This window comes from Colius striatus, chromosome Z (assembly GCF_028858725.1).
Source record: "Colius striatus isolate bColStr4 chromosome Z, bColStr4.1.hap1, whole genome shotgun sequence".
NCBI classification, from domain to species: domain Eukaryota; kingdom Metazoa; phylum Chordata; class Aves; order Coliiformes; family Coliidae; genus Colius; species Colius striatus.
Window position 1 is genome coordinate 25,289,041 of NC_084790.1, and position 144,179 is coordinate 25,433,219.

Sequence of the window (144,179 nt, forward strand, 5' to 3'; positions counted from 1 at the left end):
CCTTGTTTTTCTTATCTGATGAGGTCACACCAAAGAATGCAGGTCACGCATACCGGATGGGACAAAAGCAGAGGGTAATTCCGGACAGCCAGCTACATGTGTACTACCACTATAAAACCGTAGCTGAGTAATCCCACAAGCAAGCTATAATGCCGTAAGATAACACAGGAACTGGGGAGGAGCTCAGCTGCTTGGCAGGATCTGCTTCAGTGCACGTTCTCACCTTCTGGCTTGCCCCTTAACATAAGCACATTACCTTAGCCAGTAATCTGACTTCGGCATGGGAGGGAGAAGGATGTACACCAGAGAAGTAATGTAATCTGCAATTTCAAAGTGTAACTTATTTATGTGACCATATCCGAAGATGTACCTGTAGCAGAGAAATAACAATAAAATAACAGATGTGTTACCATCTGTAATTTATTTTGAGGACTGCGCTTAAAACCTTTCCAATTTGCCAACATTAATTTTCAGAATGAAAATTCATGATGTCAAATATTCACAAATTCAGATGCAGCAAATTCATTAATCTAAAATGGTAGACTCATTCGTTAGCACATGTATGGTACTGTTTGTTATAATCAAAGCAGAACAGTAAGTCAGTACTTCTAACTAGCCTATGCAATGTTGTCGTTCTTTCAGCCTAACAGAACTATGCATTTTTTGCTATATTTTTACACACTTTTTAGAATTTTCTTCCAAATTGAGTAAAATATTTGATGTATTGCAGGGCAAAACTAAGAAGAAATTTTGTGAAAGTTGGATGCAAAGTTTAATTGATCTACACCAATTTATCTTCACTCAGAATCTGAGAGTGAAGAGAGAAGCGACACACCTAGTTTAGTCTCACTCTTTTGAAACACAGACACAAATTCTGTTGTGCTCTGAAAATGGTAGTTATTCTTACTGGTCTTCACAGCTGCACATGATTTGTTAATTTTTTTTTTTTTTAAGAACATCTTAGTGCTCCGTTGATTGATTTGAATGACTCTGAGTCATCATGGATCATCATATGACTGAGTTAAACTTGCTCTTTGTTATTTCAGGAGATACACTTACTCAGTAATTGCTAGGTTTCACTTAATATGATACTGTTGGTGATGTTCCTTGGTGGAGATATCACATATCACACGGTCCTAGGTCACCACCTGTAAGTTTACAGGCTGCCTTTATATATTAAGTACTTTAAAAACCCTGCAGTGTTACCAGATGTTTAAGTTACCTGTCTGGAAGAACACTGATTCCAAACCTTGCTGCTCTGAAAAAAAAAAAAAAGGCAACATACTAAGCCTTACTGGCTTAAACTGGCTAAATCTCTTCTAGGATTCTGCTGCCTCCTTTCTCTTTCTGCCCAGCTTTTTCACCATGGGACTGCTGGACATTTCCAGGAATAAGTATACGGGCACCAGAGTTGGTCCTGCCCAGAAAAGTTTTTGCAGGACATAACACTATGAGCTAAATGTATACACATCTTCATGAGCATGTTATCAAACACTGATAATCCACCTCAAGATCACCTTTTAGAGAAGTCTCAAAACTAATAGAGGGTTTTTTCTTGTGTTCATTAACACAGACTGATATGATTGCTGATGGCTGCTGTGATTGCTGTTCACTGCCATGGGCCCTTGATGGGGGCCACAGAATTCAGTTTTTCCAGTGCTGCTAGTCCACAGATGATCTGTCTCTTTCCACATGCATCCAACCAATCACTTCTCAGCTCTGATGCAAATACCAGCCTTAGCTTTAGCGAGGAGGAATACTGAGGTTCAATATACCATTAAATTATCCTGGAGAAACAGTAAAAAAATCATTTTGCAGCACATTTTTGAACTCTTTTACTCCATTGGGAACAGGATCACGAATGAGAAGTTGTTTTTATTTCAGCAAAATTTTGTATTTGTGCATACAGTAGGATGAGAGCAAGTGTTCTGTGACCTTTTTTTGGGCAAAAAAATAATGATGGTGCCACATAACTGGGAGTAAAAATTCATCCTGAAATTTTTACAATAACCAAAGTGGTATGTTATAATTTAGGTTTTGTACAGCCCTGTAGCCAAATCAGCACTTCTTATTCAAACAATATTTCTATCAATGAGTTCAAGTAGAGTAGTTCCCAGCTCTAATTGAGATATTATCATACATAACACATGCAAAGACTGTTGGCAAGCTCTTATCTTACGAGCTGTATTTGTGTAGAGATGGATGGTATTTATAGTCTCTAAATTAAAATAAGATTTTTTTTTGTTTGGTTTTCCACCAATGCTGTTCATCAAGCAGGCCGTACTCCTATATGACATTGTGTCCTGGAGCTAACCTGCATTCCTTTCAAACCATTTAATCACATACAGCTGACCAACATTCCTGTATAAAACCACCTAACCTAATCAAATGCATTACAAATACTCCAAATGGTTACTTAATCTCCATATATGTACAAGTGTGAAACATGCAGGGCCTAAATATGCTTTTTCATAGAAGTGAATTACATAAAAGCAAAAGGCATTTCCAAAGCAAACCTTCCCCCTCATACACTCTCAAACAGAGACATTTTTAAGGTGGTTAAGATAGTATTGGCCTTGAAAACAAGGATTAGGATTCACTGTAATTCGTATTCAAGATTGTTTTCCACATATATTAAAAATGCTATTTAAGATGAAAGAAATATTACAGTGTTCCACTTCTGGGCAGTTATGTCACATGAGCTGCAAAATATTTGATAATGCACCTTGCAAGATCATCTAGTCCAACCCCACTGCCAGAGAGGGACCTCCTAGTGTAGGTCACACATGAACTCATTCAGGCACTTTTTAATGTCTCCAGAGAAGATTCAACAACCCATCTGCGCAGCCTGTTCCAGTGCTCTGTCACCCTCACAGTGAAGAAGTTTTTCCTTATGTTTCTTTGGAACATCTTATGTTCCATCTTGAACACACTGCCCCTTGTAATGTCACTGGACATCATTAAGAACAGCCTGGCTCCATCCTCCTGACACCTGCTCTTTACATATTTGTAAACATTAATGAAATCACCCTTCAGTCTCCACTTCTCCAAGCTGAAGCGCCCCAGGTCCCTCAGCCTTTCATCAGAAGGGAGATGCTCCACTCCCTTCATCATCTTGGTAGCCCTGTGCTGAACTCTCTCCAGCAGCTCCCTGTCCTTCTTGACCTGAGGGGCCGGGAACTGGACATAATATTCCAGATGTGGTCTTACTAGGGCAGAGGAGAAGGGGAGGAGAACCTCTCTTAACCTACTGCCCACAGCCCTTCTGATACACCCCAGGATGCCATTGGCCTTCTTGGCCACAAGGGCACATTGCTGGCTCATGCTCATCCTGCTGCCCATCAAGATCCCCAGGTCCCTTTCCCCTACACTACTCTGAAGTCCGAATGAATGAAGAGTTTTTTCTCCAACCTGTACATGTGGTTATTCTTTCCCAGATGCAAGACTCTACACTTGCACTTGTTGATCTTCATTAGATTTCTCCCTGCCTGTCTCTCCAGCCTGTCCAGGTCTGGTTGAATGGCAGCACAGCCTTCTGGTGTGTGAGCCACTTGCTCCAGTTTAGTATGGTCAGCAAACTTGCTGACAGTGCCCTCTGTTCCCTCATCAAGATCATTAATGAATATATTGAACCGTACCGGTCCCAGCACTGACCCCTGAGACTCCACTAGACACAGGCTGCCAACTAGACTCTGTCCAGTCCCATCTCCAAGTTCCAGAGTTCAGATGAAAAGCTTCTCATGGATGTTATTCTTTGCTGACTGTGCCTGAGGATTAAGCAGAGTGAGTGATTTTTTTTTTTTAGTGCCCAGCAGCCACACTTTGATTTGCACTTTCACTAGAAATCCCTGTAAGAAGGAGAGACCCAGTGAGCTGGAGACAGAACTTTTTTCCCCATTTCCAGAGATACCTATCCAAAGCAGTGCTATGAGCTGACTGATGTGGGAGTAACTGAGATGCTGCCAAGTATGCTCTATGTGTTCTGTGGGAAATACTTGTCCAAAATGCCAAACTAGCGTGAATTCATTTTCATATCCTACTTGCATATTTTGTACTTTTGCAGTGTTTCCTCATCAGAGAAAATGAAATCTAAGGCATTCTGTGTTTGAAATGTAAAAGCACATAACAACAGAGATGGAAGCATACACATTTAAGGGATACACGACAAGAGTATATACAGAGATACATTTAAGAGATGGGATGGACAATGTGTCTATGAACAATAACGGGAAAAAAAACCCTTAGAATCCCGTGTTCGTACTGGAAAAGCACGGCACCAAACACGCTACATCACAAAGAAAAGCAGCCAGAGCTTCGCTTTTCTGCTTTTTACCCTTTGCCACCAGGTGACCCCGTGTCAGGGTGTAAATGGGGTCGACCCGTGCTGAGAACTCGCCACAGCCCTCGCAGCTTCTGAGGCAGAGCTCGCGAATTTAGCGCAGGCGGTTGAAGCCGTCGGACGAGGGCGAGAGCCCGTGCGCAGATTTGCTTACCCTCGGCACCCTCAAGGATACCGGCTCCACCCACGTCAACCAGAGGAAAGCTGCGACGTTTTCCGGCTTTATAGCAGACCGAAAAAAAATAACCCTCTCCCTCAAACTCAACCGCCCTCCTCAAAACCCCAAGCCCGAACCCGTCAAGTTTTTATTTTTAACAGATACGAGCGGCCTTAACTCAGCAGTTCAGGTGTTTTTCGATCAGCGTCGTGCCGCGCGCCCAGCCTTGGACACGACGGCGCGGCGGCCCCCGATGCGGCCGGTAGCGCCTTCCGCGGGCGCAACACCCGCGCGCCAGGCTGCCAGCGGCGGGAGGCACCCGCGCCGGCCACGGGGCGCCTTGGAGCTCCCGCGGGGACGCGGCCGCCGCTGACTCCGACGCCCCCGCGCACCCAGAAGACCGGGAAGAGCGGACTGCCGGTCACGTGGCAGCCACCCCGCGCCTCCAGAGCGCGGCCGCATCGCGGCGCGGCGGCTCGGCTGCGGCGCGCGCAGGCGCGGGAGCGCGCCACCCCGGGCGGGCGCGGAGCCCGGCGGGCAGGAGCGCCGGGACCACCCCCTCCCGCCCACTCGGGTGCGGGCCGGCGGCTGGGCAGGAGCGGGGGCGGGGGCAGAGGAGGTCCCGCCCACACTGGCGGGGAGGGCCGGGCGGCGGCGGCCGAGAGGCGGCACCTGGGCCCTTTACCCGTCTCCATCACACGTCTCCATCACCTCGCTGCTGCCGTGGAACTGTGCGGCCGAGCACAGAGGAGCGGTGAGTGAGGCGAGCGAAGCGGAGCGCTTTGTTGCCGCCGACAACGCTGCCCTCAACCTGGGGAGGCGGGGGGCGCGGAGCCGGGCCCAGTGTCCCCCTGTGGGGGGAAACGGGGGTGCAGCAGCGCTGGCCGGCGGCCGGCGCGGCTGAGGGCTCCCCGCGCCGGGCCGTCTCCGGGGCTCGAGAGCAGCGGGAGCGGGAGTGCGGCGGAGGGGGCGAGCCGCGGCCCCCGCCAGCCCATCCCGGGGAAGTACCTTCCGCAGGGCTGAACGCGGGGTCTTTATTGGGGCCGGGCACATTCGTGATGTCAGCTCTGCCAAGTGCCGCTGCAAAACCCCGCGGGGCGCGTGGAAACCCACGGACACCCGAGGCTGATGCGCGTCTGCCTGTGCTCGGCCGGAACCGGGCTTTCATGGCCGGGTCTCAGCCGTCAGCACCCTCCCGTCCCACCGGGGCATGCCAAAATCTGAAGCAAAATCAAGTAGGACTTACACGTTTGTCACTGCGTGGAGGCAAATGCAAAGTTGGTAGAAAAGCTGCGCCTGGGTTTATACATGGGTCAGTCCAAGATCGTGGTTTTGGGACTCTGGGAATCAAACGTTTTTCATACCAGTACCAGTGAGCATTTTAATGGGACCAAATACAGTTTATATGAAGAAGAGTTCGAGGATAAGGGCCTGATGTTACTAGATATAAACCAGGTCCTAAATAGTCTCAGTCTTCATTGTCAGTGTTATCACCTCATGGCGCTTTTAATGGTTGGCTTAAAGCCACAGTTCTTAGAGAGATATTAATCAGCCACAACTCTTTCTCAGAAAGACTCTCTGCCCCAAAACCCACCAAAAATCTGCTAGTGCCTGTAGTCCTGTAGAAAATCTTGGAAGCATTGACTTGTTCTACACCTCAGCAATCCAACCGCAAAAGGGTAACTAAAAATGTTTTTTAAAAACTGTCCTGAAGTAGAGCACTTGATTGTTGGACTTTTTTTGGTGGTATTTAAATGCCTGAAGAAAGGGATACAATTGTAACATAGGAAAAACAAAATTACTTTGCATCTTGTGCCAATAGCTCTGAGCAACGGCTAGGAATTACCTTGAATGATGTGCAGGTATTTAAGCGTTGTGCGGTGTGTGGTAGCAAACTTTCATGATGGCCTGCCCTTACTCAGTTTTGTAGGTCTATGTGCTGTGTGTGCTTCCATCAAGTCATGAATAATATGACTCATTGGCTTATACCACCCGTAAATATGAGCTTCTTCACCCTAAAATCCTCTGCAACTATCTCATAGGCTGCCTAGTGGAAGTGATAAGCCACTTCTCTCTTCCTACTACTAAGCCTGCAAGTGTGCCAGGTGCCATACTGAAGCCATGTTTTGAGCATTTTGCACCTAAGCTGGAAAGCAAGAGCAGGCTTGAGGGGTTGCTCAAGAGAGAGCTCAATCACAGTGAGAAGGGCTTTTCATGTGAATAAAACAATTGGATTTTGATCTGTCCAGTTGTGAAGAAGTGACTTGCCTCACTGCTGTACTTACACTTCCAAAATTGTATAGTAACTTCCAGAGTTTATGCAGAGGCATGATGCTTTTGCCTGGTGTGAAAAGGCATCCTTTGTAAGGTAGGCTATGTTTTATTCCTCTATCAATTCCTGTGTAAAAAATTTACTTATGCAAACTGACTGTACCACTTCACACAGTCACTGGCATGATCTTGAACCTGTTCAGCTATTTTTCAGGTCTTTGTGATTTCTGATCTGTGTCATTGACTCAATGTGCCGCAGAAAGCAAATGTATCTTGTAGCTAGTTGAAAATGTGGGTAAAATCGTATTATATCACAGGAAGGGGCCAGTGAAGAGGTGTCTCTGAATCTGAAGAGTCTGTAAGAGACCAGCCTGTTAAAAATACTTGTTTGAGCGAGGAGTCCAGTGTGGGCTACTCAGAATACTTGGAGTGACATGTGGCATAAGGAGATGGGCAGTCTTTCAGGTAAGGCAGTTCTACAGAAGACAGTAAATTACATTAGATAGAAAGTGCTGTTTTTAATGTTGGGTTTGGTGGTTTGGTTTGGTTTTGTTTTTTTTTTTTCCTTTGATTTCTTTTGGGCCAGCTTCTGAATTTGCAGAATTTTCAAAGAGCTGCATGTAAAAGGCAGACTGGTTGGACAAGGTGACTGTGGTACCTTTGAAGCTGCGATTCCTTTCCTGAGTGTTTTAAGTGAAAGGTCACTTTGCATTTATTTCTTTCATCATTGGAAAACCATAGTCCCAAATGCATATGCATTTTGTAAAAGTTTTTTGACAAAGCAGCAGCAGAGCTTCAAGGAACTAGGAAGTGTCTGTTACTTCCTTTCTACTTCCTAATTGTCAGCTCTTGCTGGGAGCTGAAACCTGTCCTATGTGTACTTCATAGGTGCAGGAAGCCTTCTTCTGACATGTATCAAGGTGAGATACCACCTGCACTGGTACAGCTCTCCTTCTCACACAGTTCCAGGATATCCCATGTCCCTATTGTCGTTTACCCCCACAGCATCTCCCTCCTTGTAAACCTTCCTGAGTAAAGCCAGGAAGGGGAAAATGTGACAGCCCTGCTGTAGCCACTTGCCACTTGAGTTTCTGTCCTCTGAAATGGAAACATGTAGGTAGTGCTCCCATGCTGTGAGGAAGTGCCAGGAAGAGGCAGCTCAGTGGGAGGTCTCAGTTGCGGACAGCAACACAAAAGTCATGTTGGAAATAGTGCAGAGGTGCTGGTACACGTAGTTTTGGCATTGTTTGGTGTCACGTATGTGTGAAGTAGTGATGCTGCGTCTCATAAGCACAAAGACCAGTAGTTTCAGCAGCCTTTGTGGGATGCAACATCCTATCACCTCTCACCCATTTTTTAAACATTTCAACTGACTAGATGAGATGTGAAGCAGAGCTTTATTTCCACCCTTATCTGTCTCTGATTACCTGCATGAAGCTTCAGAAGCAACCCGTGAACCACAAGCATGATTTCAGGAGCAAGGAGGCAAAGTGAAGGGAACAATTACCATTTTAATTTCAGTTTTTATTAGAGTAAACCGATGTCTATTTCAGGTTGCAGTTGAGGGTAAAGTGTCAGAAGGAAAAGATTCTCGTCCTTCCTTATGCAGCCATATGCAGATTAATACTAAGTGAGAGAAAGGAAAGATTTTTTTTTTTTTCCACGTGGAAAAAGTAAGGAACCCATTTTCCAATGCTGTACTGTACATTGCTTAGAAAAAACAGTGATTTTGTACAGTTGAAATATATATATTTGTAGTCAAGATAAAAAATATGTAAACGAGAAGTTGGATTTTGGAAGGGCAAGTAGTTGTTTGTTTCAACTGCTGTCAGAATAGGACTGTAACTAAAATAAAGGAAATAATGCCTAGATAACTGGCAGGAGGACTTGGAGGAGCATGATGTCTGTGCTCTTTTTCTGGCAGATCTGCCTGTTTCTCAAAGGAGACAGGCTTACATGGAGCAGGTGTACAGTAAACACAAGGGAATTTCTCTTTAAATGCAAATGTGGTTGTATGATAAATTCATATGCACAGTGGAACCATTGGAAACAAGAAAATAGAACATATGCATCAGATACCTTATTGACTTAAGGTCTCAAAGGAGTTTTTAGCTGAGGGGGAGGGAAAAAATGAATTATTGCGGTAGAAATATAATCTGCTGATTCCCTGTGTAAGCTAGGGCTGTAATTTCATCTTCTAAGATAAAACTCCAGGTGGTTCATAGGTCTGGAGGTACCAAGGAGAATCACAATTTGGCTGTTATCGTTTGGTAGTTGGGGAGACCTTTCATTAGGTATATTTTCTTGTATGTTAAGGAGCATTTACAAAAACTTGTGAATATGAATGTAGTTGAGTTTTACTTTATGAAAAATTACCAAGTAACACGTGAAAATGTATTTTTCTTTTTAAAACATAGTATTAGGCTTGTAAGGTTTGCTGTAGGCACTTCTTTTCCAGTTCCATCTCCTTCCCACATCTTATTTGCAGTCTGACTGCTGACATTATTTTTCTTTGTTTATACCAGACAAAAATGCATCACCTCACCTTTTAAACTCAATGCAGTGTATTACATGACCTCTCTTGTATATAAATAAATCCTTACCCCACTCCTTCCCCCATCTGTTTTATTGTTTCTATATCAATCCATAATTTACCATTTACAATTAAAATCTAATTAGGAACTTAATACTTCCCTTCGACACCCCCCCTTCCCCCCATTTTATCAAACTCACATCTGTGAGTAAAAAGTAGGCTGGGCTGTGCTGCATTGTTTTCACATGTGTGCCTGACAAAAGTATGTGCATTATTATGATTTGAAGCTATACTGCCCTGCAGATTATTCATCCCTGTAGTTCTGTGGCAGGATCTGACCATACTGCCTGATTTTTTGCTTAAGAAATAGGACATATCTTTAACTGTCCAGACAATCAACATACAATTGCTGTCATGTTTATATGTACATATACATATCTTGTGTTCTCTTTTATTAAAATACCACTCTAAATATTCTACTTTTTGTACTCTGTGCTCTCAGTTTCAGTTGAGTCACAGTAGTATATTTATGAAGAGCTCAAGAATTACTTTTGAATTGACTCAAGATTTTAAATATTGAACTTGTCAGCATAGTGAGAGATTTATTTGAATATTTGTACATACTGCATCCAAGATGTTTTTAAAAACAAAATAAAGCAAAATACCACTGCTAATATAGTGCACACGGAAACAGAAGAAAGCTAGCAAGATAAATAAGCTACATGTTGTGTTCCCTGACCTACATTTCTCATGTCACCAGCACTCAGTGTAAGTATACATATTTCTCCTCTTGTACGTTCAGTCCTAATTAGGTTAACAACTGGGGTATTATTGTTTTGCAAATTCATGTGTTGAACACTGGATAAAACTCAGTATTTGTGCTTGTTGCTAGGACATACGCAAAAACTTATCCTGAGTTACAGAGCAGAATCACCAGGAGATTGAGTTACATCATTAATTATTTGGTTTTCATTAACCTAAACAAGATTTTTAAATTAAAGGTAAAAGGAATTTATGGTATGTGAATGTAAGCAACTGAATAAATACTGTAATCTTAAATTTTGTTAGTGCTGTTCACTTAGTATCTGCAGAATTTTAGTTACCTGGGCCTCTTCACTAACATCATTCATGTTTTAGTTAATGGGCATCCTTGTGGTAGATGTGATTGGAGTGAGGCAGTGTACCCATGAAATAAGCAAGAGGTTAGTAAAAGGAAGAATCAATCTTTTCACCATCCTTTTGAATAAAAGACATTCTACAACATTTCTACATGATGTTTGCTGAGAGCAGTTTCCTAGAATAATTTTCAGGAGACTGAATTTGTTTGGATTCCTCTAACATACATCTAATCTTTGTATTAGTTCTTTTGTGTATGACATTTTAAGTTTTCTGTAGGAAAAGGAGAATTAGCTTATAAAGTTTAATTGTGATAATAATAGTTGCTGTTATGAGAGAACAGGCCAGATCTGGGAAAAAATGCTGTCAAAGCAATTAGTTGCAAGTTAAAAGAGAAGAAAATTTGCAATATGCTGTTACAGAGCACATGGTACGGTTCCAAAAATGAATGTTTGAAGGTCTTGTATGTAGTTCAATACATTTCTTCTAATGTTTGTTTGTGTTAGTGTACCACGTTATGTCTTTGATAAATGGTAAGGATACTTTTGCTTTTGCTGATAAGCTGAGTCTTAATTCTAGATTCAGGAAGCCTGTGTTTATGAATAGCTGAATACAGCATTTCTTGTAAACAGAGTTTTGGGAGCACCAATATCTAAGAGATTAATATAAAATTGTTACTTGTTGTTCAGCATTATCAATCTGCTTCTGGTGTATATGACACAAATTTAGCAGTTATCTCAGCTGTTCAGTAGTGTTTTCAAAAGCATTGATAATGTCAGTCTAATGGGTAGATTTTTCACACCATACTTGGCAACTTCAGCTGTCATTCTCTTAGACTGAACAGAGTGCAATTAAACCTCACAGTTTTTCTTGAGAGTCATAGATGGAGCACATTAGCAAATGGCTTAATGGAAATTGTATTTCTGCTCTTTGCTGTGATGCTCCCTATATGGAGGAGTTAACCATTGCCTCTCTGCACTTCCTAGTGAAGCACTTCATGTATCATTATCTGATGTGAAATGGCTGGAACAGCACTGCACAATGATTGGAGGCTTAGCTGGACTGAGAGCTGAGATGCCCAGATCTGGACAGCTAAGTGCAGCATGACTGTACATGTGCTCAGAGTTTCCACAGAGACAGGCTGCTGCATGCAGTTTTTGTCCCTGCATCCACAACTTGCTGTATTTCACTAGCTCACTTCTTCCCGTGTAAATTAGCCTATAGGTAATCCCTGCTGCTGTGATCCGATTCCTACTGGAACGTTAATTGTCTGAGTCAACACTAGCTTGTGAGTCTTTTTACTGTCCTCATAAGGCAGCTAAGTGTGCTAAAAGCTGCATTGCTTCTTAACTTGTCTTCTGGTTGTAATTTAACAAAATGTACACAAAATCTTCCTGAAGTGAGTCATTTGTTACACAATCTGTTTAAGAACATACATAAATCCCTTTGGTCACTTGCTGGACAAATGGTGGTAAGCCATCCTTGAGAGGATGTACTGTCTGTAGTTGGTGGCTAACAGAGGGTGCAGTGTTGCAGTTGTACAGCAAACCACCTTGGAGGGAAGGAAGTCCTGAATTTAAAGGGCTTTATCAGCTCCTGAGTTGTCACAGTAAGTTCTGTCCCTGATAGCAGCAGCAGTAGCTGATGAAGATGTAGGTATCTTGATGTTCTTCTGGAATAACTGGCCTTGAAACTACGTTAATTAATATGCCTGCTTAGATGAGGGCTTTGGCTTCTGGCAGTCCTACTTGATGAAGAGGAGAGTGCCGTTTACATGTGACATGGTTGCTTCCAGCTCTTTGTAGAGTGTAGAATGTCTCCTTATTAGCTAGGGAAGCTGAGTGAGTCACTGTACCTGAAGGATCAGGATAGTCTGCCCTGACTCTATGAAGCCCCACAGGAAAGACTAACCAGCATGTGTGACAGTGTCCTCCAGGAGTACAAAGGAAGCAGTTAGTGTGGGGAGAGGAATTAGCACAGCTAATACAATTTAGCAAAATGGATGCTCTCTCCAGCATGTGTTCCTCATCAGGTCCCATATGCTTTATAGTATGTTCCCAGGCTTTGCTTTCTGCAAATGCAGTTTTTCAAAGAACATATCCACAGTAGCACTATTTCTGGATGTGTCTACATTGCAGTTGAGTACTGTGATTGCAGAACATGCAGACAGATCTCTACTAGCTTTGATCTATATGTGGTGCAAAGATGTGCCAGCCTAGACTTAAGAGAGGCTGTTCAAGCCTTGTGGACAGATTGTTAAGCCATGCTGAAGTCTGCTTTCATCTGTCTTCACTGCTATTTTTAACTGTGCTATTTAGATTAGCACTACTGTGGGTACTCCTATGCTGACATAAATTCATGCGACTGCATGCCCACTGCTTCCCTGCAACATTGTCATTGGATGCTCTGCATCTGGTCCCTTATTCTTTGTATTGAGACAGCCTAGTGTTCTTTTCCACTAGTTTAGTTGGTTATTTCAGTATTTCATGCTGCTCTGTAAGGAATTACAGAAGGGGCAATGGAAGGTAGGAGAGACTTCTGGCAATTTTCCACTCTAAAAATTAATTTTATAATCTCTATTCCAAGGTTTTAAAGAAGCCTCCAGATTCAGGCTGCACATTTTTCTAAGTGTTACAATCCAGATGAGAGGCCAGGTTGACAGAGGAATGTTAGAAAGCATTTTTAAATGTTCTTCAGAAAAGCATTGAATTCAGAGCACAATTATGTGAAATTACATTTTAAAATAGCAACAATGACAGTAAGATAGTTATATAAATCACAGTCCCACTTTTCAAAAGGATTTCAATGTATTTTTAAGAGAAGCAATGTGCATGGTTTTTAAAAAAAATCGAGGAAGAGCACTGCACTACTCGCAGTCTCTTCTTGTCTTGGTTTGTTTTTTGTTTGTTTTGTTCGTCCAATGGATATGATAAGAGTTATATTTACTTTGTCAGTTAGATTAATTCTTAAGTTACTCCACCATCTTGTTAAGAAATGTGCTTCTGATTAAGGTACCATGTTGTAAGAGTAAAGTTTGACAACAAGAAGCATATTTGCACATCAGATTTTAGTATTACTCATTAATGGACTTACCCTTCTTTAAAAAACAACCAAAGAAACAAACAAACCCACAGAAAACAGCAAACTTGATCTCATCTAAAGATATAGTCTTAAAAGACCTGTATCTAATTCTCTTACTGTGCAATTTTTATTTAACAAAAAAAGGGAGAAAACACAGCTTGAAAATTGACATTAGGACATCAAAGATTAGTTCATGGAGGTTTCTTTCATGACACAAATATTTCGCATAAAAGTGAGTACTGTCAAACAAAGGGGAATACAAAATGGACTCTTAAGAAGACGTATCATTCTGTCGTGTGAGACATGCTGTAGAGGAGTAAGGTGAAGCTGTTTTTCAGCCTGGTGGAATGTTGCAGCTTACTTATCTGCAAAGAAAATATTTTCTTTCTAGATAAGGAGTTGAACTGAAATAAATAAAGTATTCCTTCATCTTTCTTATTAAAAAGTATTTCTTATGACCGTCCTTGACACCATTCTCAGGAAAAGGAACAGCTTTGGTTCACTGGATGGAGCACAAGAATGCAAGCACATACCAGCTTAAGCCTGGTTCTAGCACCACATGTTTTTTAATAAATTATGTCTTTTCACTTATTTACCTGTAAAAAAATGTATTAGGGAACAGTATGCAGTAGCAGAATTGTCAATTTTAACTTATTTTAATAATATGAAGTGCCTAATATTTTTCATTATTAAAAAGATTTCTCTTTATTCTTAAACAGCTGCAGCACCTTTGAAGGTCCTAGAGGTATGAGTGTATCTTTGTGGTGTTATTTGGTCTTCTTCAGCCATCTCAGCAGTCCTACATAATTCTAGGGCAGCCCCCTCACAAGACTGGGCTCTGCATAGGTAACTTGTGTGGTGCAAGTGGAGAGCTTATCTTCTTTTGATTGACACTCCTTGAGAAACAAAAAAAAAAGCCATCACTGGAAACTACATGGATAGTTACAAGATTTGTGATCTTTTATGAAGTCAAGTGCTTTGAAGTTAAAAAATGGGGGAGCCATTTCATGTTCCCTCACTCTTCTCCTTTTTGGGAATTTGTATGGTGATCAGGGATGTTTACCGGGTATCATTGGCTTATTTGCTAATGGAATGGGAAGGCATATAGATAACAAAGTAATGAAACGGTCTGGGAGACCTCATTACATGGGATGAGGAAAAGGTGAAGGTACAGAATGCCTTCTTTGCCTCAGTCTTGACTGGTATTGATCTTCCATTCACAGTAGGAGTTAGGCAAACTAAAATAAATAAGATTTAGACTCGTTAAATGCTGGATGGGGGAAAACAAAATAGAGAAATAATTACCTGATATTTCTGATTAGTTTTGGTTGTGCCCTGCATGAGGTAGAAATCCTTTTGTAAAACATTAAATTGTGACCCTTCAGTTAGACTCTATATGAAAATCAGAGAAAGCAAATGAGTGCATAAATTTTGTAACATCATAGTTTTTGATGTAGCGAGGTTTATTTCTTTAATGTAATTTTTAAAATGTAACTAAATTTTTAAAAGGGTTTTAGAAATATCTGAAAGGAGATATTACAAAGTTACAGCTTAAAATAATATGACTACTTCTGTAGTTGGCAATCATCTCATCCCACGCTTTTGTTAGAACACTAATATCTGTACAACTGAGCATTAATGTTGGGTCATATCTTGTGCTCATATTATTGAAAAAAACAAAATTGGGTAGCAGGCCACAATGTGTGCAGATACATGCTCTCTGTGACGTACCCTGCTGAAACGTACCAAATGGAAATGTAATGCCGATTACCAACTGGTGCCTCAGATCCTGACTGTGAGTGAAACCTTCTTTGCAGTGATGGAAAGATTCACTCCAGATTTGGAGTATTACAGTTGGTTAAAGTTTAGCCATTAAATATCATAGTGAATTTCAGGGGTGCAAAGGATGGGACAGTAGTATTGATTGTCCAGAAGTTAAAAAGGAGGAAAAAAAACCTGCAAGTGGAGTACAAAACAGGAAACCGGTTTGGCCCTTGTGGAGAAAACGGGCATAGACTGAACACAAATTGTTTATACGCTTGATATATTGCTATTCTTGCAGAGAGTAGGAGTTTTCCCTTAAATTTGTAATTAAAGCTCACATGAAGCAAAAAATCATAATGGGGCTAAATGCAGGATACATGTTTTGGCAGGCAAATGTAAGTGAGGCAAGTTCTAAATTTCTAAATTGAAATACAGCATTTGGATGTTACAAATTTGAGAGCACCACTTGGCATTAGTTCTTTCCCAGGATATTTCTAGAAGTAATTGAAAAGACTACTATGGGACTACAGGGTGTTGAAATTCTAATGGATGATTATTGAATTTGGGTTAAGAACTTAAATGAGAAAATGAAAGATGCAGGGGAGTGTTTGAAAAATGCCTTTTTCTTATCCTAAGAAGAATAAAGAAATTAAAAAAACCAAACCCCCCATGACCTAACAAATGATTTCAGTATTTGAAGTAGATGGAGCAAAGATTAAAACAACAGTTATAAATGAAATGTGTTCTTCGATTTTAAAAAAATATGTAATAAGAGTTATGGGGATGGTACACTGGTTAAAGGAGTTCCACATTTTTCTATGATCAGTGCCATTGTGGAAGATAAGGTGAATCACACAATCACAGAATCTTAAGAGGCGGAAAGGGCCTCTGGAAGTCATCTAGTCCACCCTCCCTGCCAGAGTAGGTCACACAGGAGCTTGCCCCAGGTGGATTTTCTCCAGGAGACTCCACAACCTATCTGGGCAGCCTGTTCCAGTGCTCCATCACCCTCACAGTGAAGAAATTTTTTCTTGTGTTTCTTTGGAACCTCTTATGTTCCAGCTTGTACCCATTGCACCTTGTCCTATAATTGGTCATCACTGAGAACAGCCTGGCTTCATCCTCCTGACACCCACCCTTTACATATTTGTAAACATTAATGAGGTCACTGTTCAGTCTCATCCAAGCTAAAGAACCCCAGCTACCTCAGACTTTCATCGTAAGGGAAATGCTCCACTCCGTCATCTTGGTGGCCCTGCCCTGAACTCTCTCCAGCAGCTCCCTGTCCTTCTTGACCTAAGAGGCCCAGAACTGGACACAATATTCCAGATGTGTTTTCACGAGGGCAGAGTATAGTGGGGAGGAGAACCTCTCTTGCCCTACTAACCATGTCCCTTCTAATGCCCCCCAGGATGCCATTGGCCTTCTTGGCCATGAGGACAGGGTGTTGCATGACATTAAGGACACAAACCAAAGCCAGGATTTGAGCACCATGTCACGAAACTTCAGTGTCAGATACTATGATTTAGTTGAACTGATTGTACTGAGAGCAGAAACAGGAAGGATCAATGCCTCTGCTACTGTCCCCAGTGCTGCTGCAGTTGATTCAGTGGAAAAAGGAGAAACCTCAGTTTTTGACTTTAAATAAGAGTGCAGTGAGTCACATCTCCTTGATAAAAGAAGTTGACACAGAATTCCTCACCTCCTCCCAAACCAGTGCATGATTTGGAAAGGCTGAGCTCTGCTGTGCTTGAATTCATCATAACATAAGGGCTGGAGCATATGTTAGCAGTGGCAGTTGCCATAAGCCCTTTGCCGCTCTGTCTTACTTCGAGGCCAAGTATCTGGTTCCTTGTGGATGCCGTTACTAGGGTGTATTATTTTTTGATTTTTACACAAGAACTAGGCTATGAAAAGAAGGCATCTTTTTTATTTCTGTAGTTCGTGAACTTGCAACAGCCCTGCAGATGTTGAACATTCATTACCTTTGCCAAAAGACTTTAGGAGTTCTGAACACTTTTACAGCACAGTACTTTTCAAATTGTACATGGAGTAAACTGTTAAAGCAAAATATAGTGTATATTTGTTTGTATCACTTTCTTATCAAGCTGATTTGGAATGACACAAAATGTTAATTGTCTCCATGTTATGTTTAATTCTCTGAAAAATGCATGTCTCAAGTCTTGCTCTAGCAATTACAAGGATAGTGTGTACACACAAACTTTCTCACGTGGCATTTCTTTAATTTGGTAAAGTTTTACATTACTATGGAGTGGGTTTAGATGTGTGTTTTCCATACAGAATGAAACATGGTTCTCTTGACTAACAGCTTGTGATATGTTACAAGGGAATGTGGAAATGCAAAGCAAGACATTGTTAGTATTCAAATAGTTATTTCCTTCTTATTTGGCAATGTTACTGAGTAGTTTCATAGGGCTCTGCACTTCTTTTCTTAACTTAGCTGTGTACTGATTGTGTCAAATAATCTAGGAGTCCTGTCAGTTGATCTCCCAATTGTCATTTAGTAATTACGTCCTGAAGTAAAGAAAAGGAATAAGCATTGACTTTAATGTGGAGTGCACTGTATTTCAGTCTCTAGCATCCTTTGAAATAATGAAGTGAAGTGCAAATAATCTTGACATGAAATACCACAGCATTTTATTTCTGTCTCTCAGTGTTCCAAGCAACCATGACTTGTTCCATCTAAGTCTTTGGTGCAGTCTCAAATCTAAGTTTAATGGAGAATTTACAGAAATGTTGAACAGCACTAGTACTTGTACATGATTGATGCAGTGTTCTATATATATTATACAGTTCTCCATTATAAGTTATTTGGTGTTTTAGTATTAAAAACAGATGACAACCTATAGCTTTAGCATTATGTATGCATTAGAAGATGGAGGTATACCCACACATACTGTCTGTATTTGTGATTATTGAATCTCTATACTATATTAAAATGTATTATTAATTTCTGCCAACAGTCATGAGTCAGTGGAAAATAATGGGCGCAATCATTTGAAAAATGCACATTCACGATTTGCTTGTATTCATCTCAAAAGTTCAGGCTGCAGATGTGTAACCATTCATTTTACTGTTCTCAGTGATGCATGTAAGCCTCCTGAGGATTCACATTTATGAACTTCCTGCATTGCCATTTGTATTTAAAGTAGAACAGATAGGTAACATGAAATAAAATTTATTTCTGCCATAGAATTTACTGATATAAGAGGTAGTTGTAAAAAAAAAAAAAAAACAACACTCAACCTGATTTTGTTAGTTCAGCTGCTGTATTTTCACTTGCAAAGTCGTAAATTCAATTTGGAGTGAGTTTCTTCTAGTAATTGCAAATACTGTACGTGCGTTTTCTCCAAGGACTCCCACTTTGGACTAGAAGTAGCTTTTTTCCCTTAAAATTATGCAGGAAGCAGAGAAATCAAGATTTGTATCTTTTCAGCTTACTTTGTTAAGCAAGCATTTTTGGTCTGATTTCACATTTCTAAAATAACTGAAGAACGAAATTGTTAATTCCTGATGTTTCTACTCAGTCATAATTTTCCATGGAAAGTTATGTCATATACAATCTCCTGATCTACACGTGAATGTGTTATTTTAACCTGAGGTTAGTGTTAGAGTTAAATTACTGATACCAAAACCAAACGTATTTGAAGACTTCTTTGGGTAGCTCTACTTAAGAAAACATTTTTAAAGCACAGAGCAGGTACAATGAACTAGTTATTAGCTGCACAATTTATACTTGAGCCTTTGTACATTCAGTGCTCCAAAACACATCAATGGCAGACTTCCTACTATTGGGCACATTCTGTTTTATTGCTGGTCATTCCACATTGTGCTTCTGTTCTAATTTAATCTTGTTCATAGCTTGATAGGATATGTAATTTTTTTTTCCTTTTTGTTTCAGTTGTTTTGGTTTTGGTTTAGTCCATTCATAGGTATTATATCATTTATGTTTTTCCACCATTTAAGCAAGCGAAGATAAAAGCCCTTACATAGACCTTCTTAATAGAGCTGCTTTTTACATATTGTTGAGATCTTGCAGTTTCAGAAGTTATTTTGATTTTCAGGATAGTGCAGTGTGATTTATCATAAATTCAATGTTGTTAGAACCTTCGTAAGAAAATACTGAAAATTTAATCTGAAAATAAGAAAATTCAATCCATTGCTGTGATTCTGGGTCTTTAAAATGTTTGGAATCGAAATTAAGAAAAGCATTATTTTCTTTTCTTTTTTTTTTTTTTTTTTTTTTTTAATTTTTAAAAACACATTGAGGGTGATTGCTGTGACAGGGGAGAAAGTGAAAGCAATGTTTTAACTATAGTATAGTGTAATATATTGTTACCTAGATTTCCAACTGCAATGTGGAAATGTGAGTTTCACCAGGACTAAAAGACATAAATTCTTTTCGCCTACATGGAATGGTTTAAACCAAACAGGATGCTTGAAAAATTCCAGCACTTACAAAAATATTTTTAAAATATTTGTAGATTACAATTTTTCTAGACATGTACCTCCAGGATGGCAACATAATAAATAACCTGCTTTGAGGGAAATAGCTTACATAAAATTGAGAAAGTGAAAAAAATCACTAATACTGTATTTACATCACCATAGTTCTGCAGAGTAAAGGAAGTTGTTCTCTTTCTTGCTTTGAAAACTATAGCTAGTGTACATTAAGAAAGAGAATTAAATCTTTTTTTTTTTTTTTGCATCGCTCACTCATAGTCTATGGAGTACTCGAAGGCATCCAGTCCTGTCTGAGAGAGGTGGCAATTTGGAGCCAGCACAGCTGATGCCAGCACTTTTAAGTCATTCGTTGGTGAAAGTGGGAGGATAACCAATGCTTGCTCTTTTCTAGAGTCAAAGGGAAATTTTCAGATTTCTGAACTGGAAAATGCACGTGACACTATTTGTGCAGGACAAAGTACCTTCCCATAATCTTTGGTTTTGGAGTCTGGATGATTCGCTAGCTCAGGTTTTCAAGTGGGTAGGTGAATCTTAGTTATGTTAGCAGAGAATCCTTCCTGGTTTTCAGTTTTCAATTTGAATTTTAGGTTTTGTAAGTATATTCCATAGAGCATGATAATCTTGTTATATGCACCTTTGGTTTCTCCGAACACAGAAGTACACAACAGTGTGTTTTCTCTCCTAGTCAGACTGCCAGATGATGATGAAAGGTCTTACTTAAATCTGACTTCACATGGAAATAACTGCTTAGAAGGTTCTGCTACATTTTTAGAGCATTTGTTCAAGCTTTTAACTTGGAGGCAAGTGGAAAGATGAGTCATACTGAAGGGAAGAATGTGGCTTCGTAAGTATTTTGGTAATGGGCTCTTGGAATCTGTCAGAGGAGAGATTATTGTCTTTATTAATTACGGTTCTACAGATATGTGTAATCTCCTGTCAAAGCTTTCCCATAATCTACCTAGTAGTTTGTTTGTGTGACTCTCCAGGACTTCTTAAATCTGCATACGTTTCTGCAATCCACAGAATAGTATGGCTACAAAACTCAATTGTTTATCTGCAGTTGTGACTGTGTTCGTTCTTTGAGTGTTTGAGCAGCCAAAGTGGGTTCTTCATAAACAGAACTTTGAGAACTTGGCTATGAGGGTTGGATTTCAGGTTGGATTTCTCCAGGATTTCAGGGAGATTCAGAATTCACTTGCCCTTATATCTCTGCCTTCTATAAAATCAGACATAAGATGTATTCATATCTTACATGAGCTTGAATCACTGGTTTGCACAGGGCTCTGAGAACCACAGATAATGCACTCTTTTCTTTGACCAGCCCAGGTTCTTCTGGAGTTGTAAGTCATCATCTCTCATCTTCTAAGAGCATTCATGAGAGTTACAGCTGACTTTTGAGTAGCAAGAATATACGTCCTGGAAGATAGATTTGCTGGTTAACAGGCAACCTAAGATCATATTCGTTGGTAGCAACTAAGTGCTGAACTGACATTGCAATCCAGAGTTCTTTTTCAGACTATATGGCTAAGATAAAGATCAGTGAGTCATCTATGTAACTGAAACACCATATGAACAACCTGGACCTAATTTTGACAGTATTCCACAATGCAAATTCTGGGATTGGCAACATTTTCTTCTGTGTGGTAGGAAATATGAACCAGGAAATCCTGGTTCCTCCCTGCTCACCAGATGTAATGCCCCTTTACCTTGCATCAAGTGAATGGAAAAAATTGACACTGGTTTAAAAGGAATAATCTCTTAAACAGTTGTAACTGATGGATATTTGTTCTGACCATTATTAAAGCTGTATTCTCTTCCTGGAATTGGGACAGATCCTACCTGGAGTGTTGTTGCTTGTTTCAGCATATATGTGTATGGGGAAAAAGAGGCATTAAAAAAATATTCATTTGTTAGAAAAATGGAATAATAGTCTTACAACACTGCCTAGCTAACAGCATTTATTCCCACTAAAGTGGTTACACTTGTACTTTGGTTGGATGCCAAGACTGATGATGTGCTTTGTAGATGCAGAAATTTATCTGAATAAAACTACAAATTATAGTGCCACGATCCACAAGCACAAGCTTTCCTATGACAATATTGTTTACTTAAAAGCTAAACATTATAACATTAACACTAAATTACTTGTGCTCATTTTAATCCAAATCTAGCCAATCACAATTTCTGCTTACTTGTCAGTTGCAGATAACTAAATATTTGCTTGTGAAGCTAAACTACTGTCTGCCAAATGTTCTCAGGTTTTGGGGTTTTTTTCCTCAGTTAATGGATGTATTCCCTGTTTCTGATTTTATTCTTTTACACCCTCCTAGAACTAGGACTAGAAATGTTGGTTGCTACAATTTTTAGAGAAAAAAAAAGAGACTGTGGTATTTGGCCATACATCCTTTCAATAATCCCTGTCAACAGATTGTACTATATGTAACAGCTGTTCCTGATGGGCCCAATAGTCATTACTAGAGAAAAGTTCAAGAGTGCAGTCTAGACTATCTCACTGGAGGTGGAGGAGTTGCAGGGACTGGAAATTAAGATTAAGCTCAATGGTGAGAGCTCGGTCCTTCTCTTTGTATGATAAGCAGCTCGGGCATACCGTTTCTGTATCTTAAGTTACAGTCCCTTTCAGAGGTCACTCTAAATGGTATTGTGGTGTAATTTTACTTCGGTAGTCTAGCAGCTAGGCATCAGAACTAGATATATGTTAATATTTACCAGAGCCATCTGTTTTTTGCATGCTTTCTTATCACCTTGAACAGAAATGTGGTTGGCGTGTAGCAAAAATGAAGCTACCACTGAGTTACAAATCAGTCAATACATAAGTGTATCTCATTTGTCTTCTTCTGGTTTATCACCAAATTCTATCCGATTATCTTTAGCTATTAAAAATTCCTAGTTCATCCCTATCTGTCTCACTACGTGGTTTGATGGCTTTATGCATGACTTCTTGTTCAGTGAAGTTTGTGTAGAATATGTAAAAATAAATTATTTTTTAACAGTTTTGGTAGGGTCATTCTTGTTAATATTTTTGCTTTTCCGTTACCTTTGAAACTTGGAGGATGATATTTGAGTCATTCAGCGTCTTCATATGCTTGAACAAGAGGCATTAGACTGTTTCTCTCAGCTGCAAACATTTCCTGTTCTCCAGCTTTGATTTTTCCTACTGTTGTCACCCATGTCCATGTATTCTGGTGTTTTTCCAGACAACAAGGCTTCTATTTGGCTCCTTCATTTCCTTTCCATATGTCCTTAATTAACAATGACACTCACAGAAGTAGCAAGAGTCATTTACACAGACCACTTAAAATCTTGGGCTTGAAGAGAGTTGCATGTAATGGAGCAGGGGAGTCTGAATAGTTGTCTGGAGATGTCCTGGATGGAGAGTAACAGAAGTGCAAATGAAAAGTTTTTCTTTTTTTTTTTAGTAATTTATAGTGTGGAGTCAAACCCAAGAGATAGATTTAAACTTCAGCAGTAGGACATCTGTGGTCTGGTTTCCAACTGTAGTAGCAACTCATTGTGGCCAACTGACATCCAAAAAGTTAAAAATAACTATTGCAGTGTTTTTACATGTGGTCGAGGAAAGCACACTGGTTTTAAAACTAATCTTACCATCGGTGATACTTCAACATTGAGGGCATTGGTTGTAAATTTCTGTAAAGGTCTGATTTTTTTTTCTTTCTGATACATTTTCTGCAGCTATTTCTACCAATACAGAGTAAATGAGAGTCAAGTACTGGTGAATCAGAATGGGGGAGTTCTAAATCCACTTTTTACAAATGTAGCAAACTACACAGGCAGAAGTGCATCCACTCCCTTTCTTTATTTATCCTGTCTTTTGAACACATAATTGAAACTTGCACAAATTGTAAAGGTCAGTATTGCTCCAGTGAGTGGAAGACAATGAGACATGGTTGTTCATCTACCTGCTAAACAATTCTGGAAGAAGTAGCAATTGGGAGAGTTGATAATGCATGCTTTCAGAGAGAACATACACCGTAATCCTGGCAGATTTCTGACTGCTGATGGTTCTGGTTTTTGTAAAAATAGCTAATTACAGTAGATGATGGTGGATCACAGAGCTCTGCAGTAAGACTTAATTGCTAGATGTCTGAATATGAAAGAACCATAATTAGAATAAAAAGTTCAAGGTGTTTCCTGCATTTTTCTCTGGCTGCATTCAGAATGTTTCGACATCTAGTGTGATCTCATTTTCTTTAACTGAATTGCTTCATTTGATGCAAGGGGACAAAAATTCAGAAGAGAAGTAGTTAAGAAAAAAATGCTGAGGAAATCAAGCTGTCCATTTTACACTGCAAACAGTGATCACCATTTTTTAAGTGGTGAAGTTTTAAAAAAAATTTTCATCAATGTTGGTGTTGCCAGAAATTTGTGACTTTTGTATTTCCCTAATGGCTCATAGATATTTAGCTGAATGACAATTAGTAAGGGAGCTGTGTTGATCTGTTTGTGTTCTTTTTGATGTTGAAGTCAATAGTAATGAATAAACTGTAAGATCAATTTCAAAACCTCTTAGCATCCACATAAAAAATAACAGCTATATTGATTTCTCTGATAATTGTCCTGGAATAATGGTAGGAGCTTAATGGTACGCATGTAATGAAATGCACTTATCAATAGACTATGTATTGGATATACTGCATGAGAAGCCTACAGTAAGATGCTGTCAGAGGGAGGCTTAGATGTAAACTTTCATGGCCTTTTTCACAGATTGGTGAAAGTGCAGGAATCATGAAAAAAAAGAGAGAAAACAAATGTTACAGAATACCTGTAGCAAAGACAAGGATTTGAAAGGAAATTCAGAAGTAATGTCCTCTTCATTAATCTAGCAAGTTCCTTAAAAGAACATGAAACATAGTCTGTTGTACATATGTTCTAGATTTTACAGAAGAGACTTTGTGAGAAATATTTTCAGAGCCTGCTGGGATACAGTCAGGATTATGGCAATTTCCCATAAGAACATGTGTTTACCAGTTCCAGCTTCCTTTTGAAACACTGTAAAGAATTGCTTTCATGAGTAGTTTGAGTTTTTTTCTGTTTGAACAGGCAGAACAAACAGGATATCTTGGTCATAATGAACAGCCTAATGAAATGATAAATACATCCTAATTGCAGCTCAAACAATTATTTTGATTGGTATTTCAGTTTCTACACACCCTAAAAAAATATTTAAACAATATTATCTCTTTTATCTTCTTTTCTCTGCTTCAACTTATAAGAAGGACACTGAAATGGAAAAGCATTGAAACTATGTCAACCTGGAAAAATGTATATAAAACGCAAAATCAATCTTAATCTCAAACTTGGGTTTAGTTCTCAATGTTTTATATCCTACATTCCTGGTATTATGATATGCAGGGTTTGAAATGTAGACTTCCTTTAGTGTGACATGAATTTGTAAGCCAGCACAACAGAAAATAAATGCTTAGAGAAAGAAGTAATTGCTAACAATTGCCAATAACAATGCTAGTCCATACATCTCTTCAGAGATCTGCTTGGAAGAAGCTTGTTCACAGCTCTGGAAGGAAAGGGAGTCTGAAAACACTTGTTGATATGCAAGGATCACATCCAAGCTCAAGAAAAGTCCATCCCAACAAGCAGGTAACCAAGCAAAGGTGGCAGGAGTCAGTCCTGCTTCCTGCAGGAGCTCCTGACTGAAGTCAGACATGAAATGTACAAAAGGTGGAAACAGGAGCAAGTGACCTAGGAGCAGTATAGAGTTGTCTGAGTGATCTGAAATTGAATTTGGCAAAGAATGTGACCGTTAACAGGAGAGGTTTCTACAAGTACATAAACAACAGAAAGAAGACTGGGGGAAACATGAATCCACCGCTAAATGAAGCAAAACTGGTGACAAATGACACAGAAAAGGCCAAAGTTCCAAATGTCTTGTGTCAGTCTTTACTGGTATGACAGGCTGCAGGAATCTCAGGCACCTGAGATCAGAGGTGTCATGGTTTAGCAAGGAGCAGCTTCTGCTTAGTAACAGGGGGAGCGGGTTGCAGTGAAGACCTGGTAAAGAGTTTTTGGACTCTTCCCCAGCTTCTGGGTTCACACCCACCTCTGGCCTGGCTGAGCCAATCTGGCGCCTCTGCCATCACTATTTAGGGATGGAAATTTGAAGTGCTGGTAGGAGGTGTAAGAGTGATACAAGATGGAAGTGACCACATGGACCCCACAGTCAGAGAGAGTGGAAGCACCAGACCAGAGACCCCTCTGCAAGCTGTGTCGAGAATGCAGGCCGTGCCTCTGCAACCTATGCAGGGCCATGGCAGGACTGAGAGCCACCAGCAGCTCTGTGTGAGTGAGCCCGGACGGGCGAGGGACTGTGTGGGGAGACGGCCATGGCCCAGGCCGTGCTGGAGAGCCTGCGCGCTGCAGAGCAGCCCCACACGAGAGGCAGAGAGGAGCTGCAGCCTTTGGAATGGGTGCACGTCGGAGCAGCCCGTGCAGGGCTGCCGTGTGTGTGTTACCCCACGGACTTGCAGGGAGGACTGGTGTGGAGCCCACTTGCCCTGAGGAGAGACAAGCAGCAGAAGCTATCAGGAATAGACTGACTGAAACCCCCACTCCCTGCGCACCTGGGCCATACAGGGGAGGAGGAGGTAAAAACACCAGGATCAGGGCTCTGAGCCCACAAAGAGGGGAGGAGTGTGGAGAAGGACTAGTCAGACTCTTCATTGTTGTACCACTCTGTGTTGTTTTATGTTTGTTATGTTTTGGGGTTTTAAGGTTATGTTTTAGTTGATGTTGCATTAAATTATTTTCTGTTTTCTTCCCCAAGCCCAGTAGCCTGCTCTGTTTTGTCCTGAACCTTAAGCAGCAATTAAGCTCTCCCTGCCCTTTGGCAATCCTCAGGTCTTTAGTACTTGAGGCTAATTGTGGTCTTTTGTTCCCTGATGGGTCTAAACCAGACAAGGGGGAAGGTCTGAAGCTGGAGAGGAGGAAGCAGCAGAGAAGGTAGCAGCAGAAGTGGAAAACAAAGTGAAGGACAGGTGCTTAAATTGGACACACACATGTCTTGACAGACTGTGCCAATGAGTGCTGAGTGATATGGCTGGTGTTATTGTGTGACCATTTTCAGTTCCCTCTGAACGGTCATGGTGACTGAAGACTGAAGGAGGCCAAATGTCACTCCTGTCTTCAAGAAAAGCAAGAAGGAAAAGCTGGAGAAAAAAGCACACTGATCAGCCTCACCTCAATCTCTAGTAAGGCATGGAGAGAATCTTCCTGGAAAGCACTTCCAAGCACACGAAGTACAAGAAAGTAATGTAGAATTTATGATTTATGAAGAAGAAACAATGCATAACCAACCTGACAGCATTCTGCAATTACATGACTAGCTTGGTGGATGATGGGAGAGCAGTGGATCAGCAGATCATCAGCAGACAGCAAAAAAGTGGGAGGAATTATGCAGCCATTCTGAGGGACTTGAATGTGTTACTGAACTGGGCAGAGGGAAATCACACAAAGTTCACCAAAGGGAAATGCAAAATCCTGCATCTGGGGGGGAATAACCTCATGCACCAGTACATGCTGAGGGCTAACCAGCTGGAAGCAAGCTCTGCAGAAAGGAGTCTGTGAGTCTTTATGGACACCAAGCTTACCATGAGCCAGAAATATACCCCTCTGGAAAAGGAAACCAGCAGGTTTCTGGGCTGTTTTAGACAGTTGTCAGCTAGTCAAGAAAAATGGTCCTTCCTCTCTATTCAGCCTTCATGAGGCCACACTTGGAGTAGTGTCCAGTTCTGGCTCACCGATACAAGACCGATACAGACTTACTGGAGTAAGTCTAGCTCAAAGAGACAAAGATGTTTAAGGGTCTGGAGCCTTTTTTGTATGAAAACCGCTGAGAGAGCTGGGACTGTTCAGTCTGGAAAAGATGGGGTTGGGAGAATCTTACCCATCTGTTTAAGTACCTGATGGGACAAAATGGAGAAGAGGGACAGAGGCTCTTCTCCACAATGCCTGCTGACAGAACATGAGGCAATGGGCACAAAGTGAAACACATAAAATTCCATCTGAATACAATCAAAGACTTTTTTTTTCTGTGAGACTTGTCAAGCACCGGCACAGGTTGCCTGTGACACTGTGAAGTCTCCATCCTTGGAGATACTCAGAATCTGACTGGGCACAGTTCTGGGCTTAATCTGCTTTAGCCGACCTTGCATGAGCAGAAGGATCGGACTAAAAGATCTCAGGAGGACTCTTCCAGCCTAAGACATTCTGTACTTTAACCTCAACAACTCTTGTGTTATTTTGGGGGATAATGTTGATCTATCTGTGAGTAATTTCTGAGGTATATAAAGCTGTTAAAAAGACCTTTGCTCTTTTTTTTTTTCTTCTTTTTTTCCCTTGAGAGAATGCATTTTTCTTTGAGAAAATGAATTTTTCTTTTATCTGACAGCATTTTTTTTTTTAAATTCAATCTCAACTCTTAAAATTTCAGCTTGTAAGTGCACTGTTTGCCTTAGGCACCCATTTTTTGGGGAAAACATTGGAACATTTCATATGAAAAAATAGTGATTAAGATGCTGATATTTTTTCTGAATGGCCTGAATACTAAGAATGTCATGCTTTAAGTAGCTTGTTTTTTTTTGGTGACTATTACATATACCTCTAAATAACTGAGTTTTAAATTTGCGAGTAGATAACTTTAAATGGACATTAGTATTTCTCCTGTAACAGATTTAAGAAGTATTATTCTCTACATTGAGCAGAAACACTTTGTCATTTTAGAGTCATGCTGTCATAAAATGTTTAGTGGGAAGACTGAATAAATTAATTTTGAGAGCTAGCCATAACTGAAGATGAAATGAGGTTAAATACCTATTCATAGAACAATTTAAAAGAAGAAGAAACTCATTACTGTTTAAAGACCCTTTTTAAACAAGGGATCAGCCATCATACCCAAAGAGGGTTAGCAGCTGGCAGAAGGTAGTATCCTACAGCTTAGGTGAGATGAAAAAAGTGGGAGGCCTGGCTGGTTCACCAGAGGCTGTGCTGCCATTCAGTGACATCTCAGCTGGCTTGAGAGTTGGACAGAGAAGAACCTCATGAGGTTCAACAAAAGCAAAAGCAGAATCCTGCACCTGGGAAGGAACAACCCCATGCACCAGTACAGGCTGGGCATTGACCTGCTGGAGAGCAGCTCTGTAGAGATAGACCTGGGAGTTCTGATTGATAACAAAGTAACCATCAGCCAGCAAAGTGCCCTTGTGTCTAAGAAGGCCAATGGCATCCTGGGATACATCAAGTGTAGCCCTCAGGTCAAGGGAGGTTCTCTTGTTCTGTGTCCAGTTCTGGGCTCCCCAGCTCAAGAGGGACAGAGAACATCAGGGAATTGTCACTTTTTTTTTTTTTTTTGTGAGGAAAGGCTGTAGGACCTGGGACTGTTCAGCCTAGAGAAGAGAAGACTGAGGGGGGATCCATTAACACTTAGAAGTATTTAAAAGGTGCTTGTCAAGAGGATGGGGTGGCACTTTTTTCTTTTGCCTCCAGTGACAGTGACAAGACTAGAGGTAATGGACAAAAGCTGAAGCACAAAAAGTTCAACTTATATTTAAGGAAGAGCTATTTTACTGTTCAGGTGAGGGAGCCCTGGCACAGGCTGCCCAGAGAAGTTGTGGAATCTCCTTCTCTGGAGGTTTTCAAAACCTGCCTGGACACGTACCTGTGCCACCTGATCAAGGTGGACCTGCTTTAGCGGGGAAGTTGAACTAGATGATTTCTAAAGGTCCCTTCCAACCTCTACCATTTTATGATTCTATGGAATTGGCAGTGGAGATAAGTGGAGATAAGTGTTTTCCACACTGCACTAGTTTAATGCCCTTCTAAAAAAAAATGGCTGAGTACCTTGTCTCATTTTGTCTTCCCTCAGAGGTAAACTCTTTTTTTATATGGAAAACTACTAAATAAGGAATAAGCTTACAGAAATTAATGATTAAAGGTACTTTGTGATCCCTGTATATAAGAAATATAACATCTTAGTGGAGAGGAAAGGACGCTGCTGCAGTACACTGTCAGTAGAAACTACATCTCTGTGCGTGGCATCTTGGTTAAAGCACTGCTTTTCTTACTAGCATTAGTTGGCAAGTGGGTAAGTGTCAGGGCCAGGCCAAGTTCCACTTCTTATACAAATATTAAGATGTTGGGAGTTGAAGTAAATCCCATCACCTGCTTTTTTTACATTGACTGTGGATTGCATTCAAGGTAACAACTGTATGTTCCTCTCCAAATGTACACAGAGCATCCAGTATGGTTACTGTCCTACTCTGGTCTCCGCTGTCTGATCACTACTAACAGTAGCCTTGTAGAAAGAAGTGATGGTAATGGAACGGCACGTACTCTTGCTGTGTGTTCCTTGTATGTGTATTCTTGCCTGTGTAGGTACATATGTCATTTACAGAGAGGAGTTGTTTGGTCTGCATGTCAGTGAGTCTTAAAGCCCATAGAAAGAATTAGCTGGTGTGAAATAACTGAAACAGTTGCCATATAAGCTGGAGTACAATGAAGTAAGCATATTACTTTTGTATGGCCATAGGGTATTTCACTTTAAGAGAAATCACTTTGTGGTAGTTCAAAGGCAATAAAAACAGAGATTAATCAAATAGAGACAATGAAATATCTCATTTTGAAAAGATAAATTGGTCTCTTACTTGTTTTAACCCCATCATTAAATTTAAGCAGATAGTGCATTGTGCATTAGCTATGGTACAGTGCTTGAATCATATGCAGTTTCAGTTTTAAAGTAACAACTATGAATTTCAAACTCCAAAGGTTTCTCCTTCGAGTCTAAGTGAAACAAAGAAGTTTATTTTTCTAGGCCTCATTCGAGAATGCTCAAGTGCTTGTATTCTATCTGAATGTGTAGAGCAGTTGTCCTTATGGTTGAATCTTGAAGGAAATATAAAACTGTAAGGATAGTTTTATTACAAAAAAAGACCAAAAAAACCTGTGATGGTTTGTGTTGAACCAGATACCTTTCAAGTTATGTTAGAGTGAAAACAGTTTCTCAGTTAGTCAGATCACTCAGTAGCCTGGATATTGATTTCTTTTTGTTAGATAGCTGTTTTCTTTTGGGAATGAAGAAGTAGACTCACTATATTTTAATATTAAATGTAATAGTTACTCATGAGAGCGTTAAATGGGATAGTGTTCAAAAAAGTGAGAAGGAAGTACTCCCTAACAGCCAAATAGACACTCCTTGCCTTATGGTGGGTGATGTCTTAGTCATATAGATATTAATGTCAAAGCTTGCTTGTACTTCACTGAGGTTCAGATGTTGTCCTTGGAGTAATGCTTTCCTTTTGCAGTAAGTTATGACTATTGAGTGTGCTAAAAAAACCTCAGCAGTTACAAAGAACCCTGTCTTAATAAGCATACTTTATCTTTGCTCTGTGCATCCTGACATATATATTACTTAGAAATTCAATAATGTCAGTTACTGTACATCTTGAAAATCCTTGATGTGAAAATGCCTTGAGTTATGATGAATTTTGCATGCAGTTCATGAGGGTAGAAGATAGATTAGGTGAACCATATGCTACTATCTACCTCCACATGACTTCTTCAAAATCACAGTCATACAATAGTTTGGATTAGAAGGGACATTTAAAGATAATATAATCCACTCACCTTGCAATGAGCAGGCACATCTTAAAGTAGATCAGGTTATTCAGAGCACTGTCTAACCTGACGTTGAGTGTATCAAGGGATGAGGCATCTACCACCTCTGGGCCACCTGTGCCAGTGTTTTACCACTCTCATTGTAAAGAATTTCTTCCTTATCTCTAGTCTATATCTACCCTCTTTTAGTTTGAAACCATCATCTCTTACCTTTCCACAACAGGCCCTACTAAAAAGGTCTATCTCCATCTTTCTTATAAGCTGCCTTTAAGTACTGAAAGGCCACAATTAGATCTCTCCAGCAGGTCCAGAGCTGGAGGGAGCACTCCAGGTGTGTTCTCACCAGAATCACTTCTATCAGCCTGCTGGGATGCGAGTATGTATTGCCAGCTCATCTCCCTTAAGATTGTATAGGACTGCTTTATATCCAAGCAATATGAAGGAGTATGTGATCTTGAGATCTAAGTAGTTGACTAGAAGTTTGGTTATTTTTGCCAGAAACAAATACATTTGCTCTGATCTAAAACGAGTGCTGAATGTACATCAACTTCTGTCACTCGCTCGTTTCTCCTCTCCATTATAGGATGGAGAAAAGGTAACAAAGGGCTTTGTGGATTGACATAAGCACAGAGAGGGATCACTCTCCAATTATGATCTCAGGCGAAACAAAGTTGACTTGGGGAAGAAAGCAATATCAATTTAATCCACTGCCAATCAAAGACAAAGCAGAAAAATAAGAAATACAACTAGATCTTAAAAAACAAACTTCTCTCCACCCCACCCCTCTTCCCAGCCTCAGCTCTGTTCCCAATTTCTCTACCTCCTCCCAGTCAGTGGTGCAGAGAATGAGGATTGTGGTGAGTTCATCACAGATTATCTCTGCCATTCTTCATGTTTTTCTCCTACCCTCCCACAGGAGACAGTCCTCCATGAACCTGTCCACTGTGAATCCTTCCCATGGGCTGCAGCTCCTGACATTATTCAGGCAGTGGTTCCTTTCGTGGAGTGCAGTCCTTCAGAAACAGACTGCTCCATTGTCAGCTTCCACAGAGTCACAGTCCTCTGGGCGCTGCAACCTTCTCCAGGCAGATCTCAGCTCTACCATTACCCTCCACAGGGGACAGGGGACAGCTACCATCTCATCATGGGATGCAGGGAGGTCTCTGCTCTGGCACAGCTTCTTCATTGACCTTAAGGCCCATATAGTTCTTTCTCTCCCATCCCAATTAACAGTTTTTGCTTCTTAAATAGTGATCGCAGAGCCACCCGAGTGGCCTGGCTGTGGCCAAAGGCAGGTCTGACTTGGAGCTGGGGAAGACTTTACAGCTTCTTACACAGGCCACCACTGCAGCCTCTCACCTGCTACCAAAAAAGCCTCTCACCTGCTACCAAAAAAACCATGACACAACCCTGACACAGCTCCATTAGGAACAGAAACGGGCTTGGCATTTGTGCCTCTTCAGGACTGTGGGTGGATTGTTTCTGTATGTCTGGAATGCAGAATTTTTCTTAAGTTAGATTTTTTTAAAGAAGCACCTTTTGGTCTTGAAAAATTGTTGTGCCTTTTTGCAGTCTTTCTTCCTGTCCTGTCAATGTGGCTTGTGCACTGATGGTCCTTGCATGGTGATTAAAAAGCAGTGCCTTTATTTTTACTTGCTTTAGAAGTATCATACTATTAAAAATTGTTGCTGTGAACTTTTAAACTCAGGAAAAGTCGTGAATAAATGTGCTAAGGTATAAGGTAATCCTGGTCTCAGAATCCATTCCTTCGCTGAACCGAATCACATAATTTCTTAGCCTCACTGTTAATTTGTTTTACAGTAAATTGTTATTTAAAATTTATCTTTAGTCTCCCACTGCTCCTATTGAGCCTTCCATTTATATTTTTGTATTTTAAATTTGACTGGACATATAGCATCCCTTGCATGATGTATTTTTCATGGCTTACATATAAGGAAAAAAATTAAATAAACAAACTACTACAAGTGAGGTGCTCTGTCAATATTAGACAATCCAGACACCAAGCATGACAAGTAATAGGAAAAATATTATTTCACATAATTAGAAAAAATATTTTGGTAGTCCTGGAAGGAACAAAAATTGATTGCACAATGCATTTCAGACTGCATTATAATATCACAAACTTTTATATGACTTAAAAGTGTCAACACAGTCTAAGTGTATATCACATAGTCATTATATTTGAATGCATGAAGCTACAGCAGTATGTTTAAGAAGCAATTGAACCTTCATTTGAGCTGCAATGTCAGTCTACATTCTTGTCATGTGCTTTTTATTGATTTATAACCAAGTAATTTCCCCCTTAGAGATAGTGAAGAAAATATAAATATGAGTGAGACACTGGGAGTGCATTACAGAATCACAGAATCACATAGAATCTTAAGGGTTGGAAGGGACCTCGAATCCCCCTGTCAGAGCAGAAATACCTAGAGTAGATAACCCAGGATCTCTCCCAGGTGGGTTTTGAATGTCTCCAGAGAAGGAGACTCGACAACCCATCTGGGCAGCCTGTTCCAGTGCTCCATCACCTTCACAGTGAAGAAGTTTTTCCTTGTATCTCTTTGGAAAGTCTTATGTTCCAGCTTGTACCTGTTGCCCCTTGTCCTGTGATTGGACATCATTGAGAACAGCCTGGCTCCATCCTCCTGACACCCGCCCTGTCCGTATTTGTAAACACTAATAAGGTCACCCCTCAGTCTCCTCCAAGCCAAAGAGCTCCAGCTTCCTCAGCCTTTCATCAGAAGAGAGATGCTGCACACCCTTCATCATCTTGGTGACCCTGCGCTGAACTCCAGCAGCTCCCTGTCCTTCTTGAACTGAGGGGCCCAGAACTGGACACACTATTCCAGTTGCAGTCTCATGAGGGCAGAGTAGAGGGGGAGGAGAACCTCTCTCAACTGACTGCCCACAGCCCTTCTGATACACCCCAGGATGCCATTGGCCTTCTTGGCCATGAGGGCACATTGCTGGCTCATGCTCATCCTGCTGTTCACCAAGACCCTCAGGTCCCTTTCCCCTACACTACTCTCTAAGAGTTCATTCCCTGACCTGTACTGGTACATGGGGTTATTCTTTCCCAGATGCAAGACTCTACACTTGCACTTGTTGAATTTCATTAGATTTCACCCTGCCTGTCTCTCCAGCCTGTCCAGGTCTGGTTGAATGGCAGCACAGCCTTCTGGTGTGTCAGCCACTTGCTCCAGTTCAGTATGCTCATCAAACTTGCTGACAGTGCCCTCTGTTCCCTCATCAAGATCATTAATGAATATATGGAACGATATCAGTCCCAGCACTGACCCCTGAGGGACTCCGCTAGACACAGGCCTCCAACTAAACCCTGCCCCATTGATCACAACTGTCTGCCATCTTCCCTTCAATCAGTTTACAATCCACCTCACTGCCTGATCATCAAGCACACACTTTCTCAGTTTTGCTGCAAAGTTAACAGAGGAGACCTAAGAGATGGAGGAAGGTAGATAGAGATCCCTTTTCAGGGAGGCAGGTGATTCCCTTTCCAGCCTCCCACACCTACCCGCTTGCCGTTGCCTAATAGGTATGGGGCTTTCCTTATACTATGTAGTACATAAGATTTTAAAGCCAACATTTTTAGTATAACTTCACTGTTACAGTGGAGTATGTGGAATTGAATTCATAGTACAAGATGTTTCCTACTGTGCCTTCCTGAATTGGAGATTTTAATTATGTAGCTGGCTTTTCACTGCATGCTGAATAGATATAGCATTATGTAACTTTACACTGTTCTATTTGTTTGAAATTAAAGAAACTTGGTTTTATGCTCTCGATATTTCTTAATGTTACAGAATACAATTCAGACACCGTATTTCAAGTGTTACCTTGAAATATGTACAGTGTCCTTAAAGATGTAAATTCTTTTTGCCTCCGAATTATCCATCTTGAGCTACTATAGCCTGTGATATTTAGGAAAGTGCTATATGTCTACTTTATTATCTTAGGTCTATGATTGTAAAATGTAACCTTATCTCCTAATTATAAAGCAAGCATCATGGCATTCTGGCATTTAAAGCCTAAAATTTTAATAGCCTTTTGCCAACCGCTACAGAGTATTTATGTCTGATTTACTTTAAATTTGATTGAAAGTTTAAGTAAATCCCCAAATATTTTTATATAGTAGTTCTGGGATATCAAAAGTAATGTGGCATTTAGCTGGATTTCTTAAGAGTTACAACTGAGATAGACATTTAATTGACAGCAAATTTTTTTTGTTATTTATTCTTCTTGTTTATGTATCCATAAATAAATAAAATTATGCATTCTCAATTAGTTATTTCATTTTGGCTCAATAAAGGACACTTCTCCTGTGCTCCCTCCTGGGTTTAGTCTTTCACATGCAGCACTGAGATTGCTTTTGGCTGAGGTACTGGATCAGATTTCTGTCTAAGCTACTGAATTTGCTACAACCCTGTTGCAAAGGGTCAGCATAACAAGTCAGTTATGCTTTCTTAGCCCAGTTTTGCATTGAGCAAACAGAACAAGAAACTGAAGCTAACTCTTGCTGCCTGCTCTAGCAGTCTCCTCATTCACTGAGTTAATTGACATGCAGCAAGTTATCACCTTTATGGCCTTGTTCTTGTCTGCTATGCTTTGAGATGAATAAGGTGATGGCCATGGACTTCACAATACAAAGCATCAGGACTGTCTTTTAAAGCATTCCCACATGGACTTTTCTTCCTCCTCAAAAAGAACACCAGCTTCTAGGGACTGTTTGTGTGAAACTTTTTTGAGACTGTGTGGTGACAGAAATCCAAGGCTTAATCTACCTTAAAAAAAAAGACATCTGTGAACAATGTAAGCATTTCATCTGTAGATGACGCAGGCCATCAGTTAGAGTGCAGTTCTAGTGTTTGCAGAAATCAATGGATTTGTTCCCTGTATCTAATAGTTCATTGCTTTTTAAAAAGTTATTATTTTACTGGCAATTACTTTCTTTGTCTTATTTTTGTCATTCACCTAATGTTATTGAATATTTTTCAGTAACAGGATTTGAATTCAGACAACTAGGTTTAGCTGAGGACAGCAGCAAAGGAAATCTGTGATTTCGAAAAAAGATAAGGATTGTTGCTTGAAAGGAAAATCCTGGTTTGTTTTGTGGGGTTTTTTACTGTATTTTGCAACCTAATCACTGTTTACTATCTGTTGCAAAGCAACATATGCAGTATGTTATTATACTATTTCTACTATTACCGTACTTCTGAGTGGTAATTTATAGCTGGATGATTTCTCCTAGTGGAACTATTTCATGAAAACCCACATTTTCTTGAGTACATATGAGTGATATTTATGTGATTCACTTCTTTTAGTTGTGAATTCTAAGAGCAGCTCGGATTTTTTACCTATAAAAATGTATATGTATGTCTCTCGGCAAGCCAAAGGGCCAGACAAAAAAAAATCACCTTTTTGGGGTTAAAATTTTGTGGATTATTTAATGACTAAATTCCAAAATACCATTAGGAAAACTGATCAGTGAAATGTCAGACATTTCTGCTGGCAGGCTAGAAAGTCATCTATATTGCTTTGCTGTTGATGCTAGAAATACATTATTCATCTCAAGTCATCCATTGCTGGCAGTTGCAATTTTGCTTGTAATTATTTTTACCTTGAACTTGACCAGTTGTGCTTATGATTTGCTTGTGAATGCTATTCAGATTGTTTATACTTGTAGTGATATGCTAGATTCAGCCATTGCAAAGGTCTCAAAGTAGTCACAATTCTGAGTACTATCCTTACCATATGGTTTGCATTATACATAGCTCTACTATGTTAAATTGTATCCAAAAAAGAGCACCTTTTGAATAAGACTCAAAGTACAGTAATGGGAAAATTTATTTGGGCATAGTATTTGTCCTGCGGTGCCATCCAGTTTTGCCTCACCCTCAAGAAAAAAAATGAAAATCTTATAGCAAACAGAATGCATAAGTCTCTCACCTTTTCTTTACATATAACTGAGCACTATCTTCAGAAAGATAACTTTTCCATAGAGAAAATGTGTTAGTTTTGGTTACCAACTTTCTCCTCAGTCTTCACCTGTTGTGTAGTCTTTACGTTTTGAGAAGATGGCAGAAACGTTTTGGGGTGGACTGGCATTATGTGTCTTGTACATCTGTCAGTGAAATGGTGTCCTTTCGTCAGCTGTGGATGGATGTGGCATTTTTTTGCCTCAATGGCTTCATACAGTTTAGAACTAAAAGATAAGTTTGAAAAGTTAAGATCTTTTTATTCTAAAATCTTGTGGTAGCCAGGAATAGTAGTACTTTTATTAAAGCTATGGGGCTTTCTGTTATCTGAATAAATCAACTTTAATTGCAAAGTAAAAATTGTAGGTCACTTTTTTTATTCTGGCTTATTATGTGGCATGTTTAGAGTAGCTTTATTTATCTCTTCCATTGATTTTTAAACATACTAAGTGGATTTTTAAAAATACATTTAATTCCAGTGAAAATTGAAATACACTGAAGCTTTGGTTTGGTTTTAGGTTGTTTGTAATACAGCCCATATATGTCTTTAACCTTTAAACTTTTATATTTTAATTCTCTTTCTTATTTCATACATGTATCTCTTTATGAAATTATACTGGGTAGATTCTACAATCCAGTAATTTGTGTGGGACAATACATGTACATTTGGTTTTTATCTTGCTTCTAAAACTGGCTTAAGATTTTGATTTAAATTGGTATCAGTAGTCATGCTTATAAACTGACAAATAGTCTTTACGTCTGTGGAGGAACACTGTGATGGGATGACCTTGAGTGGTCAGATGCCTACCCAACTGCTCTCTCATTCCCGCTCCTGAATAGGACCAGAGGAGAAAACAAGATTTAAAAGTTCATAGGTTGAGATCAAGACAGTGAGGTTCAGCAATCACAATTACAGGCAAAACAGTCTCAACTTGAGGAAAATTAATTCAATTTATTGAAAATTAAAAATAGAGTAGGATAGTGAAAAACAAAACCAGAAGCTAAAACAGCTTCCCCCCATCTCTCCCTTTCCAGATTCAACTTCATTCCTTTGTTCTTGAATCCTCTAGACTCTCCTCCCTGAATAGCACGGCAGGACAGGGAATGCGGTTTGCATTCAGTTCATCACATGTTTTCTCTGCCAGTCTTTCCTGTTCATGCTATTCCCTTGCTCCTGCATGGGTCTTTTCCATGGTCTTTTCAGGAACAGACTGCTCCAGTGTGGGTCCCCCATGGAGTCACAAGTCCTGTCAGCAAACCTGATCCAACATGGGCTTCTCTCCACAGGTTCACAGGTCCCACCAGGAGCCTGCTCGAGCATGGGCTTCCCACGGGATCACAGCTTCTTTTGGGCATCCATCCACTCCAGTGTGGGCTCCTCCCCAGGCTACAGGTGGGTCTCAGCTCCACTGTTGCCTCCATGGCTGCAGGGGAAGGACCTTACCATGGGCTGCAGGGGAAACCTCTGCTCCTGGCCTGGAGATCCTCCTCACCACCTTCTTCACTGCCCTTGGTATATGCTGAGTTGTTTCTCACATTCTCACTCCTGGCTGCTGTTGTGCTGCAGGTTTTCCCCCTTCTTAAATATGTCATCATGGAGTGCTGCCACTGTTGCTAATGGGCTCACCGCTCGCCAGTAGCTAGTCTATCTTGGAGCCATCTGGCATTGGCTGTATTAGAAATGGGGATTTCAGCCACAGCTTCTGGCATCTTCTCACAGAAGCCACTCCTGTAACTCCCCACTACCAAAACCTTGCCGTGCAGACTCAATGCAATGACTGCAGTTTGCCGCAAGTAAACTGTAACGTCAACCAAATGCAATATATAAAAGCATAAACCTCTAAAAAATGTATTGAAATTCAATGTTTCTGTTAAGAAAGTAAAATCTCTAATGTGGGAAAGAATTCGTAGACTTGAATGTGTCATATTTTTTCATGTTTATGATTAGTTTAATGTTATAGCTGTTTCTGTTTTCTCATATCAAGTTGGACGGAGGTCTTTATACTGTTTTTAGCTTTTTGTAGCCATATCCTTTACCACTGCTCCACTCAAGTCTAACAGCCACAATTAACCGAGCTATCTGAGGTCATTCTTGCATGCTGCTGATGCCATGAAGAAGCCAGTCAGGACTCAACAGCCAATGTGACTATTAAGCTGATATTGTTTATTGCAGCACTGGGGAACACGGGAGATTTCTCCACCAAACTTGCCCACCTCAGCCATTGGATTTTCAGTTTATATTTACAGCAAACATGAATATTCATTGCATTTCCAGGAAAGGGCCCACACATAGTCCGGTCTTGGTCCACCCAAGTTACACCTCTGTTACTCCTCTTTTGGTGTCTTCGTGTCTTCTCGCCTTCTTTGGTGGTCGCTGGGGGTCACTGCTGAATTAAGATGGGAGTCTTCCTTGCAGTGTACTTTTCACCTCTGAGTCTTTGACATTTGTCCAAACCACAGAACAGGAGAAAACTATAGAACTGACCTAATGATCTGTCATCCTAAGCAATAGCTTTGCCATCCTAAGCACTAGCTCTGTCATCTCTAGATAGTAGTTCTGTTTACAACTAAACGACAGAATTGGCCTTGTGGTTATCAGTGCTAAGCAATAGTAACTTTGTTTAGGAACACACCAGCCTTGAAACTGGGTGCTAAGCAATAGTTGTATTACAAGAAACAGCTGTGTCATTCTAATAGCTCTGTTTGTGGGCTTACAGGACTAGCAATTTCATAAAATTATATGTGTGATTTTTTAACTAATATTGTAAGTTTTAATAAGCAAGCTTCCATAACCTAAACTTACCTATCTATCTATGAATCACTGCCTTCTTCCCTACTTTCTCCTCCCCAAGAGTTCCTTCTTTTTCATATTGGTAGGAGCAGAAATATCTTAATACATTAAAAAAAATCCATGCACTTTTTTTTAAACTTTTTTTTTCTATCAAAGAGAAAATTATGCTGAATAGTCCCTTACTTTCAGTGACTTGGTGAGAAATAAAAATTTGCTTTACCAGCTCTTTCAGCTTAAAACCATAGATTTGTCTTTTCCTGCTGCTTCTAACAACATTTCAAGAACAGGTGTGTTAAAATCAGCTTTGTGCTTGGGTGGAGAGTTGTGGAAGAGATTAATGATTGAAGTTTTGTTTGCCAGTAACACCTGCAGAAAAGCATTTTGTTCCAATCCCTTATGCTAGGATATTCTTAACTGCATGAGAATGTATCATGTGGTGATTTTATTTAGACTTACACAGCTGACTTCATTATTCATAAACATATTTCTTGTCAGTTTTTGTATAAGTAAACTGCACTTGTATTATTTTTTTTTCCTTCAGGCATTTCCTTTAGTTATGAATAAGTACTAAAATGGTTTAATTTGTTTCCAATACTTAACACATACATAGTGTTTCACATTATTCAAACATGTATTATGCTATTCTTTTTCAGCTTCCTTTTAAATAGCTTTTTTTCCACTTCTACTTCTGTAGTACTTGTCTGTAGTGATAATGCACACCTTCGTTCTAGTTAGGATTAAGTAATGAGGGTTTTATTGTCTGTAATCTTCTGGTTGTTTAAGCTGCAGTTTGTTCACAATTACATGTTGCCTTTTTCAGCCAAATTTCTTACTTTGCAGGAGAGTTTTCTTTTTCCTTTGCTGTGAGGAAGCGGTTGAGCCCCCTTATAATCAGTGTACATTGATAGAATTCTGGTTTTGCCTATTACTATTTTGGGGGAAGTGCGCTTGTAGACTGAGGAGAGATAAATCATCCATCTGTAAAGCACTGACTGCATTGTGTGTTAGTCAGCTCTTAAATGAAGATAAAGTGCAATAGGATTTTGTTTCCTCGGCACAGCGTGATTCTTGGTTCTTTTCTACCGTCTTGAGCAGAGGGAAACTATAGTAACAGAAGTTGCTGTGTTCAGGACAGCAAAGTGATAGCAATCCTTGCAAGAAGTTACATCATTAACACAGCTATGGCTGTGTTTCCTCGGCACAGCGTGATTCTTGGTTCTTTTCTACCGTCTTGAGCAGAGGGAAACTATAGTAACAGAAGTTGCTGTGTTCAGGACAGCAAAGTGATAGCAATCCTTGCAAGAAGTTACATCATTAACACAGCTATGGCTTCAGGGTCGTGAGGGTGCTTGACACCTATGCTGAACTTCTGGAAGGATCAAGTAATGCTGAATCAAATATTTTACTTCCAATTCAAGTACCACTTATCTATTCTCCCTAAAAAATGAAATGGCTTTGTCACGATATGCAGAGTAGAGATTGTAAATCATATTGAGTTTTTAAGATTAAATTATGATTAAATTAAATTATGAGAGATATTACTCTACAAGTTAAATGTTTTCAGTAATCTAGCAAATATATGAAACCATTTCTGTGTGATTTTGGCTCTTTAGTAGACAATCCGTTTCTCTTTTCTTAATTAGGTCTTTACAACTGCAGTGACTCACCCAAAATGTCCATAGAATAATAATGGAAGCCCCTGAATACCTTGATTTGGATGAAATAGATTTTAGTGATGATATATCGGTAAGTACAAGTCTTATTTTATTTGTTCAAGTTGAGACAGTCTTCTATATCTCACTCCTGATATAACAAACAACACAATTGTTAGAAACCATGCTCCTTTTTACCCCATATACAGAAATGTTTAAACAGGTTGACTCTAGAGTAAAATAACTTGTTTTGTAAAGGAAGTTTCCATTAAGCTTGAAAGGAAAACTTGATTCCTCTTCCTCAGGTGGTAAAAATGACTTGCAAATAAAAATTAAGAAATAATTTTATTTCTGGGTTGCTTATCTGCTCTGTTGTTTTGAGTGATATGTGCTCTAATGTTAGCCTTGAACATCACAATAATAAGTTTACCATTTTTTAATTTAATGTATTTCAGTTGTAAAAAAACTCCCACTTCTTTCCCCTCTGGATTGCTCCTCTTTCATGTACGTAGTTACTCTGCCCTTTCCACCAGTAGCAGTCTCCAAATACAGCAAGATTTAATGCAGAAATGTGATGTAGTTATGTGATGTAGTATGTGGTAGAGTTGAGAAAGCGGCAGAAAAAGAAATACAGGGGTTCATTGACAACACTGATTCCTAGTCTTACAACTATTACAACTACAGCTGTTAATTGTGAGCAAAAATGCTGTTCATCTACATTGCTTGTGGGTCTTATAGGAATCACTGGGACAGTATATTCTATTACTGATGATACTCTATTGCCAGCATTTCTGCTTTTTGTGTCATAAAGTTGCTAATATGTTAAATGTCTGTTAACAATGGACTTGAATTCATAAATTAAATCCACTAAAAGAGAATCTGTTAGTTCCCTTTTCAGATCAATGACAGTGTGCCACCATCTCCTTCCACATTTTTCATGTTTTCGTAGTTTTATTCCTTTGTTTTTTTTCACAAAGGGTTTGGTTTTCCCTTTAGTATTTGATACTCTTGTTTAATTCTAAAACATTCCAGATGCTTTATTTGCAGACAAATTCCTTTTGGAAAGGACTTTTTTTTTACCTATTGCAATGTTGAGTTTTTATTAAAGAGAAATATGGCAAATACCCAAAATATTACAAGATAATGAGCCAATCTTGAGTGAATTTCTTATTCTGGGCAACTTTGTTTTTACTACTGTTATATACTAGATCATGTCCTGGTATCTGTTTCTATGCTCAGTTTTGAAAAACTGTAAAACATAGTAGATGTAACCTCTCCATGTGTCTCCCATTGTGGCTGTTGCTGCATACTGGTGGGTTAGGTTTCTCACTTTTCCACTAAACAGCTCAGGCTGCTTGTTTTAATAGGTTGTTCTTTCATTGGACACTGAACGCTGAATAAAAAAACAGCACAAATTGTAGCAGTTTTACTCCCTGCTTTAGCAGGTAAGATAACAAAGGATTTGTTGCCAGAATCCAGATTAACAAGAGAATTCATGGTTATTCTAGTGCTCTACTCATATCTCACCATATACATTTTAGAGATATCTGATCTTCATGTTTATCATTAGCTTGCATTGGAAAGAGCAGCTGCACGCCATCAGTGTTAGCAATTTATATGGTTCTCTATTCACCTTCTATTGTAGTGCAGAAAAGTATGAACTAAAAGTAATGGCAGCAAGAAGGCTGTTAAATTGATGCATTCATAAATGTACCTGAGTTAGAAAGCCCTGTGTACAGTCCATATCTTTGTAGAACATTTAAGCTAAAATGAACAAAATGTAACAGACATAAAAAATAAACAGGATTTTATTGTCAAAAGGCAAATAGATATGTAAATGGTTTTGATTTCTTTCTTTTTTGTTTGTTTGGTTTCTGTTTCTGTTGCATTTGTACATAAGAAAATAAAACTGTACATTTCTCCAGTGTCATAGATTCATATGATTTTAGTTGGAAGGGATTTTCAAAGGTCATCTAGTTCCAACTCTCCTGCCATGGGCAGGGACATGTTCCACTAGGTCAGGTTGCTTAAAGCCCAGTTGTGGTAGGTTGACCTTGAGTGAGCACTGGCCAAGCCACTCTATCACTGCTCTTCCATCAACAAGGTGAGAAGAAAAGTATAACAAAAGTATAACAAAAAGCTTATGGATCAAAGACAGGGAGATTATTTACCAATTACTGTCACAGGGGAAAAAAAGTCTTGATTTAGGGATAATAATTTGATTTATTGCTGGTGAAACAGTGTAGGACAATGAGAAAAAAAGAACAAATCTTAAAAGATCTTCCCCCAACCCATCCATTCTTGCCCGGCTGACTTCACCCACCTCCCTGCTTTGACAAGCCCAGGGGGATGAGGGGAATGGGGATCGTGTTTGATCCATCACATGTCTCTGTTGCTCCTTCCTCCTCCTGCTCTTCCCATGCTCCAGTGTGGGCAGACAAGCCTCCACAAACTTTTCCAATGTGAGTTCTTCTCAAAGGCTGCAGTTCTTCATGAGCTGCTCCAGTGTGGGTCCTTTCTACGAAGTGCTGTCCTTCAGGAACAGACTACTCCAATGTGGGTCCGCTGTGAGTTCTGATACCAAACCTGCTCCAGAGTTGAGCTCCTCTCCACAAGCCACAGCTCCTGTCAGGAGTCTGCTCCAGCACAGGTTCTCTAGAGGCTGCAAGTTCAGTTCCTTCAGGGCACATCCACTTGATCCAGCATGAAGTCCTCTGTGGGCTACAGGGTGGATATCTGTTCCACCATGGTGTTCTCCATGGGCCACAGGGAAATCTGTACTTCAGTGCCTGGAACATGTCCTTCCCATCCTTCTTCATTAACTAAGATGTCTGCATTGTTGTTTCACATTTTCTCATTTCGCTCTCCCAGCTGCTGTTTTACAATGTTTTTTAGCCTTTCTTAAACACATTATATCAGAAGTGCTACCAACAAAGTTGCTGGGCTCAGCTTCAGCTAGTGATGGGTCCATTTTGGAGCTAGCTGGAAGTGGCTCTATCACACATGAGGACAGCCACAAGTGTCTTCTCACAGAAGCAGCTACCCTGCTAGTTTACCATGTAAACCTAATACAATAAGCAGCATCCACCTCTTCTCTGGACAATCTGTTCCAGTGTCTCACCACCCTCATTGTAAATAAATTGGTCTTTATATTCAATCTGAATTGACTCTTTTTCTCTTGCCTCTTGTCCGGTCACTACAGACCTTGGTAATCAGTCTGTCTGTAGTTTTCTTATAAGCCCCCTTTATATATTGAAAGGCCACAATAAGGTCTCACCAGAGCCTTCTCTTCTTCGGGCTGAACAACCACAACTCTCAGGTTTTCTTCATAGGAAAGATGTCCCAGCCCTCTCACAATTTTTATGTCCCTCCTCTGAACCCACTGCAATGGATCTCAGTGCTTCTTGTTCTGGGAAATCCAGAGCTGGAGGCAATACTATAGGTGAGGTCTCCTGAGATCAGAGCTGAGGGGAGAATCACCTCCCTTACCTTGCTGGACACCCTTCTTTATGTGTAGCCTAGTATTCAGCTGGGCTGCGAGTGTATGTTGCCAGCATATGTCCAATTTCTTATCCATCAGTACCTCCAAGTCCTTCTCTGCAGGGCTGCTCTCAGTCCTCCAGTCAGTGTTGATACGGGTGGTTGCCCTGATTCAGGTGCAGGACTTTGTCCTCATTGAACTTCCTGAGATTTGTCTGGGCCTGATCCTCAAGGCTGTCAGGGTCTTTCTGAATGACATCCCTTCCCTCGAAAGAATCAACATCACCACTCAGCTTGGTGACATGTGAAAACTTTCTGAGGGTGCATTCAATCCATCTCTCTATGTTATTGATGGAAGATATTAAATAGTACTGGTTTCAGTATGCGCTCAAAGACACCACTCAGTAGTAGTTTCCACTTGGAGATTGAACCTTTGACTGTAACAAGTTGTACATGGACAATTTCTTATCCATCTAACTATCCATGGGTCAAACCCATATCTCTTCAATTTAGAGGCAAAGATGTTGTGCAGGCTTGAGACGAAGGCCTTAAGTTGAGGTAGATGACATCCATAGCTCCTGACATTCCATCATACAAGGCAGCTAGATTAGTCAGGCACAATTTGCTCCTTGTGAAGCTATGTTGGCTGCCTCTAATCACCTCTCTGTCATCAATACATTTCAACATAATTTCTATAGTCTTACTGGGCACTGAGATAACTGTCTCCTTGGTAATTCCCAAGATCCTTTCTAGTCTTGTAAAAATGGATATGAGACTTGCTTTTTTCAAATCACTGGAGACTTCACCCAACTGACATGACTTTTCAAATATGATTGAGGGTGATTTAGCAGCTGTATCTACCAATTACCTCAGGGCCCTGTAATGCAAATATGATGCTTATTTTGCAAAATAAGATGATAGTATTCCAGATCCATTTGATATGGTATATCTCAGTGTAGTTTAAGCAGCAGAACAGGTTTATGAGACTCTCATTTACATTAAACAAAAATATTATGTCTGCAATTATTTTAAGCAGACAAACTTAATATTTTCATTTATTTCTTAATAACTTGTCACAGAAAGGAAGAAAAAAATGTGGTCTTTAAGTTACAGTAAATGATAAATACACTTTAAAAAATATGTTTAAAATTTCCCCTTTTTCCCATTAGTACTCTTGGTTTTGTGCATAAATTTATTCCTGCTTCTAAGTTATATGCTGTGATTATAGTTACCTGAAAGTTTCTTAATCCTTTAATCAAAATGCAGGATTTCTATGACACTACACTTGGACACTGTGCAAATCGAAACTATTTTATTTCTTGATTTGCAGAAATAACACCAAATAACCTAGTCATAACTATGGCTGTTGATGCTAGATATTTATAAACTATTGGGGTTTGAACTGTTTTTTCTGATCATTCTAATAGCTCTGCATGAATAATATGAATGTGAATAGAGCCTTCTGTCAACCTTCCTGGGCTATCAAAATAGCTGGGTCACCTCTCAGGCTCACACAGGTGTATAGGTGACACATAGCTAGGCATTGGCCACCCAGCAACCAGAACTTGAAGGCTCAGCATGAACAATCCTGTATATCTGTGCTGGCACAGTTACTAACTGCAGTGGGTTGATTTATTTCCCATCCAGCTGATGAACTCATTAATAATTATCTTTTTTTCCTCTCTCCTGTTTCAGAATGAAACAAAATGCAGATAGCCAGTAAAATATTCATGGAACTTGAATTCAGATAGACACTTTTTATCTTTAAAGGTGTTAGTGTCTATATAAAGTTAAATGGAAGAATAATATGTGAGATTTCAGTATAAGATACTGTAAACAGTACATAAAATAAATAAGCTAACTAGTACTCCAAAGATGCTGATCACAGCCATTAAATAAGAAGTCGTTTATGAGGAAGTATTATTTCTCACATACAGTGTGAGAAACTGGATCTTTTTCCTCCTTTTTTTTTTTTTTTCCCCCCTGGAGCTGCTTAAATTGACAGTACTATTGAGAAAAATCTTGCAACCTCAGGCCAAGTATTGTTGCTTTACTTGTTCTTCATGTAGCTTGCTACTCCCAGATAAGTATCTAGGAAAAAGAGTGCTGTTGCACAGTTATAATTAAGCAAATGTAATATAAATATATTAATTTAATGGGATTGGAATGGTAATGAAATAGTTTATTTTCCGTTATAGCAAATAAACTGAAAGGAGACAGTTAAATGGCTTCCAGTAATAACACCCAGAAACAAATTAGCTATAATGAAAAAAGCTATCGGTTCCTTCTACCTAAATGAAAACAAAGAACTGTACATTTAAGAGTAGGACACAGATACTGGTGTCTTGATCCAGTGGAGGTGTATTTGTTGAGTTTTGACTCCAGCTGGAGCAGGACATGGTCCTAGTGTGTTGGTGGTGTCATGGTTCTGATGTTATGATTTGACTGGGAGTCACAATATGTGTTCAGGTTTGCCCTGTGACTCAATTTCAGGAGACATACAGATATTTTTCACAATAGAATGTTATTTTTTTAAACTTTTGCTTTTTATTTTACATCTTTGTACTATTTTCTATATTTCTATGCTACTACTTGTGGTGCAGTATTTCTTCTTTCTGATACTTCTCAGACATGTGTGAGTCTGCAAGTGGCAGACAAGTGCAGCAAAAGACAGCCTTACTAGACATAGGCAGTTTTTTCCTCATCTCTTGGGTTTAAAATTCATTGCAATAAAAATTGAGAATTATGTGAAATATAACAGGTTAAAATTTGCATTGATTCACATTCTGAAGTGCAGTTTTATATAATGAATAAATGTTTGGTGTAGTAAGGAAGGTTCCATTTTCCCCTGAATCAATAGTGTCTGTTGAAAATTGTCAATATCTTGCATATACATGGAATACCTGTTACTGCTTCTTGTATCTTGTTTGCTGTTGATACTTTTCTTCCATCTTCCAAATTTCTTAAGGGATGCACTGACATATTCACTATTTTAGGTTTGACATGGGCATGTCTTAAATGCAGAAGAAGAACTAAAACCTCAAACAGCAATTAAAAATACCATTAAATGCCATTATCCTAGGGAGAAGCCCTTAGGTTTTTATACCGAATTTCAGTGTTACCACAACACACTTTAATTAAATGCCAAAGATCACAGTAAGCATTGACTAATGGAGCAACATGATGTGCTTAGCTCTCACATTGTCACTTATGACTTTGAGCATAGCCCTCAAATCTGATTGACTTGGTTACTGTTAGGGTGAATTGTGAGATATGGCATTTAATTTTGTATGTAAAACAATTTAAAATTATTGAATGAAAAGTGGAGAATAAGTAATTTGAAATGCTATTGAGTAAGCAATGTCTAAAATTCTGTTCCAGGAAGCAGTTGCAATCTCAACCTTTTTTTGCTATCCCTCTGTGCTACTGCTAGTGACCTTGGCATTTTTGGTTTAAGAAAAGCTAAAAAACATTACTAATGATAAGAGCTGGGGCTAGATTATTGGAGAAAGTAGTTCTAAAGGGAAGAGCTTGCAGTAGGTTCTGCTTACGGTTGTGAAAGGTCCACCTTAGAGAGTAATTTTAATTTTTTCCTGGACCAAAAGCCAGTTCTCCACATTTTGACCACAAAATACAAATGGTAGAAGGACCTCAAGGACAGAGGTAAGTGGGAGGAAGTCTAATAATGAAATCAAACCAATATGATTAAAATGTGTAATTAATTTCCTAGCATTTGATAGATTTTTGGTGGTGGGAGGTGGTAACTGAATATATTTACTGCAATGTTGAAACAGTAAGAAAATCTGTTCTTCCAGGAAAGAATAGGAAAAAGACATAAGAAAAGTGGCTTTCTGTTTTTGAGGTTGCCTGACAAAATACATAGCAATGGAATACAAAAGCCCTCATTCTAATTGAATTTTAAACTGTGTAATAGTTTAAACTGCACCAGCTGGTCTTATGAAGTTACCATATTCTGTGGAGACAAGTACCTTGGATTCTCTTAAGAAAACTCCTAGACCAGTTCAACATTGCCTTCTGAGCCTTTGTGCTGCAGTAGCAAGATGTATAGCTTAACAGCTCAATCTTTATTAAACAATAACTAGAGTGAAGCACAGCACATGGTGTTTGTGCATGTGTGTGTTTAATTTGTATTAATTTGTATTTAGTGGCATCTAGCTCCCTGTCTCCGTTCTGCCTTTTGTTGCTTTAGGCTGTCACATCCTGAAGCAGTCACAGCCTTATAGACAACTGCTTGTTTAATGGGGATTTCAGTCATTGGGTAGTACTGTGAAGTGCTGCTACATATTTTAATTACTAACTTCAGGGTTGATCCTAGGAATACTTATGGGAGATTCTTGTTGTAGTTGAGCTTTCTCAATACGTCCCTGAATTGGGCCCACAAGGGAAAAAGTAAGCTGTGAGAGGTTCTTGAGGCTTAATAAAGGTAACTACAATCAATTGAGCAACAGTCTTAAACTTGTACCAGAGAAGTAAATTACTTCTGCAATTGGTCACAGGAGGTTGACTTTAGATAAAAGTAGAAGTAGATTGCCAGCTGTGCTTTAGAAGCAGATCAGACTTTGAATGACGAACTGCCAGCAAAACACAGGAAGGTGTATGACCATTTCTTTTCTGTGTGGAAAGCTCGTGGTTTTATGTGTAATTGTTTTGCTTCGTTGGTCAGTAGCAAACCATCTAAAAATATCAATTTTTTCTTTGAAATCATATGGTGTTTATATATTCTTTAAAATTTTTCAGTTGTGCTAATTCCAAATGCTTTTTTCTGTTTTAGTTTCCAATATACTGTTTTTAATAGGTTCTTTTATATGAGCAAAGCCATTGATCTTCCACAGACATAATAATTTTCATTTGCTGAACTGAAGATTCCTGTAAGATTTAAGCATTTGATAAGGAAGACTTGCTATTAAGTAACTTCATTTATATATATCAGAATGTGTAGTTTTATAACACTGGATTATATGTCTTACCAAGGGTATTCCATGGTGCATAATAAAAAGATAGTAAGGGACATATGTCATCTCTCTTTTTTAACTTTTACTGCTGAATTCAGAGAAAAACATACTGATTAATATCAGGCATATCCTGTGACATCAAAGTAATAATGCAAATTTGCTTTAATAACAGAAATGAGTCTGTCATGTGATGTGTATATACATGCGACACTCGCTGAAATCAGATTTCTGTGGTGTAAATATTCTCCCTTACTTTTACATACCAGTTTGTGAATGCCTGAATTCAAGTTTTTAAGCATGAAATATCTTGCAGTACAACACTATACTGCAATATACTAATACAGGTATATATTTGCCCAAGTGGGCAAAGTGTGACCCTCATCATTTAGTGGGAGAGCTATTTACACCTTTGATGTATTTTGCATCTCTTGGAAAGAATGGAGATATAAATATTTGTGGCTTGAATAATGATGATCTGCAAGAAAGAGAAATATGAGGTGGGGAGACACTTCTCTGTAGCTTTGAAAGTCTATTTGATATGGCTAAAGGTGAGATACAAAAGCAGATGGGATCTGCTTTTCCCATGCAACCTGAGAAGACCATCAGGCTGCTGGAAGAACCCACAGCTTGGTAGATTTTGAATGTACCCATGACTTCAGAACCTCTGAAGGTCTTACATTTTCTAAATTAATTACTTCATATACTTTATTTCCTTTTTTTACAGTATTCTGTAACTTCTCTCAAGACGATCCCAGAATTATGTAGAAGGTGTGATTCACAAAATGAAGACAGATCAGGTATGATGCCCATTTCTGTCCAGCTGTCACTTTCTAGGCTGCTTTTTATCATGTACAGCTTGGCAAAAATAGATTCTTGGCAGTGTTCTTTTGTTTTGTTTTCTCTCATTTTTGTACAGCACTTTTTTTTTTTTTTTTTAAACAGATGTTAGTTTACTGCAAGGAAAAAAAGTTCCAAAAAAGGATTTGGCTGTATACAGATAAATGTAGGGCTTCATCTCAGCAGCTCCAAACCACAGTATATGCAACAATTTACTTGAAAACCGAGAAACTATTGGTGACAAGACGTAATAATGTAGGCGCCAATGAAAAAATGTTGGATACATTTACTACCCATATGTCCATGACTGGTTTAAGGGATGATGTTTTTCCACTGTCTGTAACTAAATCAAGGATGCTGCACGATAGGATCTACTCTAAGGCATACTGTAGTAGTTAAGATTAAAGGCAAATTTTTTAGTTTAATAGTATAAACTAAATGAAGAATCATGGCGTACAGATGAGAAACATCTGGAGACCTTCCCCCTGCCCCACTGACAAAAAAATGCATTCAGTATTGTTTTTCACTCTGTAAATCAGATTAATCTGCTTTTATTTTTCTCTTCCTGATGGAGGAGAAATGAATTGGTGAGACAAGCATTTTTGTTGAGCTATGAAAAGTATATTTGACTTTCTAATATTTTAATTGAACTTTCATTAATGTTGTTTCATCAAGCACTTTTATAACAGAAATGAGAGACCTGAAATTTGTAGGATGATAGAAGGCTTTAAGAACTGTGCTGTTCTTTGGCAACTTTTGCTTATGCATTTCCTTTCAGAGCGCTGTAAAGTTCTGAGGTGTATAGCTATGTCAAAACTTGCTGAGAGATACTTCTTCTACCATAATCATTAAAAGTCAGGTCATCAGAGTCATATGCCACTGCCCCTGGCGGCAAAATGAAGCAAAGCTCTCCTTACCATACTTGTTTGCCATGTTTCTGCCTGCACAGGGTGCAGCAGTGATGCATACACAGTAGGGAAATGGAAAAGACCTCTGATTCATGCCCCTCAATTTGCCCTATCTCATTCCACCCCAATCTTCCACCATCCTCCCCTCCATATTCCTCCCATCTTCCCCCATTATATCCTTTTGTTCTTGCTATGCCTTGCCCTCATCTTTTTTCTTCTTCCACCTTTCCACATCCCCTTCTTCCTCCCTTCTTCCCCTCTTGGCCCTATCCTTCCACTTTCTTCCCTTCTCCTTCCCTTTTTCCCCACCCTCTTTCTCCTCACTCTCTCTCCATTCTCCCATTCTCACCTGATTTCTATACATCACTTTTACCTCCATTCTTCCCTCATTCCTTCTCCTTCCCTCACTTCTCCCCCCTTTCTTCTCTTCATTCTTCCCTGCCATTCTGTGAGGGTGAGAGATCCCTGGCACAGGCTGCACAGGGAGGGTGTGAACTCTCCTCTGGAAGTTTTCAACACTCAACTGAATGCGTTCCTGTTCAGCCTGCTCTAGGTGATCCTGCTTGAGTGGGAGGTTGAACTGGATGATCTCTAGAGGTCCCTTCCAACCAAAATGATTCTATGATTCTCCTCACCATTCATCCTTGCATTGCTCCTCACATTCCTTACACCATTCTTTCCCCTATTCCTCCTCCCATTTTTCTTACCCCATGCTCCCAACCATTCTCTCTACCATTCTTCCTAGTGTTTTTCCCACCTGTTCTCCTTACCATTCTTCATCCCCATTCTCCTCACTATTAAACTCACCACTGTTTTACTCAATTTCCTCAGAACTTAGCTTTTCTGCCCCAACATTCTTTCATCCTCAGTCTTTCCCACCAGTCTTTCCCTTGTTTTTTCTTCCAGTCTCCCCAGCTAATCTTTCCCAATCTTCTCACCATTCTTCATGACCATTCTTTCTCACAGTCTTCTCACCATTTCTGTTTCCTGCCATTTACAGGTGCTTGGTTTTTGCCCACTTCATTCTCCACCCCGTGTCCCCTCATCTCTTCCACATTCCCATCACCTGTCATTTTATTCCAGGTGCCATGTCCTCCTCTCTTTGCCTTTTGGGATTAGCAGCTGATCATAGGGCGGCATTATCTTGTTATGTTAATAGAAAGAGTTGAAGCCACTCATTCACTCAGCTGCTCCAAGATTAAGATGAATAAGAGAAGAGCAAGAATAGCTCCTGAGACTTACTTTACTGGGTGGTCTGTTTATGGGGACCACTCAGCCACAGTGGCAGCAGCATCAATATCTGTTCTCAGGAAGAGTATGTGCTTTTTAAGATTCAAATGGTAGTTGTAAAGTAAAAAGCAAACCAAACAAGAATGAAGGACTGATTATGAACTCTTTCTTAAGACCAGGGGGTATTGACAAGTTATTGTGTAGCTCTGTTGTTGCATCATCTCCTCTGCAGTTAGACTTCTTTCATTGAAGATTTTAATTACATCTGCACTTATTTGTTGTTTTGAAAAAGAGTTGACAGAAGCAAGTACAGACATTGCTGGAAGATAGTAGTAGCACTGTGTGTCTGCCAGTGAAAATTGATTCACAGCTTTGTTTAAAAGTCTTGAGTCAAAAAAGAGGTCTTTAGCATTGCTAATAGTAATGGCAAACGGGAAACAGTAATAAAATCTATTTTTTCTCTTTATCACTTAATGAGTTTTGGTGAATTGGAAATAGTACAAAAATCTACTCCTTTTTTTAAGTCTCTTGATCATTGAGTAAACGTATAGTGTTGAATAGAAAGGTATCACTTTATGTATCTCTGCACACTTAATAGCTGCAGACATTAAGTATCTTGAAATGTCAACAGAGCTGCATCAGTCCACGTTGTATATAAGGCCACATCTGTAGATATTTCATCATTACCTTTGATGCTATCACTTGGCTTCCTCACTGCAGACAGTTTTTAAAAAGTTCCCAGAATTATTGCTGCTATGTGCTGTTTTTGATGACAAGAGATTATTTCATAAATCTTTACTATGCATGACATTCGTACTAGTTTAAGTTGGTATTCCAATTGCAATTTAAATAGTTACATAAAGAAAAACTCAGAGGTTTTACAAAGGTCTGATCCAGCTTTCTACCTCATGTTGACTCCTGCTCAGAGGTTACATTACTTCTTTAAACCAGAGAAAAATGTGGAAGCAGAATGACGCAACAATTGTTTTTAAATAACAAACTAAAAGTTAAGCATAAGTTAGTCATAGGGTTAGATATGTCAGAACCCTAATAATCTAAAAAATAATGCTGATATTATGGAAGTCTTGCCATCCATTGTTTGCAGATAACTTTAGTAAATAGTCCTATTAATCCCATTTTCTTTCCATGTTTCATGCAAACTTTGAACAATATGTTAGCAACATATGAAAATATTTGGTTACATTGTTTTCAAATTACTTGGAGCACTTTTAAATCTAGGCAAGTATACAATGTTTACCAGTCATTGTGATTTTTTCAAGCATTTGACATAGACTACTAAGAGATTTTGGGGGATTTTTTAACTACTTCTCCCTGCCTATAACTTCTGCTCAAATGACTCTTTCTTTTGGACAAGTAGAGATTAGAAAGTCTGAGAAAATATTTCCCTATGTATAGCTTCTCCTCCCTGAAGCCTCACTGTCACCTTCCTTTATTGGACAGACTTACTGGACAGTCCTGTGGTTCCTTCCTTACAATTTTGCAAGATCATGCACTCAGTACATTCTCAGTCCTGACTCTTTTGTGTCCTTCCTTGGATTTAGGGAATTCTGACTTGAGAAAATTCCAAGAGATCCTTGTAGTCAATGTATGTGTGTCAGTACCCTCATATTACAAGGTAAAAGACTGGGGAAAAGGTGTAAGGCAGTTCCTCATTTATCCACAATAAAATGTGATTAAGGGTAGTTGTTTTCTGTGCCATCATGCTTCAAGAGGCTGAACTCTGTAGCTAGCATAATAACCACTAAGATGGGCATTGTTCTTTTTTAAAGACAAAAAATTAGTGAAATCAAAAATACTCCTAGCTAACTAATTTTTATTAAAGTATTTATTAAAGTATTAACCAACCTGCCCATTGATTTCCAGTATTGTCTGACGTAGAGTGATGAACTGAAACAGAAATCAGTCATTTATGCTTTTTTTGTTGTTGCTTTCTTAAAGCATGAAATTGATTGCTTTCTTTCTGGGCAGATGTTCTAACACCACTTGAGTAAATGGTTCAAGACATCTGTGTTCAACAAGCTTCACTGAGCCATGTCATTGTTGAAGCAGATTCTGTCAGCTATGATGACTTTCAGTTGTCATTTAAGTGTATCTCTCACATGAGGACAATATCCTGCCCTAAGTCTTTATTCAAAAGTTGATAAAAGCAAGTTCATCTCTAATCTATAGTAGTTATCCTCCGGAACTGCTCTATTAATTCCCAAAGTAACTATCATTCTCAAAATTGTTCAGAAAATTAGTTTCCTATGTGAGAAAAAGCAATAAATCAGTGAACATAAAATTGCACACAATTTCTGTCCCAAGTTCATTTGGAGGCAATGTTAAATGACAATTTCACAGAGTCTGTTGTGCTCCAAATACCTGCCACATAAATATGTCTGAAACAATACTGTATTGATTGGATAATTTCTTGGTAACATAGAAGAATTTTATCAGAAAAAAATAGTAATTAGTATGCCATGACAGTTGTGGAAGCTATATATAAGATATTTTCCTACCCCATTGTGATGTACTTGTGCTTTGTGTTTTACACATTTTATGCCACAATGACCTGCTAATTTTTCAGTATAATTTTACTTGCTACCTCCCTTTTACAGTCAGGACAAGAGTAAACCCAACTCATTAATTTTGACATTTTCTTTACCTCTTCTACATTCTCTGCTTTAGAAACAACAGCTTTTGTAGTGTCCTTCTTCAATCAAAAAAAAAAAAAAAGGAAATAATTCACTGAGGCTCCTTGTAATGTTTGAATTACCTTTGAATTACCTTGAAAAGATTCATTATTGTTTTAAAATATTAATTATTATTTACCCTGTTAACCTTTACTTTCTTCTTTAGAGTGGCTTCAAGTTCCACTTAAATGGAAACCCTATCTATTCTTATCTGTTCGGGGTTGTTCTTTCATTCAGGTTCTCATGTTTTAGAGCTTAAAAACCTTAAAATATAGTCCTAGAAGTTATTAATGTATTAAAACTGTAAAACAGTGCCACCTTCAGTTAACATTGTTAAATATTATTTCATTTAAATTAATAAAACAGTAAATAGATATTCAGACCTGGTTTTGCTTAAAGGGTCATTTGTTCCTTCATCTCTTGGAGCTCCAGTGTTGCTGTCAGTGTTGGAGATAAATTGGTGTTAAAAACCATGAGCGAGTTTCTGAAAGTTTCACTAGTGTAGACATCACCTCTGTGTCTGTATGCAAAGTCAGAATCACAGTGCTTTAAATGGGCCTGGAACAAGTACAAGTGTTAATTGATTAAAGAGTCTCTGCTGAAGTCATATGACAAGAAAGAATCCCAATGTGCAACTATATTCTTACTGCAGGCCCTAAAATGATTATATAGTACCTGAGCAATATGGTGAAACACTGCGTTTAAAACAGATATTTTATAGGGATGGGCATCAACACTACTCCTAGGCTTCCTTAATGATGGTGGTCGAAAATGAAGTAAACTCCACAGTAAGTAATTATTATAGCAAGGAGGAAGAGTTTCAGATAAAGGAAAGTCATTTGAGCATGTTTGGTAGCAATGGAGTCAACCTAATAGGGTTTATTTTTATTTACAGAACCATAGAATTATAGAATGGTTTGGTTTGGAAGGGACCTTCAAAAATCACTTAGTCGAACCTCCCTTTCATGGGCAGGGACATCTTTCACTAAATCAAATTGCTCAAAGCCCCATCAGCTTGACTGGTAAACACCTCCAGGGATGGAGCATACACAATTTCTCTGGGCAACCCGTTCCATTGTGTCCACTTTCATCATAAGGATGCAAGACATTGCACTTGGCTCTGTTGAACTTCATGAGCTTCATATGGACCCAGTACTCATGGCTGATCAAAGTCTCTCAGGATAGCATCTCTTCCCTTAAGTGAACCAACTGCAACAACCAACTTGATGTCATCTGCAAGTTTGCTGAGAGTGCACTCAGTCCCACTGTCTATGTCATTAATAAAGATATTGAACATTACCAATCCCAGTAGAAACCCCTGAGGAATACCATTCATAACCGATTTCCATTTGGACATTGAGCTGTTGACTTCAACTCTTTGGATGTGGCCATCCACACATGCAGGGACCACCTCGTCGGACAGGATTAATGGACGACGCATCAGACCAACATGATCAATGCAGAAGCCATTTGTTTTAGCATTCAATCACATTATATATGTTTTTCTTTTCTAAATACATGATGCAGTCTTTTATGATTGCATAGCTAACTCTGTCATGCTCTATTCATGCGCCTAATAGGATAATATGATTTGTTAAGCTTAAATGTGTCAATATCTTTATAGTAGCAATTTCTACATTACTTCCTTCCTTATCCAATTCCTGCTCTATGCTTACACAGTCTCTTTCACACACTCAGCTTCTTTCATATCCATATTCTTGTAAACAACTCGCCCTTGACTGTTCTGTAGGCCTATTGTTCACTGTCTGATATAGCCAAAGTCTGAGGCCTGCTTCTGAGGCCTGTGTCTAAGGGCTATAGTTCACTGTCTAATGTAGCTTACAGTTTCATATAGCCAAAGTCTGGGTTGGCCACACGTCCATTTTCCTTCAAGTATATTGCTACACAGACAGTTCCTTTTGCATCAAATAGTCCATCGATCAAACCTGTCTCTCCAAGTTAGGGGCAAGAATATGTGAGAGACAAGCCTTAGAGGTCAAGATAGATTATATCATCTTCCCTTGTCCACTATGCAGTTACTGCATTGTAAAATGCCAGTAAGATTAGTCAGGCATGATGTTCCCTTGGTAGAGCCTTCTTGACTGTCTCTACGTACCTCTCTATCATCCATGTGCCCACACATAGCTTCCAGGAGGATCTTGCCCCTGATCTTTACAGGCACAGAGGTGAAGCTGTCTGGTCAGTAGTTCCTAAGGTCCTCTTCTTTACTCTTTTAGAGTAAAAGGTTGAGGCTTAAATGGTAAAGAAGCTTCTTATTGTATTGTTAACAAGGGTAGAGAGAATGTTCCAGTATCGTATACTGGGAGTTTCCAAGTACATGCTGACAAAGTCTTGAGATAAGAGCCCCCAGACAGTGTCTTCTCCTGTTTCTTTGTCAGTTTTGCTCTTTTCCAGTCTTGGTACTGTCTGCAGGCATGAAGCATTCTTTCAAAGTGTTTACACCTTCATCATAACGTAACTTCATTCAGAAAGCATCTCTGAAGTCCATCTTGTCCAGTTCCCTGTGCTCAGAGCAGATTTACTTACATTGAATTTCTCAAGGACCTGATCTCCAAATAAATATTGCAATGAAGAACATTGCAATCCAGTTACTTTGACGAAGTGTTATTAGGGAAGCAACCATAATCGTCTCACTTAAACAATGATTCAACTTCAGAGATTTATAGGCCATTGGAAGATCTATCAGGCATGATAAAATCGGCAGGTAGCCTTACCATAGTCCAGGACTATTGTTCTCCATTATTCACAATTTTACTTTGGTTTTTGGCTGCAGAGGTATGGAGTTCGCAGAAAACAAAAGTTGAAATGCAGAGATTTTAGAGTTGTCACAGTCTGGATGCAGGTCAGGTCATTAGGTGAAAGCATAAATGACAATGATGACTGATAATTGTTTGGATAAAGGGAAGTAATCCAATTTTTTCTCCTGAACAGTGATTCAACATAGTTGATTATAAAATCTTGCTCTCTATCCTAAGAAGAAACAGAGACAGCAAGCTAAAAAGGCTCAAGGATCTAATTGAGGAATGCAGAATATTGATGGGGATCACTGAATGCCACCTACAGAAGATGGGAGCTAATTGATACTCTTTTTCATTCCTGTTAAACTGGTGTGTCGGTGTCAAGTGATATAGTAGTGCACACAGACTCGGTTGCCAGCTGATCTGCAAACAGCTCATGTCTTTACATCTGTTCTCCTGCTTGCTTGCACCATTGCCTGTTATGTGTCCCAGCTGTTCAACAGCAGCATTCATGACTACCAAACACTGGTCAAAGTGTAAACCTGATTGAATTCATGATGGTGGTGACAGAAGCACAGTTAGGAGTTTTACCATTTTCCCAATCAGTTGCTAGTGTTTGAATGTGAATCATTCTGGGTTCAAGAAGACCTGAAGTAACAACATCTACAAATACCACTCTGCAGTACGTTCAGTTCCTTTCATAATGGTACTGAAATGTGATATATCACCTTTTGCCACCTCTTATTTGTGTCACCAGTGCAATAATACCGTAAAGCCATCATCATTTAAAGAATGTTATTCTAGCCATATGCCAGGGAGATAGGCTCTTGCATGCACACTAGCAATGAATTTTAGTAGTGGTTTCCTTATAGAGCTGAAATATGAGCTGAATGCTATTTTTATTATACTCAGGACAATTTAAGGTACTCTACTGTTTGGCATTAGACTGTAAGTGTCTCAGAAACTATCACAAGGTTAAAGTTTCCTCTGTGCATGAGGTAATTTTGATGATTGAACAAAACTCTTATAGTTATCCTATAATTCTACAGATGCTCATACACCAGGTAAAACTCTCCCTCCCACCTGCCCATGCCCTAGATACAAAGACGATGTTGAAAAATGCTCTGAAGTCAACAGATGCTTCTAATTGGGAAAGTTTTATAAGGATATTTTTTATGAAGTTCAAGGTAAATTCTGATTCCTAAAATAAAGCCTGATGAAGTGACTAAACTTTGAGAAAAGTTGCTTTCTAATTGACCCTTTTTCTGTTTATTGGTGCCCAGTAGTTCTAGAACATCTGTAAATAAGTAAGTACATAAATAAATGATATTACAAATATCCTTACATGCCTTTTTATTGACACTTTGTGTTTTCCTCAAGAAGAGCATAAAGCACAATATATGGTGAAGTACAACTTGCAAATTTGACCCCTGCATGTTTTCATCATACTCTGTTTTCTCTAGTGCCAAGGAAATGCTTTGACATCTCAGATCTGTCAAGCAACATGACACTTCTTTACCTGTGTGAATGAAATCTCCCTGATTCTTATGTTTCTCTTTTTTTACTTTTTACGACACAAGGAGATTGCCCAAATCTCTTATATTAATGAACAAAAGTTAAAGAAATAATTTTGACAATACTGTTAGAAAAAAGTTTCATTAGCACTTTTTTTACATGTGAGATTCTGGTACACATAAGATTTATGGATTACCTAAGATGATACCAGAATTATATGACAGATTCTGGAATCAAGCTAGCTGCTCCACATTCTAGTCCCCTGCCTTAAACTCAGACCATCCTTTACTGTTGTTTATAAAAGAATCAAACAGTATTTATTTGACCCAGACTTTTAATGGCCCCTGCCTGAGTTCATAAGTGTGGAGAGATCAGGAAGAGGTTTCCCCTTGGAGCAGCTGTTGAAGACTGCTCACATAACTCCTGCTGTGCTGGTGCTTTGGAGGACATAGACAGCACTTGCTTTTGCTTCTTCAGGGAACAAACATCTGAAAACAGAAGTGAAGAGATTCAAGCTATGCACTGCTCCACTCTGGCCTATTGTTTAAGTGCTGTATAAGAGGAAACGGTGTGACTGCCCAAGCACTGAGGCAGCCTGTACAGCATCCGAGTAGAAAACAGCACAAAGGAGGATTATCTGTTTTCCTTCCCTACTGCTATGTAGTTGAATGCTATATTATAATTCTTTATTAAATGTCGTGTAAATTCATCATCCCAGTTAAATGAAAAATATTTTTATAAATCAGTCAAATTATTGCCTACTGTTCATGGTGTTTTCTGGAGAATCAGTTTGTAAAGAGATATTGGGTAGAAGAACAATCTAAAAATGGAAGTACCTTACTCTGCCCTAGCTGTAATGAAGGAAAGGAGAAATACATGACTTTACAATGATCTGAGACAGATTTGTAACAATGGTCTTTGCAGTGTCTGATTTTACAATTTTGTCATCAGTGGTTTATGTAAATACATGTTGTTAAGGTTAGAAAGTGGAGAAAGCCAAGCAACAAAAGAAATGTAAGCTTAAATAAAGTGACGACAAACAAAATGTTGATGCCTTTTCCTCTGTCTAGACCCCTGTGTTGAAAGCAGTGTTTTGATAAAACTCAGACAGAATTCATTTCCATACTGAGTGCTTAATAGTTCCTGTCACAACAAAACAGCTGGGAAACATATGGTACCCATTTCCCTGTATCACTTGGAAAAAATTTCACATGTAAATAAAACCAACATAAAAGTGTAGGCCTTTGAACCTCGAATCTTATACAATACATAAATAAGTCAGTACAGTGCGTTCTTTGTATTGGCTCTCTAAGTTACATGCCTTTAGATTGTTATTATTTTTATTTCTTCTTAGGAAACGTATTCTTAAGCGCTTCCAAAAGTATTACAGTAATTTTCAGACATCCGTAACTACTAAGCCATACTAATCTTTCACTTCAGACGTTAATGTTACACTGAAAGTGTATATATCTGTTTCCTTAGGAAGGTGTTCATGGCAAAATGTCTGTTGTGACCACAAATTAGATCCCACTGATAGGCAGTTAGCACGTGCAATAAATCTGGTTTGTTTGAACAGTATTCTTGACTTTCAGAATGCATTAACTCTTAGTGTGCATTGAAAGGGGCATAGAAACTGCCTAGAGGCTTTAGTGGATTTAGTGCTGTCCCTCAAGTGAAAATAACAAAACAAGGAAAACTCTCTTCCAGACTTCCACTGATTATGGAAATCATAAATATCAACAGCTTGGACTGTGTGACAGAGTGCAAGTTCAGTAGGATTAAGAGTTCAGATGCCTGGAGCTCCCTTTCTCCTCTCCAGATCAAATTAACTGGTCAAACCCCATACCCTGAAGTACACTTAATTAATGGTCGGAAAGGTTCAGAGCTGTATATGTGTGTGTGTGTATCATGTGTATATCATATACATGTATGGGTATCAACCTGTCTTTACAGGATATGTATATATAAGGGATGGAAAGTTTGACAGAGAAGCTCAACATAAAAAGAAGTGGAAGAGGAAAACATACATAAATAAGGAGGCTTAATTTTAAGATCAGGGAATCACAAAATTATTTAGATTGGCCGGGTCCAGTTGAGATCATCTAATCCAACAGCCCTGCCTAACCAGGGTCAGCTTAGAGCAGGTTAGGCCCAGGACAGTGTCCAGTCAGAATCTGAGTATCGCCACAGATGGAGATTCCACAGTGTCTCTGGGCAACCTGTGCCAGTGTTGGACCAGACTCCCAGTAAAAAAAGTAGTTTCTTGTGTCCAAATGGAACTTCCTGTGTTTCACTTTGTGCCCATTGCTCTTGTCCTGTCAGTGGGCATCTTGGAGAAGAGCCTCACTCTGTCTTCTTCATTCTATCCCATCATGTAATTATAAAAAAGGATAAGATTACTCCTGACCCTTTTCTTTTCCAGGCTGAATGGTCCCAGCTCTCAGTCTCCATTCATATGAATGTCTAGTTCTTATATGAAAAATACATCTCCCAGAGATAACAAATCTTAAAAATTAAATTGCTGTTATTGTTGTTAAAATAAATCCACCAAAAAGTTTTGACTGACCCTTTTTTTGACCTCTCAGAAACTCATCTGACTCAAAAGAAGCATCTCTGTGCAATAAATAAAAGCAGATTGCAAACTAGCATAGTTTGACAAGACCACTGTAAATGCCACTAATCTCCTATTGATGTTTATTACTTGACTAAAACTACTATATTTGTAATTGATTACAGCATATGTCCAGTTTGAGGCAAGTTTCTTTTCTGGAGCATCAAATTCTTCAGCCATTTTGATAGAGATGTCATTAATTCTGCCTATATAGGAATGTCGCATACTATCAAGTAATTCTTCTTCCTGGTATTTGGCCAGATGTGTCTTTAAAACATGTTCTATCATCTCATATGTCCAGTAGTAATCACTTCCAAATCACTTTCTTCTATTTCTTTAGTTTCCAGCAGCAGCTGGAACTGTGGAGTCTCAACCATTATTGGAAATGCACAGAAACCAACAGGAATTGCAGATGTGTGCAATAAATTCAGACCAGTGAAGAGGGTTTCCCCATTAAAACACCAGCCAGAAAGCTCTGAGAACAATGAAAGTGATGACCAGAAGAACCAGAATGGAGAATACCAGAAAAGCTGTGATTCTCAGTCTGCACCTCCAAATGATGACCAGAGTCCAGGAGAAGGAGAGAGCCTTAAAAGCAAAAACATTGAGCCCACTGTTCTCCTTGGAGAGCTGGAGCACTATGACCTGGATATGGACGAAATTTTGGATGTGCCTTATATTAAATCAAACCAGCAACTTGTTCCTTTTACAAAGGTAGCTCCTGAGAAAAAGCTTTTAGGTGTGTGTTCAACTGTGAATGGTCTTAGTGGCAAGACCTGCTCTGCAGGGAACACAGAGAGTTCGCCTGCCAACGGGACACAGTTCTGTGTACTGTCTCCTGTGAAACGCTCTCAGCTGAGAAAAACACAACCCATTGTTCTTGATCAGCACAAGCATTTAACTGAAGAAGTAGAGCTTTCCCAGCCTTTAGTTAAGTGTAGCTCAGTGCACGAGTCTGAAGCCCAGGGCAAGGGCTTCCTCAGCACGACGTTTGTTGATCCTCATGCTCACAAGACTGAGAAGACCATGCCGAACTGCCACCTGAGGCCTTTCCACCTGCAGACTGCAGTGGCAGAAAGCAAGCAGCTAGAGGAACTGAGTGTAAACTGGAACAGTGCAGGGGGGCCAGAAGAGAGGAGCGAAGAGGTGAAAAAAATAAAGAGCATCTTAAACATTGTGAAGGAAGGCCAAATATCTTTACTGGTAAGTATCATCTTTTTCATAAAAATGCATAGAGTAAGAGCAGTCTGTGATGTGGTTTATTAAGTGGGCAAAGCTAATGAAGTGTGTATTTTGAACTGCTGCCCTTTTTATCATGTATACTTCTTAGAAGCTGAACCTGTGGGTTTCCAAATGGAAAGTTTTAATTCTTACATCAAAGATTTAGCAAAACCGAGATACTCCTTTTATGTAAACGTGACCAGGGTTGCTAGCTGATGCAGTTCTCTGAAATCATATAGAAAGCAGGCATTTTAACTATTGAGATCACTTAAATACTGAATTTAAATATTAATTGAGTTTTGCCTTTCACAATGTTTGCTGGTCACTTTGTTCAGTTATGGCTGGTTTACCTCAGTTGTTGTTTAGAGGCTGATGGTGGGAACAGAGGGGCTTCTGTTATATTCTGATTATTATTCAGGAGTGTTTATGCTGTCTTGTTGCAGCAGTATTCTCAGGCAGGAGCTTTCTCTAAAGCCTCATTGGCCTCTGACCCATATGGAGGATTTTAGTAAATTCTAGCACTGTGATCGTGCATTATCAGTCATGGTTTCCAAAGTAACTACATGCAAACTAACCCAATGGTGCAGATCATGCGATTTCCACTCCGAATGGCTGGTGGAGGCACAGTGTAGTTGTAAGAACTGTTTTTGTTAGATTTTTGTTTAGCTTCTCTGTTTACCAGTCTAGCTCAAGCACAAAGGCATGCTATTGACATAGCAGCAAGAACAAAAGCAGATATTCAAAGACTAGACAGAAGCAGCAGAGAATATTCGATTGCACAGTAAGAAATAAAAGCAAATTAAATTCACCCTGCAATAGGAAGTGGGAGAGAAAGGAGGCTATCATTAGTGGGTGAATGGAAAGAAAATGCATGTTTTTTCCAAACAAGTCCAAACCTCTGAATGAAGTAGATTCATTAAACAGTACTCTGGCAGATCTGCACAATTTTAGGAACTTTCCATTGCTACTCCTTAACTCTGTTTTCCTTTGGTTTTCTTTCTGGAGTTTCTGAATCCAATTGTTTAATCTCAAAATTAGGTATAGGCAGAAATAATATATTAAATTGTGGTTGTGTCGTGCTTCAGGTAAACATTCCAACCCTTTTTTCATGGAAACATGCTATCAGATATAACCCTTGTGTCATGTGTTTGAACTACATTTTAGATTGTGCTTAACACAAGCTGCCACTTTTGTGATGAGCAAGATTCATCAGGAACTTTTTTAGGAGTCATGAATCTTTTCTGTTAAATTATTCATCAATATAATACACTCCAAAACAACCCCAAACAAAACCTCAAAAAAGAAAAAAGAGTGACACCAAATGCAAAGTAGCCAGGAATTAAGAAAATTGGGTATTTTTGCATCTACTTCATTGATCAAACTAGTACAGACTTAAAGGTACTCAAAATTTACGCTATTGTATGGCACATGCATGAGGAGAGAAACCACACAGTGAATCAAGCCAATGAGCATCCTACCTCTATCCTTTTGGTAGTAGTAGTTAGATTCTGTATAGTGAAGTGAAAAGTTAACTTATAAGAAAACATGTCTGTGGGGAAATATCTTTATATTTGGCTTATGTCTTAGGCTGTAATACTTAAAGTTCTGTGTATCTTTTTATCCTTGGTTGTAACTAATAATCCCTTTTTTAACAGCCACATTTAGCAGCAGATAATCTGGATAAAATTCATGATGAATATGACAACAATCTGTTGCATGTAGCAGCATCAAAGGGACATGCAGAATGCCTGCAACATCTCACTTCTTTGATGGGAGAAGACTGTTTGAATGAACGAAACATTGAGCAGCTAACTCCAGCTGGATTAGCAATAAAGGTAACTTAGTCTGTCTTTACTGTAGTGTGACTTAAAGATCATTTAGTTTCTGTGGTGGCAGGAGTACATACATCCAGCAGTGTGTTATTTTTCAAGCATTTTGTTAAGTGGGAGCAGAAAGAACTGTTGACTGGTGCTGTATACACGAATAAAAATGGATTACAAGGAAAGATACAATATCAGCTGTACAACACCGTCATTTTATAATTTGTTGTCAATGCATATGCATTCATTTTTAAATCAGTTGACCAACTAAAAACTTGTTATAATTTGAGTAACTTCTATTAAACTCAGGCTCAGTTGTTTCTTTAGAGAACATAACAGTTTTGTGGGTTTTTTACAAATACAGATATAATCTTGTTACACAAGTGAGAAGGTGTTTACAAAACATAAAGAAACCCTGATCCACATCATGAGGTGAAACTTTTTGATTATCTAGGACAGTCACATCAAACTTAAAATGTACATGTTACAGAGCAACCTTTTAGAAACTGCAAAAATTAATCTTACAGGAAAATATATTCTGTAGGAAAAATCTTTGGTGTTACTGCACCAAAATAAAACGTAGTGGTGTACAGGAAGGCTAATAGTTTAACTATGCCAATTCTGGTTCTTTGGTGAGTTTGAACGGTTGAAGTCCATTCCTGTTAGCCAGTAAGTATGTGAAAAAGAAATAAGGAAATAGGTGAAATGTAATACAAGAGTTTCTATTTCTTTTGTGGTTTTATTGTTATTTGTTTCTTGGGAAAACTTTAGAAACTGACAGAGGACTGGTGGATTCCAGCCTGCAGGTTTGTGCCTTTTAGATGTCTTTTCACTGACCTAAGGCCATAATGCAGGTTTCAGACTTGAGAGGGAATTTTATTTTTCTGGAACAAGCCATATGAATATAAAATTAAAGTGCTATCTAGTTGTACTAATGAAACTCAATTATAAAAGTAAGGTCTGTAGCTTCAATACCTTGGCCTGCGTCCAAACTGAATCGTTATGGTCTGCCAATTTAAAATCTTACAAATTTATTTGGAAATAATTTTCTTTCTTGCTTTTTCAGCCTAGGTATATAATATGTTTATAGGCCAATAAAAGCTTTTGTCTTTTGCTCCAGAAAAGGTGTGTTTTTTAGTAATTGGTTCCTTTAGTTTCTATAATACTTGAGCATGCTTTGACAGTCACAGAAAAGTGTGCAAATGTAATGGAATTCACACAAGTGAGGATACTCAGGCCCAAGCGTTTCTATCAATGCTGGATCATTGCAAAGTTTAGTGAAAGCTTTAAAATAATCTGACATAACTAAACTTTGTAGCTCTTGATCTCAACTCCCAAAGTGTTTCTGCACACTAATATAACGGACTTCTTGCTTTTATTTCTTACCATTGTAATTCCTATGATGTTGTAACATGTTGAGTGTGTACATTCCACAAGAATGATGATTATCAGAATGGAAGAACACTTGTATACCGCAATATAAATTTTCATGGAAGACAGTTTGAAAAATTTAGTGATAATATGTAACATTTCCCAGTAAGGAATGAAGGAATTAATTAATTAATTAATTTTTAAAAAATATTGTGATTCAAGACCTCTTTCTAGAAGACCTTGAGCTTGAGACTGAAAATGGAGCAAGTATGTGATGGCCAGTCACACTGTCATATTGATAGTTTGGTTTGTCTAACTGTGGAGAAATCCTTTCCACATTAGTAGAATATTCTTATTTAGCAAGTACTTAATTTTATCAATCCTTTACCTTATTTTTAAAAATACAAAAATATTTTACTCTGTAATGATATAAAGGAAAACAAAATAAAAAGTCATGTTTACTAATATTTGAACCCAAATATGAGGAGGATTTCTTTAGTATAATAAACAAACACAAATAGTTTCATTGTTTTACTTCATGTCTGAAATGAAGAGAAATATAGGAAAATAAAGTAAAATGGTGTGTATTTTTGTGTTTATGTACATATGTTATATATGGAAGAAATAAAATATCAAATCCATTTTATGCCAAGTTTTCTTTCTTCCACATAACTTTAAATGGATTAATTTTTTTTACAGTCTTGTTTTTTTAAATAAAAGTGAAACATGAAATGGATGTTTCATTCCTACTTATGGTAACTTTTTCCTTTTTATGCACACAAACAGCTTTTTATGTTATGTATGTTGACCTCTGTGAAGTTTTCACTGAGCAATTGAAATAGTTGTTTCAGCTATAAAGAATATAATAATCTTTAGTAAAATAAGAGTTGAAAAATGAAGTGAGAGCAGGCCAGAACATAGGTCATGCCAAATTAACCTTACCAAGATACCATTGCTGACAAAGGGCTGCAGCAAGAGAAGCTGATAAAAAATCTTGCCTTTACCCTTGTCCACATGCTCTAAAGAAAACATTTGTCTGTTTCCGTAGCGTTTATGTCCTATTTCACAGTAACTTGCATAGTACTGGGAGTGTGCATAGCAGTTTGGGACTATTGAGACTAGGTTGTAAAAAAGGTATTCAGGGCAAGAACAATCTCCTTGTTTGTGTTTGTACAGTATGTATTGGCAGATGGGTCCTAATCTGCAAGGATTAGCTGTTCAGTTACTAATTACATAATAAGAATAATTTAGGAAACATGCATTTAATTATTGTTTGATGAAGATCTGGGTTTCTGGGAAGACTGTTACTCCTCCAGCAAATGATCTAATTTTTCCATTGAGCTTTGCTGTACCAGTGATGGAAAGAGAAGTATGGTTTTGATCTGAACATTCTGAGAGTAGGGACCAGATTGTGTATGTAATACTACTGGATTGACACTTTCACATCGCCACTTCCGTTATAATCAATACTCAAACTGTAATTTATCCAGGACAGCAAGATAAAGAGGTGCATTAAATAAGAGCAGGTAAAAGAACATATTTTCAAGCAAACTGGAATTTTATAACATTTTAATAATTCTAATAAACTTTCTCCTGTTGAGTAGGTGTGCTTAGAATTGAAACAACTGGAGTTTAATTTTTCATTTTGTTTAGAATGGTCAACTGGAGTGTGTTCGGTGGATGGTGAGTGAAACGGAAGCTATTGCAGAATTAAGTTGCTCAAAAGACCACCCAAGCCTTATTCATTATGCAGGTTGCTATGGCCAGGTATGACTTTCATTTACTTTTTCAACAGATTATTTAGGTGCTTATACAATAATTTCAATTTAAAGCATTTTTATAACCTTGTGTCTTTTGATTACAGGTGTTCTTAATTAGTTCAAATATAACAAAATCTTTTCCCACCTAATTTTCTTTTTTCTTCAGTGTTTTCCCTCTTTAATAATTTTTTTTTTAGTCTTTAAGTAATGCCTAGGAGATTAGCTGTCATATTAAAGTAATCTATCAAACCCAAAAACATCTAAGGAGATTAACTGTCATAATCCCTAGAGGACTCCAAGGACACATCAGAAAATCATCAAACATTTGGGGATAGTTCACATTCTTTTTTCCAGGAGACACTAATCTCAAAAAGTTTTAGCAAATTGCGACAATTTAGGAATTCAGTGTATTGGCAGTGTAGTGAAGTGTGATGAAATTTGAACATCATCTGTCTAGCTCTAGCCAATTTTATCGAGAATTACATATAAAATATGTTGTAAACCAATCCTGTTCCACACCTAACTTATCTATAAATGTAATTATGAGAAACCACAGAAGTACAGCATTTCAATGCTTTGCTAATGTCTGGGAAAACATATACCAGTTAATCACATCACATTCTCTTCCCACGAAGTCTGTTTTTCCTAAGTAGACCTTGCAATAACCCCTCTTCAAAGGAACTTCTCCAGGATCTGCAATGCAAGGAATAGTGATTGACTATTCTCTAATCTCTTTGGCAGATGGGCCACTTAATCATACAGTTTCTTTAACATACATTAAGGGCAAATGCAAAAACTCCACTCTTTTTGTGCTGATGCTTTTTTTTCTCTTACTTGTTAAGAGAGTATAAGAATTATCTTTTTTTTTTTTTTCTATACAAGTATGTTTGTCTCATTCAGTGCCATACAATCATTGTAATGTCCTTCTTCTATTAACCAATTTACTGGAGGGACAAGGAGAGAGAGGAGCAGATGTGGGAGCTATGGAGCTGGAAGTCTAACCTTTCTCCTGCCACTTCCATAGGCACACACACCTGTGTTTTCATGCTGTGCAAAGACTTCTTTGCTTTTTCTTCACTCACCTACTATGCAGATGTTACAGGTGCAAATTTGAACCTTGATGATTATACTGAATGATTGTGTCCTGCCTTCCATAGCAAGTTTGGCCTGTAAACCTAGCACTGAATACAGGAAGGCTGGGAGCCAAAGCAGTACTGGATTCAAGAAAGGCATGTTTGCTACTGGGAAGAAAAAGTTTGGAAAAGAAAGTTTCATGTGAACTTACGTTCATATCTTCAATTGCTTAGCCTGATTTTGTCCTTATCTGTAAAGATATTTATATAAACTAAATCCAGGGAAGCTTTGTTAAGAAGCACCAACTACAGCAGGCACACCTGAAATTTAAAAAGGTGATATATAAACTGCTGCCAAATTTTCTTAGTTATGCCAAAGAAAGTTCACATGTAATGTCAATCATGTTTTGTTTCCATAATCCATAAACATCTTGCAAACATGAGGGAATGTTGAGGCTGAAGGGATGCCAGACTGTCTTACCCAACTGTGTTAAGAGGAAAAAACCTTTGAGAAATTCAAATGCGTATGTGGCTCTGTCCTCAAAACTTTAATTCATTTTACCATTACTTACACGAGAGATAATACATGTAAACACTGGTCTTGGCAGAATTACAAGAGCAATATTTTTACAATGAAGACTTGTTATTGAATAATTTTCTAAAAGATTCAGTCCCTCCATTGCTTCTCCAGGTATTAGATATGCGCACTATATTTTTCTTAGAATGGGCAGCCAAAGGAAGTTTGTAGTAAAGCTCCTATGTTAAAGGTCATCAAACCACAGTCATGGGCTGACTCCAAAGACACCTCAGCACTATTGTATTTTTGCAGTGAGAGAGAGATGGCATAGGTTCACCTGATGGAAGAGAAGAGCTGAAATTCAACTTGTATCCAGGTCAGCATACATCCTACCAAGGCCTTCTTTAAGCATGGCAAGAAGCAACCGTGGGTGTTGACAGGCCTCTCCAAGCCAGGTGTAAGTCATGGGTGCACGGCAGTTTGTGTACCAACTGTGTCTGGCACAGTTACTATACGACAGGAAGGAGGTGATGGTAAAGTTCTAGATATCCATATTAGGTTCTGACTAAGAGCTTCATAGGACTGTAATTTTTTTCCAACACAGATGAGGTGGTAGCATGGACTGCACAGTTAAGAGGCAGAAGGTGGAGAGTGTGAAGGATTTGTTGCCTCTCAGCTGCAGATAGCCTAGCAGGACTTCAGAGAACAAGAGCCACAGCATGACTGAGGACCTAGAAGGGCTTCTGTACACCACTGGGCAGTGGTGTAGTGCTGGAGGGCACTGTGGGGAGGACTGTCACATCAGGGACACAAATATGTATCACACCTCTTTTGCATCTCAGGATATTTGCTTTCCTGCATAATACATTTTTTGCAAGGATTATGTGTTGTTTTCACTCACTCTGCTGTGAAGGGATACTGGGAAGGGCATTTTATTTAATTAATATGGAGTGATAGGGCTAGGACTAGCTGTAGAATCAATATTCTTCACCATACTAATCTTTCCCTTTGTGGTCCATTTAATGATTCAAATAGTCTTTATTAGTTGTTTTTTCTGCTGCAAAAGCCAAGTTGATGGAAACAAAGTCTGCAACCTGTCCCAAAACATAAATCACATTTTGTTACATTTTCCCAGAATCTTTTCTTAGCAAAGTTTGATTTATTGTCAGTCTAGAATACAGCAGAGTGATGTTAACCACTGCTACAATGTAAAACCACTGTAGGTCTTAAAATTATCAGGTATACCAAATAATTCATCAATATTTATCAGTTCCTGTTACATAACAAATGTGGTTATTTTCCATTGTCTTAATCTCATGGATTTTCTTATTAGCCTTCATTTTGTCTGAATAAATTGAATTTATGACTATACACCTATCCCCAAGAATACTTTTCTTCCAGATACATAATGTGAGCATTACTAAAGTGATATATGATACATTTTAATATATGATGTTTTCATTTTCCTTAGATGTAAGTGAAGAAAACAGGTTTGTTTGTTTTTTTTGTCAAGAGTACCTTTGTTAACATAGTCACCTGAGAGAAACAAAAACTGCTTGAGTAGGCCTCTGACTTTGTTTCTTGGATCAGTCAATGCACAGATGATCCTAACTACAGATGATTGCATTTAGCCATCGAGGCAATTGATTTCCGTGTTGATAAATGACTAGAAAGCATCATTTTCTCCACACTGATTGCAATCATAAAGTTACAGAACATGCTTAACATTCTAGTCTCTATCATGTTCCAAAGAAATATATCATTTCAAAGCTATAATTGTCTTCCAGTTCTGGAGAGTTTTGCTAAAATGTTTTTCTTTTAATTATTAAAACATAAGGGCAATTCATGGGAGTAGTGTAATCCTTCTTCACTGCTGGCCAACACCACAAGCATCTTGAGAAATTGCTCAAAAGCATTTTAAAAGGGATATGTGATCTGAAGTCATCTCTCTATGCTGGCTGTCATTTCTATTGGGCATTCAGCCAAGAAGAAGTAAAAATACCTATCGCTTCACCCTGTAATATAAACAAAACTTCTGTTAAAGTGGAAAATGAAGAAGAACTTCAAAACAGACTAGCCCTCTAAAGTAGCAAGCAGTGATAAGGTACTTGAATGGGCAGAATCGTTTGGAGGAGATGTAAAAGAGTCTGAGGATCAATCTCATTTTCCTTGGCATTAAAAGTTCTATTGTACTTTCTCTTCCAAACTTTTTCTTCAACAACACTAGAATCTACAAAGTGTTTTTGAGCTAGAGCTGCTCGATATCAGTGGAAGATAATAAAAAACACATGTTTAAATAAAAGTTTTACACTAGAACAAGTTTATTCTCTTCAGCTATTCAAATGCAAAAACTAGTACAGCTGTAGTCAGCTATCATTTAGTGGCCTTCCCTTTTATATATAATCTATACATTAAGATTACATCATTACATTTGCAGCCCAAAAAGACAACCATGTCCAGCTCTGTGTCAAAAGAAGGGAGGCCAGCAGGTCAAGAGAGGTGATTCTTCCTCTTTACTTTGGTGAGACCCCATCTGCCGTGCTGCATTCAGCTCTCGGGACTTCAGTATAGGAAAGATATGGACCTGTCAGAGCAAGTCCAGAGGAGAACCACAAAGATGATCACAGGGCTGGAACACCTCTCCTGTGAAGTCAGGCTGAGAGATTTGGGGTTGTTCAGCTTGGAGAGAGAAGGCTCTGGGGAGACCTTATAGCAGCCTTCCAGTACCTAAAGAGGCCTACAGGAAAGCTGGAGAGGGTCTTTTGAGAAGACAATGTAGTGACAGGACAAGGGTTAATGGTTTCAAACTGAGAGAAGATAAGATTTGTATTAGATATGAAGAAGAAATTCTTCTCTGTAAGGGTGCTGAGACACTGGAATTAGTTGTCCAGAGAGGTTGTGGATGCCCCATCCCTGGGCAGGTTAAAGGGCAGGTTGGATGGGTCTTTGAGCAACCTGCAAGGTGCAAGGTGTACCTGCTTATGGCAGGGAACTACATGATCTTTAAGGTCCCTTCCAACCCAAACTATTGTATGATTATATTATTTATTTTAGATCTTCAATATGTATCATACTCAGCAAGGTACAATGAAATTTAATTGGAGAGGCTAAGAAGTTTCCTAGAAAGATTTTTTCCCAAACAAACCTGCTAGGCAAAATAAGAGATAAAAATAAACTTAGTATGCATAAATAAACTCTCCAGAAAAAGAATATTCTTAGAAAAGAAAACCCATATGAATGTGTACACACACAAAAATTGATGTTAAAAAGAACTAACTTGACACTTGGTTTTGGCTTCCAGGTTTTCACTTGCCAAGTTTTGCAGTCCAAGTATTCCCATCATTCCCAGTATGCAGGTATATACAAATGGTCCATTAGTCAATACAGTGAGAACTCAGGATAGAGAGATCACCTGGGCTTAGTTGTGTTTCTTCTCCCCTTACACAATAGCCCAGAGCTGAGACAGGGTGATAGATCTGAAGAATTTGACTGCTCAGCTCTGTAATCTGCAGGTACTCTTGTTTTAATTTTCCAGAGATATTGTGGAGCTTCACCAAATTTCACAAGTTGATTTTCAGGTTGACACGGAGGCTGTTTTAGCTCAGGTCTATGCTCTCCAACATACATGCTTTTTAATATATAATTTCTCATAATGTGTTACAATAATCATATTTTTGCTATTGTGTCTTTTTAGAAAACAAATAAAGTAGTTCTGCTTATTTCCTTCGGCAAAAAACAAAACAACAAAACAAAACAGACCGACCCATGATGTACTAAGTTCTGTGAAGTTAAGAGAGACTGAAACAAGGTGTTACTGGACAGTATTAGTAACAGATAACAGAACCAGTGTTCCTCCTGTACATTTAGTTTTTTATTGATTCCTAACCTTCGTGGCCTCTCTTTCCCCTTCTTTCTAGGAGAAAATACTTCTGTGGCTTCTTCAGTTTATGCAAGAACAAGGAATTTCCCTGGATGAAGTGGACCAGGATGGAAATACTGCTGTTCACATAGCTGCTCAACATGGCTATCTAGGATGCATACAGGTAGAGTGACAGCTATAGGAGAAACCTCTTTACATCAAGCTTGAATGACATTACATTCAACGTAATTAAAACATTCAGTTACATTAAAATAATTAGCGGCAATCTTACAAGTGGCAATAGTTATTGATCCATTGAAATACACTAGAAAAAAAAATATTAAACCAGTAAGACTCAGGCTGAAATTACAAAAAGCTCAGTTTTTTTTAATTCTGTTCTCAGTTATGCTATTGTTTGCCTAAAGTAACTGCTCTAATGCAAGAGGAAAACATGATCACATTGTTTATTTTGTTTGTTTGTTTATGTTTATTGTTAAACAGCTAATGTGTATGTTTTCATATTACAGAAGCATGACCAGTGTACATATGCATACTCTTAATGTCCTGATATTTTCCTTCTATTCCTTTTTCCAGTGCACTTAGTTGTAGCTCTTCAGCTTAGGGGAAGTTTACAGATAAATTTCTTCTGTGTGTAAGGTTTTCCACCTTGAGTTAAACATCCTTTCCAGGCTTGTGATTTTTGAATGTATTTATGCTAAACAGTGCAGTGTGATGGTGATTTCTAATTAATTCAAAACTAATCAGCTTGGCCACTGAAAGAAGTTTAGTTCTGTTGTATAGAGCTTCTGAGAAGGGTCATTCATCCTGCTGAGAAAGCTTACACAGCTGCAGTACTTTTGGAAGCCAGATCTCAATAAATCAGTGTTTACTAAAAGTGTACAATACCAGTGTTCAATGCAGACATACCAAAAAAGCCATAGGTTTGAACTAGATGGCTAAGTGAATTGTCTCAACTTTGTATGGAATTGCAGATGTACCCCCTGTCCGTCAAAGTTACTAGAAACATTAGTCACAAGAGTACATGTCAGTATTTGGTGGTGTTAGCACCTCTTAGGCCACTGCAAATACAGAAGATTTGTATTAGTTCAACTCTAAAAGAAATACGGCTAGCCAGTTCTCATTAGCTAACCTCTTCAGAGAGATAAATACATTTGTGAGCACTGTATGTTGAATCTACAGATGAGTAGCTGCTTGTTATTCTAGCAGTCTAAATATGTGGACACGGGAAAGACATAACTCTGTAAAAACTAGTTTGGGAGCCACACAACAGAAAAACAGATCACATTGTGTGGAATGAATAAACTTGAAGAGAATACAGGAAAATAGATGGGACAACATGACCACCTCTGCATTTTCTCGTTAACAGAATGTGTCTTTCTTTTAAAGATATCAGGAATGGACCCTGTACAAATACTTACGAACTTAAACAAATCATCACATCTGTGCTAAATCATGGGTTTATTATTGTATTATAGACAATTGCAATATGTCATCTGGGGAAAAAAAGGTGGATAGAAGAAACACTTATGATTTACTAGTGGGGAGCACCATTGTGGTAGGGTGCATGCTTACTCAACAGTGTCTCATCAAAATGTATAATGCATTTGAAGGAGAAATGAGAGTAGATGATTTTGAGCATAGTGGTGACATCTGCAGGCTGTTTTCACAAATAAAACAAAACCAAAAGAGTAGCCTTGTTTTCTCTGTGATGAACAAACCTTAATATATGGTTTCAAATTCTCAGAAATTTTAATTGTGAATTATTACACAGTCAACAAGTGTTTTGTATTGAAGCCATGAGAAATAAATCCTGAAAATATCTAATTACAATTAAAAATAAAAAATCTTAGTAATACCTCACAGTCTTAATACCTCACAGTCTTAAACGTAGTTGATGTTTTGGTGTGCTATGAAACAAAACAAGCCCTCTGCCCAGTGACCTTCTGTTCTAATTTAAAACAATGTACAGTGAATTACCTGGTAAAAAATAAGAAGATATGAAGGCAGCAGGGAGATTACAAGTAACAGTACAAAATACACAAGATCACAGGCTGTAAGGGATTCCCCAGTCCTCTCATACACTGTGTGTATGAGTGGGTGACAGTCCTGTAGTCCTCCAGACTATAAGGTTGCTTTCTGCAGGGTCATAGCTGTCCCTTCTTTATCTTCCTTATTGGCCAATTAACCCAAATTTATTCACATGAGAAACAGTGAAAGAGTGTTTCTTTTCTGGTTAGATTTAGTATACAAGTCATACCACCATCCCTCTTTTCTGTCAGCAGGTGTAGAGATCCCTGCCCGCTGTTCTGAGCCAACAAGGCCACTCCAGTCTCCGGTGGTGTACCAGATCTATGTGAATAAGTCAGCCAAGAGCTCAGCCACACAGTTCTTCTGCATGTGTGTGCGTGTCATGTTAATGATACTGAAGTTTTTGGATGCGTTATGATTTTGTTCAGAATTTTTTTCCAAAGTGCTATTAGGAATGTGTGATTGAACATTGCTGAGAAATTTAGGTCCTAGTCTAGTTTCTCCAGTAAAGCAAATAGTGCATTACATTGATTATCACAGGCAGGTCAGAAAGAGTGAAGGTTTGATCTTAATTTGTGCTTCAGCAGTTGGATGTCTTGAGGTCATCCCAACAGATCTTCTTTTGCCTTTACAATGTTTTAGGTTCAAGACCCAGAGAATAAAATGTCACATTCACAGCCTGGACAGTTTTCCAGCAATGAGCTAGGTTTCTCTGCTAGTACTGTGACTAACACAGGCGTATATCAGAGTATAAGTCATTATTTTCTTAAAAAACTAGAATCTGCCATATATTTGAGTATCTCTTTAACATAGAGAGTAACCAAGCCAGTGCAAAGCATTAAAACTTCTTTCATCATTAAAAAAAAAACACCACCACCACCAAAAGCACCCAACCAGATTGAAAAAAGTAATTGTACAGATTTCTTTCTGCAAAAAGAAAATTTTCCTATCTGATCTAAAGTATTTGTTGGAAAGTATCTGCCTTTTTTTTTTCAAATTCAAATATCACTTTGCTAAGGAACCAGGACATTGAGGCTGCTGAGTTGAATGTCTTAAACTCAGAGATTTTTCTGTGCTTTTAAACAGAGAGCTAAAACACAAAAGGAGTCAGTAAATATTGTAGCAACGACATTCCCAAAATGAAATTCTAAAGGTATGTTGCAGTGCCTTGCAGTGAGGAGATTCCAAGAACAGCAGATACCAGACATAGAAAATCATTATAGCTCATCACTTTCTTCTATAAGCTGTTTAGCAATGTGTTAAGGCTGCCCTGGACCCTGATATTGTATAACACAGATGTCCTTTGAATTGTGCTTTCCCATGTCTTCTTTTCTAGGTCTATCATGCAAAGTTATCACAATGTTCAGTAATGCATCAGAAAAAGTTTATTACTGTGAGTCAGGAGAGAGTCAATAGATGCCTAAATGTGAGTCCTCTGTTTTCATTTGATGGTCCCACTCATGATATGAGTGCTACAAGCCATGCTATTGCTGTGCAAACAAATGAACACAAAACAAATTAATTAAGTAGAACTGCAAGGAAAGAGGAAGGAAGAGTATAGTGATTTTGTAGTTCTGAACCATAGCTCACTCTTCTGTGTTATCCTTGCACCTGACTGATGTATTTTAATATAATGTGTTTTGAGTTCAAGCTGCATACAGATTTCTCAATGACTGATTTTTAAAACTGATCCCCTTAGACCAATATTTTCAAGCCTTTCATTCAGGAGTGCTTTCCATCCAGGCCTTCTTGTGGTTGACCACAAGTCACAGCAGAGGTTTACACTTACAGGTGCCGATGTTTCCTTTTGTATTTTTTCAGACATTGGTGGAATATGGAGCAAATGTCACCATGCAAAACCATGTGGGAGAAAAACCTTCGCAAAGTGCTGAGCGACACGGGCACACCATGTGTTCCCGCTACTTGGTAGTTGTGGAGACGTGCATGTCGTTGGCCTCTCAGGTTGTCAAGCTAACTAAGCAGCTGAAGGAGTAAGTGTTTCATTGTTAGGAGACTGATCATTCTTAAAACAATACTGTACTTTGTCTTCAGTTCATTAGCAGTATCTGTTTTCTGCTTCTCAGTGTTGTGGATGGATGCTTTAGAATTTGGGATCACATCAAAGGTATTAGCAAAAGTGATTTTAGTAGGAATTTATAAAAGTGTGTCTTAACAGAATTTGATGACAAGGTTCACTGTTACTACAGGGAAGAAACACACAAAGGAAAAATGAGCTAGGGTTGGTTTAGAATGACTTGTACAGAAATTAGAGACAGAAAGGGTAAGAGTTGAGTCCAAAGTTCAGAATGAACCCTCTTGCCTTCTACACTCCATCTCTGAGAGGAGTGCAGCTGGATCCATACTTAGTCCCAGACTTGGTGAACAATTTATGTCAAATGGAACTAATATGAACGATAAAAAAGCCCCTTAACCAATACTAAATCATTAATCAGTTACCAAAGTGGCTGAATAATATTTTCCATAATCAACACAATTATTTAGTTAATGATTTAAAAATAATAAAGTATACCAAAAAAGTTAAAACAAAGCTTCTAAATCAAATCACACGTGTGCAGGTATAGATGTTAACCTAGATTTTTCTCTTTTTGACAATTGTAATAAATTGTTACCAAATGATCTTTAAATCTTGAATCCTATATCTGCCCAAAACCCAAGTGTAGTGAATTACCCACTGTCCTGCATCATCAGCGTTTGTCAGCAGACAACAATTAACCCTTTGTCAGCATAAACCAATGGGTGCCCTTGGAAGTAATTGCAAACTCTTGCCCTGAGAAGCATCCCAAGTCAGGGGAAGAATCAAGGACACAGCCTGCTGTGCCCCTGGGGAACTCAAAAGAGTCTCACTGAGGAATATATATATTTATAGAATTCTAAGGTAAATGACTTTGATCAGTAATTTTCCATTTTGACCACAGTGTTTGTCAGGTAGTTCTTGCATCTCACAGACTGGACTACAAGCCAAACACCTGAAGTCAGTGATACATTTCCCAGGAAGCAGGAGTTTCAGGTACAGTTAGGGAGCACCTAATCATTCTAACCGCCTGTACTTGCAACCAGGACAATGGAGTACTGGATAGTCTTGACTCACTGCACCAGTAGCCAAGATGAGAGAATACCAGGTTGTCTCAGTTCCCCACAGAAGTAATTAAGACAACACGATGTTGGCTGACTCCAGTATAGCAAGGCGGCCCAGGGAGGCTGGTCTTCACCATCACACTTGTATATGATGTTTTCAAGTGATATTTCTTCCTTGTATCTCCACTTTTTCTTGCTCTCAAGCTCTTGCCCCTTCACCTTCAGCAACTAACTTTTTCAGCTTTTCTCTTTGTGGCAGTTTGCTGTGAACATAAATTAAAGGAGTAGGAGTGGAAAAGGGTATCTATGGAGAGATCTCATCCCTTTGGGGTGGGAAATAAAGGGAAGATCTTTGCATACTTCAGGATCACATAATTTCTGATCATAATTTCTGTTCACATAGCATGCTTGTCTATGCAGTGAGTGGCTCTTCCTAGTTACAGTGCTGTGTGTTGGTGTTGGGAGGAAATTGTAGTTGGAAGCTATTTTGGATTTGGAGGTCACCAAAGCCCACAATGTCTACTCATGAAATACATTTTGGTATTTTTCTTCATAGGAACTAGTTTTAACATTTCAGTATGTTTTTAATAAACATTCCATAAACAGCCAGTTATTCTGAAACATGAATTTGTGTAATTGCTTTTGTTGTAAGTGCAGTTACTGTGACTTAGCATGTTGATAGTTTCATAAGACTCTTAGAAACCATCAGCACTGACCTAATGTTTTTCCAACTCAGAAACATGATTAAGAGCTTGTCAGCTACCGCAAGCCATTATAATGGCTTCTGGCAATCCCATCTTTACAGAATCAATACCATTTTGTACAAGTAACATATGAATAATTGTAGTGGGTACGAGTTACCTCAGAGAGGATGACCTCTCTGAGAAACATGTGAGGGACTGCCCTGTGCTGGACACAATTGTTTCCATCTGACTCTGCAGAAGACTCACTGCAGGACATAGCTCAGCCTACAAAACAAGCTGGTAGCACCTCTGTAAAAACGTATTTGAGAAAAGGCAGAAAATGCCAGAGAGGACAAGGGAGCAGAAGAGTGACAAACAAAAGGAACAGCAAGGTCAGATGAGCAGGAGGTGCAATATGGTGGAGCAGGCACACCTCCAAAGGGATTGTTACCTATGGAGTATCCATGCTAAAACAAGTACGCCCCTTTAAAGGACTGCACCAGCACAATGCTTCCCTGAATGTACTGCAGCCTGTAAAGGACTCACACTAGAGCACAAGAAAAAGTAAGAAGGAAGGAGCAGCGGAGACAATCTGCTACACACAAACCCTGACCTGTACTGCTTGTTATCTCACTGAAAGGTCTGGATGTAACCTTCAGTGATGACAAGAGAGGAAGAGAGGTGGAGCAAAACCTGAGAATGGGAGAGAAGAGGGGCTTGAAATGCTGATGAACCTCTGAGTGAAGTTCAGTCTGGAAAAAGGGGGAGATAGATGTTTTAAATATATGTCCCTTTTTGTTTCCAAATACCTGAATCATTAATGAAATATTTATGCTTAATGGCAATGAATTACGTTAAATTCCCCACATTGAATCTCGTTTGTCCGTGACAATAATTTGTAAGTGATCTCTCTGTCTTTATCTTGAACATCAGGCTTTTTTGCCTCTTGTTCTTCCACTTTTCTGCGTGCATCCCATTAAGAGATAGGAACCGTGAGAGATTGGGTGTCTGGGTTCTTGACTGCCATCTGGATATAATTTGCAGTTTCAAACTGAATGTCCTGAAATTAAGGGTAAAAAATCACCTGTGGTGTTAATTTGCCATTTTGGCACAACCAGGAATCTCTTTTTGTGCTGTTTTTACACCAAAAGGAGAGTGAAGCAGTCCTCTGTCATTACAGAGTACGTTCCTGCTTTTAAAATATGTTTATGTTTGTACATCTAGGTTTTATGTTATAAAGGTGTTTTTCTTTATGATATGTTCACAATTCTTTTACATTTGTATTCTCATACATACAAAGAGTGAATTAAGGATTATAATTTTCACAGTTTTCATAATTTTACAGTCTGATGCTCACAGTAACTGACAGGTCAATGTAGCAAGTATTTTGTAATTGGTTTATTTCCTGAGAAATTCTGAATTAGCTGATAAAAAGGAAAAAGGCATGGATCATAGGGTGTTTCCTGAGTAGCTTGCATTTCATGTCACTGTATAATGAAATTTATTTTCCCCATAACTCAGCAGAAAAAGGCCACACATACCAGGAGGTAAAAATAGCAACCACAAATTCTCCACGTTTCAGTTCACTTCAGTGCTCACTATGTACTTCATATAAGCGTTATCGCTCATATGGAAAAGAAAGACTTGTGATGCCAGTCAGCAGGCTATTTACCTCCATTGAAACAGTCTAGTTCTGACTTATCTGACAAAGCATTAATACTTTTCCATACCTCCCCCAGTCATCTCATAGACTGCACAGCATAGGAAGTAATTTAAATTATTCTTATCTGGTTCCTACCAAGTTCCTTTGTTTGTCTCAGCTGGAGTGAAATCTACTTCCCCTCAGCAGTCTGTTTTTTTCAAGCTTCAGATTTGTCTCCAGTAAGTGCAGCAGCAGCCTTTTCTTTCTCTTCTACAATGAGATGTGAGTCTCATGTGCAACCCTGTTGCAGTTTACTGAGGCAGTGAAATATTCTATTTTCTGCTTGAAAGAATAGCTTCTGTATGGCTATTCGTGCATTTCAGTTGCAAGCCTTAGGCTGAGTTACTCTGATAGAAGCAGGGGGCCACAAGGAGGTGATGGAAGAAGATTCTTGCCTGTTTTGTAGCCCCATCCTACATGAAAATCCAAGGGTGGCAGGAAGTATGTGCCTGGGCTAGCTTCCCAAAGGCCCTTACCTCTATCATAGGAGAATTCATTGTCTACAGCACTGCTGAAGATCCTGAAAGCATCAGATGGCAACAGATGGAAGTCTGGTTTACAATCTCAGTTACTTGATTGGACTGTTACATAGGAGTAGCTCCAACCTGTGCAGCTGAGCTAACTTTCTTGTATTTTCTTCTGCTGATGTTAATGGGCATTTTTCTAGAAACATGGGAGTTATAGTTCTATCATGGTGGATGACTTGAATACTCAAAATCAACACATAAAACCCTTCTGTGCTTTCCAGCCTACCCTCAGCGGCTGTAAACATGAGCTGATAATGCAATCATCTTTTGTTCTGGGTGCCTTTTTAGCCCAGTATAAGAGCCTCTCTCTGATAACACTATACTTCTCCAGCCACTGCAGTGGTTGATATTGTGCAAGAACAGCAGCAGATAAACTATCTTAGACCAGCACCTAGCTGGTCCTAACTGCAAAGGTCTTAAACCAAGGAAGTACTGTCTTTCATTCTTTTTTTAAGAACTCTTCCAGTTGTCAAGACAACACAGAGCAGATAGAAAAGTTGTCTCAGTCCTTCACATTCTTTGGAGACGTTCCTGAAAAGAAGAGACAAAGCCAAAACAACAAAGTCACATTTTGCCAGAGTCTTCACATCTTTGAGCCCTTTGTAAAGCAAAACTTTTTGAGTTGGGTCTAAGTCTCCATTTAGAGAGAAGAGCCTTTATATTTGAGAGAAGGAAATATATAGTAGCTACAAATGTACCATTGAATCTTGATAAGAGGATTAATGGAGACTGTTTCCCAAAAGAGCAAAGAAACCAAGCAATTCTTTCCATAGGTAAGAAGGAAAGTGGCCAAAAAATACTGCTGTTACTGATATAAATATTAAAGCTTTGCTTTGGATCTCTTGCTAATTACAGAATCACAGAATCACAAAATGATAGGGGTTGGAAGGCACCTTTAGAGATCATCTAGGACAACCCCCCTGCTCAAGCAGGTCCACCTAGATCAAGTCACACAGGAACATATCCAGGCGACTCTTGAAAATCTCCAGAAGAGAGGGCTCCACACCCTCCCTAGGCAGCCTGTGCCACTGCTCCCTCACCCTCACGGTAAGATAGTTTTTCCTTATGTTTAAATAGAACTTTTTGTGTTCCAGCTTTTGTCCATTACTCCTTGTCCTGTCACTGGAGACAACTGAAAAAAGTGCTGCCCCGACCTCCTGACATCCACCATTTAGATATTTGTAAATATTAATGAGATCCCCCTGCAGTCTGTTCTTCCCTAATCTAAACAGCTCCAGTTCCTGCCGCCTTTCTTCATAAGAAAGATGCTGCAGTCCACTGATCATGTTGGTGGCAGTGCCCTGGACTCTTTCCAGAAGTTCTCTGTCTTTCTTATAGAATTTTGATCCATCAAGTAGGATTTTCTGAACTAAACAAATTGGTTAGGACAGTCACAAAAGTTCCTCAGAGGCTATATGAAATAGTGGCTTTCAGTTTACTTCCTGAGGTCTCTGTAGGTCTTACAATCTTAGTTATGCCTTCAGCTGCTCTAAAAAAAAAAAAAATCCTACCTGTACAAGTATGTATTTTATAGAACTGATGACATCAGCAATAATGGCTTGCATTGTCTGGGCCTTCTTGGCCTGAAGAGAAAGTCAGAACTAATGACCAAAGGGAAGTCATGTTTGGCCAACCTGATAGCCTTTTATGAAGATGCAACCAGGTGGATAGATGGTGGTAGTGCAGTGGATATGATTTATCTGGATTTCAGTAAAGCGTTTGACACTATCTCCCACAGCATCCTCGCAACAACTGAGACAATGTGAGCTGGATGATCAGGTAGTGAGATGAATTGTGAACTGGTTGAAGGGAAGAAGGCAGAGAGTGGTGATCAATGGGGCAGGGTCTAGTTGGAGGCCTGTGTCTAGTGGAGTTCCTCAGGGGTCGGTGCTGGGACCAATACTGTTCAATATATTAATTAATGATCTTGATGAGGGAACAGAGGGCACTGTCAGCAGGTTTGGTGATAGTGGCTGACACACCAGAAGGCTGTGCTGCCATTCAACCAGACCTGGACAGGCTGGAGAGTTGGGCAGAGAGAAATGTGATGAAATTCAACAAGGGCAAGTGTAGAGTCTTGCATCTGGGAAAGAATAACCCCATGTACCAGTACAGGTTGGGGAATGAACTGTAAGAGAGTAGTGTAGGAGAAAGGGACTTGGGGGTCTTGGTGGGTAGCAGGATGAGCATGAGCCAACAATGTACCCTCATGGCTAAGAAGGCCAATGGCATCCTGGGGTGTATCAGAAGGGCTGTGGGCAGTAGGTTAAGAGAGGTTCTCCTCCCCCTCTACTCTGCCCTCGTGAGACCACATCTGGAATAGTGTGTCCAGTTCCCGGCCCCTCAGTTCAAGAAGGACAGGGAGCTGCTGGAGAGAGTTCAGTGCATGGCCACCAACATCATGAAGGGAGTGGAGCATCTCCCTTCTCATGTAAAGCTAAGGGAGCTGGGGCTCTTCAGCTTGGAGGAGACTGAAGGGTGACCTCATTAATGTTTACAAATATGGAAAGCACAGGTGTCAGGAGGATGGAGCCAGGCTGTTCTCAGTGATGTCCAATCACAGGACAAGGGGCAACAGGTACAAGATGGAACATAAGACGTTCCAACGAAACATAAGGAAAAACTTCACTGTGAGGGTGACAGAGCACTGGAACAGGCTGCTCAGATGGTTTATTGAATCTTCTTTTCAGGAGATATTTAAAACCAACCTGGACGAGTTCCTATGTGACCTACTCTAGGTGGTCCTGCTCTGACAGCGGGGTTAGGCTACATGATCTCTAGAGGTCCTTTCCAACCTTTAAGAGTCCATGACTCTGTGATTCTGTGACATAACATTAATGCTTTCTGTCATGGTTTAGGCCCATCCAGGTCCAAAAAAAGTAATTTTCACATGGTCATTTGATCAGGACTGGGGAATAAAATCAAATATACTAATTATATTCCTGGTCAAAGATAGCATATGTATAATAGTATAAGTGACTCACAAAAAAAAGTTGTAAGTCACTTGCTTTCTAATAATTTTCCAATAATTCTGTCTCTGGTTTAGAGGCATTATAACTTACAGGTCATTGAACCAGAGTGAATGTTATCTGTGGTGGTCAACAAGCTGAAAGAGTTTTCCTGTGTCATGGTTTAGGCCCAGCCAGGGACAAAAGACCATGATTAGACTCAAGTACCACATACTTGAAAATTCCTAAAGGACAGGGAGGACTTAAATGCTGCTTATGGTCCTGGACAAAATAAACCACCCTACTTGGCTTGGGGAAAAAGACGGGAAATAATTTAATCCACCACTAACTAAAACATAACCATAAAACCCCAAAACATAGCAAACACAAAACAACAGAGTGGTACAATGATGAAGAGCACAACTAGCCCTTTAAGACCACTTCTGCCTAGCCCTCCCCTCTTCCTAGGCTCACAGCCCTGATCCTCGTGTCTTTATCTCCTCTCATCAGTGCCATGAAGAAGCCAGTCAGGACTCAACAGCCAATGTGGCTATTAAGCAGGTATTTATTGCAGCACTGGGGAACATGGGGGATTTCTCCACCAAACGTGCCCACCTCAGCCCTTGGATTTTCAGTTTATATTTACAGCAAACATGAATATTCATTGCATTTCCAGGAAAGGGCCCACACATAGTCCTGTCTTGGTCCACCCAAGTTAAGCCTTCGTCATGCTTCTTTTGGTGTCCTCTTGCTTCCTTCAGTGGTCATTAGGGATCACTGTTGGATTAAGATCCAAACTTTCCTTGCAATGTATCTTTACCCCTGAGTCCTTGGACAGGATGAAAATTGGCCTAAAAGCTCTGTCGTCCCAGATAACAGTTCAGTTTAGGGCTAGGCAGGTGTCGTAATTATCAGTGGTATACAATATCCAAATGTCCAAGTGTAGAACCAACATAATGACTTTGCCATCCTTAGATAATAATTTTGTTTAGGAACATACCAGCCTTGAAACTATCAGTGCTAAGCAATAGTAACTTTGTTTAGGAACACACCAGCCTTTAAACTATCAGCACTTAAGCATAGTTATGTTGCAAGAAATAGCTGTGTCATTCTAATAGCTCTGTTTGTGGGCTTACAGGACTAGCAATTTCATAAAACTATATGTGCAATTTTCTAACTAATATTGTAAGTTTTAATAAGCAAGCTTCCATAACTTAAACTTACCTATCTACCTATGAATCACCCCCATGAACGTCTCAGTGGGGCAGGGAATGGGGCTTTCAGTCAATCTATTGCCAAAGGTCTCTGCCGCTTGTCCTTCCTCTGGGTAGATGGGCTCCTCGCTGATCCTCCCTGCCCCAATGTGGGGTACCTCACACCCTGGGCAGCCCTGCACAGGCCAGTCCAACCTACATTCATGCCAAGGCTCCTCTCTGCCTCCTGTGTGGGTCTCTGCAACCTGCAGGATCTCCAGCACAGCCTGCGCCATGGCCTCCTCATCACACAGTCTCTCGCCCGTCCGGGTGCACTCACCCAGAGCTGTTGGTGGCTCTCAGTCCTGCCATTGCCCTCCATGGGTTGCAGGGGTACAGCCTGCGTTCTTGCCACGGATTGCAGAGGGGTCTCTGGTCTGGCACTCCTCCTTCCTGTCTTCTCTGACTGTGGGGCCTGCATGGTTACCTCCATCTTGTACCACTCCTACACCTCCTCCTAAGCACTTCGAATTCCCATATTTAAATAGTGATCGCAGAGGCGTCAGATTGGCCCAGCCAGGCTGAAGGTGGATCTGAATCCAAGAGCCAGGGGAAAGTCCGAAAACTCTTTACATGGCCTGCACTGCAGCCCCCTCCATCTATTACCAAGCTGTCATGGTTTGACATGACAGTCATTTCTGATAAGGGGGAAGGGGCTGTAAAGATGGCTCCTGTAAGAAGTTGATAGAAGGTCACCCTAGCTCTGAGCCAGACCCACTGCTGGGGCTGAGCCAATTAGAAACCTCCATAATCACTTTTTAGGAAGAAGCCAGAAGAGGAGGGTTCTTCCTCTTCCTTCTTTCTTCTGCCTCTTCTTCTTTTCCGGCTGGTGGCAGTGCAAGGAGTTGGGAGAGAGAGAGAAACAACCATGCGGACCCCAAGGTCAGTCAGAGATATCGGGAGCTGGGCCTGGGAAGAAAGGAGAGATAGGGGAGAGAGATCTTAAAGTGCTGGTTGTAATTTTCTTGTCATCCTACTCCCTTTTTGCTTTTTATTCTGTTCTGTTTCTTGTAAGTAGTAGAATAAACTTTCCTTACTTTCCTCTGTAAGTCGAGTACTGGAGTCTGTTTTGCCCAGAACCATAATTGGCAGCGAGCCCTCCCTGCACTTGTCTCAATTCACAACAACCTTGGTTATCTTTTTGCCTTCTGTTTCGCTGGGGAATCCTAATGAAAGTAGGGGTGGAATGGGGACACCAAGCAAGAGACTGTCATGGTGCTTCATTGCTGGCTGGGCAAAGTCACGACACAAGCAAAAGTGTCTCCTCGCAAAATTATGACATCATGTTAGGTCTAAGTTGGATGGGAGCCAGGACAGGGAGAAGTTTTTCCAGCACATTGATCTATTCCTTCATTTTTGTAGAACTACTTAAAGGTTTGGAAGTTATCTTGTTCAATTAAGTCCTTCCTATGGAAATAAGTATGTGGCATGACAACAGAGACTGTGATTACAGTTCTGTGGTAAATGGAGCATCTAGTAGGGATGTCACTTTCATATTCATAGAATCATAGAATGGTAGGGGTTGGAAGGGACCTTTAGAGATCATCTAGTCCAACACCCCTGCAGAAGCAGGTTCACCTAGATCAGGTCACATAGAAACATGTGCAGGCAGGTCTTGAAGACCTCCAAGGAAGGAGACTCATATTACTAATGATTTATGTCTACTATTGCAATTTTTTGAACATCAATCTCTAAAGTTATTTACAAAATAGTGTAGCTCACAACACCACACTGAAAGTGATAGGCTTCAGTAGGTACAGCACTAGTGAATATAAGGTGGTGCAGAGCACAGGTAGGGCAGCAAGCAGATGTGATTTTTCCTACTCCTCAGTGATCATACTTAGCTCTGTCCTGCATTTGAAGATTGGACAAGCCCTTCCTAGTGGTTAGAGGCTCCTCTTGTGAGTTCATTTGCAGACAGAAAAGGAGAATGCAGTTGTCTGAGCTCTCATTTAGCTGAGCAAAAGCCATCCACCAAATGGAGGAAGTTACTTCATCTGTCCCTTTCCTCTTCCTTTACACAAACAAGAACCAAATGGCCCTGAGTTTGTTCTGGTATATATTTGTTTCTGGACTGTTATTTTACATGAGTCACTCAGTTGCAATGAACTGCTGCTTATGATCCTACACTTGTCCTTATACAAAGTGTAATAAATCATCTCGGACAAGTGAACCTCTCTTGCTGGTCTTGTGCGGTGATCACAAAATATCTGCATAAATTCAGAGACAACTACAGACTGTGTATGTTATTCATTATAATTTATCTATTTATTTACTATAGAATCATAGTAAAGTATGTCTGTACTATGTGAAGTGTAGGTAACAAGGACAGCTTTTTTGAACACCAAGTTGAATGATTAGTATCAGTTATCCTGTAGCTTACTAATGCTGACAGTTTTACAATTCAAGGTAAACAGTCTTACACTTTTTTGCAGGCAGACAGTAGAACGTGTGACATTACAGAATCAACTCCAGCAGCTTTTAGAAGCCCAGCGATCTGAAAACAAGTCCCTGCCCACATCCCCAAGGTAAGGTGATTGGAATTGCACTGCAGTCTGGATTCCTGTGGTTTTATTTCACATCAGTTATTAGGAGAAGCTGTGACCTGTCTAAATAGTAGATATGTTGTCTGGAAAGTAAATGTGGGTATTTTACTCTATAGGCTTGAAGATGAGCTTCTAGAATCTACAATTTGACAGTGTCATGTATAAATATTGAACATTTTGAGTGTGAAATGAATAGTCCCTCTTTCCCAACAGAGTTAAAGTCAGATTTACAGTGGAATAGGATGTATTTTGTATTAGACGAATAGCAGAGGATCCTAGAAACCCTTAGAAATGTTGTAAGTTTGACCTTGCAGCAGTCCATCATACATTATTGTCAGCAGTAATTCGTAAAGCCAGTTACCAAGAAAACCTACTTTCAGAAATCTTTTGTCTGCAGTAGTTTGTATTAAAAAGTCAAAACTCCAACAGACACAAACTGAGTAACAATAAGAGGAGAAATGTAAAGGCAAGAGGTCTGGATCTGGAGGCTGCTAACATATCTCTCAGACTTCAGCCATGGTGTCCCAGTATTACATTGGAGCCAAGCAAACACACCTCTGTTTGATACCAATCTGAAGACAACTTTGAAAGTAATAGTGTAACTCACATGTAAACAGGACTCAGTTTATCATTACCTTCTAATTAAGTTTTCTTCCTGGAAAACATATACAATGATTCTCCTTGTGTCAAGAGTTCTTAGGGAGCTACATACATGTTAAAGTCAACAAAAACGGTTCTGCAGATATCAGTGGTCAAAGCTTTGGGTCATCAAGTGTGAATCATAGGATCAGTGACTGTTTTTTTTCCATTCTCACAGAATCTGAAACATTCTCTGGACAAATGCTCCATTTCCCTGAATTTCATGTGTCAGTATTTCAGACAAGTGTGAATGGTTACAGTAGTGGATGACAAAGACATTGGGATTGGAGATGCATTTGTGTAAAGGAACTTCAGCTAGGAAAAAACTGTTAGCTCCAAGCTCCTGCTGAAGTAGAAAACCACACTGGAAAGAGTTGATTTTACTTTTTTTTTTTTTTTTTGATAATTGTGGTCTTTGTCTTCACTGTCTGAGAGCTCAACAGAGACAAGGGGACCAAATGATGACTGGTCTTTCCAAGGGGTCTTGCATTTGAGTACTCTTGAGCACTAGGCCTGTTTTACTTTCAATATCAGGTAAGACTGAGTGAGAGCAGATCTTACCTGTATCATTTTTCCAGTAAAAGGTTAGGTTTCAACATCTTTTTAGTTGTGTGCAAGTCTGAAAATGATAGTCTATTATTTACAGTTTTATTATATAGTTGACTACTGCTTTTCCTTCCAACTAGAACTCACCTGTGAATATTTTCATCATCCAAGGAGCCAGTAGCAGATCTAAGAGAACCTATCCCTTTTACTAGGAATGTCTTTTGTAGAAACATGCATATTCTGCAATGATTGTTTCTGTTTGTTATAGAAGAAAAAGCACAAAATGAAGTGCAAGATACATGGCAAAAATAAGCATGTGAATTTTGGACACTATGAAAACTATGAACCTGTCAGAGTGCAGGTTGCTTGGGAAAAAAAATGAAATTTATGAATTCACTGCCTCACACTAATCTTAATTTTTGTCAGCTCACCCTTGCTTAGAGGAAAAGCAGTTTAAAATAAGAATGTGGAGTATTATCAGCTCAGGCATATGTCACAGAGAAAGAAATGATCTTCCTAATTTATGTTATTTGCAAATCAGACTTACTTGAGACTGCTGTTTCCTCACTATATAACGTTTGGAGTTCTAAATTTAATTTATTATTCTAATAGTATTCAACTAAAGTCATGTCACCTTTCTCATGCTTTTCAGTATTTTATATCTGAAAAGGTTTGAGTGCAAATGGCCCTGACTTTTTATGAGGTCTTATATGACTATAATTGATACCAGATGAAGCTTAGAAATCATTGCTATGATGCGGAGAGCTGACACTTGCTCAGTGTTTAGAATAAGCTATTTCTGTACTGTGTGACTCAGATAGTAGACATTTGGCCTTGCAGAGTTTTTTCTCATTTTAAAATGTGTCAACTCCTACAAATAGAAAACAGTATCTTTCTCTAAAATTTTCCTCAGAAAGTGTTAAAATGAACATTCTAATTTTTGTTCTTAAGGAGTTTTCTTTGTAAGAGAAAGTGAAGAGATTCAAATCCTAATTAGGAGTGGAAGCAGGGTTACATCTTTCTCTGTGTAATCGTCACTGTGGCATCATAGTAATGGATTCCATATGAGTAGCGATGAAGAGGATAACTAACAATAAGCTGAGAAAACGCATACATTGGAAATGGCACATTTTATATATGCATTAATTTGTTTATGGTGTTTCCTACTTTTTTTTTCTTTAAGCTTGCCATCATCTCCTGCTTCTGGCAAACCCCAGTGGAAACCATCTGAAGCAGATGAATTATCTCCACCAAAAAGTAAATTGAACGCCCAAGATGGGATTCAGATTCTTGGCAGCTTGGGAACTTCTAGTCGAACTCGAGCCAAGATAAAAGATGAGGACTCAGATAAAATCTTGCGCCAGTTGTTGGGGAAGGAAATCTCTGAAAACGTCTGTATGCAGGAAAAGCTGACTTTGGAATTTCAGGATGTTCATGCATCCAAGAACGTGAAGAAAATTTTGCCAGAGAAAAGGGAGCTGAAGTTAGCCAGACTGAGGCAGCTCATGCAGAGGTCACTCAGCGAGTCTGACACAGACTCAGCTAATCCTGAGGACCACAAGAACACCCCTGCAAAAAGAACTAACAAACCAAGGCCTCAGCCCATAGTGGAGAGTGTCGAAAGCACAGAGAGTTTGAACCTGATGATTAAGAAACACACTTCTGCAGCAGGACGCCGCTTCCCTTTCGGCATCAGAGTCCCAAAGTCTGTGGATGGTCACAGTCCTTCCCCTACTTCAGAGAGCAGTGATCCAGATAATGAAGCCCCATATCAGTCTGGTACTGTATCCCAGAGCCAGTTTTGTGGAGACAACTCTCCATCTAGCACGGATGGTGCCACTGTTCAAAAGGTTGCTACCAGCCCCAAGAGTGCTCTCAAGTCTCCATCTTCAAAACGCAGAACCTCTCAAAATTTGAAACTCCGAGTAACTTTTGAGGAGCCTGTGGTGCAGGTGGAGCTAACAGAGTCAGAACTAAACGAGGAAAAGGATAAGGACCGTGGCAGAGGACTCGTGCGGACTCCGCACGGCTTAGGGGAGCCAGTAGGAGAGCAGCTGAAAAGGCCTTTTGGAACCTTTCGGTCCATAATGGAGACACTAAGTGGCAACCAAAATAACAACAACAACAACTGTCAAACAGCAAACCTGATCAAAACCTCATCAACACTGCCTTTTACCTCATTAGGAAGGAAAACAGCAGAGAGCAAGGGAAATCCAGCAGCTCTCACAAAAGGAAGAAGCAAGCCAGTGAGTACGCTGAAAGAAAGAAGGGCCTTTTTTATTCTTGTCTCTTTAAGTAATGAATAAGTTTGGCAGCTTGTTCTTCCTGCCTTTCTATAGCAAAAGGAGGCACACAAATACTTTATTTAACCTGTAGAAAGCCCATCTACTGTTTTAATTTGAAAAGGCTTTCTATGGAATGGCAGGTATTGCTTGTGTAAAAAGACTGTGCTATTAATGCACATGGTTCCCATGTTCTTTGTTGAAAACTTTCCACAGAGACATGACTCACCTGGAAATCATTCTTGATTTGCTCTGAGTGACAAGTTATATAATGAGAATGTCACACTTGAATCCATGGGATTTCCAAGAAGTAAATAACCGATATGACAGACTATAGGTCTTGTCCTGTCCTGTGACCAAGACTGATGAGGCCAACTGGGTAAAAATCAGTAGTAGAATATAAAAAAGAAAAATAACAAAAATATTCTTGCTTCTTTGAGCAGTACCAAGTCTTATTTGCCCTCCTTTTCCTGACAGCGCAGAGTCTTCTTATGGCAGAACATATAGTTGATCTGTAGCAAAATGTATTGGATCCAGATCATTCTCTGTCTTTGGTCAATATAGTGCTCTTCCCAAGATCCCAACAGGAAGAGAGGTGTCACCAGTTAGGAGGCTGGGTCCTGTGTTCAAAAGAAAGGAGAAAATACTTTTATCAAATGTATCTTCCAAGTGAAAGGAAGAGTTACTAAATGAAAGAGATAGAGGCAGGAAATACTGTGAGTGCAGTGTGTTTGTAGAGTTGAGAGGCAAAATGCGAGCATCCGGAGGTAGAATTAACAGTTGATTGAGTTGGAATGGTAGATGATTTAATCCTCTGTTAAAGACAGGGTGATGGGGGAAGGGATGGATGGAAAGATGTGGCAAAAGAATGATTTCAGGATGAAAAAAAGAGCATAAAGCAGGCCAAGATAAGGAGGTGGAATGGTGAATTATGTACTGTAAAAAGCATGAAAAGGAAATGGTAGAGAAACACAGGAGACTCTTAGGCATAAAGGAGGCAAAATGAATATAGAAAAGAAACAGTGGAAAGAGAGAAGTGGGAAACGGTGAGCAGTCCATATTAGTGGGTCCAGTTAGAACAGTAGCACTACAGCAGAATGTGAAACATAATGAAGAATTTAAAGGATAATGAAGGGACAATTTATCAAAGTTTACTTGAAATCACTGTATGAAATAGCAATTTGAGCCTTTAAAAATATGCACCATCTAGTCAAACAGCCCATTTAACATCCAAGTATTTTCATAAGACAATGGCAGTTCTTTTCAAAAGAGTGATTCAAATCTCATCTGAATCAGTTTTTATCATGACAGAGGTAAAAACAGTCTGTCTTCAAAGGTATTCTGATAGATTGAAAGGTTGTAAGTAGTTTCTATAGTTCCCTAAGAAATTCAAAGAGCTGGATGAGGGAATTCTAACAGTACTGATGCTTGCACTGTAAAATGCATGTGAAAAGGCCATGTTTGTATGTCATTTGTATGTCATTACCAAGATCAAAACTGTGGAAAGGATACATTGTCATGCCAACCCAAAGGACCAGAGCACACATCTCATAGAGGTAACAAGTTCACCCTCATTTGCTAGCTCAAAAGGAAATCTGTTAGTGTGACTATTTGACAGCATGTTTGGTAGACTTCCGTGTTATGCATGCCATAAGCTCAGTGCATGTTTTGAACTGATATGATGTTGTACTTCCTTAGGGTCCTTACTTCAACTACACCACCCTTTCTTCTAGCACGTTGAATGAAGAACTTCTGTGTACCTATGCATGGTATGTGCTTATGCACAGTAATGTTTTGCTTCTCTGCTGCTTTGTTTTTTCAAATTGCATGTGTTTGCTAACATTACCCATAACTGAAATACTGGAATAGACTGATGCATGAGCAGGGAAATACATTAACAGATGAGCATCTAAATTCCTAGAAAAGCAGAAATTTATTATGGATTTCTGCTGATATCATCATTAAACTGGCTACAGGGTTTCAGTTCCAAGCAAGTACAGAAAGTTTTCATACTCATAAATACACCAGGGAGTATAGCACACTTTGGCTGAGTATTCAGCCTCTGTTGAATGAAAGTCAAGTACCAGATGGGCATGGAAATTAAATTTCCTCTCATGAGGAGAGCAAAAAGACCACAGTTTATTTCTAAACAGAGAGTACAGAGAACATGAGGCAACATTCTGTACTTCAAGTCTAGTGCTCTCCCATTTTCACACATTTTTTCTCCTTGACTGTGAAGCTGAGTCTGGTTTTTAAGTCTATAGTTTGACTATCTTCAAACTTACTTTAGACATGTGCCATAAAGACTATTCAGGCAGATAGAGGCCAGATTCTCAAGATCCATAAAGATATGTAATAAAAAACAATATTTGCCAAAGTATGTATTTATTTTATAAGCAAATGATTTCTAAAAATTACCTGTCATTATTATTCAGCTCTTAACAGTTGTGAATTCTTCAGATATTTTTTTTTTCCATTAAACTGAGATTTAGGTTTTTTCATTAGGCCTGAAAAGGGTTTCTGTTCACACAAATATTACACATTTAGAGATACTTCTGTGAAAATTGTAAGTTCGTTATTCAAGTTAATTCCAGACCCTAAATTACTTTCCAGTTACTCTTTTCTAAACATCTAATATGTTTTCTTTGTTGGCTTGGTTCCTAATGCCAACATCTTCCTATATTTAAAAACTCAGTTTCTGAAATGGGAGTCTTGTTCTGAAGTTGTTCACATGGTGTATGTGAAACTAGAAACAGAACTGTTTCCAAGAGGTTTCATTCTCTCCTGAAAACAAAGAGGGAAATTCCAAAGCAGAAAACTGACTGCACAGCAGCAGTTTGAGGAGTGGGTGGCCTACACTGAAAACACCCGTCTGCATGTCCAGACTGTGGAGTAATACAAAACCATTCTTCTCATCCTTATATTAGAGCCAGGTCCCAGATGTAGACAGTTATGTTTCAGTATCAGCTTGTGTGAGAAACCCCTGGCAACACAGCATTTCTCCAGAAGCAGCAAGACAAGGAATGATCTGGGTGCTGCTGCAAAGTCAGCTGCTGGGAGGGTGAAGACTGGGCCTGAACTCGTGCCTATTCCTCCAGACACCATGTCCCTAAAGCTGCCCTCATGGTGATGGGCACATGGAAGACCAGAGAATAGGAAACAAAGAGCAGAGTGCAGTTGGGACACAGCTTGAGAAGACTGGTATTGTACCTATATAGTAGGACAGAAGTGAGAAAATTGTGTGCCAGAGTGTGTCATGAGATTTTCAAAACTTGCATAGTAATGGAAGATGTATTGAGCTTTTCAGAACGCAGACCTGAAGGCTCTCAGAGCTTTTAGCCAGGCTTCATGGTGTCTTTTAGCCTACACTGTGATTTTTGAAGGGCAAATTAGTGTTTGTTGTTAGTCCTCTGCATGCTGCACTGAAGCCTGCGAAATGTAAATAACAGAACATCGTAATTTGTGTTCACTACAAGCCCCTGGACACTGTCTGAGTTTTTCCTGGATGACCTGGGGAGACTATGTAATTACCATTTCAAAGCTATTTTGAAAAAAACAAAAGTTTCTGGAAAACAGTGCAGTCTTTGGTGTTCAAAACTTTTGTACATTGTTGTACTGTGGAGATATATTTCTGGATGGAATCCCAAACCCATTTTAAGTCTAGGCCCTATGTAAGGCTTTTATTATCATCTTCTGGAATCTAAATCCATGAAAAAAATCCACCTTTAGTCAATTGACATTCTCGTCAATCAATTTCCAGCTTCTTTTTCTTCAGCTTCTTTTTTTTTTCATTTGTTTTCTTTTTTCATCCAAAACAGTCAAGTACATCATGGCTGTGTAGGTTACTTTTTCAGGTTTTTCAGGTTAGTCACAGCTTAATACTAGGGATTCATATTCAATTTTCTAGTATCCTTTTAAAATTCAATACATCCTATTTTTCTTAAGGCCCTAGAGTAAGTTTCAGATGGTCAGGCTGAATTGGGATATTTTTTCCCCTTTTGGAAGGATTGTCTAGTTTCTTGCACATTGCAACTCCAAGTAAATGCTTGTAGTTTTTTTACATCTTACATGTATGCCAATGAGCAGTTCTTTCCCACACTGTAAATCATCTGAGCTCTGCAGTACATTAAGCACTAACTCATCAATGCAAAACACTGTATTAGCTGCAGCTATCAATAATAATAATAGTTGTTTCAAATGACAGCAGAATCTACCATCCAATTTCTGTCAGATAGTAAACTGGCCATGCTGCAAAAGTAGTAAGTGGATCTAACCTAACAAATATCTCACTGCCAGACCTAGTGCTGGATAAATTACAACTTCAGTGTACAGCCTAGAAAAAGAGTGCTTATCTGTATGGCTAGTAAGGTAGTTACAATTTAAAGTGGTACAGTATAAAATCAATATGAAAGGAATTTAGGTCTTGTCCCAGACAATTTATAGTTCTTCTGTTGTGAACTCTTATGATCATGCACCAGTTCCATGAGGGTATGTTCAGCATTTCTGTGGTGACGCAGGCACCAGCAGATGCTAGAAATTTGGTTAGTAATTAGTAATTTTGGTAATACGTTTCCTTTAAGTCAGCAGGCAAAGTTGTAAAAGGCATGCCTGAATCGGCATTACCACATAGAGACGTCTGCATTAGCTAAAAATTATGCACTTTGCGGTCCCAGTGAGAGAAAGATTAATTCAGAGTTCAATACTTGCAAATGGAATAAACCAAGGTAAACAAACACAGGGTGATTCCCTCTATTGTTACTGTTACCATGAGTAATTTTCTTCTTCTTCTCTCTAGGCATAATGACATCAATAGGAAATGCCAGAAAACAAACAGTCAAAAGAGTACTGAAAACCTGGAGCTGCAGGAATTCTTCCTCTAAATGCCATCTCATGATGTCTCACTTTGTTTGAAATACCTGAACTATATCCTTTTGAAACACTTATGGACACACTCCTCACCAGCAAAACAGCAGCTGTTAGGATGCCTTAATTTGTAGCAGTTAGACCACATACAAAACTTTTATATGACATATGTGTATATGTAACTTGTTTGTAAGCCGTGCTGTGTAAAGACGTGGGTAAGCATAAGTAACAATTTAAAAATTGTTATGACACAGGCAACCTCTAAAATGTTTGTTGGGCCACAGAACACCTTTTTGTACTTTGTGTGTTGCATGGATATATTGTCATATATCTTCATTTCCTTTTGTCAATAGCATTTACTGTCAAAGTTTCAGCCAGGACTCTGCCTGCTCAGCTCCTCGGTGAGACCATGGCAAAAGCATTGATTTTTTTATTATGTTATGTCTGTTGTTATATCTATTTTTTGTAAAAAGGAAATAAAACCAGTGTTAATAGATCACACTGAGTGCAAATACTTGTCATACTTCACTATTTCATCTTTTGAGCTTTGTGATTTATTGGTCTTTTTTTTCATGTTCACTGTATCACTGTTCATGGTAATGAGACAGTGTCCAGTACCAGGATTTCAGTTCAGTTGATCAGTTCAGTCAAGGATTGCTTTAATGTTTAGTGATCGCTTTTCAGCTTTAAAATGTGTAGAAATTAAAAAAAAAAGCATAAAAGCAATTTTGAATTACTGTTTACTGTTACTTTCCAAACACTGTCAATGTGCTCCAGTCTGTTCAAATTATCAAGTAATCTGGTAAGACCTACTCCATATTCTCTCAAAGCTGTCATGACCCTTTTTTACTGAAAGTTCTTTGAACATTTCAGAGAAAATGCAGTTCTCACTGAATTTACTTCATTTCTGGTAAACAGTGAGTACATTCTGCAAATGGGTCAGAGAACACCTCATCCAGAAACAATCTACAAGGCAATCTTTACTTAAAACATTTATTTATATCTAATATGTTATGTATATATTTGCTTTATTTTGATTATTTTTATCTATTTCCATTTGAAGACTGCTATAGTTTGATTGGAATGATACAAATACTTGCAGGTTTATTTTATAGACTGTTCTAAAAGAACACAGGGAAGTCATAGGAAGTTTGCCAAAGAAATTTTTTATCACAAGAATATCATATAATCATAGAGTGGTTTGGGTTGGAAGGGACCTTTAAAGAACAGCTAGTTCCAGCCTCCCTGCATTGGTCAAGGACGTAAAAAATTATGAGATTATGCAAAAGGAGTTCCTTCAGTTTCAGAACTAATACATAAATAATGTGAGCACTTAAGAGGATTTTGATTTTATGTGCAATGGAGTTGCTTTCTATGCAGTTCTTCTTGTCTGATTTTTGCTGTGTTCATCTTGAACATTGGGCTTCCTTTCCAGTCAGTGAGTAGAGACACTTCCTGAATGTGATTAATCTTACTTGTTATAGATACCTGATTTGAAGGCGTACTCATCCCTTCCCATTTACTATGGGGGAGATTGAGTTAGTAGAGCTCATGGAAGAGATAATTAGTATTTGGATGCCTTTAATTAGTGAGATAAATGTCTTTCTTTGGGTCACTCTTGAGAGTGATGTCACATTTGGCCATACAGACAGGATGAACCAAGATGAGTGAATGCCCTAGGCACCCTGCTTACAGGCTTTGAATAAACACAGCGTATTACCATAGAAAATGGAGCCAACTGAGAGATCATTAAAAAGCCCACAAATAGAAATAATAAAAGCATGCACTTACAGAAATGGAATTCTAAGTTTCTTTCCAGAGTTCTTATCTGTCACTTGGCAACACTTTGATTTTTGAGCTAAAGTAATAAACCTAGCACTCTAGCTGACCTGAGCTGTGTTGTTTAAAGAAACAACCAAATTTCCAACAATATCTGTCAGCCAGGAACAGTGATACCTCTAACTGGGCCTCCTGTTGTCTGTATGCATATGAAAATCTGAATGCAAAGTGAGAATAGACACATACGGAATGCTGAAAGAGAACATAAGAAGAAGAGATCCTGTGTGTGGTAGATGGGCTTAAATTGGCAACTTAGTTTTTTGAGACTGTGAAAAAGCATGGACTTTGACCATGTGAATGGCAGAAGTAGCAATACTGATGAGTGATCTCACCTGACTGGAGATAGGTAAAGTCTGCTATGGCTATCTGTACTATCTAGCTGACACAAGGGATAAAACTGAACTTTAGAGAAAGGATTTGAAACAGACCAAGGTGTAAATATTGTCATATCCTGGAAGAAAGAAATTGCCTATTCTGGAGACAGGATTTAAAAGTCACCTATTCCCTGCAGTATAGTAATTTCTAGAGTATACTGTCACACAGCATACGGTGAATCAAAACATGCAAGTATCATAGGACAACAGAGATTACTAAATGAGATGGGATTGTGATGCCAGAAGATGTTCAGGGTCTGTGGTTAAAGATACGCGCTAAGTAATTGATGTTGTGTTGAAGACTCCCATCCCAGATAGGTGGATAATTTATGGCTAGGGTGGACCAGGTGTTTTGAGTGAAAGCTACACATGCTGTTGAAATCCACAATTCTTGAACGCATTGGGGCAGAAAGCAGTTTCAGGGCTGACTAGTGAAAAAAGAAGCCAACTCAATGTATGCATGAAAAGTAGTGTCTGAAGGGTTTTACCTCTGTAGAAGGTGAACTCATATTGTATAAACTGCTGATTTTATTCTTCCTAATTTGTAGTTTCTTTCCTACTTGGGGCCCCAAAGCCTACACGTAGTACACTCTGATGTCATGCCTATTAGAGAAATGCTGATTCTGTGGTCTTCGCTGGCTGAAGCGTGTGCTCTGCATATTTGTATCCTTAGTAGCTACAGAATGAATCCATATTCAATATGATACAGCAAATATCTTCATTAAATATGTTAGCCAAAGCTTTTAACTGGAGCACAAACCCCTTTTGATTACAACTCTAGAAAGAAAAGGTCCTCCCCTGTCTACTCAGAAATTTTCTTTCTGATCAAAAGAAGGTAGCAAAGTAATTTGCTAGTGAACCAATGTTTGTCCTAGTTAAAACCATATCTGTGGACACCAAAGATACCAAGAATGGCTTTTGATGTTCTGTCACCCCCAAAGATGTCAGAATAAGACCTCTCCGCGTTTGTCCCATAGTTTTGTACCAAAGGTGATAAATGGTGTTGGAGAGCAGCAGAGAATTCTCAATTTCATGTAATCTCTGTCTCCTTTTGAGAAGAATAAAAATCATTTGCTAGGAGCCTTGCTTTTTTTATGGTTGGCTGATTCATCTGTTTGTTTCAGACATTTGAGGTGGGCACCATATAGTTACAGGCAGTGTCAAAACTGCAAGTACGGTACTTGTTTTCATCAGCAGAATGTTAGGCTGTACTTTGTTCTGCATTTATAGAGCAGCATTTTAGTAATATTTTATTTATTTGCCTTTCAGTCTCCATATTAGAAGGCAAATACATTGGTTTACTAGCTTATTGATGAATAAAATAATTATAGTCAGCATGATTGGTGTAGAAAGGAGATGAAGGAGACAAGCCAGATGAACAGTTTAGATTTAATATTAATTTCATGTAACTATCATTCAGAAACCTTTTTTTAACAACAAAGTGACATAAAATCAATAGTATAACAAAATACAATTGACAACATAACCGTAAAAAAACCTCCAACATCCATTTATTTATAACAAAATGGTAACTGTCTCAGAAACATGGTCTCCAAAAGCTGATTTATTGCATGTTTCATCACCTACCATTGCAGCAATGTCAGAATATGGCCATGCAATGTAGTCAAAAGTAAAGTAAAAATGTCTGCACATCATATGCTAGATATGAATTAATGGGTAAGTGTATGCAAGACAACTTTTGTCTGCATGTAGGCTAAGATTGAGCTCATAGTACCTTTTAAAATACTTAGCTTTTTAAAAACCTACTAGATGAAAATTTGACAGAAAAGTGTGAAAAATGTAGGCCCTGCATTTGTAGCATCAAACTGCAAGGCTTTATTGACTATCATAAAATTGTTTCTCAATGACATAATAGGAATAATTCCTCAAATTATATTGCATTTCCTATTGTAAATTCAGAAAGGTATTTCTAACCTTTCTGAAGTACATCAACTGTACCCATGTATAGCCTGTTATGTTGTTAGCTTTTGTATAACCTTGTTTCTCTGTTTATAAATGCATATTGAGGTTACAAGTACATAGTTGTGCATGAGAAATAAATATAGCACTTGCCCTGTAACAAAAATGTTCAAGCACAGAGCTATGTTGAGTGTAAACTGCCCAAGTGAAAAAGCCGAAGTGCTGGATAACCTACAGCTCACACTCTGCCTCTGCGCAGTATCATGGCTATATCACCTTCTTGTGTGCACCGAACATACTAACCACTATTTGTACCCATCTTTGTTTGGTTATATTGACCAGATAGAACAAGAGTCAGCGAATACAGAACTATAGCAAAGGGAATGGAGCTTACATGTTAGCAAAACTTTCCGCAAGTAATAATAACGTGATAGCTAACAGCCTGGGGAAAGGTGTGAGAGAGTAGTAAATGGAGGATTTTAAGAACAAGTATGAGAAACAATTGTCAGAAATTATGTGCCATCAACAGCCATCAGAAACGCCATGGGACAGGTGTTTGAAATTGGAACACCTTCTGAGACCTCTTTCAGGCTGCTCTTTTTTAATGGGCCTGTGAGTTAGTTATGACAGAATCAGCTTAAGAAAAAACAACTGTTTAGGTCTTTACAACTTGTGGCTTTTATAGCACCATCAAAGCAATCAACAATTCTGCCGGAAGACTGATATGGCATTTATTATCTGAAAACATTGATCAAATAATATCCACATACAGGTTTGCTGAGGAATCAAATAGGTCACATAACTTTAGGCTTCCTTGAAAAATTCTGCCCAAATTGTGGCAGCTTCTCAAGTACGTTTCTGGTCTGGATAAAATCTTTTTTGCTCAGTGCAAGGCCAGCTTTCATTAGACACCAGGATTCTGAGCTGTAAGAAAAAGTTCTTTTACAGGATCTACATATTTCACATGCAGTAGTGGCACAGGAGAAAAGATCATTCATTCAGAATAAGTCATCAGTCCAGGTTTAGGGAAAAGAAAGAGCCTCCAGCAGTAACTAAAGGTGTCCATTTTAGTGAAACTGCCACTGCTCAAGCAAGCTAGTAGAGCAAGTGTGAAATGAGTAAGCGGCAATCCTGGTCCTGAACTTAGCCCTCACTTCCCTTCCCTATTGCTCAAGCATGGATTCTTTCTTTCCCTTGCTGGAGTTATGCATAGGAAAGCACATCGACAAAAGAGATCAACAAGATAAATGAGGTTTCTCCTAGTAGCATGTTTCTTGGCATGAAAAGAATGCACTGGTGAAGGACTGTTGAAAGCCCAACTTCCTGCAGCTGCTGTCATGTTCTAGGAGGAAAAGAAGACAGGAGAGTTGCATCTTTAGCTGCTGAAAACACTCCTGCATCTCACTTGGCAGCAGACACTATAATTTCCAGTGCTATGACACCTGTAAAGTGGCAGCAATGCTGGTGTCCTTCACAACTGCCTGCTTTACCAGTAATGGGAGCAAGGCCTGTGCAGAAAATAAGAGCTGCAACTGAGAGAGCACCTGTGTAAAACAGGCTGTTAGTGAGCCTTTTCCTGTGTTCCTTTTTCCTACATTTGTTAGATGTCATTGGGTAAATGCATTACAGGTACTGTCATCTTTCTTGGGTACTTTCTTCTGGAGAACACTTGCTATACTGCTCACTGTTTACTGGGGCTGTTTGACTGACCTTGCTCAAGAAGATCGCACTTGGCAACACACAGTAGGATGATGGTTATATCTGTATCACTCCAGATCCTTTGTTTACCTGTGCAGGCCTAGGCAAATAAATCAGCCAAGTTCTTTTTTTTTCGCGGATGTGTTGGTTTTGTCTGGGATAGAGCTAGTTTTCTTCACAGTAGCTGGTATGGGGCTATGTTTTGGATTACTTCTGGAAGCAGTGTTGATAGCACAAGGATGCTTTTGTTACTGCTGAGCAATGACTGGACAGCACAAAGAACTTTTCTGCTTCTCACCCCATCCAACCAGCAAGTGGGCTGGGCATGCACAAGAAGTTGGGAGGGGACACAGCTGGGACAACTGACTCAAGGGATATCCCAGACCATGCGAAGTTATGGTCAGCATATAAAGCTGGTGGAAGAAGGAGGAAGGGGGCACATTGGGAGTGAAAGTATTTGTCTTTCCAAGTAATTATTGTGTGTGATGGAGTCAAGGTTCCTTGGGGATGACTGAATGCCTGCCTGCCCATGGGAAGTGGGAATGAATCCCTTTTTTTTTAACTTTGCTTCTGTGTATGTCTTTTTCTTTGCCTACTAAATTGCATTTCACTCAGCTCATGAGTTTTTTCACTTCTGATTCTTTTTCCCGTCCCAGCAGAGGGGAGTGAGTGGCTGTGGGGTTTTAGTTGCTGTGTTGGGCTTAAACCATGACACCGGCACATGATACCTGATAATTCTTCTAGTAGAGCCAATAAAATTTATCTTAGAATGAATATTTATTCTCCAAAACAGTGGCTGAGGCAGATGCATTTGTATTAATTACTTTCTGAGACACTTGGTCACAAGAATACCCTTTAGAACATCCCTTACAGATGAAGTTATAGTTCACAATTGTACTTCAACTTCATAAAATCTTAACAGAAGAAAAAATATCCTCACTATAGCTTATACTTGCTGGATCCCCTGGGAATGCATTGGCAATAAATAGCCTGGAATGTGTTTCTTTTAAGCAAAACACAGGTAGTACTGTGTTCTCACATAAAACTCACTTGGGTATCTCAATGGCTTGACAGTGTTTGCCTGATATATTCCCAGGCACCCTCTCCTAAGATGCTTTTTTGAAGCTATTGTCCCTCTATAGTATGAAGTAGTTTATATTCATTATCAACTCCAGTTTTATAATGGAAATTTGCCATCCAGTGTCAGCAACGAAGATAATTTTTGCTGATTTTCAATAGAATTGTGTTGTGTCTTCACACACCTGAAAACACTGAAGGGTTTTAAAGAGTACTTCAGAGCACTAAAAGATGATGTGTACAAAGATTACTCACAAAGAAATTCCAGTATAGGTGTCTATACAGAAAACTCTTGCTGTCTTCATATGAACAAGCTACGTACATGCTACAACAGAGTCCACAGTAAAAGAAACAGGCAGAAAATAAATTTTTTATGCTGTAGCAATAAAAATAAAATTAAAAAACCAAACTCAAACAGGCATTCCCTTCCTTTACTTTTTGTTATACTTTTACAACAAACACAAAATACACATATATTTCATTAGATGGTGTTAAATAGACAAAACATCCATCTGAGGATCAAATGCTTAAGTGTATCCCAACTTATTTTGAGGTTTTATTAATAAAAATCCACCACTGCAAAAGCAGGGATGCTTGCTGGTTTTGAATTTCTGGTTTCCTTGGTTAAAGACATTTTTCATGCGAAAAGTTGTGGGCATCTTTAGTGAGCTATTATTCATTCCTTTCCAGGTTTTTCTGTAGAAAGAGAAGAGAGATTTGTACTTTGACATAAACTTTTTAGGCCAGAATTTGGGTATGTTTAACATGCTTCTTTATCTGTTCTGAACAATATTTAGAACAAGGGCCAGCAGAGACCATGGGGAAGAGAGTTTAGTGTTGATTAAAACCAAAGACACTAAAGACTCTTGGGAGATCTCCATTGCTGTTCCTTAGTGAGGTGCTTGTCAGTCAAGAAGCTACTCCATGCTTCTCCTCTGACTGTTCCTTTTGAAGGTGTTAGAAGTCACCATCTCTTGGAATGTTAAGCCACATACTGGAACAGAATAAACTTACTCTGAAATCAAAGAGAGCATGTGGGTCCAGAAACAGGACCATTTTTAACAGGGAAAGGATGTTTTTTCACCTCTATCCTTGTCTTGAAGATGGTCGGATGAGTGAATGGATATTCTTTTATTTATATATAGTGTGAATTTATAAATATATATGTATCTCAAGAATTTAAGATGTCACAAAGCTGTATACCTTGGCAGCTACCAGTTAAAGTAATAGGTGTTCTCTGGCATTTTGTGCTTCTCATGTACGTTTATGTAGCAGAATATATGTCACTCAAACACTGCTTGTTCAGAATAATGGCAACTTCAAAGCAGTGAAAGCATGCTGTGCAAGGCACTAAGGAGCAGTTTAAGAACTATTTCACATAAAAGCCTCTTTAGGAGCCAAAATTTTCCTAATTATTTATTTAGAACTTGATTAAACGTAAGTGTGGAAAAATTTTACGTGCCAACTTTTTAGAAGTTAAATTCAAACTGTGTGCATAGAAGTTATATTTGAAACCCATTAACTCATGTCAATAGTACAATAATCCAATTAGCAGCTATCCTTAGAGTACTAATTTCTGTATTCCAGATGCTTTTTCTGTGACACCTTAAGTTTTAGAGCGCAACTCTTCAATGTAGTCTCCAGCTTCTGGTCCTAACATATTACAGGAACACATTTCACCAAACTGTTGGCAAAATTATTTCCTAGTTTGCAGGGAAGAATACAGACATTTTTTTGCATGAAAACATTTGGGATTTAAGTGGAAAATGAGTGGAATCCTGCACGTAGAACACAATGACAGAGAAACTGCAGGGACAGATGAAAGAGGGCAGCTTGGGGATTGATGCTCAGTGCCTCGCGGCCTCGTTGATCACCAGAGGGCGACAGAGCATGTAACATCGAAGGATGGCTCTGGAAGCGGCATATGATGCTCAGGATAAAGGCAGTACAAGATTAGATGAGATACCAAAACAGTGATACGTTGGCGTAATAATGAGAATTCGCTGCTTTGCTCTGTTTTCCTTGGGGTGGGCATGCACACGATGAGAGAGGGTAACTTCCTATCAGCTGAGGATGAAATAATTCTGAATGAATGAACACTCATTAATGAATATTTTGTTTTATTCTAAGTTAATGCAATAATTATGCAAATAAGGACGATCTGACCAAGTTAATACACAATCACACATCTGTGTGCTTGGTTGGGCTGCAGCTTTGTTGAGAGACAGCTAAAAGAGTGTTTGAGACCTCATCTCCAAACCAGAGGAAATCTGTTGTTAAAAAGAACATATGTGCACTGACATTTAATTTCAAAGCTTGTATATAATGATGTAAAATTTGATGGAGAGAACACTGGGGCAGTGTAGGGGGGAGGAGGAGGGGGAAGTGTATTCTCTTTAGTAGCCACAGGGCTTGTAATCAGTTTGTGTTACAACGTGGCTGAAAACACAGGAGAGATATCGCTGGCTGGGCACCACCTGCAGAGCAGTGAGATCAGCCTGTGCATGATGAACTCAAGCCTTCTCTGTTCCAGCAGCCAAAATAATGATTTAGAAGTCTACAGTGGCTGTAGCAGTGACTGCCGAGGGAAAAAAAAAATCCTGCAACCAGAATTCGTAGTACTACTCTAGGCAATAGAAATCCAGATCTCAGAGACATCATAATTACCTGGATTAGATCACTTCTCACAGCTACCACAACTAATCAACACCTTCTACTCTCAAGTTTTGCTGATCGCCCATCTGACTAAACATCTTTGTTCTGCTTTCTGTCTTACCCTATCGATAGGAATGAAAACATTGGCAACTTAATGATTTGCAAGCAGTCAGGCTGTCAGACACTGTTTTTTGCTGAAAGCACATTTGGTGTCATTTCTCTGATATGTCACAGAGCAGAACCACTCAGTAGTGATCAAGATAACATGGTCTCTCAAGTGCTCTGTATTCCAAAATACACACAAAAAATCTATCATTTTTTTCATTGTGCCACCCATGACCGCAGAAGAAATGGATTACTTACACAGCACTCATTTTAAATTACCAGGTACCCTACACTTTTCGTCTATACAAGCACTGTGATGGGAAGAGTTATTTAAAGTATAGGAAGGAAAAAAGAAAGGCACAACAGCTTCCACAGCATAAAAAGGCAAGAAAAAGAAACAGCTATTAATCAGATACTTAATTTTGTTCTGTTTGTAATAATGCCTTCATGTATGGCTCTGGACTTAGCTCGTTTTGGCTATTGCAACTGTTTCAAATTTAGCATGGAAAAAATGTTCCATAAGCCAGCTTTATGAACCATTTCTTTTGCAACTCTGAAATGATGCGATTTCTGGATTGGACAGGCCAGCAGGATCACCTGGTTGTTAATCGTGTGGGTTTGGCTTTATTCAAAGTTTTCCACATTGAAGAATGACCTTAAACAGATAAGCAGATACATAATAGCCTTCTTTTATTCTATTTCCTCTCAGATTTGCCAAGTTTCTTTTGGTTCTCACATGAATAGTGGGTAAAGGAAAGAAGCCATACTAAAATATATTTTACATGTAGTACGTGCATTTATTCTGAATATTACCTGAACTGGAAGCTTCTGTGCTACTGTGCTTCAGGAGTTCCCTCTGTTAATCCAAACAGAAATGTAAATAGGACAAAAAGTTTTTCAAGGTGGCAGAACCCTAGTATTGTATCAATGTTGAGTGTCCATTTTAAGATAACTTTAGAAACATACACTACTATTGCCTTTATTTCATCATTGTTTTTCCTTTTTTATTTAGTCATTTACACTATATTCATCACAATAAAATTTAGCCATCTGCATTGTGTTATACAAGCCAAATATTCCTTCTAGTGAAGTTCCTTGGGAATTTTGTCATAAATTTTCAGCTATACTGGGAACAATGTTTACAATTAAGTAATGCCTTTCATCTCCAGAGATCCTTTGTGTTTCTCACATGCTGTGAACCTGTCCCCAGTCATTCTTAGTTCTTCAAAGAATTTGCATCCAGTGATGGGATTAGGTTCTAGTTTAGCACATACGGTGTTGAGTGTGTATATATAATATTTTTACATCAAAAGCAAACACTGATTTGTGTGAGCACTTGAGTCTGTACATGCACAAAGATAGGTTGTGTGTTTTAAAAAGCCATTGTTTCATTTACTGGCAGAGCATAAGACAGCAGAGGTTGACAGGAGGCAATGGAGATATTAACTGCCAGGAGTCAGGAAGATAGCTGAGATCCAAAATGGATGCTTTGTCACCATCTGCAAAAAGATTTTCTTAGCTGGCTGGTATAGGCTGCTATGGTTCATGAGTGAGCTCATGCCTGAGGCTGTCTTGCAGACCTTCCTGCTGCAGTGGCTGGAAAGCCCATTTTCTCTCTCTGCAGTTTCAGGCAACTTTGCCAAAGAAAGACCATGACAGCACGAAAGTGCAACATACAAGCCCTTCCTATGAGAGGCTAACTTATTTGGTCTTTCAGGTTAAAAAATAAAGTACAATCTGATTGTAATAGGAAACTGCTAACAACCCTTCTTTAATTTCCATGATTCTTGTTGTAATCTAAAGAACATTGGCCACTAATTACTGTTAAAATTCTTCTTTACCTTTGCCTGCATTCTTTCTCCTTTCCTCTCCTTCTGAAGGGAAGCAAGAGTTAAGTCCAAGTCCTCACAGAGAAGTAATAGTTCTTCCCAAAAAGACAAGTCACAAGCAAACTATTTAATTGTAAACGTCTCACTGAGGAACTGGTACACAAATGAGACATGACTTCATCCTTTAACCCATAGGCTTCACTGGTCTAGGGAACCCTGGTGGGTTCAGCCCATTTTAGTCATAGTTGCCACAGGAGACCCTTAATGATTAGTAAGGTAGCTTTAAAAATCTCCATATAGAATCCAGCATATGCTATATTTATTGGCAAATGTTAATCCTCCTAGGAATGAGTTCTGTAGTAACAAATGATGAATTATGTGGCTTCATAAGCACTCATGTAACCAAATGCACCGTTGACCTATTTAACATTTTCAGGGGGATTTTCTGCTGTGTGCAGTTTCTTTGGTTTGGAAGCAAAGCAGTTTAACAACATGTCCTGAAGGAAACAGGTAATCAATAATTTCAGTTTTGGTTACTGTAAAAGCTAAATGAGACCCATATATTTGTTGGCAAGTAAGCAATCCAGGGTTTAGTGAAGCTTGAGCAAAGAATGTGAATACTCATAGTACAAGGACACAAAGTAGAATTCCTTGACTGGAGAAAAGAGGTCTTACAGTGCGAGAATGGGAAAAAATGTTTATTTAAAGCATGCTTTTTGGAGAGCAAGAATTAAAACTGGGAAAAATACCTCACTGAAGTGAATAAGGTTGTTATGAATTTTATCAGAAGATGCTTATAAGGTAGCCTGCAGTTAATAACTAAGAGAATTAATCCCTGTGTAAGTTATTCTCAGAGGTGATTTGAATCTCTTGTTCGGATCCTGTGATTATAATTTTGCTCCTGGGCTTATTAGGACATGGGAACTCTAGGAACCATATTGAGAACTGGAGAAGGGCTGCCTGAGATGACAAGATGGAGAAATGGAACAGAGAAGATCAGGATACTGTCATGTCTATCTGTCTGTCCTCATAGCTAGAGACTACTCTTACAAGAACAACATCTGAACTGTCAATTCAGCAAACTAAAAATGCTGCTGGAACCAGAGAACTATTTCCAGGAGAATGGTTTTCCAAAACTAACATTTTAAGATGTGATAGAAAGGATCAGCTTTTACTATGTGTATATAACACACACTGCTCTCCTGTGCAATATGAAGCCTGTGCTGCACACGGGTAACCAATGACTGCAGAGCAGACAGAGCTGTGGCAAGGCATTCTTTCTTGTTCTCAATGGCTGTAGTTGTAGAATCACAGAATCATGGAATGGTTTGACCATGGACAGGGACAACCTCCACTAGACCAGTTTACCCAAAGCCCTATCCAACCTGGCCTTAACCACTTCCAGGCGTGAGGCATTCACAGCTTCTCTGGGCAACCTGTTCCAGTGCCTCAAAACCCTTACAATGAAGAATTTATATCTAGTCTAAAGTTACCTTCTTTCAGTTTAAAGCCATTATCCCTTGTCCTGTCACTATATGCTCTTGCAAATAGTCCCTCTCTGACTTTCAAGCCCCTTCAGGCTACTGTAAGCTGTCACCAGAACCCTCCTGTCTTCAGGCTGAACAAAACAAACTCTCTCAGCCTGTCTTCACAGCAGAGGTGCTCCAGCCCTTTCATCATCTTCATGACCCTGCTTTGGATTCATTGCAAGAGGTCCATGCCCCTCTTATGCTGAGGGCCCCAAAGCAGTAGGCAGTGCTGCAGGTGTGGTCTCACCAGAGAGGAACAGAGGGAGAGAATCACCTCCCTTGACGTGCTGGCCATGCTGCTTTTGATGCAGCTCAGGATGAAATTGCCTTTCTAGTCCGCAAGAGTACATTGCTTGCTCATATTCAGTTTTTTATCCACCAACAACCCCAAGTAGTAGTCCATGTTAGGTTCAAAATTATATGTTGTGTTGAAACAGATGATTAATTTGAGCTCACCTATCCTTGCCTTAATCATTACCACAGTCTGTTGTGCCCACAACTATTTCTGAAAGCTGATACTAAAGCTGTTATAGGTACAGGTAGGCCACACATGAAAAATTTCACAAGGCGCATCTACTGTCAAGTGAAACCAAGGAATTCATAACTATGCTGGTAATGTAGTTAATTTTTGGTTCTGGTCTCTCCCAGTGCCCTGTGCAACAGCTGAGATAAACTGAAATATGAAATAATACATTGTTGAAATTTATGTATATGTTGCTTCAGCTGAGGGGAGACAGATAACTGTTGGAAGTATCTTTTTTCCTTATGACTGAATCTGTGTAAGACACGTAAGTAAACATGTACATAAGTTACCTAGAATCATAGAATCACAGAATGATAGGGCTTGGAAGGGACCTTAAGAGATCATCTAGTCCAACCCTCCTACCTTGATTGCAATTTATTTGTGTGGTAGATTGCCAGCACAATTCTAAGAAATAACTAATATTCATTTGCCATTCATTGCACTGTCACACAATATGCTCCTAAAAATCAATGCTAGGAACTATTCAGAGGCAAAGGATGAGCTCTTGACTGGGTTGCCATAAATGATTGTTTTAATGTATAAGGCTTCTCTCCTTGGCTTGACTGGTGCTTCACCACAGAAGGTGAACAGGGCTGCAGAATAACATGAGCTAGAAGTGCAGCTCTCACTACTTTTGTGAAGAGTAGCTATGACCATAGCATTAGTGCATTTCTACAGCTCCTTTCTGTCAGGCTGCTCATACACAGCCATAAAAACTGTCAACCTCAACCATCTCCCCATCCCTGTTGCTCACGCTCAGGACTCAAGGTAAGTAGATGCCTTGTCAGCATTGCAGAGCATCCTTAAGGTTCCACTCACCCCAGAAGTATGAAGCAAACCACATTAGACCAGCATAGGCACACTGGAAAACAGAGTAATTTGAGCAGACTGAATTGCTCAGGGCTTGGGCTGCCAAGAGAATTTTTGGGACCTGAGAACACTTATAAGCCCTGAGCCTGGGCTGCCTTCTCCATCTCATCGTGACTAATGGTCCTAATTGATTGGAACTGCCAAGCCCAGCTGCCAAAGAGAATATTTTTACAGTCCTGGTTTTATTTATGCACTGACAAATAAAAAATTCAGTGTCAGAATAGAAAGTGCAAAGCAGAACTGCAAGAAAAGAAGTAAATTGACAGAGAGAACTATGAAATGATGAATGACTGAGGCGTGGTACCACATATGAATACCTGTGCCTGGTGGGAGTGGCTGCTTAGAGTGCTTCTAGAAACTTGTCTATACAGATCTCTCACGCAGCATTTGACACATTTTTATAAGATGTTTTATTTTAAGTTATCCACTGGTCTCTGCTGGAGATGCACTTGCTTTTCTACTTTCAATCTTTTTCAAGGACAAATGCTCTCAAATTTATCATTTTTATTACAGTATTTTAAAACATAGAACCAAACCTGTTACAAAATCACAGCCACAAAGGATTGTTTTTATTTTCTATGATAGAGAAAATCCATCCTTTGGAAAGATTGTTCTCCTCTCTGGAAGCACTGCAACCTTTTTAGCCAGGCTCGGGAAAAGGAAGTGTCCTGCTTTGATTGTTTTCTGCTATCCAGAATAATCACTCTGTGTCCGCTTTTTGTACAGGAATTGGGTTTGAGAAGCATGGTTTTTACACTAGCACAGTGCAACCCAAATATTTACTACAGTCAATCCAAACTAAAATATCTTTTCTCTTTCATTGCTACCTAAAAAAGACTCAGGAACAGGAACAACTTCTTTCACAATGGCTTCTCAACTCTGCTACTACTTGTGCACTGACTACAAGCCTTCAGAAGCCTGTTCAGCTTACATTTACTCAGATGAGACTGTCCCCCCACTTGCACTTACTGTAGTTTTACAAATGCATCAAGTTTAAAGGAAACACTTATCAAAAGCCAGAGAATATCTCGAGTAGAAGACAGGAAGGTGAGGCTAATATGGAAAGTGATGTTTTTCACTTTATCTGAGTTTGGATCCTCTCTGCTTTTGCTATTTTGCTGTTTGATATTACAGACTTCTTTTTCCTAAAGGTCTCTGAGCCCAACCTTTCCTAGAACAGAGATTACCTGAAGCTGCCCATCGGACTGGTAAAATCTAAGAGTAAAAGTGAGGAAGGGATGTTTTCCCAAAACTTGGAAAGAGCTTATCTGAGTTGTCACGTAATTTTCTTTGGGTTTCTTAACTGTACCAACAAGCAACAAGATGCCCAGGCAGAGGCTGGATACAGATAAGCTTGTCAAAGGACAATGGTAAAGCAAAGAGGTTCAGTAAGAAGCTGTGTTACTTGGTAATTAAATATAGCAGCAATCACAATAGGGGAGGCAGACTGGCCCAGAATTGCCTTACTGTAGTAAGATCAGTTTCCCTTCTCATGCAGGACTTGATCTTTTACGTGATGTGCTAGGAGCATTTTATAAGCAGAACTACCACACAGTCATTTGTCACTGTTGGGCTGGAAAGATGACTGCTGAGTTGTGCCCTTCTGTCTGCCTCCAAATAGGAAAATTGATTGTTTATTGATTGTATGCTATATTGGCTTACTGCTAACATTGTAAATAAAGCCTGCAAATTTGCCCACTTTTTCACAGCACTGGCTAAGATAAGGGGCTGCTGTGTTTTCCCATCCAGGCATTGGTAGCAGCAGTAAGGGGGAGAAAAATGACCAATTATCTCATTTTATATCAACATGACATTGTGGTGTGGACTGGTAGCAACAGGCATAGGTGGATTAAAACGCTTGTGAAGAGACCTCATCAACTCTTTCATCCCATACAGCCTTGCTGGAAAGAAGAGACACCAAACCTTGCTCTCGGCAACCCTCCAGGAGGAGACAAACTTATAACCCATTCTAAAACATCACCGCCATGGCCAAGAGTGCCGGCGCCGACCGAAGTGTTTTCTTTAAAAACTCTGTTTCCCAAGGAAGACGGCAGAGGGGGCTCTTTCCCCGCCGTGAGGCCGGCAGAGCTGTTCCCTTCACTTGGAAGATCCCGCAGCGCACCGAGAAGCAAGGAGGGGTGAGCAGCAGGCGGAAACCTCGCCGTCCCGCCGTGGGGAAGTCCTGCAGCTCCGGCGATGCCCCGGGGATGCTCTGTGTATCTTCCCACTCGCTGGCTCGTTTTTTCGTCTACGAGTGGGAAGGGAGAGCAGCGGTGGAAGAAAATCAGATTTGCCAAGGCTGACCTGAGTTAAGGATGCACTGGAACGTTCCTGCGACTTGGGAGACAGGGCTTCTGTCAGTGCTACTCTTTGCAAAACTAGAAGTTAGCAACATGGGAGAAGTGCTAGTGTCCTTCTCCCGTTCCCAGAACCAATCCTCCTTCCTTGCAATAGGCAATCAGAAGAAATGCTCTGCCCCATCACACCCAAGTCACTGGTACAGTCTCTTCTGATGTTTTTGCTCCCTTTACTAAGGCACAGTTTGGTTTTGCGCATTTCTGGAACAGGCAAGTCTCAAGAAGAAAATGAATACAGTGAAATTGAATCATTTCCTTTATCTTCAGGAAAATCAGTCACAAGTAGTGTCATGTTCTCAATCCTATCTGTAATTCAGAACAATATGGTTTGCATACATCACGAGTCAGGAACATGAAATAAGTTTCTAGAATATTTGTGTATCAAATGTATTAGATGACCCTGATAAAAACCATATAATTAGTTTTCAGTACCAAGACAGCATTTTTTTTAACCACAATTAGAGTTTAAGGATAGTTAGCAAAGAATTCATTTGACACTTGTCACCAGAATTCACTGTGCCTGATTCAACAGCACAGCATTAATGTCAATGGGACAGTGTGCAGAAGTACTCAAGAGATAACTTCATTGTAAGACACGGTCATAAAATACACTCATGATTTCAGTTATCACTACCGAAGAGCTTGTTTTAGTAATTATTATTTTCTGAGGTTTCATGTTCTCTACAGGAATAAAAAGAGTGAAGAGCTGTCATGTGTAATTCCCACTTATTCCGTCTGGTTTTATAAAGCAAGAACTATGTATCTTAGCATAAAAGGCAATCAGTTCCTGATGCAATAACTTACAATTCAGACATAAGGCAGAAACAGAAGGGAAAGTAGCAGTGAATGAAAGAGAAAACTATTTTTACTTGCTTGGGATGTTTATCGGTCTGGACAACAGATACACTATGAGGGGAAAGAAGGGGTAAAAGCACCAGACTACGTGATCCGGTTTTAATTTCTGTTTAGTGATTTTATGCATAAAGGAGGTAATCATTTTCTTTTCACATTTATGAGTTGTCAATTATTTAAAAGCTATGATTAGCATGCATTTCTGAGCAAGTTTTCCTCTACAGGAAAATTCACCTGAAATGTCAAAGTTACTGCACAGCTGACCTTGATGGAGTATAACTTTTTACATGTAAGGGAAATATCCATATAATTTAAGAACATTTTTGTGATTAATTTTGTCATCTTTTCTTTTAGTGATCAGAAAGGTTTTTGGGTTTTTTTTTTTTCTTTGCCAAATGGATGGAGGAGAGAGATGGATATTGAGCATGTAATGATGATTCAGATGGAGAGTCCTTGAACTGACAGCACTGTCCATCTGTCAGGACAACCTGCTGTGAAGAATGAGAAGCCAGCAGTAAGATACTAGCTCTTAAGGACTGCTGGAGAGGAAAAGCAAGGAAAAGGAGACATTGTGGAACAGAAGACAAATCAAGAAATTGAGATGAAAGTTAACAATCTTTTCCAGAGTTCTATGGCAAATCCATCTCAGGGAAGGCATCACAGGGTAGCATCAAACAAAACATGTTCTGGACCAGCTGGAACCTCAGTCTACTGCACTTCACAGCACAGCATGGATATAGCTTGCGTATAGACCTCGTGCCCCCACACCAAGGAATATAAACTCCACGGAGATTAAGAGCTGAACCTAGATTTGTGGCCTCTTGCAGTTCAGGAACCTTTGCAGGTCCCTGGATTTTGCTCATTTCTCACCTGCTCAAGCCACTGTCAGATCCCCTCTTCTATAAGCATATTTGTCAGCCTTCCTCACCCTGGGCAGAGAGTATCTGGCAGCTACGACAGAAGTGGAGTCAAAAGGAAGAGGACTAGCTCATGGAGAGGGGTACTTTCAGGAGAGACATACAGCAGCCTGCAAACCTAGGGGCAGAGAGAGAAGGGCTGAAGAGAGAGAAAGGACTGAAGAAAGGAAAAGCCATATATCTAGATCTGGCTTTTACTCATGGGCCTCTGTGAGCTTTTGTGCTCTTATTTCACGCTGTCTGTCAGCCTGCATCCTCAGAGTCATTTGACATGCCCAGGTGTCAGTGTGTAGCCAAAAAGTATGAGGAGGCTGGGACTTGTGCTGGCAGTTATTATCCAGTGATGCTATAACACTGAACAGTTTTCTAGTCACCTTAGTGCTCAAATTTTCACTGAAACCAGTCAAGGCTTCAAATGTTTCTCTGAGTTAGGTAAGAAAGACCTGCTGCTCTGAATTTTCTGATGAGCAAACAGTGGCAGAGTAGGTATGTGACTCTCATAACCTTGAAACATCACATCAGCAATGTCTCTCCTCCCAGCTATGTGCTCAGCACTACGCCAGTGTGTCCCTCCAGTCACTTTCTCCCAGGACCACATGCTAGTGACGCAACAGCTCTGTTAGAATGCATATCTACCTGGAAAGAGCTAAATCCTCTTTGATACTTAGCGTATCATCAATATAAATATGCATTAGAATTTTTACCTTCCAATGGATACTGATTTTACAGTAGGTCCTGTGGGGGGAAAGAAAAAAGTTGGAATAATAAATTAGTGTAATTAATATGTAGTAATGACCTGTGATCTCAGGAAAACCATTCCTTACTGGCTTGTATTATGCTGCTGAGGTTCTGCTGCTAACCTGATACTACTTCTTGTCCATCTTGACTAAAAAAGGTAGAGTTTGATTTAAAAACAGTACATTTTTTATTTTAAATGGAATGGGAAGAAAATTGATTTTAAGCCCTAATTGCATACATGTCAAATAACATGTCACATTTAAAGGCTGTCATGGGAGACAACCAGTGTAATTGTATATGGACAGTGTTATCTAATTTACCCTGGTTTGTATGATTTACTGGTATGTTTTGCTGTGGGTTGCATTATTTAGTTGTTTGATAATCTCTTTTCTTTCTGTTGTGATTTATGGGATGGCATTTTGGCTTGTTTCATACCAGCATGTTATATTGTCAATCAAAATCTCCTTGTGCAACAGCAATATACAAAAAAGACAGTGGAGAACAAGCCATAAAGACAGTGGAGAACAACCCATAGAGTATATGTAATATTTGCTTTAAACAGATTATTTATGGGGAAATATACCCGAGGAACCAAATTGCAAAGAAACGTTTATACATAAAGAACAAACACTGCAATCAACACTCTGTGGGTTTGCTTGCATATGTTTTGTAGATCTTTACCATTGCCTAAGTGATTAATGAGGACACAACAAGAATTATTTTTTTCCTTTTGAGTCTTCGTACTTTTCTCTCTCTCTCCTGATGGTGGAGTTATATCCTCTTTCTTTGCTGCATCATATTTCCTCCTTGACTTTCCAGCCTTATCTGGGACCAACCACAGAAACAGTACAGGGCATTGCTGTTGCTTTTCCCTGCTATGGAGGGTTTTGTGCCCCTGAGTTACAGCTGACAAAAAGAAAAGGAAATGGAATACATCTTAAGAGTTCAAGGCTCTTTGTTCAATTGTCTATGTATGTATGCCAAAGGCAAAGTGTAAAAAGAAAGTTAATTATGGTCCTTAATGTCTCCTAGTGAGATGAGAATGTAGGTACTTCATTTGATCACCTTCTACATCGGACATCAAATTTTGCATTTCATAAAATATCCCTCTACAAGCTCTTTCACTGATCACTTATGGAGTTTTTTATTGATGAGGACCAGAGACTTTACCAAAATGAAATAAAATGCAATTTAGATCTGTGAAATACAGTTTATTATGAACTGCCCACAAAATATAGTGACAGTGATGTCAACGTTATTTTTATTCTACAAACTAAAGAGAATAATCTTTTGCAGGTTTCCAATGCTGTAAAAAAAAAAAAAAACTTATCAAATGTTTTTCATTTTATTAGAAGCAGTTCTGTTAAGGCAAACATCTGTTCAGATCATCATCTTGAGTGCCAAGCAGTTGGATGATGCAGGCAGCTTTCTTAGATCACTAAAGAGAACATAAACACAGTGTTAAATTGGTGCTCTTCAGCTTTGTATCTGTATGAATGAAGTCATGGTTCTGTTTTTGGCAATAGCAAAAATCAAATTGGTGTCTATGGGGACTCACGTTCACTTATGATATTAATTTATCCGTTAAAGCATTAAATGTCTGATTATGATCTCAGTTATTCCCTGTGCATATGATTCAGATGTCAGCATGATATGATCAGGACTTTAGGTAGCTATAAGGAAAAAAAGGAAAACACAAATAAAATGACCTCTATTGACAAAAAGTAAATATCTGCGTCTGAAATAACTTAGGAAGCTGGAGCCTTTTGATTAATTCCAAAGAGCTCTGAAGGGAGTGTGAAATACTCAGTACAAGGTGTGCTTACACCTTTAATACATCTCACTCATTTGTCAGGGAGAAAAAGTGAATCTATTTTTAGAATCTAACTTTGCCAGAGAAAGGGGAGCATGAGAAAGTGTAGTTGCCACTGAAGCTGCGAACCGGTATTTCAGGGTTAGGCAGCCAAAGGGCTTGATGGCCCTACTCAAAATCACAGGTTTACAGGCTTGCTTTCTGTCTTTATCTCTGTATTCACAAGCTAAGTGTTTAACCGAAAGATGACAGTTTATTCCCTTGAAACATAAAAAATTCACAGGTCCAAGTGACTTTAAAATTTACAATGCAAACAAAAGCAAGACAGAAAAGAAACTTAAACAGAATTCTTTACCATCAAAGCTACTGATAAGAATACCAAGAGTATCCTTATTTTTATGAAATATCTAGACAATCAAAGAGAACTTTCTAAGGAAATGAGAGGTCAAGTAGAGTACTAGTTTAGATGGAGGAAATAAACAGGTATGGTATTTTGTTATCTTTCTGACAAAACATAAAAATTTAAAAAATTAACCACGGACACAGTGTGCAGAGAGTGTATAAAACAAAGGCTTTTTTTTAATCCTTTACTAAGCCCTTACTTATCTCTCCTACTGTACATGACATTGTTAATAAGGACACAAATGGGGTAAAGACACACAGGCACTCTGAAGGAGTTAAATTCTGATATTTTAAAGTGCAGAGTACCCTCCTCTGAAAAAGGCTTTGTACTGACCATAGCATATTTAGTTTTTAAGATCTATAAAACATTTTTCGCAGTAGTTAGTTGCTCACATGCATGTATTTTTGGATTATTGAAACATTTTGTATTTTTCTATTATGACAGATGAGATTTTAAAGATAAGGTAAAGGTCACTTTTGAATTATACTAAATGTACTAAATTCTCGTGATAATTTAGGTACAAATGACAGGAATGTAATACAACTTTGATATTTCCAATGTATCTTTTTTGAGACAAATTAAGTTACAATATTAATCTTTTGCTAGAAGAATACTTCTACTAGAAAGAGATTGTCCCTAAGTGATATTCCAGTGCTTTTCTGAAATTCAATTCAAGATGAAGGTTGGTGGAACTAATATAAATTATTGACAGTGAATGCACTGCTTATGTCTAAACAGCAGGCCATTCATGGTGATAATGAATTTGGCATTTGAGGGTTCCAGAGATCTGCAAGATTTTGTTAAAAGATACAATGCAACTGGATTTTTCATCTGCCTTATTTCAGGCAATTTGAAAGTGACATATCTACAAAACTGACGCACAACTTGGTTTAGCTTATTTTTGGGTTTTGTTTTATTGTATGTTACTTCTACATTTTTACTTTAAAATTGCAGTGAAGGGGAAAGCTTTTGCAGATACATCTTGTAACAACATTTGTATCAAAAAATATTTTAGTGCATATTTTAATGCCTAAATGTGCAGGCTTATCAAATCATCAAGTATGGAGGTGTTGGTGAGTATTATTCAATGCTAGATATTTTTGCAAAAAATCTACACTATTGTTCATTGTGTGTATGATGCTTCTGCTGAAGGAGGCATGGAGCCAAGTTACAAACAAAATAAACTAAAAAAAACCCTCTAACTCTTTAGAGACTGGATAAATAGTAAGAACCATGTTTAATGCAACTAATTTATAGATGAATGTGGTGCCAAGCCAGACTACATTAACAAGGTAAGGCTGCAGGGTCTCTAGGTAAGATAATATATTGCTTTCATTAAAAAGCAATCTGCATGGACCATATCCACTAACACTGGAAACTCTGCAGCTGTCACCTTTATCAGGGGAACAAGAGCAAGCCACTACATTTTAATCACTGGAGTTTGTCAGGAACGAAAAACAGCCAGCTTCCCACAAATCAACAGACATGTATCCTGATAAGGAGAGTGAATTGGAAAAGGACAGCTACACCCTGCACTACACCACCTATTCTGGAGTGATCAAAGCTCTGTAATTGTAGCAGATAAATCTACTGAATTAGGCTCTGGGATGAAACACTCGTCTTTTCACAAAACAAACGCATGCTTACTTGGGTCATCTGTGACATATTTCACTTTTTAGTTTGAGTATTCCCAATGGTTCACAAAGGCAGCAGGAAAGAAAAGTAGGCTGCTTGTATCCAAAATCTAGCAGCATTTTTTCCAAAATCCCTTTCCTGATCATTACACAATAATTAATGTTTGTTTGCAGTTATTGACCTATTCTTTTGAGTAGCTCTGCCAATAGAAGTAAACATAATCATTAATACTCCTAGTCTTTGAATTTGTCATATCTGATACACAAGAAACCAGATACTATCTTTCAATGGTAGGTAATTATTCTTCAAAGAGATGGCACTAAGGAATTGAGATGAGCAGTGTTTGGGATAAGAAGAACTTCAAGATTCTTACAGAATAATGAGAGTCAAATTTTAATCTCTAATGTAATCATAGTTCTATGATAGCTACGTGGTAGGCCATGAAATGACCCCCATAATGGACCACATAACAAGGATTTCCTGTAATGAAAGAAGTATTAACTATAAAACTGTCATAGAAAATTGTTTTGTCCAAGGGAAGTATGGAAATATTTGCTTGCTTGTGAAGGACTGATTTTTGATCCAAGGCAGAGAAGGACTGATAGATAGGATTGCACCTTTTTTTTAAATGAACAATAAAAGAAAACTAGGTTTTGGGAAGAGGTATTTTCATTTGCAAGAGCTTTGGAGTACTGATTAAAATCAGTATAATGTAAACAACAGGTCTTTCAAAAAGCAGCAATTCTAGTACTGTGTGTACAAAGCTTGGAGGAAGTGAAATATCAGGTGCATAGGATTTACAGTTCTGAAGTGTAAAAATTACTGACTACTAATTTACTAAATTAGCTAGGATTAATCTGTTTCTGTAAAATCGTACGATCTTTGATGGCAGTCCATTTGAGGGCACATAGATAAACAGCTTATTAGCATTTGCACTGGCAGTTCATGTTCTTAACAGTGAGAAGGGAATAAAATAACTATTATCTCACAAGGTAACAGTATTAATCTTGAGAAATACACTGCACCAAGGGTCATCATTGTAATCTGTTGTTTGCTACTCATTAGTAGATCATATTTAGATGGTACTAGTCTTCTTATTTTCAGTATTTTAAAACTTTCTGGCATTCAGAAAATATTCCAAAGGAATCAACTAAACATGTGTTGTGGGAACTCTTCAAGATAGTTTTGTGCATGAGATCCCTTGTCCCATCGCTTATTTGCACACAGTGAACAATCATCCAACATCCAAGTCACAGATTTTAGAAATTAATCTGGGTTAACAACTAGAAAAGTTATTGTTAGAATGTCCTGAGAGCTAAATTTCAGAGAAACCATCATGTGGTGTATTTGTCATGAGGACACACATTCCATCTAAACCGATTAAAAAAGCATGTAGAGGCAGATACCACACCAACAGATACAGACAGGTCACTGTGGAGACTCAGGGAAGTGCCTGAGCTGTTGTGCAGGACATGCGTCTAAGCCTCCATCAGAGGTTTTGGACACTGGAAGTCTAATTTCCACAGGCATTTCTAGAAGTATGTGAGATCTGTAGCTGTGTGACTGCATCTCCTCATACCCCTTTCCTAGGCTTGCAGGACTATGCTAATGCAATAAACCAGAGTTCACAGGACTCTCTGCCGTATCTTTTTGCTGCTATGCATGAGAACAGTGTGAATCGATGATGGCGCTCACATGCCAAGCAAACCAACCCCTGTCACTTTCCCTGACATGGTTTTGTTCTTGCTAAAAGCTGTGCTATCCAGGCATCACCCTGCAGTGCTCATATATAGACAGACACACACGCATGCTCAGCTGCACTGTAGAATAAATAAAAAAATACAAGATCTTCCCTGGTTTCATTGAGAGATGTTTTAAAAAAATATTTATTTATTTATGTCTTAACTGCTACAGAGTGAAGACACCAGGCTTTGTTCTAATGAGTATAGGAAACTCACCAGACAGCAAAGATGAGCTACCTCCTTCTCTTTTCAGGTTCTATTTAAGTCTACAATTGATCTCAAAGTATAAGAGAATGATATCGCTAAACTCTTCTGGAAAAAAAACACAGATTTGTGTTTTCATTTCTTAAATTCTCCAAATAGTTCTCTGAGAGAAGCCCAAGCTAACTGTTATCATCTGCTTGAAACCTGTTGGCTAGCCAAAGAACAGAAAAGCAAACATGAAATCAGTTTCTTCTTCTGCTTCACACCTCAAAACCCATTATTTTTATCTCCTCTATGTTTCAACAGTCCTTTTAAGCGTAAAATAATGTCCAGAATAATGTGAGAATAAAAGATTTCTTTTTAGTTATCATTTTCTTCTGGAATAAAAATTTGCGTAATCCATCATTTGAAGAGCTACTGAAATAAAATCCCCAATACTCTGTCAACACTACAAAGAAAGTCTCATTGTCTTTCTGTTTTCCTGTACTTTACAAGAGAAAATCTGAGTATTTCAAGTTGATTGCTTGATTGGCTGCATTGGGACTCTTTAAAAATACTAAAAAAATCAACAGTCTGGTACAAATCAAACACAGGCTTCTATCAATCATGAGCCTGGGGTATTATCTGAGATTTTTGCCATGAAAGATGTCATTAAAAGTTGCAGAAATTAATTGGTGCCATTGACTTTAATGGCCTTTCCTGACACAGTTTCTCAAATGTAAAGAAAAATTATGGATATGGCAAATTCCTCGTGGGATTTTATAGATGTCTGCTTTGTTCTGTTATTGTTTATTGCAAATGTTATTACTGTGATCTATTGCACCATCATGCTTTGTCTATACTGTTTATGCCATTTCACAGCCCGCAACAACTGAGGGCTTCCGTCACTGACCAAGACTGCATTTATTTTTAAATTCTATGGGTTTTATATATTCCTGTAGCAATCTCTAGGTGTTCATTTTGTGTGTTTAAAATTTCATACTCAAAAGGATCTTGCTCTGATCGATTAATGTTGTCAACAATCTTCCGAGAACAATTGTGCATCTTCTCTCAGTACGTGCATCTTCTTCTACAGTTAGTTTAATCATTATACGAAGTGGCAGGAGCTATTAATTTCTTTAAGTTGTTCTGCTTTGCATACCTGTGAAACTGGTCTGTTATACAATCGTTTTAACTCCCTTTTAAAATTTATTAATTCCCAGACTGTTGTCTTAAATAAAAGTTAAGTTATCCTGAGAGCTAACCTTCGAGAAAAGTAATTTTTTTTTTTAGTGGAAACCTGAGAAATGCAGCCTGTGCCTCACAGCAGTCCAAATGCAACCGTAAACACATCTCTTTAGTGATTCACTAAAGGTTTCCTATTTAATAACAAGTCTTCTTAATAGTGTCAATGAAGTCAGATTATGAAATGATATTGCATTGCAATTTCCATTCTGGGGTTTGAGAGATCCACTTAAAGACATTTGAGATCATAAGTTGTTGCCGCTACCGGCAACATCACTAAGCCGCCCGCACGGATCACTCAGCCCACCCCTGCTGAGGGGAAAAGATCGCCACATATACAGTATGGATGATGCTTTATTCCAACTAATTGTTTACACCATGTGCTTTTATCTGCTAACACAAGCACCTCCTTTCACTCCACCCTGTGCCCACCTCTTCCGTACCCTCCACCTCTCGTGTTACAACCCGAGATCTTCCGGACGCCTACAACATAAGTCTTGCCTTAAAAAACTGTTGTGAATGAAACTTTAAAGCATACTTTACTTCCTTAAATCTCCTCAGAATACACCACGTATAATTTATTGGGCATTCAGGTTCATTTGTTCAGTGTTTTCTGTAAAATATAATAAATTGAGTTTGATATGACAAAGAGGAAAACTTACTGCTATGTATGCTGTCAGCAATGCAAGGGTGCTTTCTGTTTTTTATCCCTAGACTTTGTGCTTGTCATATGCATATCTGAAGTAACACAAAAGAATCCATGTCTTTAACCACCTGCCCAGCCTTCAGTGTGAAAAACAGTGCTGGTTAGCAAGTCATCTTTTAGTTTGAATCTGCTTCTGCTGTATGCATTACTACTCTGTCTTCCACCCATGCATTTTAACTCTGTTTGGTCATACAATGTCACTCTATCTAGTTCTGGTAACTTAAATGTACATCTTTCAAACATATACTTTATCTCTTCTTGACTGTCAGCTTGCAGTTTGGATAATTTCAGAGCTGTTCTTTGGTATTCAAATTTATTATTGTGTGCTAAAGTTGTAAATCCTTGCAGCAAGGTTTCACTGAAAACAGGAACAATGGGCTGTGTGGGCTCAAAGGATCTGTAACAGAAACACAGATTTGCTCTCATATAGGGGGTTTTTTTGTGGTGCACGTTCTCTCACTTCTGATAGTCTTATTCCAAGTCAGGTCTTTGATGGCCTATTTTACACAGCATTATAGTCAAATATCCTCATAGTAAATGTATGACTATTGTTATTTAGACTGTTGTTGTCACTAAGGAAAAAAAAAATCTGCATTTTAATAACTCTGGATGTTGAAAATGTTCTTTCCCATAAAGGCAGTTCCTGCAGTGCAGTGTTGCTAGACTGGACATGTTGACAAACTGTGAATCTCAGTTCAATGGGAAAGAGCTTTCTCTGCCCTTCTGTGGTGATTTCCAAGACCTGTCGTCTTTATTTCTTCATGATTATTGTTTCATCCTCATCTTTCCATTATGCGACAGATACCCCATATCATTTAATGGCCCTTGATGGGAGTATTAGGGAATTGCTGTGAACAGCTCTCTGCTCAGTGTCACATTAAGGTGATGCTGTTAAAGTGACACAAATCTAAGCTGGTACTCCTGGTGACATTGTTCTCATATGGAATTGTTACTTTCAGGACCAAAAACATCATCATCCATACAGCTAGGCACTTGAGGGATAATATTGTCTACCATTAAAGCAATCAGGGTACATGTATTTCTGCAGTGCCTGGAACTTAAAGCAGTACTTAAGACTGGGATCCTGCCTCCCTTGTTTGATCATCTAACAACTCCATACTGTTTTCAGGTGCTCATTATGAGTATGATGCTGAAGCCTTTCAGTGAAGGTGTGACACAGCATGTTCAGTGATATAGAATTCACAGAAAAAGCTGTAAGAAGGATGAAACATTTTTTAAAAAAAATCTATTAAAACATCTATTCATTGTGAAATTTAGATTATCTCACAAAGAATCTCACAAAAAGATTACTTTTGCCAGATGGTTTTCAGCACCCACTTCAACCCTCTGTAATTCGCACCTAGAAAGCTGACGTGACATGTCTGAATTCTCACAACTGCTGTGTGTCCTTGTTTGTACTGGAAATGGAGACTGGGCTGCATGTCAAGTGCCTTGCTCATGTTTGTTTAATTTTGTGGGAAGATAAAACTTTGGGCAGTGTTAAGTTTCTTCTTCCTCTTTCAGATAAACTTGTACAAAGGTACTCAGAAGCAATACATCAGAAAGTTCCCCAGTGCCCCAGAACCACCTGTACCTAGCACACTCCCTTGGCTGCCAACTCCCAAGAAAAGACCATGAGGAGACGAGAGGAGCATCTCCAGAGTGGGTGAGGAGTTATGTGCTACAGTAATTTCTAGCACATAATGTTATTTTCCCTGTGCCTTACGGGGTAAGGAGACAGGCTGCTCTCTCTCAACTCTGATTTACCCCAGGGACTGGTCAAAGTAAATATGAAATGGATACACAAGCTTGCTGAAGCTCGACCACTTGCTTGGCCTTCTACCAGATTGCAATAAGCAGCAGCCAACAGGTCTACAAATGGTGTTTCCTAATTATACTCTATGTATAGCTCTTTCTAAGCCATTCTTACAAAGAAGAGCTATAAAAATCAGCCTGTCAATGTGCTCTGGGAGAGGAGTTATGTTTTCTTAGAGGATATAGTTCTGATGTATTGAGCCTGCTGATCGCTTGACAAAGTTAACAGTGATAAACCTTTATTTTTCTTAGGTCATCCGTGTAGTCAGGTTACAAGACTCTGTGTAAGGACTCTGCAAGACACAAACAAAAATCCTGGTTGTGCTTCCACTAGTGTGAAGGCAGTGTGAAGAGGACCTGCTTCTGAATTCTCACTGGTGTAGTTGTGCTGTTCCCAGAGGTGCAGAGTCAATACGTAAGAGTGCAATCAGGTCCTTTTAAAGCCATGGAACAATGGGATGCAGACCAGACCAACTCTTTTTAAGAACTGAGTATGGGCTTGTTCCTCAGTTTGTGTAAACTGGCACAGATCCAACTAGTTTTTTTAAGGAACTGTGGCAATTTTAAGCATTTGAAAGGCTGGCTTCCCAGGCAGAGCAATGAGAAACCTAGGACAACCAAAAAGAGACATGGGCTATTAAAAATATGTTGATAATAGATTTATATATATATACACACTGCAAGCGTCTCTTTAAAGTTTTAATCTTTTGCTCTCTACAAGACACTACATGGTGTATATTTATGTATTTTCAAAGGTCAGGCCCAAAGTCATGCTCCCTTAGAGTTTTGATGTCTGTTAGTGCTTTTTGATGTTTGTATCATCATGTGGACCTGATAAGTAGATGAATGACCACGATAAATGTGCATAATGAGAAAGTGATAAGAACTGCAGCATCTGACATGAGTTATGCCTCTTTTGTCCAGAAATGGAGATGCTCTACTTTTATCTTTACTCTCTAATTTCTTAATTAGAAAGAAAGCATATTTTCCACTCAGTGCATATGTATTTGACAAGCATGTTGTCTAATAACAAAAATATCTCAACCAATGATGTTATTATAGATACTGTTCTAATTTTTTGTTTAAAAATGTCTCTCGTCCTTGTAGACCACGAGCCCCAGGAACAAGCTTTACATAGTGATATACAACAAAAATTGCTAGTCATAAAATCTGATGAGATCCTGATGATTTGCAAAAGCCAAAAAAGTATTAGGGTCCAGTCGGAGAAGCTTTTGAAATGTGCTCATTTTCTCACATATATGGTCTAATTCAAGTTGCTGGGATTAGTTATATGAGTAATGACACACATGTGTATTTTGAAAACCTAGCTATTGAGATCAGATTCTAATCTGAGATGCCCAGAAAGTCTAGATCCTGAAAGCCTTATAAGGTCAAAATTCCTTTTAATGAGATTTCTCTCATTGATAAGTCTCTTGCTTTACAAAGACAGCAGAAGTGTAGTCATTGAAGTAGATCTCTAAAAATGAGTCAAGCTGTGCTGTTGGTCAATTAGAGCTGTTGATTTTTCTTTTAGAAATCAGGTGAATGATCTGAATTAATTTATACCAGGAATGCTCTCAATTCAGTGATCATTCACTGTCTTAGTGCAAAGATTCACACACTTGAATGCTTTTTCATGCTGAGCACTTCTGCTGCAAAAGAATATACATTTGTGGAAGCTAAGCTTAATGGATTGAACCTACTTCTCTCAAAGTGAGTGGCAAAACTTTCACTTGAGTGAGACGGAGATAAGATTAACAGCAACAAAGCTATACCAAGTTATGAAATTCTGTGTACTGTGAGAAGCAAAACTGTTTTGCCTTCAAAGCCACAGAAAGAAAAAACAAAATTAATCTCTTTTGATTATATACTGCTTGTAATACATCTCTTGTAATACAATGTTTTTTTCTGCCATTTAATTATTTGTATTACTTTTCTCTAGCAATACCAAATTACTTGTGCTATAAGCTACTGTGAGCAATTGAAAGCAACTATCCTAGGTAACTGTAAAACGATATTGAGCGTATATTTTTGTTTTGCTTGCATCAAAAGGCAGAGTTTATAAAACATCAGAAATACTGTGTGTAGCAAGGAGGAGAGAAATGTTTTGTGGAGGGTGTTTATTTAGATTTTCTTAGTTTCCTTTCAAACTAAGATTTGTTTACTAGAGGCATTACAATTTAGTGAGACAAATTAGGCTAAACTTTTTATCTCTAGTGGTTTGCACATGCACTGATTGAACTAGTATTTCTTCTAAAGATTGCCTAGGAAGATAAATGAACAAGAGGAGCAATTAGAGTAAGGAAAAACTAAAGATTGGCTGACATGATTTAAGTTTACCTCTAAAGCAGTTTGTCATTTTGTCTCTATAATCTCTATCAGAATTGACTAAAACCGTAAACATAAATCATTATACTAATTTATTTCACCACACTGTGGTCTGGGAGAAGAAGATTTCATTTTTTTCAACAGACTTTGAGGGATTCAAGCATTTGCACAACTTTTTTAATATAGTAAAAAAATAGAAAAAAAAGCCAGCTTAAAGAATCATTGATTAGTATTTCAGCTTCTTTTAAATTTAATTTTGTGTGTGTGTGTTAAGCCAAGAAACATTGCTGTTACTCTTAATAACTGCTAAGAATTTAGAATAAATAGACATGGATTTTATTTTTCAAGTGACTGTATACAGCTTAATGTATGAAAAAACATAATGCAAGGCCATCAGTTAATACTTCACACCAGGCCAGTTAATAAGCAGCCTTGTCTCCTGAGATGCATCAGAACGAAGTCTGTAGGACTCTGGAATATCTTTGTGGGAGGGAAACCAGTAGATATCTGAGGACACCTTGCAGTATAAATCTCCATGGGCTGTCACAAGGCCTGTTATAGACTCTCCAAAAATAGAGCTCTGTATATCTTCATTAGGAACTGTACTAACAACACTGGCTGCCAGCAATTTTGTTCAGACACCACAGTAAAGCAGGGATTATATTATATTGCTCGTCAAGTGAGATATTCCTCATCAAGTGAAATAAACCATCAGTGACTTCAAGAGATGGATTTTCCAATGCCATTTAGACATCTGGTGCTGACTTGCTTATTTGTGAATGGTCTCATTTGATTCAGTGGAGCTCCTTGTATATGTCAACAGCAGCAGGATCACTGCCTAAATCATTCCCCAAGGGAGAACCATTGGAGATTTTGCCTTCTCTGCTCCTGTGCTCCCACAGGCCTCTTACTGTGCAGGCTGCATGTTGCCTAATGTCACCACCATACAAACCTACCAAAACCAAAACAAATGAAGGTTAGTTCTGATAATGAAAAGGAGGAGAAGGAATATGCCTCCAGCTCTAGGAGGGCAGCCTGCATCTGATTAAGCATATTGTGAATATTATCAGCATATTTGTAAAGCTGGGCTAGGGGTGACATTTTCCTGCAAAAACCTTTCTTATAAATAGGTAATTTGAGGATGACTGGAACTTCAAGAGTTTGATTTCCTATGGATTTCTCTCTCTTGATTGATTTACTTAGTAGTCCAAGAAGGAAAGTGTCTGGCACAGCCATTTCCCCAGTCACATGGTCTATAGTTCTCTGTGCTCTCCCTTGGCATCTGTTTTCATGAAACCTTAAGGAGTTTAACTCTCTTTCAGACCACTTTCCTTGCATTTCCCATAACCCTATGTGATCAAAGGTTCAAATACTGTTACGAGGAAACACACAGATAAATATTTCACATACTCACACAGAGTACAGTTCCAAAAGCCATTGGAAAATATGATCTGTCAGTCATCCCATTAGGGATTTCAGAAGCCTAGCTTGCCTTGGTAGTTGCCTCAGTTATCAGTCTTCTGTGTCTGAACACAATTTTTACTAAATCCAGCACAATGAAAATATGGGAAGAAAATGTGCTATTTCATTAATTCACTGCTGCTTAACATAACTCACAGACTATAGACATGCATATCTCTTATACAGTGTTCCACTGATTTCACTAGCACATGCACTGTGAGTGGCAATTCATCCTCTGGCCCATGGTGATCCCTTGTAGTTCCTGCAAACCACAGAAAATGGCCTAAGCTCTGAGCGCAACTGCTAAAATAAGCTCTGTTCTCTGTGTTCTCTTTCCTTTCAACTTCATACTTCCCCTCCGTGCCTTTTGCTGGCAAATATGTGTAACTTAAACCTCATCCTTTCTTGAATTTGGATTTCTAGACCAGAGCTTTTACCAATAATGTCACATGAGCAGCTTTGAACACAAACACAAACACAAACCTGTGGCTCTGAACAGTCAAACTTCCTCAGAATACAATAGAACTACAGGGGCTTTTTCTTTTTCTTTTTTTTTTTCCAACTTGATATCCCATACTTTTTTTTAAAAGACCTCCTGTAAAAGGCTAGACAAGTTTCTTATCTTCCCCCTTCCCCTCCACCTTGCCCCATCAAGGATAGCTGGGACTAGCTATTAGGACTGCAACAGTAATTTCCTTAATTAATATCAATGTGTGGGAACAAGAAATCACCCATGCCCCAAAACGCCAAAGACTTCAAAACTTCTTTGCTCATAGTTCTAAAGTCAAGATAAACATTAGTGATGTAATAAGCTAAGATTAGCTTCACTGCTGGTTTAGCCCTACAGTTAGTGATTACAAGGAGCAAATATTTCAGTATTCTCTATAAAGGTAGGCCAGGCTGAGTGAACCCCAGTAAAATTCCTACTTAGTTGTAAACTCACTTGGCTAAGGGAAAAAAAGCAAATAGTGCCAAGTCAGCTTGAGGAGGAAAGGCATTTTACATTGAGAAAATGCTTATCCCAGTTTTGAACTCCAGAGGGCAATAGTCCACAGCAAGATGCTTGTGTAGGCGTTTATTTTTAAAAAAAAAAGTAATTTCTGACAACTTTCTTGATACTACCAGTAGGACCGGGTCATGCCCATAGACACATAACAATGGTGGATGCAGAATGTACATCCAGGTTGCTAGAAGCTCGGCTGGTAACAGTGTGGGGCTAATTGGACAAAAACATTACCATCTTGCCTCTGAAAATACTCAATCAGAAGTTCAGTAGCAGGCTGGAGGAAAAGCAGGGTAGGACATCAGTCTGAACAAGGTACATTATGGAGGCAGATCAGAAGGGTCATGTAATTTTGAAAAGTCTTCACATGTGTGGTAGCCTTAAGCTGCATGTGACTGGTATATAAAATTATTTATCTTGATTTTATTTTAAAAAATCATACTCTTTATGTGTTAGAAACACGAGAATTGTTGCAAGCATCATCAGAGTTGTATTCTTGCACAGCTTTGTGACTGCAACACACCATTTGACTCTGATTAATCAGGGTCAAAAATATCTTAATACCACTACATTCTTTGATAGTACAATTGCTTTAGATAGGGCCTATATTTTTCAAGTTATGACTCTCACTGTGGCTGTGTCACTGGCAATAACGGTAAGCCTTCTCAAGTTTCTCTAGATGGTCACTGTTACAGTGGCTTTTGCTACTGCCTGGAGTCTATGAGTTGTTTTAATCCATCTACTGCATACCTGGTCACTGCTGGCATTGGAAGTCTTCCCCTCTCATACACAGGAGGTTTCTTTGTCCTGGTCCATCCCTGAGCAGAGGTAGCCTCATCTGGGCAGTATTACAGGCTCAACAAAGCAAAACAGGCTCCAAATAAAACTTGAATAGACATTAGTCAGATAGGAGAAAAAAAAAAAAAAAAGAAAGAAACTGAAGTTGTCTCTTCGCATGTCATTGTTTTGTGCACCCTTGAGTCTTGTTTCCAGATAAAGACTTTGCGCAGTTTGCTGTTACATGCTAGCATCACTTCTCTCCATGAGGTTAGGTAAGACCTATACCTGCCTGAGAGGGCTTTGCTGGGGAAGAAATTTTGTCAGGGATCAGTAGGAAGCTAGTCAGCTAGCAATCTGGGATTCAGAGGGGTGAAGAATGTAAAAATACTTCACTGTACATAGATAATCCTGAATATCTCTTTTTTCTTAATAAAAAATTGATATTGCAGCCAGATACTTCTGTTCCTGTAGCTATTTGTTTATGTCATACAGTAACTGCCTGTTTAGCTTCATTATTTTTTGGTTTTCTAGGCTTTGCCCTCCCACACTACTTTTCAGAGGGGATAGCTGCATTTTGTTGTGATTTTACAGGTGCAGTATGGGTGTAAGCTCTATTACCCACTTTTAATGTGAATAGCACCTTTTCAGCTCTTCACTACATAAATGAAAGCTGTACCTGATTCAGGCTGAGTACAAGTAACTTAGAGATAAAACTAGGTTTGAGTTGGTGAGGGGTGTTTTTCCTCTTTAGTCAGGGTTATTTTTCCATTCTTTTCAAAACACCAAAGGAGCAATAGCACCCACTCTGCATTTTGACGATCACACAGGGAGGCAATACCTGTGATGCCAGAACATTTCTACCTATCCTGTTAATCTCAGAAGTGGGTATAGTAGTCACCAATTTGTTTTCCCTAAGTATGACTCATTTTTCAAACTGGAACCACCACATGGGACTTAATATTGCCATGCTTGCCTGGAATGAAGTCTAGAATCTGTTCTATTGCTGCCTCATACTGAAAGCATTACATTTGCCTGGTTTAGATACCTGAGAGTCATATTTCCTTCTGCAGAGATAACCTCTGGCATCAGTTGCATTCCACTATACCCAGGAAACCACTGCAGTGAAACTAAAGATCAGCTTGTTTTTACTTCTCATTTCTCCTTATTAATAAGACCAAAAATTAAGATGCATGTATTGACACAAAACAAAGGGAGTGAGGGGATCATTTCCAACATAGAAGCAGAACTCAAATCTACGTCGGACTCTTTTCAATGTAAGTTTAAAATAGAGGGAGCAAATAATCAGTCTGACAATTGCAAAAGCTCTAGTATATAAGATCACAAGGCAGGTAGTAAGTATTTATTTAAAAAATGTGATATCGCAATCAACTGTACAAGTTTGTAATTAGCAGTTTGCAGCTAAGATAAAACAAGTGATCCAATCAAGTTACTCTCCCAAAGTTCACTACCATTTCTCAGTAACTGACCTTGTAGAGAAGATGAAACAAAACCTCCTGGACTTCAGTAAAGGATCTGATGCCCTCTAACATGCAAAATCGTCAGTTAAAATAGAGATTAACATAGGAACTGTGAAGTCAGTGGTAACTGGCTACACATGTGGCAGCAGCAGGTTCTTTTGAACAGGAGATTATTGACCTCCACTAAGGTTACAGGTCAAGTTTCTGAGAGGTCACCTTGGGGATCAATATTACTTAGCAATTTGCACAAAAAGTTATGACAGTTATCCCCAGTGCAGAGCTGAGAATAACAATCAGCAGAAAAGGATGTGAGTGTCCTATGGGAGCAACCAAATAGTGGCAAGGATTACAGTAGTAGAAACAAAAGGAAACTTAATCGTAAAAAATGTTGAATTAGTAGCATAGGTATTGGTAAAAATCTGCTATGAGTGAAAGGCTTTATACTTGAAAATGAGAGAGGGAGAGAAACAGCAGTGATCACAGGTCACAATATAATCCTCAATCCTGTACTAGAAGAAAAATAAATTATCATATAGTAGACAGGAAAGATTGTACAGTAACTTTGTACAAAGGCGTACTGACACTTTGTGGAGTTGTATGTGTCATTAAAGTTTTAGAAACTGTTAGAGATAAACAAAGTCTACAAGTGTTGAGAAAGACGTTCAAGGAAGATAAGTAGATTACAAAGTCCCCTCTATTCCTGTCCTTTTGGTGTATCTTTAAGGTGAAGAGAGTTCCTAAACTGTTTTGAGTAACTCTGTAATGTCACACTGATGTTATGTCTCTTTTACATGTGGACTTGTGATTAATTTTGTAACTTGCATACTAATCTTTCACTTTCACCCATACAATGTCCTTCTCAACATTCTTTTTACAAGAGCAAGTCCTTCAGAGCTCTTTTCCAGCAGTATCTTCTTTCTAAACATGGAATTGCAGTGTTCTTTGTTTTTGCCAAACTATTTCTTCTTGCCCTGTTTGTAGGATGAGAGCCTAAAGTGTTTCCTATGTGCAATACTAATATCAATGGTACAACAAATCTCAATGTTAAGGTTCTAAAGTTATCTGAGAGAACAATTCCTGACTAGGAGCAGATATATTGCAGATATCTTCAGACCAGCAGGCGTTATAGTGTGTGTGGGTTTGTTATTTCATGTGCAAGAAAAAGCTTTTCTGTAAATTTCAAATCCTGAATTGGATAAAATCTATTTCAAAAAGTTAAATTCATTAAAACAGCAGCTCAGATGAAAATGTCTTTGCCTCACAGAGCAGCTTGGCATCTAGATTTTTTTTAAAAAAAGCCAAAACATAAAAGTAACATTTTGGTATTACTTAACTATGCAATTAAAGCTGCTCTGCATTACCAAAATTTCCGTTATTACTGATGTATATTAAGATAGACATGAAAAAAAATAGATTTGTTCATAGCACAAGCTTTGTCTACATGGAAAGCATATTGTACCTTTTAATGCCAAAAAAAATACTACTTTTCTGTAACATAAGTTTATATCCACTAATTCTATGCTGCTTTTTCCACTCTTGTTTTTCTACAATTCTCTATCCCAACTACTTGTTTCCCAAAACACACAGAAATTAAGTATGTCATATGGAAGAACAATTTGGTTTTAATCATAAATATTTTACATGTTGTTTTTCTTGAGTCACAGTATTGTTTCCTATATCTTTTCAGAATTGTCTCCTAAATTTATATCCTACCTTCCTGACCTTTTGTGCCTCTGCCTGCCTAACACTTTCAGAATGCTGGTGGAGAGTTACAGCCTTACCTCTGCACCTTGTTCCTTGAAGACTGTATCCTCTGCCAGAGCATTTCCTATGCTGATCATGGAAGTTTTGCATCTTCAACACTTAAAAAAGCCCCAGTAAGTTAGTTTCTACAGTTTTCATGCAGGGTCAAAGTAAAAGGATTGCAGAAAAAGTAATAAGAGGCTGTGTTTGAATCTGTAATCAAATCCTCCCATACCAACTGCAGCAATTAACTGTGTTTAGTCTTTATTTGTTTTTCTAGGAATGGTTTTGTGAGGTACCATAGTACAGGAGTCCATACTGTTAAAGAGTTTTTTATTTAAATACATCTTTCAGAAGAGGAGGAAAGGTATGGCAGACAAAATGTGGTTGCTAACAAGAGCTCATATAACTTTCAAAATGCGACGTGGCAGGCATCTCTTCACACCCTGGGCAAATGGCACACGGTACCAGGAGACATTAGGTTTTTAAAAGTGAAGTTAAACTGATAAATTAGACCTCATTTATTGAACAGCAGTTACAGCCAATTGCCCAGGGAGTCATTTGACACCTTTGAAGACCCTGCTAACTTAATTGGTGATAGTTTGGGGGCTGAAGGAAACATTTAAGCCTGTAGCAGCAGGACACCGTGCAGCATGAAAATGGAGAAGACAGGCATTCTCACTGACAAGGGGAGTCATATATAGATTTTTGTGTCCATTGTTTTCGCTTATTTGTGTGTGTGCTTTACTCAGTCAATCAAATATAATTGACACCACTGGGTTCTGTTGTTTTGTGGATGACAGGAGCTAATGCAAGGGAAAAAAGCTGGAAGTAAACTTCCCCCTGAAAGGCTGTATAAAGGTTTTTCCACTGGGCTTGTGACATTTTTTGCTCAATTGTATTAATTGATGTAGTGACAAGGCAGTTGGAAAGATGATGGATACTGATCACTACACTTTTCTTTTTTTTCTTTTTTTTTTGAGGTATCTGGTCATTAACATAAACTCTGCTTTTGTGTAAGCAGTAGGAATGCAGTCGGAATCCAGAAGAACATAAGATAAAGGTTTAAGCCCCTGCAGGGTGAGTTTATGAGATTCAACAGCCATGGCTGGATCTTGCTATAGAACAAGAAAGAGACAATGCTTTGAGATTGACTTCTACTTAGGACACCCAAGTCTCTACCTTGGCTTTTCTGTTCCATTTTATCCCGTTGTGTTGGTGCCCTACAGACATAATGGCTCCTTGCATCATCTCAAAGGATATATTGATATAAATCTAGTCTAGTTCTTCCCTAGATTTAAAGTGCCTACAACTTCGGGTTGGAAACTTAATTGCCTGAATGAGGTAATAGAGGTTACCATAGTCGGTTACCACAGATAGATGAGTGGCTTCCAGCTTTGCAGGGTACAAGTGTGGGTGATTCCTGGATTCGAGGTATGATGTAGTAACTATCCTGTGACTTTCTGTGAGGATGCTGAAAAAAATCACACACCCATTTATTATTCTGCCTCACAGCTTTCCACAGAGGACACTGTAGTCTGAGCACAAACTAGTTGCCCCATGCAAGTGTAGAAACAACAGGAATGAGGTAACACAAGCGTAGCTTTGCCTTTGAATATAAATGTTTGATCTGGGCTAAGACAGACATCAATTAGTCAGTTGCCTAAAGGATGTAATCTCTGGAGTTAGCTCAGTATGTAAATGGCATAATCGTAATCTTAATTTTTCTGAAAAGACATCAATGTCAGTTCCTTGCTCCTGGGCTTCATTCCAGCACGTGGCTAAAAAGGGAGTTTGTAAGTGTCCAGACGTACCAGGAGAAAGTCTGAGGCCATGACAAAAAAGTCTAAGTACATCTGTGAATCAGCATTAGGGGGACCATAAGTATCACCTATGACCACATCAGTCAGGTGACTATTAAACCAGCTTTACTTTTCTGTTTACTCATTGGCTGTGGTTATGGTTATTAGGCTGGGATGATTAACACATTTCACATGTTCACCTCCTACTTAGAAACCTGACTTTAAATGTGCCACCGTCTTTGTCTGGATGCTATTACTTATTATTGGCTTAAGACCTACAAGTAAGAAGGGGCATTGCCCAAAGTTATCTCCAAAAATCTTATCCAGATACAATGTTTTATGAAGAAAATCCAGGCAAATTCAGGAAAAGTAAGACATTTTTTGTCATAAATAAATACATGAGTGGGTCTCTCCCATAAATATTTTCTTGAGCGACTTGAAATAAAAGAGAATTCACTTGATCACCACTGACATTGTATATGATGGGGGCAATTTAGCTTGAGAGCCACAAAAGGAATTAACATCTCCCTTACAGAAATTCTCAGTATGAAGCAAAGCAGTATTTTCTCCCCACAATGCAGAAAGCTGTGTAAGAATAGGATACACACAAAAAGGCAAACTGGCTAGGAAGAGTCCAAGCTAACCAAAAGGAAAAAAGTGGAAATGAAAGACTCATCTCTGGTCTTCTCTGTGAGTTAGGGAAAGGGAGGTACCTCTTTTAGCCAGAACTGTAGCCAGGTTCAATCTCTAGATTTCTAATCCGATTCTTATTACCCGGCATACTTCAGTTGTACACTGGCTTATAAGAAATGGCTCCTGGTCATGGGTTGACTGTCCTTGCTCTAGTGTAGAGCAACGCTGTGTACCTAGACTTGGGAAGTATCATGACCCCAAATCTGTAGGACACCAGATAGAGGTTGTACCATTGTTTTTTGTTGAAGCTGTGTTAGGAGAGGTGGATCTGGTCAGCTTGGTACCTGGCTTTTACTGACGGTGACTGTATGAACTCATTCTCCTCTCTGAGAAATGAACAGTTTGGTGACAGGTCTTGTCTGGTTGTGCAGCAGCAAAAGTTTTACTGCCGGACATGTGAGAGTCTGGAGAGCAGCTCATTTCCATTTACAGACTGCAAAATTATTTTACTTGTGTTTCTGCAAATTCTGTGAGAAAGTGCAACAAACAGAATCCATTATTTCCCTCTGATTTCAAGCTTCACAGACTATCCCCTTTGGATGCCCTGGTGTATCTGATCATGGTGCATGGTGTGCAGTACATGAAAGAATTGGGTCTTCTGCAAGAGCAGATATCTCTAGAAAAAAAGATGAAAACATTTGCAAATTAAGCGTTAAATAATCGTAAGCACATACTAAACTAAAGAAATGTCAGTGTAGAACTATCTGAATAGTGGAGTGAAATCTTACTTATTATTTCTTTAGTACCTCTTGATGCAGTTTTCCCCTTTGGAAAGTGGAGATCTATCAACACAAACCTGCGGTTACTTTATTTGTCTTGTTACCATTTCTAGTTTCAGCCAAAAGCTAGTAATAAGCTGCACAAAATTAGGCTGCATAGTTGTTTGCACTGTGTACTTTTATTGTACAAACTGAGGGGAAATGAAGAGACCATCAGATGCATTCCTGATTGAAGAATGCCAAGTAGCTATCAAAAGGAGATTCATGGGTTTCACAGCTTGAACACCAAACCAGTACAGTCACCTGATATAAAAATCATTATGTTTGCATGAAGATGGAAAGAAAAAGCTTTACTTTTATTAGAAGGATTAAGTAAGAGCATTAGATACACCACACTTGAGTGAGTAAGCAAGGGAGGAAGGCAAAACAGAAAGTTATCTGAATGAGGGAAGAGGATGTTTTTTTGACACAACCTTAGCGTAAGAAGATTAATTGCTGTAGATGTAAATGTTCTGCCTGGTTTTAGATTTTAAGGACAATTCTCTAACCTGCTTTGATTAGTGGCTTAAGGGAACTGGAAGACAACATGGTGTTCCTAGTCCAAGGATGTGATGAGGCTATAAAATGGGGCCCAGAGACACCTGAAATGTTTCAGCTCCTCAGCACATCCTCCATACCCTAGTCAGAAAATATCAGACACCCCTTTGAGCTGCACAGACCTTGGGAGACTGGACATCCCAGATGTCAAAGGAGACAGATATTTCCCAGTGACTGTTGATGACACCGAAGTCTCTCTCTCGGTATGTGTCTCTACTGGGATATGGACTTGAGTTTGGAGGCTTACAGAAGAACATGTGTCATGTTTATGAAAATGAGACTTTCTTGCTTATGTAGGAGCTTGTGAAATTATGAGGAAGCCAAAACTCTGTAACTCCATATGAAGAAAGATATAAAAGTTAAAATATTCACCTGATTAAACAGAAACTGCCTAATGAGACTTTCAGTCTTGATGTCAAGTTCATTCAATGCTTTTGAATGCCACTTATTTCAATAAACTTTTGGTCACAGCCCTGTAATGTTTAAAAATATACTACATATCCTCCAGGTTCAGATAGATTGTGACTCAGAGAGGTTACTTCCCTGGCACAGCATACACAGCAAACTGACAAATTAAAATCTAGAAGTAATTTCTTCTGAAACCAATGTAAAGCCTTGTTCTTTGAAACGTACTCTTATTCCAAATGACTGATCCTACTAGTATATTATTGTCCTTGTAATTAGGATACTACTGTCCTCATAATTTAGCCTCTGGAATGTGCAGCCATTTTTTACTGCCAGGGAAAGCATGATATGTCTGTAATTCTGGGTTTCTGGTACAAGGTGCCATGAAACTGGCAATGTATGTTGTGAAGTCCTCTGGGGGTCCAGCACTATGGGTCTGCCAAAGACAAGGACCTACACAGAAAGAGTGACTGGGACATAAATAGGTGAAATGCATTTAAAACAGGTCTTGTTACTCTCATTTTTTCCACTTTAGATCATTTTCAGATACTTTTTTTAAAGTATTGGTGTCACCCTGGAGTTGACCTTACTAATTAATCCTTCAGAAGTCTGATCATATATGTATCGATTTATCGTTCTGTCATGTGTTTTGTTATTATACTAAGTAGGAGCATGGCCTGGCATCACTGAAAAAATCTGTCAGTGAATGTTTTGTTCCATTTCAGCAGGAGGATTTTGATCTATACAGCCCTTGTATGAACAGAGAAACAGTTATTCTCAGATGTTCCTGAAACTGAAATAACCACATAGTGTTAGTACAAACAGTGTGAAACAAATATAAGGACACTTAACCCCTCCAGGTGTTTTTAATTTTCTGATTAATTCTCCCAATGTCACTATGGCTGTGTGAGAAGCATTGGCAACAATGCATGAGTCTGTGGTCAATATGCTTTCTGTGTTTCATTATGAAGCTGGAAATACTCCTTTGTACTGTAATGACAAAATTCATCACAGCTTGTCTCTAGGATCTCCTATCTCGTCTTTGTGGATTGGATTCTACTTTCAAACAAAATCCAAGAAAACAAAAAAAAAAAGTTAATAGTGTTATTTCTTGTTGAACTAACTTAAACTTCATTAAAACTTTTTTTTTCCAGTTATTCTTTGTCTGCATAGTAATTAGCTAAGTCCTTAAGATAAACAGCAATTGGAAAGCCTTATGCTAAAAGCTGGAAAGCAGAATGCATTCACAGCAAAACAAATCTATCTACAATTGTACTTCAGTGCTCCTTTATCTGTATGTAAATGCAAGTTTGGTGTTTATGCAAATGCAGGTTTATGCATTAATCCTCTAGTAGGATTTGAGGGAATGGAAAAGCTGTAGTTCTCTAGTTCTGAGGTTGTACTGTGTGTGGCATGTGCAGAGACCAGTTCTTCCATGTGCAGAAGCGTACCTAATCTATGTGGATATGCCATGTGAACTCACAATATTTTGTGTTACTACTTTTAGGTCTTCAATGGGTAAATTTTGTCTTAAGATACACAGGGAACTTGAATAATACCCACTGAAATTATAGATCTACAAGCAGAGGGTTTACATCAAGATAGAAAAGGCTGGAGCAGATGTACATTAGCTGCCCATCAGATCATTAATGCCTTGTGGCTTATCTCTAGGTTATGGCACAAAGCCGCCACCGCATCACTTCTTCACTTTCCCATCCACAGCACAGCTGACTGTGGTCCTAGACTCAACTGTCTTACAGTAAATGATATGCAAGCTGGCTTTTTTAAGTAGTAGCCTGTATAAAACATTATGTACATATGGAGATTATGATGGAAGTGTATTATTTTTGGTAATGTCTTGGGTTCAAAGTTCTGAAATTGGTGTACCCGCAGTATTGAACTCTGTATTTTCTGGAATTTAAAGACTGCAGCCCATCAAAGCACTTCATTTCTGCTTTTCCACTCATAGGTGAAGCAAGCATTTGTATGTTAAAGTTAATGTGCATTATATGAATGCAAACAGCTGCCAAAATTAACTATAAAATCAGAGCCTCCTTTAGTAAATAAATGAAAGAATAACTTTAGTACACATCTCTTCACACTTTTTTACTAAACTTACTTTTAAAAACAAAGTCATTAAAGCAGAACAATGAAATTTAGTATCATTGTAAAAATAAGGAAGGGTCAGGAAGCATATAATGAAGTTGAACCTTTCAGTGGGTTGTCATACTCTTCTGTTTTTGCTGAAGCTACACCAATGTCATATAAGTGTAAACATTGTTAAATCACTATGTTTGTGTGTGTGCTTGCATTTGCCAAGCAGGATGATTTTTTCAGCTCTTACAAACCATCACATTGAATCTATGCTGTTAGTGTTTTACATCGGAGGAGAATGCTTACTGTAGTATTCAGTTGGCCCATTAAAAGAAAAAATAGGATTTTCTTGAACTCCCTATCTTGCTTGCTACAGTGGGAAGCAGAAATGTAGGACACATCTTCCTTAACACATTGAAACTAGATGATCATTAAGGTGCCTTCCCACCTAAACCATTCCATGAGCCTATGATATGAAAATACAGGTTGCAAGCAACATTTGACATCAGATGCAGTTGGATTCATGTAGTATCTGTAGGGTTCACCCTAGCTTTTGACACCTGCTCTTCACTGATCAAGTGTGAATGTGCTTGCACATTTGAATGAAGCTGACAGCATTCTTGCAGGCCCACTCAAGAGCTTGTGTTTTTACTTTTCACAGTAGTAGACAAAAAGTGAGCAGAGCAAATTGTTGATGTGGTTATCTGAAGTTCATTTTCCATTTCTGTTTATTGTTCTGCAATTGTTTCTTTAACCCATTCTATTGATCTAACAAAGGGAGGCTTAGTGCTGTGCCACAGCCATCTGGTCCTTGGGGAAAGAATAAATAATCCCAGTAAAAGAAGGGGAAGAAATATATAAAAAACAAAAACAACAACAACAACAACCTAACAGAAAACCCTGAAGATTGACTGGGGGCCCTAGTGGATTCCTTCTTACACCAGAGCATCATTTAAGTCTATGTTCTTCCATCTACCTTGTTTGCAGTAAATAGCTGCCCATTATGTCAGGTCAGGCAAGCAGGGTGGCGTCACAGCTCAGCAGCCGTGATCGGCTTGCCAAGCGCAACAGGGACAGCCTCTGAGGAGCAAGCGCATGTGTCAAGCTCTTGAGCTGTCAAGGCTCAAAGCGACAGTTTATCTGGAGGGTTTAAAACATCCTTGCAAAGTTTCCTCTTCTTCCCTTCCCCCTCTCATATTGTTGACAATCTGCTTGAAGGAAGACAGATGCTGGAGCAGTTTTCTTTAGACCTGTGTAATTTCACAAGGTACAATGCACCAAACACAATTCCACCCATCTTTTAAGAGGCCAAGTTGAGGAGGGAGAAGTGTTGTTGGGTGGAGAACAAGAGGTCCTTTATGCTAGCACAAATATTTCCAGATGAATTTGATGCTGTGACTGTGTTTTCCTTATGTTCTTCATACATAATAAACAAAAAAATGTTAAAGTTCCCAGAGCAACCAAAAAAATGTGTACAGGGTGACATTTTTCAAGCCACATTTCAACAGCATGTAGTTAAATATTTTATAGACCTTTAACAGAGAACCAAGTTATCAATATGACATATATTTTCCCTTGCTTAGAATTTAGTCTGTGGATCTGTTTGAAAAAAAATAAGATTTATCTTGTAAACAAAATTGAATTACTGTTGAAAACATATCTTACAATGCCAATTCCATATGACTGGCACCTTTGCAGGCTGATTCTGTTCATGCTACAAATCCAGACCCATTTGTCTTAGACATTGTGTCTAATACAGTATGCTTAAAAAATATAACCTCTGAAAAAATCCCCCAAATATTCTATACTTTCTTTATAATTTGTCATCCTCTGATCACAAGGAAGCACATTTTTACCCACGACAAAGCTTTTTCTGTTCCTGAATGCCTTTTGTCACACATGAAAGAGAATTTCTGTATTTGGTCCCAAAGTTGCACCTGTACGAGGAGAAAGACATCTTTTTTCAAGATACCTTTTTTCTGTGCTTCTTTTCTGCCTTTTACAAACATAACCCAGGCAGCCAGCAATGCAAAATCTTCCTTTGAGATGATCTTGCTATTGCCCATCTCCATAGAACAAGAAGAGTGACAAAAGCAGTGACAAAAACCTGAAACATTTTTCCCTCATCACCACTTTTGCCATTCTCAATCTCCTTGAATAAGTACCTTTCTCCATCAGAACCTACAGAGCTTAGAAGAGCTCCCAGCAAGAAGAGCCATAGTTTAAAGCAGGGACTAGTCAGAAAGATGCATCAGGTTTACTCTCATGCTTTCTTTATTCTTGAAACAGTTTAGAGTGTCCTTGAGCTGCCTGCAGACGAAAGCTTTGGGCTTCCACATGTATATCCTCAAACTCAGGAACCTCAAACTATCCTACATGACATTTTCACTCCTCTGTATGACTTTCCAGTGCAGATTGTGATGCATATGAACACAGAACCGAACAAAAAGTCACTTGCTTATCCTGCCTTTAATAGGCAACTAGTTGGGTTTGTAGTTACCATCATGACCCTGCAGTAGCTCAGTTTGATTTGCATCTTCCAAAAGTCCTGAGAACCTCTTCTCATAGAAGCCATCTGACTCATCAGAGAGGTCCATTATAACATCCATCTTTTGGTATCTGTGTA

The 144,179-nt window shown here is 38.9% G+C and overlaps 1 protein-coding gene across 3 annotated transcripts; it reads left to right on the plus strand.

The window, feature by feature from the left end:
- Positions 1-5,140: 5,140 nt before the first annotated feature.
- SNCAIP (synuclein alpha interacting protein) lies at positions 5,141-98,086 on the plus strand. 3 transcript variants are annotated; one of them, XM_062017906.1, is made up of 13 exons: positions 5,141-5,250; positions 38,709-38,814; positions 41,856-41,958; positions 51,042-51,114; positions 63,211-64,073; positions 65,747-65,926; positions 68,936-69,049; positions 74,550-74,675; positions 78,362-78,531; positions 89,185-89,277; positions 91,664-92,726; positions 94,461-94,531; positions 97,558-98,086. In XM_062017906.1, the coding sequence occupies exons 3-13, from the start codon at positions 41,902-41,904 to the stop codon at positions 97,640-97,642; spliced, it is 2,895 nt and encodes a 964-aa protein (XP_061873890.1). In that variant the 5' UTR covers positions 5,141-5,250; positions 38,709-38,814; positions 41,856-41,901; the 3' UTR covers positions 97,643-98,086. The 3 variants fall into 3 exon arrangements, with proteins under 3 accessions (XP_061873890.1, XP_061873889.1, XP_061873892.1); XM_062017905.1 differs by lacking the exon at positions 38,709-38,814; XM_062017908.1 differs by lacking the exons at positions 38,709-38,814; positions 94,461-94,531 and having other exon boundaries at positions 97,558-97,647.
- The last annotated feature ends 46,093 nt before the right edge of the window (positions 98,087-144,179 follow it).

What these genes read in the sequence shown, in the direction of transcription:
- SNCAIP (XM_062017906.1), top strand. Translation starts at nt 41,902, where the DNA reads ATGGAAGCCCCTGAATACCTTGATTTGGATGAAATAGATTTTAGTGAT. An exon ending in ATGCAGGTTGCTATGGCCAG is followed by an intron (nt 69,050 to 74,549) that starts GTATGACTTTCA and finishes CCTTCTTTCTAG; the next exon opens with GAGAAAATACTTCTGTGGCT. An exon ending in GCTATCTAGGATGCATACAG is followed by an intron (nt 74,676 to 78,361) that starts GTAGAGTGACAG and finishes GTATTTTTTCAG; the next exon opens with ACATTGGTGGAATATGGAGC.